Source organism: Cucumis melo, chromosome 4, assembly GCF_025177605.1.
Source record: "Cucumis melo cultivar AY chromosome 4, USDA_Cmelo_AY_1.0, whole genome shotgun sequence".
In the NCBI taxonomy this organism is placed as follows: Eukaryota; Viridiplantae; Streptophyta; class Magnoliopsida; order Cucurbitales; family Cucurbitaceae; genus Cucumis; species Cucumis melo.
The window spans coordinates 24299681-24421576 of NC_066860.1; the positions used below are offsets into that span (position 1 = coordinate 24299681).

The window sequence follows — 121896 nt, forward strand, 5'->3', positions numbered from 1 at the left end:
AAGCATTAGGGCCTAAGAGAGTTACTAAACATGCAAAGAATAGCTCTAAATGGATTAGGAGGTGTACCAAGTTGATTTTGAAATAAATAGTGAAAGTTTGGAACGTGCGAGATACATGCGAGATGTGTGCGAGATACGTGCGAGATAAAGCATTAGGGCCTAAGAGAGTTACTAAACATGCAAAGAATAGCTCTAAATGGATTAGGAGGTGTACCAAGTTGATTTTGAAATAAATAGTGAAAGTTTGGAACGTGCGAGATAGGTGCGAGATAAAAAAAAATACGTGCGAGATAAAAAAAACCTTCATTCCTTCTATTCCTATTGCTTACTCCTCCTCTATTTGATCCAACTAAATCCTCATCCTCTAGTTCAATTCATTTTTCACTACCCATTGAACTTTCTAAGAACCTAAAACCAAACTTTGACTAAACTAATTTACGGCAAATAAGTCCAATTCCAAAAACCAGACAATTGCGGATGAAAATAGCACCAAATACCCCAACCAAACATTTACTTACAGCAGATAAATTGAAAATCGGTTAGACATGAAACTCACCTAAATAAGAGAAAACGCTCGAAGTTGATTGAATGGTCCGAATAGGAGCGACGAATTGCACTGGACAACGACCGACGAAGGGCAAGCGACGAAGGGCAAACGACGATGGGCAAGCGACGATGGGCAAGAGACGATGGCCGGAGTAGGTTCAGGTGTTCTACGCGAAAGAAAAGAGAAGGGAAAGGGAACTATACGCGAAAGAGAATGAATCAATCGTGGAGAGAAGGGAAAGCAAACGTGGAAGAGGGAAAAGAAAGGAAGGGCATTTTTGTCCATTCACACCCAAATTGTCCTAAAAGTCTTTCTTTTGAAAACTTGTCCCAAAATTCATTTAAATCTCTTTTTTTAACCTATTTTTGGCAATTTCCCAAGTTTAAAGTAAAATTTACAAATAAATATAAAGCTTATTTTCTATAATTTAGCCAAAAGTTTGTTAAATACTTTTTAAACATAACTTTTAATTGGTGGAGCCAATGATGGAAGGACGAGAAATTTGACTTAGACTTTCAATTTGATGTATAGGAAGAAAGAAAGAAAGAAAAGGAAAAAGGAAGGGAGAAAAAAAAAAGGCAATAAAGTCACCTTTGATAAAGGATAGAAATAAAACAAATAGAACAAATTGAGAAATTTAGAGAACAAAATAGGCATTAGGCAGCGCAATCTTCGCCGGCTCCGGAGCTCAGATCACGAAGTGCCTGAACGGCGATACACAGTCTTCTTCACAGTTTTTTCACACTCCAATTGAAGCTTTCAGCTCTTAAAGTTTGTCGGATTGCTCTGTTTTTCTGGTATTGATGGATCTCTTTACTGATATCAAGCTTTTGCTGGTGTTGATTACTGTTTTTGTACTCTTGGTGAATGGCTAGGTTTTGGAAAATTAAAGACGATGATGTTGATTTTGATGAATTCAAGTTTATTGACTTGTTTCTTGGCGTTTTTTTTTAAACAATTAATTTGTTGGTTTACTGGTTGCTAGTTGTTTGATCTGGAAATTAGACGGTTTAACTGGAAGAGTTGATGCGTTGCGGCTGTAGTGTCTGCTTCGATTCTTTGAGTTTGGAGCGATGAGATTTTTTTTTTTTTTTTTTTTTTTTTTTTTTTTGTGTTCGCGTTGATATTAAAGTGGGTTGGTAGATCCAAAGTATGCCTTTGATGCATTATAAGATTGATGGAGAAGATTGTTTTTCTTAGTGCGTGTTAGAGTTTTTGAAAACAGGTGTTTAGACTTTTGGTGTGTTTTTGGGCATTTGATTTAATTTGTTCTTCTTCTAAGAAGTTCTTGAATTTGGTTTTAACTAGCTAGTTACATGGTGATGCATGTTGTATTGATTGCCAGCCTTATAAGTAGTTGTCCAACTCTTTGTTGTGTAATTTTATTTGCTTGGAAGAGAATATTTCTCCAGTGAGAGATAATTGAATGCTCACTTTGGTCAGTTAGGGGATCGATTAGTGGGAAAAGATGAGCTGCTTTAGCTGCTGTGAAGAAGATGAAATTCAGAAGGCAGCTGACAATGGACACATGTATGCAGGAAAACAAAATACAGGTATTCTCTTTGGACCATCAAAAGAGTTATAAACATATCTAGTAAAAAAAGGAATTATTTTCAATGTCGGATCTGTAAATTGCAAACAAGGTATTTTGCCTCTTATGTCCACCGATTGACTTTAACTTGCCTCTTCCCAACAATGTCTGTTATGGAATTCTCGTAGGAAACAATGGGGGTTATCATAAACCCGAAGCTGCACCAGCAGTCACTCAAGCTGTCAAAATGCAACCAATATTAGTTCCTACCATACCCATTGAAGAACTATCAGAAGTAACGGATAACTTTGGAAATGAAGCTTTGATTGGAGAGGGTTCATATGGGAGAGTATACTATGGGATGCTTAAAAATGGGCAGCCTGCAGCGATCAAGAAGTTAGACGCCAGCAAACAGCCGGATGATGAATTTTTAGCACAGGTTTGTATTCAGATTCACCCCCCAATAACATTAGAAATAGAAAAAAAGTATAAGGAAACATCTGTTATCATTTATATTTATCAAGGCTAAAAGATGACAAACGTATAGGTCTCCATGGTCTCGAGGCTGAAGCATGGAAATTTTGTTCAACTGCTTGGTTATTGCGTTGATGGGAGTTCCCGCATACTAGTATACGAGTATGCTTCTAATGGATCACTTCATGATATTCTTCATGGTACATAAAATCATGCCAAATCTTTACTGGTCAAAAGCTTTAGAAGTTTATTGTTTTCTAAGCTAGTTTCTGTTTCTGTATATGTGTACTGAGCCACCTACTGCCAATTTTCCTTTTACTGTTAGTTATTGATCTTATGCATTGTCGTGCACTTTTTACTCAGGAAGAAAAGGAGTGAAAGGAGCACAACCAGGTCCCGTTCTATCATGGGCACAACGTGTGAAAATTGCTGTAGGGGCCGCCAGAGGACTCGAGTATTTGCATGAAAAGGCTGAGTCCCACATTATCCATCGTGATATTAAGTCCAGCAATGTACTGATCTTTGATGATGATGTTGCTAAAATTGCTGACTTCGATTTGTCCAATCAAGCTCCTGATATGGCAGCACGTCTTCACTCTACCCGTGTTCTTGGAACTTTTGGTTATCATGCTCCTGAGTAAGCTGTCTAACTCTAACCAATTGAGAAACTAAAATTTAAAAGGCTTTTGATACTATAACATTTTCTTTTATGAATTCTATTTCTTTTGGCTACATTGGATTTCGACTTAAAATTCATTTGGGTCCACTTCATTATTCACCATCAAGAATAACATTTCATCTCCAACCCTTTCTTGGAGTTGGGACGTAATCATGTGTTAAGTGAACCAAGAAACTTGAAAGTGCCTGAAAGTCACTGTTGAGACTGACCAATTCTCCCAACGGCTAACCTTCGTGTTTCCAGCTGGTAAACAATCACATTGGAAGAGAATTTGTGCACTAAAAAACAATTAATATTTTTTATAATTAATCATATGAGTATGCGATTTTCCAATAACCACTATTCACTAATAATTGATTATTACATAGTCCTACTTTTCACCCCGGAGAAAACTGCATGCCTCTTTCCTTATTGTTTCTTTTATTTTTCTCAACGAAAAACATTGGTTTCTCAATTAAAAAAGAATTACATGCCTCTTGAACCATAATAGTTGGTTACTTTGTTTCTCATAAAAATTATTTGGCAGATATGCTATGACTGGCCAATTGAATGCCAAGAGTGATGTTTATAGCTTTGGTGTAGTCTTGCTTGAACTTCTGACAGGGAGAAAACCTGTAGATCCTACGCTACCACGAGGACAACAAAGTCTAGTTACTTGGGTGATTATCTTTTGTCCTTCCCCTAGTTGACTTTCACATTTCCCCTTCTCTCTCTCTCTCTCTCTCGCTTGCCTCTTCATTTTTTTATCTGTTGGCATGCAAGTCAATTTACGGGATTATCTTAATGAATTAGGCTACACCAAAGCTGAGTGAAGATAAAGTTAGGCAGTGTGTCGATGCAAGGCTTGGTGGAGACTTCCCCCCAAAGGCTGTAGCAAAGGTAATTTGAATAATGCTTATCAATTCTGCATTTCTTTTGAACTTGAGAGAGGTTGAGCATTGGGATATCTGATCCTGGCGGAGTTAACATCTGATGCATTTATATTTCATTCAAAAACTTCTTTTAAGTACCTAAATTATGTTTTTGTTATGAAGTGGATTAACTATTTTGCTTGAGAAAGTGAAAACCAGGAAAACAAAAGAAAGGAATATTGAGGATCTTGCCATTATTATATCAGCTGTAACAAGAACCTAATACCTTATGCAACTTTATTGCAGTTAGCAGCTGTTGCTGCCTTGTGTGTGCAGTATGAGGCAGATTTCCGGCCAAACATGAGCATTGTTGTCAAAGCTCTCCAGCATCTATTAAATGCCCGACCTGGGCCGTCTGGTGATGCATCAAACTCGTAAGTTCTATTCATCTCATTCACTGTATCAATTTGCATACAAGCGTATAAGAAAGAAATTGTATCTGAAGAAATTAAGTTAGTGAATTGTTTGGATATTTTTTAAAATATGTTTCTCTTAATTTACGTTTTATAAGTCATCTGTATCAAATCACGGCTCCCATGTCGAAATGTTTCAGTGTATTCTATTTTCTTTTTAATATCTGGTTAGTTTGTGGAATGTAATATTGTTTAGTTGTAAGCATTGCTAGAGGGAGTTAATGTATATAAAGACTATTCTGTCTCAGTTAAATAATATTGAATTTTCATTTCTTCTCTCTTTCTAAATTCTCTTTATTTTGCTCAGTTTTCATGGTGTTTGACTGTTTGGGAAGATCTCTTCTTTGAGTCACCGTGTACTGCACCTTCAACTTTAGAATGTGTTTCAACTGATTTATATTTGTTTCTTGCCAAAAGTTATATTTAAGTTGAATCCATCTTGATTGGAAGATAATTGGGTTTTTTTTTTTTTCTTATTTACATTTTTTATATTAACTTCATCCATTGGAGTTTGGTTTTAAATTAAAGCAGTTTCCTGTGTTGACCTAGTGGTAGTAGAAAAGAGCCATGAGTTTCAAAGGACTTGCAAGGGATGAGTTCAATACAATGGTCACTAGTCATTACCTAAGACTTAATAGTTTTCTAGTTTTTTTGGCACCTAATGTTGTAGAATTAGATGAGTTGTCTCATAAGATTAGTTGAGGTGTGTGTAAACCGACCAGAATTCTTAGAAATAATTCTTTCGCTCACCCTCTCTCCCTCTTTGTTTTCTTAAATTCTATTTAGTTTTTAAGCATTAATAAATCGTATCAATGGCAACCTTCTTCATTTGTATCGAAATTGACTTCTGGGTTGAAGAATGAAGACATCAAAGAATCCCTCTTTCAGCTTTCGTCATTTCCCATATTTAGATGTTACGGTTGAATGGATGTGCCCATTATTCTGTTCTATAGTCTGCCATACTCTAATTGATTGATACCTTCATATTGGTGCTAGTATTTGGGTGGGTAAGGTTGATTGGAACTATTATTATTCTTTTAACTTTAAATTTTGTGTATAGTAGGTTGGAACTATTATTATTCTTTTAACTTTAGTAGGTTGGAGTTCAATCGATACAAAATTGCAAATCTTTTTTAGAAATTCTTTAAAATTTATGAATTTAGTGGCAACAAAGTTGAAAGTTCAGGTACATGTAATTATTTATCAAGCAAAAGAACCACGAATGAACTGATACTTTATTGAAATGTGAATGATGATAAAGACTATAGGAAATGTTGATAGTTACTTCATATGCATCCAAGACATATCTTTCTTTTCAATGGATTATTTAATTGAAGTTTCTTGTTTTAACATTTTTATTCTAGAGCACCGCTACTTTGAGTGACTTGAAACATGTGAGTCCTTTCGATGTAAACATATGGTGAAACATGCTTGATCTAGATCACTCTCCTATGTTGAGTGACTTCAAGCATGTAAGTGAGATGGGGCATGTTGAAAAAAACTTGTCTTGAGTAAAAAAAAAAGTGGATCAACTCTCGAAAGCAACCCAAGTCAAGCAGATGATATGTTTATGTCATCGGAAACTAGTTCAGTTCTCAAATTTTCTTGAAGCATGTCGTTGTAAAGGAGGTATTTACTTTCAAAAGGCAGCTCATATTAAGCAATTGACAACTATTTAGATCACAGGAGATGCTAGGAAGTGTTAGTGTCATAATCTACTAACTTCGAATTTCAAATCTTGGTGTTAGGACCTCGAGACTTGAAAATTTAGCATGACGTGGAAGTGATATTGCACAAGTTTTACATTTTGGTTTTCATTTTTTGTTTTCTTGCTTGTGTGTGTATTTGTGTGTGCATCTGTTGAATGTGATCACAAAATTGACATAATGCCCAACAAAGAATTTTGTATGCATCTTGGAGACAACAATATGACACTAAATCTATGGATAGATGACCTTTGAAAAAAATGGTAAAAAGTCGAATCTCTATTCATTTGATTTATCAATTATGTAAAAATCAAATAAATAAAGAAAAGTCGGCTATTGGAATCAAACCGATGACCATCACATTGCTCTAACCTCTTAGCTAAGCATGTCACACATGTATAGTAATTCGCTAAATTAGTGGGATCTTAGCTATTCCTAATTAATATGAATATAAAATCTAATTTCATATGAAATGAATATTCAATATTGGAATTGTTCTACTGAAGAACATAATTAGAAATATATAGAGGAAATGTCTAATTTTACAACAAAATTTCACAATTATCATAAATTCTCTCTTTTACATAAATAGAAAATTTTTTTTTAGAACTATTTTGTCCTTAACGTTATCATTTAATATATATCACTTTTGGATTTAATTATTGTTTATTTTCTTAATTACATTATTGTTATCATAGTTGTATGCATTATATTTTCCTTATTTGTATTTAGATAAATATGAATTAATTATATTAGTCAAAGCGTTTCCCATTTATTATGGAAATATTATTCAAAAAGATATATTTTCTTTTAATTTTGCTTTTTTTTACTGCTCACAAGATTTTTTCCACTAGTCAAAAATTGTTCATCTATATCAATTCTTCCACAATTTTTCTTTCACCGCCGAATGACCTCAACCATCATTATATTTTTTTTCTATCCTAATTTTATTACACAGCCGAATCTTTCGGCCACCATCGGAAATCGTCGTTGACCAAAAAAGAAATTCCACCGAATTTGTCTAAGAGCTTTTCCGGCGTTTTTTTATTTTACGATTTCATTCCATTTCACATATATCCTGTTAGTTTATTTAATAATATCATTATATATCAATATATACTCAATATACTGTATGTTAGATTTTCAATTTCCATTACAGTAGCTACATGTGCTCTATGTTTATATAAATATATACCCCGTCATATTAACAATGTACGCATAGATGTATAGTTTTGCAGGATATTTCTTCCCTATTTAATTTCTTCACCACCAAAAGTCCTCAACCATCTTATATTTTTTTCTGCCGGAAATTTATTACATAACCAGATCTTTCTTCTACCGCCGGAAATCCTCAACCGCCAGAAACTTTACTTTACATTATAGAGCTTCGTTTTTTTAGATTTAGAATTTCCGTTACATTAATTATTTATCTTCTCTGTTTATGTAAATATATACCAAATCTACTGTATTTTAGATTTTGAGGTTCCGCTATAGTAATTATTTATTTTCTCTGTGTATGTAAATATATATCCCTTCGTATTATGTAAATATATACCCAACCTACTGTATTTTAGATTTTTATATTGTAATGTTGTTAAAATTTTAATTTTAATTATAAACGTTTCCTAAATTTTTAGATTTGTATATTGTAATGTTGTTAAAATTTTAATTTTAATTATAAACGTTTCCTAAATTTTTCTTACTTTTATGTTTTTATATACTTCATAATATTGAAAATATATTTTATATTATTTTCCTATTTTTCAACCACATGATATTTTTTCAACCATAATGTATACATTATTTGCCTCAGTTTTTTAAGTCAAACTTTGCAGTTCAGAACATTACAGTATTGTACTTAATATTATAAATTTCAGTTAACTTCAAATTATAATGTATAATATCCTGATATACACTATTTTATTTAATATATACCATCTCAGTCGAAAAGTGTATTATCAGATTGCTTTCAATTTCAATAACTGGAAAAATGCTTTATTGTAGTAATATACACTATTTTATTTAATATATATCATTTCAATTGAAAATTGTATTATCAGGTTGCTTTCAATTTCAATAACTGAAAAAATGCACTATTGTAATATACCTATTTTATTTAATATATACCTCTACTTTTCTCTCACCAACCGTATCTTTAATTTCTTCCACAATCTTCCTCTAAACTTCCTTATTCGCTATCAATTCCACCATCCCCCACTCTATCACTGTCTCCGTCGTGTCCGTCCCGCTGTTCAAAAACTCCGAACAAAGTGTCACCAATTCCTTGTCCGTCGTCAATGAATTCCCTCCGCCACCACGCCCGTCGATTTTAAAATTGAAAGCGTGTCAAGGTACGAAAACGGCATCGCATCGCCGTTGGATTTCAAAATCTCATCCATTTTCACAATCGTTTGGTCTTCTATCTTCATTCTGCCACCGTCTCGTCTTCAATTTTCAAAACCCTAAAGATCAATTGAAAGAAAAATTTCAGCGTACAAAGGAGAGTATAATGGATTCCGCAATTGTCCGTTGCTCTTTCCCTACGTGGTTCAAAAATCTCTCATTTTCACGCCATTAACGTATCACTTACCCTTTTTTTTTTAATTCGTAAATCATTTAATATGGGTAGTGTAGTAATTTGGACTAGACTTTTCGGTAAAATATTAACCCAATTAGGACCTTAGTATAATATATAGACAAATTAGACCAATCGTGTAAAATCGTAGGCTAAATTAGGCTATCTGAGTTAAACCCCTGATAATTAATATAACTGTTAATAGAATAGAACAATAGACATGAACCTAAGTTGTCGTCAAAATATCTAAATTTGGTACATTCCATTTCATGTTTGGAATGAGAGATTTTTAAGCTTTCAATCAAGTTCTTTTGTAAAATCGTAAATCTTAGTTTTTAATTGATTTATTTTTGTTGGATGTCTTTTGATAATTTACACGCCATTTTCATAAATTACATTTAATTGTTTATGGGTTTTGTTTTCTTTGTTGAAAATTTTAAAATATGGCGATAGAATTCTTATACATTGTGTAATAATTTCTTGTTATCTTTTAATAAGTTGGTCAAGAATTTACGAGAGGTGGAATGTTTTTACGCACTTACTCTACAAATACCTCACTGTAACAAATAAAATAAATATAGTTGTTTTTTTCAAAGTTTTTTTAGTGATTTTGAAAATAACTAAAGTCATTTGATCGAATTTACTTTCAAACCTGTCTTAAGAGTTAATTTTGTTAAAATATAGAATTAAGATTCATCGAAATTATAGGAAGTAGATTGAATTTTAGAATATAGTTAAAATATAGTCACGTCATTACTACATTTTAGTTTAAAATTAGTCTAGTCGTCGTTTTAGTCACCTTTTCGTTAAGTTGTTAATCGTTTTGTTATTTCAAGGACTAAAATCGAGAATCATTGAAGTTTAATGAATAAAAATGTTAGATTTTAAAATGTAGACACCAAATAAAAACTAAAGAGACTAAGAAAACGTTTTACCTTTCTATTAATTAGCCGATGCTTTAAAAGATTTTCCACACGTATAAGACTGCAAAGATTTTAAATTACAAAGATGTTGGTGGAAAAATGCAAAATTTGGTAGAGGAAAAAATAGGATTAGGTTGGTTCGTTGAAAGAGGAAAAAACCGGGTCACTTAAACCAACGGTCGATTCGGCTTCAACCAACCACCGATCTCCCCTCCGAATGCCTAAACAAACTTCAAATCTTCCCTCTCTCTCTCTCTCTCTCTCCGCCGCTTCTTCTTCTTCTTCTTCTTCTTCTTCTTCCCGTCGGCTCCTCGTCAGTTCAGCTACGCCACTGTATTCTCTTTTCGTTAGGTGCTGCCACTGCCGTCTGACTTCCACGTGTTCCGCCATCTTCTATTCATATGTTTCTTGACCTTTTTTCTACTTTGCCACCCCAAACCGACCTATTTTCGGATTGTTCCTGGACCATATTTGTTGTCGTTCGTTCCCTCTCTATTTTCTCTCTCAAAATGCCCACCGCCTTCTTGCTATTTCTCTTCGGCACTATTTCATTATTTCTTTATATTTCAGCTTCTTCGTCGATGATTGATTTGTGGATGATAGTTTGTTTCGATTCGCTTAATCGAAGAAAATCGTGGTGTAATTATTTTGTGTGTCAATAAGTTTTGGATTTAGTTGGCAGTTGATTCCTATGTTTTAAAATCTCACATTTTTGTCTTCGATAATGCTCAATTTAAACGATTGAGATAACAAAATCATTAGTAACTTAATGAAAAGTTGATTATGATTACGAGTACATTAGTTTAAAACTAAAAGATATTGGTTGTGTGACTATTTTATTTGAGGAGAAACGATCCTTAAAAAAGTAAAAAAAAAAACTTAAGAGACTTTTTCCAATCCAAAATTGAATAAATATATTTTTATAAATATTTTTATGTAAATTCAACAATAAAACTTTTGCATGGCTCGAACAACCAATTACAAGAAGCAAGATAAAAAGAAAAAAATATAGTGATTTTCACACTACAACTCCAAAAACTAGCAAATTGTTAGCCGAAAATTATATATAAATTTTAATTCAATGAGTTAAGATGAGAATGAATTAAAAATGACATAGGAAAAGTTCAATAGTTTGGAATATAGTATGGAGGACAAAAAAAAGTATATAGATTTTGTGAAAAATATACGGTCAATTGTACACTGTATTGAAAAACGTGATGCCAAACCTTATCAAATGTGTACATTAATGTTGTCGCCTTCTAGTTTGGTTATTTAAGCGTATTTTAAAGACTTTCTACATTTTTAGTTTTTTAATTTGACATATGCAATATTATTTTAAGCTTTTAGGGTGTGTTTTGGGGAGGGAAACTATAACCCTTCCTCTATCCCTCAATTCTTCCATAATCCTTCTCCCATCCTTTCTTGACTCTTTCTTATTTATAATTAATACATTTAAGTTAAAATACTATTTAATCTTCTTTTTTTCTTATTTATAATTTCTATACTCATGAGTTTTGTTAATTAAGAAAACATAACTTGTTTTTAAGTGATGAATTTGATATGATTATATGAATTTAAAATTTTCATTTTTTCTTTTACTCTTGGATTAAGTAATTTATTGTGATTATATTGGTTGAGCCGTTTTTTTTTTCATGCATTACAAAAACTAAGACGATTTGGTAAATTAAATATATGAAATTTGTATGTTAAAGTTAGAAAAAATTAACATTTTAATCGCACGTAACGATTACGTAAAAAATATTGAAAATGGACATCGTATTTAAAAAAATTATTGCAAATTGTTTTATGAAAACTAAAACGATTCGGTAAATTAAATATATGAAATTTGTGTATTTTAGTTAAAATGTGAATTAAAAAATAATAATAATAACTATTGCTCTGCATTGTGTTCCATGTAATTGGTTTCGTTTTGCTCCTTAATTGGTCTTGAGATGTCATACCATATCAAATGTGCACATTAATGTTTTTAAGTCATGAATTTGATACACTCTCTTCCTATAAACTATTTAGTTCTTCGTATATCGTTTCGTTTGAATGAAATCATGTTATCGGTCATTGGTTTAAATCAATGGTTAAATATACGCAATTTGTGTATTGCATTTAGAATATCAATTAAAATAAAAAAGTATAATTTATTCGCACGTAACGACCCAACGTTAAATAAGGCTAAAAATGGATGTTGTTTTTGAAGAAATTACTTAAAATTATTTTACAAAAACTATGATGATTTGGTAAATTAAATATATATAATTTGTGTATGAGAGTTAGAATACCAATTTAAAAAATAATAATTTATTGATACAAAAAGCTTGTATAAAAAAAGTTGAAATGGATATTGTATTTAAGAAAACTAATGGAACTTGTTTTATGAAAATATGACAATTTGGTAAATTAAATATACGAATATTTGTGTATTGGATTTAAAAAATGAATTTTAAAAAAATAATAATAAATAATTTTCATAATCCTTCTCGACAAATATTATAATAATATTATCTATTATAATCCTTTCCCAAAAACATACTATCATAAAACTAAAATTCATAATTTTTTCCCAAACATATAATTATCATAACGCTACTAATAATAAACCTTCCTCCAAGCACATATTATCATAAAATTGTAAACTTTAATTTCATGAATATACAATAAACCATAACATTGTATATAACCTTAAATGCCAAGATCTTTGAATTAGATAACTTTACAAGTTAAAAATTAGTTAAAGAACAACATACCTTGATCCATGAATAATCTTCTTGAGGAATTGTATTTCTCTCACTTGCCTTCCTTTTAGACTTAATTTAAGTTTCTTGATGGGAAGAATAAACTAGTTAATGAGGCAGTGAGAGGACCAATTCCTAAGGTTCTATTTATAGACACCACTCATCATGGTGTTAAATTAGGGCATTATCTTTTAACCTAATGGGCCTAATAAAATAATAAGCCCAAAAAGAATAAATAATAAATAATGCAATTGGGCCACATTAATGATAATATTATATTTAAGGATAAATTTAACATTCTCCACTTGGCCCATTGACATTATTTACCATATACATTTATAGACATAATGTGCAAAATTAAACTTCATAACATATCGTGTCAAGTCAAAGAAACTACTAAAGGATCATGGCAATTATACATCATTGCATTAACATACTCCCTTCCATGTATCACTGAAATAGTTCTTCTATTAACATGATCTATAATAAAGATAATCAATAATGGTCCAACAATAAGTGTCTTTATCAAAGACGATGTCCTGTTTGGTTTACATAATTCTTTTATGTATATACTAATCATAAGAACAGAACCATAAGATAAAATCAGAAACAATAAATAAATGAGCTGAAAGTGTCAAGTAACATAATCTTGATCTCAATGATGATATCTACTGATGCCTATATGTTCAACATGATCATCGAACGTCTTTGGTGGCAATCATTTAGTCAGTGGATCTGCAATCATAAGTTTAGTGCTAATGTGTTCAATTGACACCCTCTGTTTCTGAACTTCTTCTTTAACGGCAAAGTATTTTAATTTCATATGTTTAGCACCTTTAGAATACTTGTCATTTTTTGAGAAGAAAACTGCTGCAGAATTATCACAATAAATTCCCAGCAGCTTGGCAATACTGTCGACAATTCTAAGTCCTGAGATAAAGTTCCACAGCCATAAACCATGAACTGGTAGCCTCAAAGCATGTTACAAATTCAGCTTCCATAGTGGATGCAGCGATAATAGACTGCTTTGCACTTTTCCATGAAATTGCTCCTTCAGCTAAAAGGAACAAATAGCCAAAAGTGGATTTTCTTGTATCCACACATCTGGCAAAATCTGAATCTGAATATTCAATCACCTCAAGATGATCAGATCTCTTGTAAGTAAGCATATAATCTTTTGCTCCTTGCAGATACCTTAAAACTTTCTTTGCAGCTTTCCAATGATCCATTCCTGGATTACTTTGATACCTGCCTAGCATACCCACAGCAAAACTGATGTCTAGTCTAGTGCAAGTTTGTGCATACAATAAGCTTCCAACAATAGATGCATAAGAAATAGTTTCCATCTGATTTCGTTCCAATTCATTTTTTGGACATTGCATGAGACTAAATTTATCTCCCTTCTGAATTGGAACTACACTTGAAGAGCATTTGTTCATCTTAAGTTTCTCTAAAACTTTATTAATATAGGCCTTTTGAGACAATCCTAACAATCCATGTGTTCGATCACGGAATATTTCAATTCCAATCACATAAGATGCCTCACTCATATCTTTCATTTCAAAGTTTTTAGAAAGAAATTCTTTGGTTTGACATAATAAACCAAAGTCATTTGTAGCAAGCAAGATGTCATCAACATATAGAACAAGAATTATAAACTTACTCCCACTGATCTTTAGGTATATACATCGATCAACGATGTTTTCTTTAAAACCAAAAGATGTGATGGTATCATTAAACTTAAGATACCACTGTTTGGAAGCTTGTTTAAGTCCATATATTGACCTCTTTAATTTACACACCATATGTGAAGGGATGAAAACCCTTTACAGCGGAAAATATACAGAAACTCAATTTTAATTAGAACCTTAAAAATACCAATACATTGGCATAAAATATTGATTAAACATGCTTTAAAAAATTACAGAGAATAAAACTTACGCTCGTTGACGACTCTGAATCTGCCAATCACCAAATTTTTGGGGCACCACCACTTGAAAACCTTCCTATTCTCTGATTGAGATGGTTTGTGGGAACCAAAATTGGAATAAGGGAATGGAGAGATTTTTTTTTTTTTTAGAATGGATAGACTTCTTCGCAGAACTCTCTCCCGTTTAAGAGAAAAAAAATTTGTTACGCAAAAAATTCCCTCTTCTTCAGTCGGAAGAAGAGGGAAGTTAGAGAGAATAATTGGGAACGTGGGAAAACCACCCACGTTCCTTATTAATTTAATAAATTAATATTAAATTAATATTAATTAATTAATTAATTATATTAATTAAATAAATAATTAAATAATTAATATTTCATTTAAATCTTATTTAAATGAATATCTCTCACATAACCTATAGTTTTAATTTAATTAATTTAATTAAATCAAATTTAATTAAATCAAATTAAACAAAACTATTAATTAATTCTCCAATTAATTAATTTCTAAATTAAATATCTTATATTTAATTTAATCCATAATTTGAATCATATTCAAATATAAATTTCTCTCATAACTTATAGTTTTAATATGTATCATATACACATTAAATTTTAACTTATAGTTTTAATATGAATCTAATTCACATTAAACTGATATTTGAACTTATTCAAATATTTTATTCTCTCATAATTTAATTTTGAATCATATCCAAAATTAAATTTATATAATAAAGTCTAATTAAAATATAAACTTTATATTATAATGTATCAATATACATTATATTAATTCCCAAAGTAAATTTGAACATTTCAAATTACAACCAATATAAATAAATCTCATTACTCTTTATGAGCTAGGAAGGGGACCTAATGGACCTACAGATCAGAAGCTACAACGATATGAGATTAATTGGCTAAACTCATTAACCACATTAATCAATATTCGTTAACTGTGTGTACACTCCACTAAAGACTCACAGCTGAACTCTTCTCACTGTAGATATATTTCTGTGTCCACGGATATAGACCAATACCAGTAAGTTAGTCCTTCACAAGTGTTCGTAACTCCAGCTGGGTCAAATTACCGTTTTACCCCTGGGTTACCTCTAGTCCTTAAATACCAGTGCTCCTCTAATGAACAACCTGTTTATGGTCCAACCACTAAACAGAAACCCCTCTCGTGCCATTGAGAGGGTAGGGCCCTTTGTTCAAGTCTCGGAGACACCATTTAAGGGAACACTTATCTACTTACCCTAAAGGTGGGAAGGAGTGAATTCCATCTTGTGTGATTATGTTCCCAGCTCTCCACTCGGTATTGTCCCCAAAATGATAAGAATATTGAGTCGGCAATCTGGCCACTCTCACTCGTATAAATCAAAGGACAATCCCTCGCAAACAGGAGTTCATAATACACTCAGGATTAAGACTAAGTTACCTAGGTCATCCTAATGAAATAGCAATCCAACTAGTTAACGGAGTTACATCTAGTGATTACTATTTCGTGGTCCAGTCTTATGCAAACTCATTGCATAGGATACCCTCACTCGCATGTCACATACATGAACGCATTTGATCAATGTGTCTGTATCAAATACAAAGTGAGCCGTATCCATAGTGTTAACAGGATAAGGTACCCAACCTTAACCCTATACTATAGACTCTTTAAGCTGATCTTGAACATTAATCCCTGTATGTCTCTACATACTGTTCAAGACTCATCAAACAGCTTAGGATGTTAGTTTATTGGATTTGGGTTATTAAGACAAAACTAATAAAATAATCAATAACACTTATTGAAATTAAATAATAAAATACTTTATTAATGACGGTCAATTGATTATATTTACTATCTACGAGTTTTAGGACATAAAACCCAACAAACTCCCACTTGGACTAAAACTCTAGTCCTTATGGGATGTACATAGTAGAGTAATCCTCAAACATTGGAAATGGTAAAATGTACAAGTATATTACATAAAACGTATATATACAAATACAATAAACTAGGGCATCATCATACCCATTACACATCTCCCACTTGCCCTAGGTTACCTAATGTACATATCTCGTAGACCTAGACTTTCTAGATGACCCTCGAACACTTTAGCCGTGAGAGTCTTCGTAAATGGATCAGCAATGTTGTGCTCCGAAGCGATCTTGGTGACGATCACATCCCCTCGTTGCACAATCTCCCGTATCAGATGATACTTCCTCTCTATGTGTTTCCCTCGTTTATGGCTGCGAGGTTCTTTAGAATTGGCTACTGCCCCACTGTTATCACAATATAGAGTGATGGGCAAGTTCATATTTGGAACAACTTCCAAATCATGTAGGAACTTCCTAAGCCAAACTGCTTCTTTTGCTGCTTCACAAGCAGCGACGTATTCAGCCTCCATTGTAGAGTCAGCAATGCATCCTTGCTTGATGCTACGCCATACTACAGCTCCCCCATTTAGGGTGAACACTGATCCCGATGTGGATTTCCTAGAATCCTTATCGGTTTGGAAATCAGAATCAGTGTATCCTGTAAGGATCAAATCCTTAGCTCCATACACAAGCATGTAGTCTCTCGTTCTCCTAAGATACTTGAGAACAATTTTAACCGCCGTCCAATGGTCTAACCCTGGGTTGGACTGATACCTACTGACTATTCCCACTGCATAACAAATGTCTGGCCTAGTGCAGAGCATAGCATACATTAAGCTGCCCACAGCTGAGGCATAGGGAATACGTCTCATATCCTCAACTTCTTGAGGTGTCTTAGGACTCTGTTCCTTAGACAAGTGAACTCCATGCCTGAAAGGTAATAAACCCTTCTTAGAGTTCTGCATCGAATATCGAACCAACAATTTGTCGATATAGGTTGCTTGAGACAGTGCTAGCGTTTTGTTCTTACGATCCCTTATGATTTGGATCCCAAGAACATATTGTGCCTCTCCTAAATCTTTCATTTGGAATTGGGCTGCTAGCCAAGCTTTAACGTCAGTAAGGTAACCCACATCATTCCCAATGAGGAGGATATCGTCCACATAAAGTACTAAGAAAGCTACTTTTCCTTTGTTGATTTTCTTATATACACAAGGTTCATCAACATTCTGGTCAAAACCATAGGATTTGATTGCAGTATCAAACCTAATGTTCCAAGATCTTGATGCTTGTTTCAACCCATAAATGGATCGATTCAGCTTGCAAACTTTTTGCTCTTGACCTTGGGTTATGAACCCCTCGGGCTGAGACATAAAGATACTCTCTTCAAGATTGCCATTCAGAAAAGCAGTCTTGACATCCATTTGCCATATTTCATAATCATAAAATGTGGCGATGGACAAGAGAATCCTTATAGACTTTAACATAGCAACAGGAGAGAAAGTTTCCTCATAGTCAACCCCTTCCCTTTGGGTATACCCTTTTGCCACAAGTCTAGCTTTAAAGGTCTGTACCTTCCCAGCTGAATCTCTCTTTCTCTTATAGATCCATTTGCACCCTATAGGTTTTACCCCTTCAGGTAGATCTACAAGCTCCCACACTGAATTGAAGTACATAGACTCCATTTCAAGGTCCATGGCTTTGACCCATTGGTCCTTATCTACATCATTCATTGCCTGTTTATAGGACAATGGATCCTCAACACCATCATCTGGTATGACAACTTGAGTTTCAGTTAAACCCAAATAGCGGTTAGGTTGTGATACAACCCTCCCACTGCGTCGAGGCATTCTCAACGATTGAGAAGGATGAGATTGACCTGATGTGGTGGTTTCATCAACCCTTGATGAGGGACCAACTTCATCAACAACCCTTGTTGATTCATCAGTAGCTTCACTTAATACTAATTTGCTTCGTGGTTTATGATTTCTCATGTGGTCTTCTTCCAAGAAAGTAGCATTTGTCGATACAAACACTCTATTTTCTTGTGGATCAAAGAATAGACCACCTCTCGTCTCTTTAGGGTAACCAACAAATTGGCATAACCTTGAACGAGGTTCCAACTTCTTGGGATTTGTCACTAATACGTGTGCTGGACAACCCCAAATTCTGAAATGACTTAAACTAGGTTTACGTCCTCTCCATAGCTCGAAAGGTGTTTCAGAAACACTCTTCGAGGGAACATTGTTCAAGATATGAACTGCAGTCTCTACTGCATACCCCCAAAACGAGCTAGGCAATTGAGCGTAACTCATCATTGAACGAACCATGTCTAACAAGGTTCTATTTCTCCTCTCTGATACACCATTTTGTTGAGGTGTACCAGGTGCTGAGAGTTGGGATTGGATTCCATGTTCTATCATATAGTCCTGAAATCTCAAATCCATGTACTCTCCACCTCGATCAGATCGAAGTATTTTAATCTTTTTACTTAATAGATTTTCAACTTCAGTCTTATACTCCTTGAACTTTTCAAGAGCTTCAGACTTATGCTCCATTAAGTATAAATAACCATACCTAGAATAATCATCTATAAAAGAGATGAAGTATTCAAAACCCCCTCTAGCTTTTACATTCATCGGACCACAGAGGTCTGAATGTATAAGTTCTAAAGGCTCTTTGGCTCTATAACCTTTTCCAGTAAAAGGTCTCTTTGTCATTTTACCTTCAAGACAAGATTCACATGGAGGTAATGAAACATCTTTTAACTTGTTTAGAAGTCCATTCTTTACCAATCTCCCGATCCGATCGAGATTTATGTGACCTAATCTTAAATGCCAAAGATAGGTATTGTTATTTGGAGAAATTCTTTGCCTTTTATTTTGAGTATTAGCAGTTCTAAACATCTCATGATTTAAAACTGCTTTTGCTTCATTAGGTCTTAATACATACAAGTTGTTTTCAAGCTTAGCTGAACAAATATGTACACCATTCTTATAAATGAACGCTTCATTCATAGAAAAATTAATTGAGTACATATGTTCAATAAGACAAGAAACAGAAACTAAGTTCCTTTTAATTTTAGGAACTATGTACAAGTTTTCCAAAAACATGAATTTATTTCCGAAAAACAACTTAGCATCTCCCACTGCACGAGCTGAAATAACATCTCCCGTTCCAACCTTGAGTGTCATCTCACTGTCCTCAAGCTGCTTGAAGGAACTAGTTTCTTGTAAAGAAGAACAAACATGGTTAGTGGCCCCTGAATCAAGTATCCAGGCATTTTGGTCATTTTCCACTAAACATGTTTCCAAGACAAGTAAATCATATTTACCTTCCTTTTCTTTCTTCTTAACAAGGTACTTAGGGCAATTTGTTTTCCAATGCTCATCAACATTGCAGTGAAAACATTTCCTCTTGATGGCTACCTTAGCCTTCCCTTTGTCCTCAACAGCAATAGTAGGACCTTTCCCTTTCCCTTCTTTCCTCTTTTGAATTTTCTCAGATCCAGAAGGTGAAGGTACAAACCTCCTCTTAGAATGGGCAACATTTACCTCTTGTTTGATCTGAATGGACGGTTGTCCAAACATCTCTCTAAGAGAGTCCATGATCTGACGTGCAGTGACCATGATCTCATGTTTCTTGCTTAGTATGTCAGACATACTAGCCAAGATGTGGAGGCGAGCCTTGTCATTGGCCTTTGTCCAACGGTCATATGCATCCCTAACACTTTGGGATGCATGTTTAGTGGGGAAAGGAGGACATTCCTCCATTAAGACGAAGCTTAGATCAACGATAACTAAAATCATATTCAGTTTCGATTTCCACGTCGCATAATTTTCACCGGTTAATTGATCTTTTTTAAGCAATGCAATAATTGAGGAAGACATGCTGAAATAGCAAACAATTGACCATATTAGTTATCTTTGTCTTAACCCATTACATAAAACAATCCAATCAATTCAGCAAAAACAAACAATCAAAGAACCCTAATAAAACTAATGATTTAGTTTTTGCAACGATACTTCAGAAGTTTAGAACAAAAATCACCGAAGGGTGATCAATTACTCTTCTTCTGAATTGAGACAATCTCAACTAATTACTAATACCAGAATAACTCTTATTCCTATAGTTCTTAGCTATCGTTGTTCGGTCAAGGATTCATTAACTAACTTAATTCATCCCGTAAGTGTGACCCTACCATTTTCAGATCCCAGAGGTACGCTTCAACAGGCTACCGTTTAGGAAAGACAACTGTTGAAGATTAACCTAAGAAATCCTATCCATTTCTGGAGTTTGCGATGTTCCGACTTATATGATCAAGCCCTCCGAAGGGATGGTCGCTCCAGGACGACACGCAGGCGGATCATAGAAATCTCACGGTGCAACCTAATGGAGGAGACCGTAGGATACGTTGACACGCGTCCTTCTCCCACTTACTATGAACATTTCCCCTATTCACCTTGTTATTGACCCATACAAACACTTTCCGAAAGGAGGCCGCGCCCAGGGCGACACGAAGCCGAGTATGGATCTCACGTGTGAACTCTTAGGGACGTGAAAGCAAAAATAAAAATTGATATATCATATATACCATTTTTCTCCCACTAAAATGTTCTATTAATTTAGGTTTAGTTGCACTTAGCTAAATTCCGGCTAAATGAATCTAACTAAGTCTATTCTTATTATAACACTTATAATAAAACTTTACACTAAAGTTTCTAGGTGTATTAAACCATTTAATTTACCTAGTGACATCTTATGCTAATAGGAATAAGGTTAATTCAACGCCGGTTCCGGGTCAGTTCCCAGGTAGGAGGTGTTCCGTAAACCGTCAACTTAAGTACCCCCAGCCTTAGACAGAATTTTACCGGTGGAGTTCCCTTATAACCTTAAATCCTATTTGTCCTATTTAGTTTCATTAAACTAAAAATAAGACTTAATTCTAATCCTATTAGAATTAATGTGATCTTAGGTCTATTTAATTTTAAACAATTTAAAATTAAACCAAATTAATCCTAAGATCCTACGTTTGCATGCAACTCTTTATTATAGGTTGACGGTTTCTAATAATCAAATTTTATAACTATTATAAAATTAGTTAATTAGCCCTATAATCATACATACTATGGTTTAAATAATTAAAATCAAATTATAATTAAATAAAACCATATTACATGCATACATTATATTAATATAACAATTATATTAAACTATGGATGTAATATGCACAATGCAAATTAATTTTCATCTTTTATTAATATAACAATTATATTAAAAAAAATATGAAAAACAATCAAGCATACACAATACATTAATTTAAATATAACAAATTATATTTAACTAAGTAATGTCATGCATCATGCTTATTCAATTTCATATATTTAAAATATCAACATATTTTAAATTACTCATGAAATTCATAATCATGCATTAAAACCATACATTATAACATTTATAATATATAAAAATGCATGAACATGCTTAACCTAAGGTGGGATTCATCTAAATGACATCCATAAAGCATTAAATAACAATTGAACCTGTAAAATTGGCCTCTAGGATAAAATAAAGCAATAATTACAATAATAAAGCCTTAAAAAATCCTAAAAGTGCTTTCAAAGCTCCAAAACCGGCCTCAAAACCTTCAAAAAACTTCAAACCGGCTAAAAAATGCTTGAACCGGCCTAAAATAGGAAGAACCGGCCCAAAACCCCTTGAACCGGCACCATATGAAAAAATCGGAGCCGAACCGAGCCGACCGCGCCGAGCCGTCCGTACAGCCGAGTGAACCGAGCCGTCCGTACATCCGAGCCGAGCCGTCCGTACACCACGAGCCGAGCCGTCCGTACACCCGAAGCCGAGTCGTCCGTACACCCCGCCGAGCCGTCCGTACACCCGAGCCGTCCGTACAAGTGCCGCCGAGCCGAGCCGCGGGCTCCGTCCGTACATCCAGTGACGTCACGATGACGTCATCCCTTCTTCAACCTCCAGCCGCGGATTTTTTTTTTTTTTTTTTTTTTTTTTTTTTTTTTTTCTCGGTTTCCGTACAGAATCGAAAAACTCTCGTTGATGGCCTTCCGGGTGTCCGTTTTGGGCAAATTTGGTGTCAAAAAACTCAGAAAAACACCCCGAATCCAAAAATTGGACTCTAAATTACAGATTTACAAATTAAAATGCCCAAAAACGCAGGGGCCTTTACATTTTGATCTTATCAAAACAGTAAATCTATGGCCAAAATTACAGAAACATTCAATTGCAAAAACCACATTCATAATGCAGAGATCCCACCTAACCAATGCAAATTTTTAAAATTCTCAATTAAAACTGAGATGGCTCTGATACCAATTGAAGGGATGAAAACCCTTTACAGCGGAAAATATACAGAAACTCAATTTTAATTAGAACCTTAAAAATACCAATACATTGGCATAAAATATTGATTAAACATGCTTTAAAAAATTACAGAGAATAAAACTTACGCTCGTTGACGACTCTGAATCTGCCAATCACCAAATTTTTGGGGCACCACCACTTGAAAACCTTCCTATTCTCTGATTGAGATGGTTTGTGGGAACCAAAATTGGAATAAGGGAATGGAGAGATTTTTTTTTTTTTTAGAATGGATAGACTTCTTCGCAGAACTCTCTCCCGTTTAAGAGAAAAAAAATTTGTTACGCAAAAAATTCCCTCTTCTTCAGTCGGAAGAAGAGGGAAGTTAGAGAGAATAATTGGGAACGTGGGAAAACCACCCACGTTCCTTATTAATTTAATAAATTAATATTAAATTAATATTAATTAATTAATTAATTATATTAATTAAATAAATAATTAAATAATTAATATTTCATTTAAATCTTATTTAAATGAATATCTCTCACATAACCTATAGTTTTAATTTAATTAATTTAATTAAATCAAATTTAATTAAATCAAATTAAACAAAACTATTAATTAATTCTCCAATTAATTAATTTCTAAATTAAATATCTTATATTTAATTTAATCCATAATTTGAATCATATTCAAATATAAATTTCTCTCATAACTTATAGTTTTAATATGTATCATATACACATTAAATTTTAACTTATAGTTTTAATATGAATCTAATTCACATTAAACTGATATTTGAACTTATTCAAATATTTTATTCTCTCATAATTTAATTTTGAATCATATCCAAAATTAAATTTATATAATAAAGTCTAATTAAAATATAAACTTTATATTATAATGTATCAATATACATTATATTAATTCCCAAAGTAAATTTGAACATTTCAAATTACAACCAATATAAATAAATCTCATTACTCTTTATGAGCTAGGAAGGGGACCTAATGGACCTACAGATCAGAAGCTACAACGATATGAGATTAATTGGCTAAACTCATTAACCACATTAATCAATATTCGTTAACTGTGTGTACACTCCACTAAAGACTCACAGCTGAACTCTTCTCACTGTAGATATATTTCTGTGTCCACGGATATAGACCAATACCAGTAAGTTAGTCCTTCACAAGTGTTCGTAACTCCAGCTGGGTCAAATTACCGTTTTACCCCTGGGTTACCTCTAGTCCTTAAATACCAGTGCTCCTCTAATGAACAACCTGTTTATGGTCCAACCACTAAACAGAAACCCCTCTCGTGCCATTGAGAGGGTAGGGCCCTTTGTTCAAGTCTCGGAGACACCATTTAAGGGAACACTTATCTACTTACCCTAAAGGTGGGAAGGAGTGAATTCCATCTTGTGTGATTATGTTCCCAGCTCTCCACTCGGTATTGTCCCCAAAATGATAAGAATATTGAGTCGGCAATCTGGCCACTCTCACTCGTATAAATCAAAGGACAATCCCTCGCAAACAGGAGTTCATAATACACTCAGGATTAAGACTAAGTTACCTAGGTCATCCTAATGAAATAGCAATCCAACTAGTTAACGGAGTTACATCTAGTGATTACTATTTCGTGGTCCAGTCTTATGCAAACTCATTGCATAGGATACCCTCACTCGCATGTCACATACATGAACGCATTTGATCAATGTGTCTGTATCAAATACAAAGTGAGCCGTATCCATAGTGTTAACAGGATAAGGTACCCAACCTTAACCCTATACTATAGACTCTTTAAGCTGATCTTGAACATTAATCCCTGTATGTCTCTACATACTGTTCAAGACTCATCAAACAGCTTAGGATGTTAGTTTATTGGATTTGGGTTATTAAGACAAAACTAATAAAATAATCAATAACACTTATTGAAATTAAATAATAAAATACTTTATTAATGACGGTCAATTGATTATATTTACTATCTACGAGTTTTAGGACATAAAACCCAACAATATGTTCCTTTCCTTCAACCATAAAACCTTCTGGTTGATCCATGAACACTTCTTCATCTAAATTTCCATTTAGAAAGGCGGTTTTCACATCCATTTGATGAAGCTCTAAATCATAATGAGCTACCAAAACCATAATAATTCTTAATGAGTCCTTTTTCGAGACAGGAGAAAAAGTCTCTTTGTAGTCAATGCCATCTTTCTGAGTATAACCTTTGGCAACAAGTCTAGCCTTACATCGTTCAATATTGCCATTTGAGTCACGTTTGGTCTTAAAAACCCATTTACACCCAACTCTTTTACTTTCTTTAGGCAATTCTACAAGATCCCAGACTTCATTATCATTCATAGATTTTAACTCTTCTTTCATGGCATCTAACCATTTGGTAGAATTATCTCCTTTAATGGCTTGTGAAAACGAAACTGGATCATTATCAATGCTTAAGTCAAATTCTGACTCATGCAAATAAACCAAATAGTCATCAGAAATAGCTGATCTTCTTGATCTTACAGATCTTCTTAATTCTATTTCTTGTGGTCCCTCAGTTACAGGTTCATTTGTTACAATATCATTATGTGGTGTTTGACCATTAATTTGTTGTTCTTGTGGATTGTTAACAGAGTCAACAACTACAGGAACAACAATTTGAGAAGTTATAGATGAAGGAATTTCCACCCTAACTTCTTGAATTTCTACTTTTCGCGGTTCCAAACTCCCACTAATTATGTCATTCTCAATGAACCTTACATTTCCAGTTTCAACTATTCTCGTACTGTGGTTAGGACAATAAAATCTATACCCTTTTGATTTTTCTGAATAACCAATGAAGAAACCACTGGTTGTTCTTGAATCCTGTTTCTTTTCATGTGGATTATAAATTCTTACTTCCGCTTGACAACCCCAAACATATAGGTGTCTTAAACTAGGTTTCCTTCATTGCACAGTTCAAAAGGTGTCTTTGGAACTGACTTACTAGGAACCCTGTTTAATAAATATTGAGCGGTTCTTAATGCATACATCCACAAGGACGCAGGTAAAGATGAATTAATTAACATGCTTCTAACCATATTCATTAATGTACGATTTCACCTTTCTGCAACATCATTTTGTTGTGGTGTTCCTGGCATTGTGTATCCTGGCATTGTGTATTGAGCACATATGCCATGGCTTTCTAGGAATTTAGCGAATGGACCAGTGCATTGTCCATTCTCGTCATATTTTCCATAATACTCACCACCTCTATCAGATCTTAAGATTTTCACATTTCTATCTAATTGCCTTTCAACTTCATTTATAAATACTTTTAAGGCATCTATTGCTTGAGATTTCTCATGCAATAAATAGATATAACCATAACGTGAGAAATCATCAATAAATGTGATAAAATACTTTTCTCCACCAAAAGATGGAACATCAAAAGGCCCATAAATATCAGTGTGTATAATTTCAAGAAGCTGTGAGCTTCTTGTGGCTTCTTTACTAATTGTGTGTTTTGTTTGTTTTCCTTTAATACAATCCACACAAATTCCAAGGTCAGTAAAATCCAAATCTGGAAGAATTTCATTCTTTATCAATCTTTTAATTCTTTATTTGGATATGTGATCTAAACGTTTATGTCAAAAGTAAGCTGACGATTCATTAGTTTGACCACGTTTAGTACCAACATTATGATACAAGGTTAATAAACTCTCAGCAAAAACATTATCAAGCTTTAATTTATATAAGTCATCACAAAGAATACCAGAACCAATAAAAATATTCTTTTTGAATAAACTAAAACACTCATTCACAAATTTAAAGTAATAACTTGAAGTATCAAGTTTTGACAAGGAAATCAAATCACGAGAAATAGAAGGAACATAAAAGGTATCAAAAAGGTCTAAATGATGTCCAATATCTAAAGTTAAACGATAGGTTCCCACAGCTTCAATTGGAACTTTGACTCTGTTTCCCATAAAAATGAATCTTTCATTTGGGTTTGTGGTTCGGGTCGTAAGGAATCCCTGCATCGTATTGGAAACATGAATGGTACAACCAGAATCAATCCACCATATATTATAAGGAACTTCAGTTAAGTTTGATTCAAAACATACTAAAGTATTATGCTTACCTTTATTCTCGAACCATGCCTTACGTTTTAGACAATCTTTTTGATAGTGTCCTGGTTTGTTGCAAAAACGACACTTATCCTTAATTTGTCCCTTTTTGTGGATTGGGGCAGATGACTGTTTTACCTTTAATTGTCCATGATTGCCCTTGCCATTCTTTTTTCCAGGTTTCTTTCCAGCTCCTTTGTGACCCATGAGATTGACAGAGTGAATTATTGGTTTCTTAAGCCTCGCTTCCTCTTGAATGAGCATACTTTGTAATTCATGCACATTCCATTTATCTTTCAGAGTGTTATAGTTCATGTGAAATGGACCATACTCTGAAGGTAAGGAATTAAGGATAAACATTACCAAAAAAATTCTCATTAACTTCCATTCCCATGGTCTTTAACCTTGCTGCCAAGTTCGTCATTTCAAGGATATGCTCATGTATAGTACGAGAACCATCAAACTTGATGTTGGTTAAAGTACTCATAAGTGTTCCAGCAAGTGACTTGTCAGCCGACTCTGACTGAAAACATTTTTTCACAGATTTCATAAATTCCTTAGCATCTTCAGTGTTCTTAATTGTGGACTTAATATTGTTTGCTACAATCATTCGTATAAACATTAAGCTCAATCTATTTGATCTTTCCCAAGCTTTATAGAAAGATCTATCCTCATCACTGTTAGCAGAAGTAATTGCACCAAGTTTCTCACTTAAAAGTGCTAAATCAAGATCCAAAACTCCAAGATGGAATCGGATTTGTTCGCACCAATCAGAGAAATTGAGTCCATTAAACTTTATTATAGATGTAGCATGTGAATAAAGAGAAACAGGAGCAGATGCTACAATTACAAAATAAATATGCTTATACAACATTGCTTTGAGAAATAAACTTAAAGATATTAACATATGTTCGGATAATATTAAATAACCATTAATTTATATATTGAAGTTTTTCTTTGGAAGGCACAACAATGTACAACATTTACACTTAACTGATGCTAGATTTAGTTTCATATAATTGGTAATTTAAATGCTCAAATTAGATACATTAGTATCTTTGGATATACTAACAATATCTAACCAAACACCTCAATTAACCACAATAAGATTCATTATTATAAAACTGCTAATTACCTTTGGGCAAATTAAATGTTCTATAATAATGAAAATCAATATACTCATGAAAAATCATTAATGTTTCATAATATTATCTCATTCATTAGCATCAAATAGACATGAGTAATTGAATCAATCTTAATTTGATGTCTAAAGATCTACCAATTTGGCCACTTTGGTGACTAACAAATTGTTCATAACATAGGCATCATGATAAAACAATTCCAATTAACCATAATAAGATTCAAAATTATAAAACTATTAATTACCTTTGGGCAATTTAAAAGTTTTATAATAATGAAAATCAATATACTCATAATAATAATTCATCATCATTACATAAATAGGAGTAATTGAGTTTAACCTTAATTTGATATCTATTGAACTTACTAATTTGATCACTTTGGTGACTAACAAATTATTCATAATATAGATATCATATTAAAATAATCACAAATAATTATTTTCTTAATTTGCAAAACACCATCAATAGAATATCTATAAAACTTACTAATTTGGTCACTTTGGTGACTAACAAATTATTCATAATATATAGATATCAAACAACATAATTGTAAGTGATTTGCCTCTTAATTTACAGTTAGATACAAGGATTTCATCAAAATTTCATACATTCATATATTATCCTCCAAAAATTTAATTGTACAATTTAAATTTTAGAGATAAATGGATACTTTAAACATAACACATAAAATATAATTAACACGTGATCATCAATTTCATCATAAACTAAATATATGCAATATTTCGAAAATCATTAAAATCTAAAATTTAATTAGATTTATGATGAATTAGATTTTCGACAATATCGTAATCTTTATTAGATTTTAATTCCTTTTATCAAGGATTAGAAAATTAATTTAATTCGTGACCTTTCAAATAGATAATTGAAATTTATATCAAAACACTATCTTAATTCTTTTAAAAAAAGATCAAATCTTCGTAACACTTTAATCATTAATAAGTGGCTCAATAAATTTTATCAAAGGAAAAGAAGATTGCCGACGGTGGATGAATTAATCCCTTGAAGAAAAAATGGTGAATTTAAAAAACTTTTATAATTTTCTTTTCTTCTTCCGGCTTTCCATAGAAACAAATTTTTCAAATTCATAATCTTTAATCAAATAATCTTTAATTCAAATGATAATCAATAATCGAAGAATCTTGATTTAAATTTAAAAGAAAAACATGTCGCGGAAACATTAAAACAAATCATTAATCATCCATGTAAAATTACAAGTTCTCAATCAAGGCTCTGATACCACATGTAAACTTTAATTTCATGAATATACAATAAACCATAACATTGTATATAACCTTAAATGCCAAGATCTCTGAACTAGATAACTTTACAAATTAAAAATTAGTTAAAGAACAGCATAATTGTGTTTCTCTCACTTGCCTTCCTTTTAAACTTAATTTAAGTTTCTTGATGGGAAGAATAAACTAGTTAATGAGGCAGTGAGAGGACCAATCCCTAAGGTTCTATTTATAAACACCACCCATCGTGGTGTTAAATTATGACATTATCTTTTAACCTAATGGGCCTAATAAAATAATAAGCGCAAAAAGAATAAATAATAAATAATGCAATTGGACCACATTAATGATAATATTATATTTAAGAATAAATCTAACAAAAATTAGAATTATAATAATATTAGGATTATCATAATTCTTTTCCCCTTATAACTTTCCATCCCCCGAACGGTGCTTAGGTCTTATTTTCTTCAATAACATTTAAGTCTACTTCGATGGCTATTGGGCTTCACCCATGCCTGTGTTTTTCTCATTTGATATTTAGGTGTATTTGGATGACTAATGAATTTTCATTTCATGCATGACCATTTAACCTATAAAATGAAGTAAAATAAAGACTTGTTAAACTCGCGGCCTTTTCTTTGTGAGTTTTTGCAAGAACCATTCAAGAATCTTACAAAAGCCTCTAGCTTTGCATTTAAAAAACATAGTAGGCTTTGCATCTAAAAAACATCCTACCTCGCTCTTCTCCTTCTTCCTCTTCATCCCCTCTCTTCTCTCTAACAATTTCTAAAAATGTTGCTCGTTTTCTCTTCAATATAGGGTTGTGTGGATGTACGAATGACACATGAGTCCCAAACTAAACAAGTCCGAGTCAACGTGAAGTTTCATTATAAAAAAAAAAAAAAAAAAAAACTTCCTTTGCCATTGTCATCTTCGCTCTCTACTAGTTTTGTTATCACAAGTTAAATTTGGGTATTATTGAATGACAAAATAGAATGTGAACTCAAAACCTACCGAATCAATATTTTACCCATTGTTTTTGTATATCAATGTAAAATAGTTTTAGAAAATAAAACACACCCCTCTTATCGTTTAATGCTCAACCCCTTTCGTCAAAATCAAAACCTAAGCACCCTTTATTCTCCTCTAGTCCTTTCCAATCTTCAACGATCGGCCGCTTCTCTCCAATTGGACAATGCCGACAACTGGAACTCTGATTAGAGCAGCCTCGCTTGTGCTCCGTCTTGGTTACTTGTCTCGGTTTAAAGGTTTTTCACTTTTTTTCTTTTTTATGTATCATTATTTGAGGAATGTTTCAACTGGTTTGATAGAGAACACACATATATATGTTTTTTTTATTCATTACTTCATATTAACATGCAGTCCTAATGTAGATGTTGAAACTTATATGAAACATGATTTAGGCCTTGGGCTTTTATGGTGAATTTTTTAAATATTATCTGGAATTTTTGGTATGATTTAATTAGATTTGAGAGATATGATTTGTTCTTTGGAAAGGTGTATCTTAGTGTTTTTGTTTCGAGAACATTTTTTAAGGAGTTTGTTCTATTTTTTTATACTAGATGGCATCAGTCTCCTTGTCTACCCCTATCAATAGTATTCAATCATCCACGTTTCTACATTTTGTTTTGGATGAAAGTGTGATCTCTATTTAGGATTTTGTATTTGTGTTGTAGTTTAGAACTTTTTAATGAACTAGAACAACTATAGTATTTCCTACAAGAATTTTGGGCTTTGTCAACATTTTTTTCTGGCGACAGTTCAAAAGATGTGGGCAAATATATGATCTGCCGATGTAATTTCATTGTGTAGACACATCTTCGTTTTTGCCTATACAAATATATATGTGAGTAAAAAACTATATACTACGTGGGTACATCATCGTTTTTGTCAATGAAAATATACACTTGGACAAAAATGTATGTAGTTTAAATAAAAAATTTTAAATTAAATTTCTACCTACGTTTATTTTAATTTATGGCCACATATTTGTGCGGGCGAGTAATATAAATATTTGCCAAACCTAATTTACGTGGCCTAAACACATTTTTTTTATAACTATTAATGGGCGACGAAAAATATATACTTCGGGCGACACAAATAACGTGCGCAAGTTAGAAAGAAAAACCTTATTTTAATTTTTCATTTTCCCACCCCTTATCCCACGTTTCCCTTCCCTTTTCCCACATTTTCTCATCCTTTTCCAACATTTTCTCTTTCCCTCTCACTACCCTTTCTCTTTTGCAAAAAACCCTCCACCATCGAACAACGCCGTTCTCCATCTCTTCACGCCGCCATCACAGTGAGCTTTCGTGCGCACGTTCTCCATCGTTCTCCGGCCGTTCTCGAAACCCAGTCCTCCCCCACCATCGAAGCGTTGCCGTTCTCCGTCGTTCTCCATCATTTTCGGCTAGCTCTTCGCCGGTAAGTTCTCCCTCCATTATGGCGTCCGAAACCCCCCTCCCTCCCCCGGTTTTGCTTTTCCGACCCCCCTAACCGATTCTAATTTCGAAACCTCCCTCCCCGATTTTGATTTGGAACCCCCAAGTTTGATTTCGACCCCCCCCCCCCCCCCCCCACACACACACACACACACGCCCACACTTTGATTTCGGACCCCCTCCCCGATATTGCATTTCCATTCTCTTTTTATGCAATAATAATAGGCATTATGCAATAAGTATGAGTGATTGTAGTAAATAGGTTTGCTTTAGTTTACAATCTGTAGATATCAAATCAAGAATAATATATATAGAGAGATATTTGTTAGTTGTAATATAAAGCATATAATTAAGTATAAGGATAGAAAAGATAAAGAGTATAAGAAATTGTAATTAGTTTAGGAATTAAGTAGGAATTTAGAGCAGAAATGTTAATTGTTTTGATATAAGATATGATGTGATGACGAGAGATTAGGAATATGAATTATTTTAGGAGAAAGAGAGAGAGGGGTTTTAGTAATGGTGGTGTGTACTGTGGATAATTAATAAGAAAGGAGGGTGTTGGGTTTTGAATGGAATATAAAATAATTGAAGAAAGAAAAGTGAGAGAGAGACATGGAATGGAACCAGTAGCAGCATTTGGAGGAGGGAGGGTAATTAGTAATGAATTAGTGGGCAACCAACTTTATATTTGACAAAATCAACTCATATCACTTTTTGTCAATTTCGTTATAATGATGTTAACCTTAGAACATATAAAACTTACATAACTTTCCTTTCTTTTTTTCTTTTCAAATGGTGTGTGTGTGTGTCTGTGTGTGGTGATGCTTTCTTTTTTCTTCCTTTGCCTGTCAGCGTTGATATGAAGCCAAACCCTCCATACATCCATTCAGCTATGTTCTATCAGTATTATCACATATATTATTTAAAAATATAAAAAAACTATAATGTATTGTGTCCTACTTTTTTAGAAATTAGATGTATTGCTGTACCGTGTCGTGTGTCAGTGTTCGTGCTTCCTAAGAGTAATCTCTTCCAAGGGAGATCTCCAAAGCTAGGAAATCCTGTCGATGTATAGAGACTGAGAAATAAAACTGTAAAAACTTTGACAATCTCACATAGAAGGAGAACGCTAAAAGAAAATAACCTGTATCTATGAGTTTACATTTTCTTTCAACAAAAGAAATTGTGGTAATCCACTTCCCAATTTTTTTGTTTGTGTTGCTTTTCCAAATTTCTCAAGGTGGGTCTGAGACTATCCCTTTCCAGAATCCCTCCATACTTCTATACAGACTCCACATGTTTCTAGAAAGTGAATAGAATTAAGGATTAACGGGAAAGAAAGTCAAACACTTGGCTACATTGGGATAAAATAAATTAGGAGCAAAATGAGTAATGTTCCCTGGAAAGACACACTCCAGTTGAAGGCTTGAAGAATGTGTTTCCAAAAGTTCTTGGAGAAAGTTCAGAACATGAAAGGATGATTTTGGTTTTCTGTGTGACTGTGTCATTCTTACAGAGGGAGCACTAGGGAGAAAGCGATCTTTGATGGGACACGATTCTGTAGCTTGTCAAAGGCGAGGACAGCCTTATGAGCAAGCTCCCAAAGGAAAATTTTAATCTTTTTGGGATGTTAGTCAAACCAAATGGTACCAGTGAGACCCTCGAACAACATGGTTCCCATCCCTTGTTTTAGACCATCCTTCAAGGGAAGAAAGGGTCTTTTCTGGAAGCAGCTTGTTAGAGCTCTTTTGTGGTCGATTTGGCTCAAGCGAAACAACTATCTCTTCAACATCAAAGCCCAACACTTTGATGTCTTTCTTGACCACGTGTTCAATATTGCTATCTCTTGGTGTAAACTGTCTAAGCATCAGTTTCTATAGTTTTGATTCAATATTGACCAATTGGACATGTATTTTGTAATCCTTTGGTCCAGGGCCTCTTTCCCCTCCTTTTTGTAATTTCACGCATCAACAAAATTCTCTTATAAAAAGAATTAAGAGCAAAATCATATCTTTTTAGAACACAAACTGCATAGCATTTTATTATTGAACCGATGACCAAAATTCAGACAAACAAATTGTTTACCTTATTTTTCCCCCTCAAAAAACATCGTGAAATTACAAAAAGGAGGGGAAAGTGGCCCTGGACCAAAGGATTACAAATTCAGACAAACAAATTGTTTACCTCATTTTCCCTCTCAAAAAACATCGTGGATAAGATAAAACAAACACATATTCAACTACATGAAGCAAACCATAGTTTGAGAATGATTGAGCATTATCTTGGCCTTGCAACATAGAGAGAGCACAAATAGGTCTTTTTTCATTGACAAATTACAAGTTCTTAGAGTTTTTCAATTTAATATATTCACTGAAATTATTTTTTTATTGTTGCTGCTTTTTCTGGCAGTATAATTTATTGATGCTTCAGATAAAGCTCGTTTGCTAATTGTTTTCTGTTCCTTGTTTCTGCTGCAAATTAATGGGATTGACTATTCATTCATGTGTTAATTTGACCCACATATTCCTTTATGTGAATTGAAGTGCATAACATTGTAGGATACCACTATGAAGAGTGTGCTGGCAATTACAGATGACACTGTTCTGGCTACTAGCATTGTTGTTAATGTTTTACAAGAGCTTGGGAATGAATATGTTGGGAATTGTGATTCACAAATAATCACTCAAGCCTTTTCTCTCAGTAAGTTTTTTATGCCTTCTCAGGGCCTGTTCTATTCAACACTTCAATCAACTCTTTGATATTTAGTTCAATGGACTCGTGCATTTTGTCTTTCATTTTGAAAGCTGAAGGGGTAAATTCGTGTGACAGAGTAAGCCTCGAGGTGGCATGAGGCGTAAGCCTCAAATAGTGACTTCAAAACATTTTACAAATCCTAGATTGGTTTTACAAGCTTAACACGATAGTCATATCTAATATGAGAGTTTAGAAAAAGAAAAAAAAATTCACCCCCACAATTTTCACATAACCAAAAATTCTAAATGGGTATCTTTGTCATCACTATTATTATCATTAATAGGACAGATTTGTACTATAAATTTTTTCCTTCGATGTTTCTGAAGTCATGGCATAATTCATCACAACTCAAAATTTAATATTGAGAATTAAGCAAATGACTATTATTTTTCTAATTATTAGATGAGGCATAGAGATTTTAAGTCTCGGGGAATTTTCGCAATGGGAAAGCCACAAGTCTCGAGACTAAAAGTTAGAGTCTTGCATCAAGGCGTAAGCCTCACTAGCTTTTCAAAACATCAAGAGTAACTGAATATAAATGTCAGTTGTCAGTGTCCTCAGAGCCAAGAAATTATTAGAGCTTGCATTCAGACCAGTGGCTTTTCAATGTTATCTGTAGCTTCTATTCCCCTTTCATCCCAGTTTTTCATTTTATTTTGTTAGTTTTGCCGACATGAGATGATGGTTAACTCTTAATTTCCCTCCTAATCTCCTCCTTATGTGTTTTTTGGCCTCGTGCACATGTGGAGTTGATACGTTCTTATTGTGATATAGTTTTTGTTATTGATAGTTGTTGTTTTATGATTTAGATAGGCTGCCACTTGGAGCATCATCCATGGATGCTATCATTTCTATTTGTAGATCTGATTTTCCAAGTGATCAGTTGTGCGAGGAGATCTTAAGAGTTTTGAAGCCTGATGGGATAATCCTTATTCATAAGACTTCACAGTCTGTTGCAGTTGAGAAAGATGAGGTAATTACTGAATAGCTTGTAGTTTTTCATATTTAGAGTATTGATACAGATATAGATATTGTAATAACTTTTGATATTGTTTTATTTTTTGCAGCCCATTTTCATGGTTAGAAGATTACTTTTGGCAGGCTTTCTTGAAGCTCAAGTAATAGGAAAGAAATTAGTTTCTCCATCTGATGTAGAGAACTTCGTGGTAAGATTCAGATATCGTCTAGTTTAGATTCTTTTTACAGCCTCCCCTCGATCCTAGCAACTGAAGAAAGCTCTACCCTACATTTTAGTAGAGTTGAAATTTGAAAATATCTGGTAATTTATGACCAAAGACTGTGTTTCATGTTACTTTCATCTTCTTTACGTAAAGATGATTGAAAGACATCTTATCTCCATGACCTACCATTTGGTTTTACCAAATTCATTTCGTCGTGTTCCTTTTTTGTCCATAGATAAGAGCCAAAAGGCCTTCTTGGAAAATTGGCTCCTCTTTTGCTATTAAGAAGCCTGCAAAAAGTCTACCAAAGATTCAGCTTGATGATGATTCTGATTTGATTGATGAAGATACTTTATTGACTGAGGAGGATTTGAAAAAACCTCAGCTACCAGGTAAACAATGAAACGCTTGACATATATTATATATTAAATTTGGGTAAGTTACAAGGTTATTTGCTTAACTTTCAGGTCTATGTCTATTCGATTATTGAACTTTTAAAAATGTCTTGTAGGTCCGTGCTTTCATCTTGCGCCAAATAGGTCCTTGAACTTCAAAAATCACCTAACAGATTTTTAAACTTTCCATTTTGTCCATTAAGTTCCTAAATTTTACAAAGTATCTCATAGATCTTAAACTTTAACTTTATGTCCAATAAGATCTCTAAATTTCAGTTTTGTATCAAATAGGTCCTAGACAATTTTCTTAAAAAAATCACATATCTTCTAAACATAAAATTGTAACTTTAGAGTTCTACTAAACATAAAATTCATTTTTTAGCCTAAAAGATCAATCATCTATTAGTTTTTAATTTTTCTTTTTAATATATTAGAGATTTGTTACATATAAAATTGGAAGTTTAGTACCGTTTAGACACAAAATTGAAAAGATTTATTAGGGCGCAAAGTTGAAAATTTAGAAACTTTATTAGACACAAGATTGAAATTTCAGACTTTAGGATCTAATAGACACTTTGAAAGTTTAGAGATTAAACTAGTAATTTAACTGTAATTTTATTTAGCGGAAGGTAGTAATGATTACGGTTTATTATTTAATTTGTTGCACAGTTGGTGATTGTGAAGTTAGCATAACAAGGAAAGCTTGCAAGAACTGCACTTGTGGTAGGGCCGAAGCAGAGGAGAAAGTAGAGAAACTGGGTTTGACTTCAGATTTGTTGGAAAATCCTCAATCTGCATGTGGCAATGTAAGAAAAAAATAAATGGCTATCGTAGTTGTCGAGTGCAGTTTTTTGTTTATGGATAGTCTTTTGCTTTATGATTTATGAAATGGCATCAAGTGTCGATTATTCTTTTGTTTTTATGGACATTCTTCCATGAATGCTTTACCTCTGTTCAGTCTCTTTGCTTTGGCCCTTCACTTGCAATTCATCCACCTTATTATTTATCTGTTCTGCATCTTAACGTTAATACAACTTGCAGTGTGGCCTGGGAGATGCTTTTCGGTGCAGTACGTGCCCATACAAGGGTCTACCAGCATTTAAACTTGGGGAGAAGGTAGGCAAAATCTTTATGATTATCTTCCCATTTTGATGTAGTTTTGAGAATTATGTATCACAGGGTGGGAGAATTTAAACTTCCAGCCTCTGGAGTAGAGATGCCTTGACAATTGCATGACTTCTAAGTTTCCTTCTTTTTTTCTTTTCTTTTCTGTGTGCAGGTGTCACTACCTGGAAACTTCCTTGCTGCCGATATATGATTTTTTTTTAGGGGGTGGGGGATTGATATACTACGGGATGTATTTTGAACTTCTGATGAATGGTTTGGTCAAATGGAAAATTGCTTATTAGTCTTCTACTACTTGAAGGAGAAATACAAGTGACAAAGCAAAACCAGTTTTAGTTGCAGATGAAAACCACTTTTCCATTTTGATATTGACTTAGAAACTGATAAACAATTTAAATTTTACCAATGGCCAGTCATGTTTTCGAATGCCTATATGAGCAACCATCAATATATATACATATTGCTTGTTATCTATGCTTTAGATTTTCTAAGCTCCAAAAGCCTGAACCACCTCTTGTCTATAGATGCAGCGTTCTGTGCCCCAATATCTGCAATGAACATTTCTCAATTAGTCCCAACGTTAATTTCAAGTGGAAGCTTGAGTCAGTGACACTTGACCACTTACATTGCACTGTGGGTTGAGATTTCTCACACGACTCTGAGCAAGTGTCCTGGAAGAGGTAGTCTTTTTTGTTAACTTCTTCCAATTGAACCTTGGTAGTATTTTTAGATTAATGGTTATTGATAAGTAGGCTAATTCTATTTGCATTCAACTTCTCACCTTGGTTGAGGTGGTAAGCCTAATTGTGTCACGTACCAATGAATCTAGATCGGCTTCAAGCCCGGGTTTAACGTAGATTACCTGTTAAGTTTAAGATGGCTGTCAAACTTCTAAGTGGTTGAAGTGAAGAAATGCAAAAACTTACCGAAGGATCATCGCCTCCAATATCTGGAAGGTGAATCTCCCTGTTGGCTCTGTTTGATGACAGAACCAATACATTAAAATTTGCTTTGATCTGTTTGATTAAGATAATTGTAAGTGTTTAGAACATTGGTTGGAATGATATCAAATGAAACTTCATGGATAGATGTGATACAGATAACTAGGAACAAGCTATTTAATTTTATCGTTTTTTGATTATTTAAAAAGTGCTACCTCTCTACAGTATGGCAAAGAACAGGTACAACACTTTCGAGTGAATGATGTGTTGATCCTTCCATCCACGGTGAACCCGAAACTTGCATGCTGGTAAAAACATAGGGAAATTATTAGTGGTATAGTTATCGGATAGAGCATTTTGTGTAGAATTGCTCTCATTTTATGCTGTTTGAATTCTCTAAATTGCTTAAAAAGTTATTGTTCAATGTCTATTCTCTTTGAGCTGAGAAATGGATTCTTCAGCAGGCTCCTTCACAAAAAATGAAAAAGAAAAAGAAAGAAGTCTCATTCTCTCGGAAAGTATTCTTTACCCGTATCGGCCTCTCCAACAATAGTTCACTATGAGATTCTACTGGAGATGGATCGAATCCATCATTAGATGTTGTTGGAGTTAGATTCAAGCTGTTGTGTTCATTAATGTTATACATAAAATAGAGCTTTGGAGAGAGAAAAGTATTGAAATTACCTTCTCAATACAGAGGTTGATGAAGACGTGTGCATTTTTGTGTTCATCTTCTACCAAGTCTTCTAAGTTGAGGTCTCGCAGCGAAAGCAGGTAATCACAGGTCCATTTCCCTTGCCATCTGCTTCCTGATGTTGATATTGTGATTAGACGCCTTGTTGTTTTGTTGCTTCTTCTCTTCATAGGACAAAAAAAGGAAAATCTTGAGATGGAAGAGAATTGTATGAATAGAAGAGGGAATGTCTGCAGAAATCTAAAAGATGACAAGGAAGAGTTTGAAAGTTTTACCAAGGAGATGTCATTTCTCTTTGAAGAAGCTTTGATTTTGAATGTTTGAGTTAAAGATTTAGGTGCAGGTTTGTTGAATGAACTTGAAATGGAGTTTATATTTCTTGTTGTTGTCACAAGGCGCCCAGCTTCCGCCATTTCTTTGTCTCTTCACTCTTTGTGAGAGACGTCAATACGTGGAATAAAGCAAGTAATTGGAATTGGAGCCTTATCTATACAAAATGTGAGGCCCCAATTTCTCTTCGGAAATATATCTTTATTTGGATCTAAGTTAGCTTCTTTCCTCTTTACTTGTGCTAGAACTCTCGTAGTTTTGCATTCATACAGATGTCTCTCCCATTTTTTTTAGACTTGCTTCATAGAAATTTCTTGTTTATTTTACTTTTGAAAGGTACAATGTTTCCCCCTTGGTACATGGGGCTGAAGGTCGAGAAAGATTTGTAGATTTTCGTGTGTTTTTCTTTTTTTTTCATGTGTTTTTCTTTTTGTTCATGTGTTTTTCTTTATTTCAGTGTGTGTATCTTACGAGTCACGGAGGTTTGCCAACATGAGTATTAAGATGTTTTGAACTGTAAAACTAGAGGTTTGAATTTCTTACCTTCATACTCATTAAAACTAAATAAAATGTCATGGTATCGTTTTGTTAGCTTTCGGCTTCTCTCAACTTGTAAAAGACTGTAGTAACAAATGACTAAGGTAAAAATGTGGTTTAAAAAGATAGGTAGGTTTTCAACTTTACAAACTTCATATCCAAGATTTTCAAAATCTTAATTATTGGAGAATTATTTAAAGGGATAAAATTTTATCAAGATGGATAGATATAATCCATCGCAGATAGGTATTGATATTTTGTTATATTGTGTAAATATACACACACACATATATATATATATATATATATATATAAATAAATAAAGCATCTCTTAATTATTTGGCCTTTTGTTCTTTATTTTTAAAATTAAGCTAATGAAAATATAAAAAGATGGAAATCTAGAAAGCAGGGAGTGTACATCAAGAAGAGGCATCGGAAGAAATCTAAGCAAAGTTTCTTATAGCTGAAAAATGTTCAATTTTTAAAAAGGGTTACATGTCTTAAAAATATTGGAAAATTACCAAAAAAATAGGTTAAAAAATAGGGTTAAATGACTTTTGGGATAACTTTTCAAAATGAAGAGTTTTAGGACAATTTAGGTGTGAATGAACAAAAATGTCCTTCATTAAATTTCTCTTTTTTCCTTTCCCTTCTCTTCCATGTTCGCTTTCCTTTCTCTTTCGTGTAGAACACTTAAAATAAAAATAAAAAATCTCCTTTTGTTGGCTTTTGAAATTTCTCGCTCTACTCTTCGAAGATACTCTGACTGTTCGTCACTTGCCGTTCGTCGGTCCTTCAGTACATTTCGTCGCTTCTCCTTTGCGAACCATTCAATCAACTTTGAGCGTTTTCTCTTATTTCAGTGAGTTTTATCTCTAACTCATTTTCAATTTATTTGCCGTAAATGTTTGGTTTAGGTATTTGTTGTGAGTTTCATCCGTCTGGTTTAGGCTTTTTTGGAATCGACTTATTTGCTGAAAATTAGTTTAGTCAAAATTTGGTTTAGGTTCTTAGAAAGTTAAATGGGTAGTGAAATGAATTGAAATTAAATATAGTTGGTGTTTTGCTCCTTTTTCTTTGAATCCCTTCTTTAACTCTGAGTTTGTTCCTTTTTGTTCAGGCTTCAATTATGACATCGACATCGACCAATGGACCTGTGTACAAGATTAATCCTTCCCATCATTTTTATGCCCTAGTAAGTTGTTTGTCTCATTTAGAAAAGACAACACATAATATTAACGCCAAATTCAAACCCGATCAATTAGCCTTATTTAGGAAAACAAAGTTTGGGCACTTTTTGGACCTAAATATTGTCTTTAATGGGCCACTCATCCACTACTTATTGTTAAGGGAGGTGGAAGATGAAGGAAAGGATTATATGAGTTTCTTACTAGGGGGCGTTGTTTGTACTTTTGGTAGGAGAGAGTTTAACATCATAACGGGTCTATAAGGTCCTAAAGAAGAGTCTATTCAGTTAGTTGGGAATAGTAGATTATTGGAGAAGTTTTTCAAAGACAAGAAGTGTATTTATGTAATCGACTTAGATGATATATTTTTGAAATACGAGGGTGATGACGATGATATTGTGAAATTAGTTTTAGTCTACTTTATAGAGCTATCTTTGTTAGGAAAAGATAGGCGAACTAAAGTCGACATTGGTCTTTTCAAGATTGTTGATGATTGGAATACATTATAAAATTATGATTGCGGCGGGATTGTTTTTGGACGCACACTAAGTGCCTTGAAAAGAGCCTTGGACATGCAATATGCCAACAGAAAGAAGAAATCAACTAAGACAAAAAAAATACTATCAATGGATTTCAGCATGCATTACAGTTATGCTATTTTTTACTTCTTACTTCAAAACTTATGCATATATTTATATATCTATATATATCTTAGGGCACTTCCTAAACTTGTTTGTCAAATGTGGAATAGGTTTGGGCATATGAGTCTATACCAACCATCATTGGATGTGGTGTAGATAAAGTAAACGATAATGTCATACCACGAATGCTGAGGTGGGTGTGCCAACAATCACCAAAGTCCTAAACTATAAGCCATGTGTTTGACTTGCCAATGGTAAGTAGCAAGCAATAGTAACTAACTTAAGGATCGCATGATTTTCTGCTTATTTCTTTGTCCTAAATACATTTGCCTTTTCTCTTTGTGGTTGATAATTAAGGCGGTCATTGAGATGACACCTGAAGAGGAGTAGTTAAAAATTGCTTCAGGTGAACTTTTTTAAAACCTCCGCTCATCTACCATTGTTCAGTCGAAGAATGGTGGTTCAAAAAGAGGAAGAGAAGTTGGTAATGATGAAGGTGACTTCAAAAAGAGTAAGAAACAGAAGTTGAAGTCTAAGATGAAAAAGGTTATTTGGAATCTCCAAGATCGAGTAGCGGTTGTTGAAGGGCAACTTACTAGTATAAAATCAGATATTGACGAATTGAAGGGCATGATGTCAACCATATTGAAGCACATTGGACTTCAAAGAAAGGTTAGGAATCAAATTGTTAATTGTATTGACTTTAGTTGTTTCATATTTGGTAATTACTCATACGTTAAGTTGCATGTTCTCGCTAATTTTGATGTTTACTTTCTATTGTTATCCACACTAATTCATTTTGAGGTTCCATAAGGTGACGAAGGAGATTCAAGGAGTTTGAAAGCTTAGTAGATCATACACTAGAAAGTGAAGAAATGGATAATGCTAAGACCGAAGATGTTGACACAGGCGGTACCCCTCATTGGTTGAGGATGCCAAAGGAGGATGACACAAGTAATGGGGCGAAACACATTGAACTTAAAAAGAAGGTTTGGTTCCATGTTCTTGCTAATATTGATGTTTAATTTCTATCATTATCCACATTAATGCATTATGAGCTTCCATAGGGCGACGAAGATGTTCACACCGTCGGTCCCCCTCCTTGGTTGAGGTTTAATATTTAAGTTAGAGAAGCCAATCGACGTGTTGGAGAAGAAGGTTGAGATTGATTTAGAGGAGCCAATAGATGTTGTTAACAATGAGGTTGAAATTGAGGACACTGAGAAAAAACTTTGTACTCATTTTGATTCAGACGTCACAAAGATAGAACCATTTCCCACTCGACGACCACACGTTCGGCCCGCCCATAGGAAGTGTGCAAGTGTTTACCTATAAACCTCATTCACAACTCTACCTAAACGGTCTACGACATCAACCACCACTAGCTCTCAGTGCGACCGGCTCCCTTGAATTTGGACTTTATTAATTCTCTAACAACCCAAGATTTTGCTTGCCTATGGTCACGATTCAAAAACTCAAGAGAACACGAATGAAAATTGGCATACTTTTAATCTTGAATATATTTGAATCCTTCAATCTCACCGCTTGCAATCTCCAACCACACTTGTTGATGCATCTAACAAAAAGAACCTCTTTTGTAGACTTTTTTACTACAAACTGAATTTTTTTTTCATTGCCAACACACTTAATCTCATTGACAAATCTTTCTTGCAAAAAAATATTTGTCCTACATCCAACTCCTCACTGTAGAGCTTTCTTCGGACCAACCACTTCTTTTTGTCTTCAACTTTCGACTAGAGGAGCTGTAGTGAACTTTACCTTTTCCTTTGCAATCTTTTGTAGGAGCATCTCTTTGTTGTGGGATGTCAAACAATTCATTGTTCATCTCAACTGACTCCCATGTAAAAGTATCATCTTTTGAATCATATGACTCATATGATTCCCATATAGCCAGATTGGTCCCTATCATGTTATCACACAAGCCAACCTGAACTTCACTAATATCAACTTCATTCTCATCTAATGTATCCATTGCAATTGGAGGATGATGGTTTAAATTTTGAACTTGGTTGCTCCCAGATACTGAATTGTAAGCTTTGTTTAACACTTTCTTACTTTGATTGCTTATAAGCTCAAATGATATGTATAGGGGGACCTCCAATGAACTTTCACTAAGAATATAAAACTTCAAATCACGGTCATTGCTTAACTCAAATAGAGGAGCTTCCTTTTCCCCTTTTATCTCATATATACATCTTATCTTCATGTCGAACTTTGTAGAGTCAACTTCTGCAAGGTCATATAATTCATCCTATAAATCTTTGTGTGTTATTTCTTTACTGACAACAATGTCTTTTAACACGCCTCCTTCACATTTTCTTCGTCCCTCATCCCATGCACCACCATAACGCACTAAAATCCAAACATGTGACATCGTTAAGTTTTTTAGTTCATGCAAAAATTGATTTGAACTTAAGAACCTATGAGATGCCTGCAAGATATTTGCAAGATGCAAAGAAACAACAAAAATAACTGCGAGATGCAAAATTTGGAAGGTGCAAGATGTGTGCGAGATATGTGCGAGATAAAGCATGAGGGCCTAAGAGAATTACTAAACATGCAAAGAATCGCTCTAAATGGATTAGGAGGTGTACCAATTTGATTTTAAAATAAATAGTGAAAGTTTGGAGGTGCGAGATGCGTGCGAGATAAAGCATGAGGGCCTAAGAAACTTACTAAACATGCAAATGATCGCTCTAAATGGATTTGGAGGTGTACCAATTTGATTTTGAAATAAATAGTGAAAGTTTAGAACGTGCGAGATACGTGCGAGATAAAGCATGAAGGCCTAAAAAACTTTTAAACATGCACTCTAAATGGATTAGGAGGTGTACCAATTTGATTTTAAAATAAATAGTGAAAGTTTGGAAGGTGCAAGATGGGTGCGAGATACGTGCGAGATAAACCTTGAGGGTCTAAGAGACTTACTAAACATGCATAAAAACAATTCAAACTAATGCATAAAGTGCAGGTGGGAGAAAGTGATCAAAGAAGAAGCTAGAGTGGTTTGAGAAGCATCCATAGCAGCAACATGAAAAATTACTTACAATATAAGATAATACAGAATAGATATAAAGCAATGTAGATTAAAAAAAAAAACCTTATTCCTTCTATTCCTATTGCTTACTCCTCCTCTATTTGACCCAACTAAATCATTTACTTCAATTCATTTTTCACTACCCATTAAACTTTCTAAGAACATAAACCAAACTTTGACTAAACTAATTTACAGCAAATAAGTCAATTCAAAATAGCCTAAACCAGACATTTACAGATGAAACTCGCAACAAATACCTAAACCAAACATTTACAACAAATAAATTGAAAATGGGTTAGAGATGAAACTCACCGAAATAAGAGAAAACGTTCGAAGTTGATTGAATGGTTCGAAAAGGAGGAGCGACGAAATGCACTGGAGGATCGACAAACAGCAAGTGACGAATAGCAAGCGACGAATGGTCGGAGTATCTTCGAACGACACTGGAGCAGAGTAGAGTATCGGACCATAACAAAAAAAAATTTTTTACTTCAAGTGTTCTACGCGAAAGAGAAGGGAAAGCGAACGTGGAAAGAAGGGAAAGCGAACGTGGAAGAGAAGGGAAAGAAAAAGAATAAGGGAAATTTAATGAAGGGCATTTTTGTCCATTCACACCTAAATTGTCCTAAAATTCTTCATTCTGAAAAGTTATCCCAAAAGTCATTTAACCCTCCTTTTTTTAACCTATTTTTGGCAGTTTCCCAAAAATATTTTTAAAAAATTAGTTTGATAGCTCAAAAGTTTAAGTTTTTGTGAAAAAGCAAAATTTGTCATCCAACTCAATTTTAAAAAGAATTAAAAATGAAAACTTGAAATTTCTATATAATGTTTGTACTTTGTTTTTTCCAATTTAATTAGTGATTGTTATTTGATTACCTTCTAATTGTTATCTGATCATTTTTTTAGTAGTAAATTGCTATTTGATATTAACTGTTATCTAATTGCTATCGTATTATTTATTTGTTATATGATAGAACTTGATTGCTATTTGATATTAGTTGTTATACAACTATTATCGCATATTTACTTGTTACATGATAGAATTCGATTGCTATTTGGTATTGATTGTTCTCATACTTATTATTATTTTATTACTATTTAATACTGATTTTTAACGATAATGAATGTTTTTTTATATATATTAATTCTTTTTTAAAAAAAAGAAAATTTGCAGATCTTGATGTTAGATTAATATGTGTTTTCATATACTTTATGTTAGATTTATCTAATAAAAATTACGTGATCATCAAATATAACTAAGATAAATTAGTTATCATTCGTATGGTAATCACATAACAATCAAATAAAAGCCAAACATAAGTTATATATCAATTTTGACCACATTCATTCTTTATGCTTAAACAATTCATTTGTGCTCCTCATTTCCATTTTAATTTCTATCTTGTATAACATATTGGATATATTAAGGGATGGTGACAAGATTGACAAAATAATTTGCTAAACTTAGGTACATGACCAAACTTATAACTTTTTGCAAAATTAGCAAAATTTGTGTTTGAGACCCAGTCCAATTAAGAAAATGATTTGAAATTGAAAATTTTAAAATGAACTTGCTGATTCACGAAATTTGATTATCACGTGATTACTATTTGATTATCATATTTGAGTATCTTCATCATCATCTTCTTCTTCTTTTTTTCAATTGGTTTACATTTTAATAGTCGTTTGATTATCTTTCAATTGTTCATTTGATTATTTTTTTTGTCACAATAATTTTAGATATTGCTTGATTGTTTTCTGATTATCATTTGATTACCTTCCATTTTTTAACATATTTAGTTGCTATTTGACGTTGAATGTTGTCTAATTGCTATCATATATTTAACTGTTATCTGATGATTGTTTGATTGCTATTTGATATTGATTGCTCTTTTTGATTGTTCTTTAATTGTCAATTATACTAATTATTACATGTTGTTGTCTTATTGCTATCTAATATTAGTTCTTAATGATAGTGAATGCTATTTAACATTGATCGTCATCTTTTTACTATCTTATACCGATTGCTAATAATGTACTATTATTGTTTGATTATTATTTACTATGTAATAATATTATTGTTTGTTTGATTATTATACCAATTGCTAATAATGTACTATGTAATTTGCAGCAATAGCATTTCATTTTTTCTTACAATTTACCATTACTTTCTATTGGTTTTCATTTGATTACCTTATAATTTTCATATGGTTACCTCTATTTTATGTCACACCGGTAGTGTGGAGTACTAGTTTTATATGAGTAAACATCAATAAGATAGTAATTAGATATCATTGAAAATCACAGAGCATTTAACATCTAATAAAAATAATATGGCAACATGAGTCAAACAGAAATAATAAGATAAGATAGACTAATAACAATTACAAGACATGAAATCAAATAAAAATTAGACAAAAATGTCAACTGAATTTGATTATCTATGCTTAAGAAGGATTATGTATCGATTGAATATATATTGTTGATAAATTTAATAATGAGTCGAATTTAATATGATGTCAACCATATAGTTGAATTTGAATATATATGCACTTGAATGAGTTGATATACTTTATAACAATATACTTATTCTGAGATTAAAAAAAATCAAACAGAAATCACAAAATACTCGATAACAATCAAAATGAAATCACATATCAATCAAATACACTTGTACCTGTATCATACTGCTATACACACTTGGAATATCGTACTTATAAAATGAAACACACATGTTTTACTAAATTGATATTAGAAAAATTAGTTACATCATAGAGGTGATACACAATCCAAAATTCAACACATATAATAGATCTATCATTACCGAATTAAGAGGGAAAAACCACACAAAATTGAACAAAAATTAAACGTTTGGGTGCTGATTTTTGGCCTTGTTGACACTCTGAGTTAAGGTATGCGCCAGAACTTAAGTTTGTAAAAGAGGAAAAGAATGGGACACAGTGCGAAATTTATACAAAATTACGTACCCTTACTTGGGGTTTTTCCTATAGTAGAGAAAGAAACAATCGTAATTGAAGAAAAGGGAAGAGTGATCGTAAGCAATCCATGTACAAATAATATTCTAACTGGTGAATAATTGAGTACTCACATTTGGTGTAGCTTCATGATCTATTATCTCCATGATTTTCTCCAAGAAAAAGAAGAAGATGAAGAAGAAACAGTTGAATTTTGAAGATAATCCTTCAACGGAAAAAATCGTTCTTGTGGAGAAGAAAAGATAATTGAAGAAAGCCTTTGCTAATGTGAATAAGAAAATAACCGAATGGTAAAATCAAAATACGTAAAAAAAAATTTAAAATATGTTGTTAATCAATAAAAAAGCATAAATAAATTGTTTTTTTATTATTATTTTTGAAAAAACACCAAAACTGTTTACGATTTTATAACAAATCCCATAAAATTAGTCATTTTTTAAATATTTCAGATTTGTCCTTCTCTTCTTTTCGATTTCTTTCATCGTCTTTCTTCTTTTCCTCTTATGTTTTTCTGCGATTTCTTTCCGTAATCTTTCTTATTTTTCAATTGTCTTTTACGTCGTTCAATTTTTCCATTGTACTTCTCCTTTTTTTCACTGCGATTTCTTTCCATCGTATTTCTTCTGATTTTGTGATTTCTTTCAATCTTCTTTCTTCTTTTCTCTTCTTTTCTTTTTTTTTTTACGCGTTTACATTTGAGTAACCAAATATAAGACAGAATCTTAAAAAAAAATCATTTAGATTGGAGTAGTCAAATGTAAACAATCATGTAAAAATAAATATTGTGTATAAATAATCTTGAAAAAAAAATCATTTGGATTGGAGTAACCAAATGTAAACGTATAAAGAAATCTAAATGATGATGTAAAAAAATCTAAACGATCATGTACAAAAGAATTAAAATTTTAAAAATAAAAATCATTTAGATTTGAAACGATCATGTAACAAAATTAAACGATGAAATTAAAAAGATAAATTGTAGTCATATCTAAACGATCGCGTATAAATTGTAGTCATATCTAAACAATCGCGTTGTAGCCATATCTAAACGATCGCGTATAAATTATAACCATACATAAATGATCGCCTTATAGTCATATCTAAACGATCACGTATATATTGAACCATTGTAAACGATCACGTATAAATTGTAGTCATATCTAAACGATCGCAAATACGTTATTGACGGCGTGGTTGACGAGACATTTTCGATATTTTACACGATGGACCTATGGGCTTTTTCCATTTTTGGAATTGTTCTATACACGATAAATATTTTACTGCCTTTTTATATTTTTTAAAAGACCCCATTATTTAAGTATATTTTCTTTTAAAAGAACATATTCTTGTCTCTTTCAAGACGAAAGGCATTAAAAAAGATAATAATTATTATTATTATAAAATAGAGTGTTTTGTTATATTTAGTAAAAGCACGATTTTCTAGCAAATATATTTTCATAGACATCGTTCGATATTTGTGATTTTATGTAGTACTTTAGCCTCTAGACTTATTGATTCAATGTAGATTTTCAATTAATATTTCCTTTGAAAATTATCCATACATCAGTTCAATTTGTAAGTTCATTTTGTTCATTCAACATTTGAAAAAATCTGCACATGGATCCTTTTAATCGTAGGCTTCAAGAGTTGGAAAAACAATGGGGTACCTTGGTGGGATAGCTACTATCTTCAATTTGACATTGACCCAAAACATTAAGAACCTACCATTGCTATGGTTTAAAGGTTATATAACTTCATAGCTTGTATCACTACATTGAGGAATTCTCACTTCTATAATACTTTCCATAATTTCCTTCCACAAGCATTCCTCTATAAACACAATTCAAATGCCTTTTTCTACCACAAGTTTTCGGCAATGACGCCAAAAAGGAAAAAATAACAAGGTATGCCCAAAAAAAGCAACACGTGATCATTATAATGATCAAGCATGGGATCCAGTGATTACCATTACACAAATTATGTTCACTTCTCGTGTCTTTTTTTTGAGCTCCGAAAAATTGGCAAATGCCAACAGAAAGAAACCGATGGGAAGCCAAAGAAGCGGAGAAGGTTTCGGCAATCCTTCTCTCCATCATCACCCTGTGAACTCAAGTGGCTCAAATAAGTTTTCCCCTCGTAAATATACCATAGTTGTTGGCATAGAAGTACGATCAATCCAATCTGAACTGAGAAACTTGAGATAAAGAGATAAATAAGAATGAACCCTCTGATAGACAGTAGCGTTGTGGAGCTTAGAACAGCATGAATGATTTCCATTAAAAGATTCCAACCGAACTTGCTTCCAGAACCATTTAGGCGATTGAGCTCGTGGACTGATAACGGTGGCCACATATGCAAAACCGAGTATACAGCCATGATTGAAACATATATTGTACTCCCAATAGCTGAAATGAGGAACAAAATGAAGTGTTTGTGATTTCCTGCACCAACACAATTCCCTATCTGCACCACCAAAAGAATTATGATTAGAATGCTAGGAAAGCCTTGGTTATTAAGAAAAACTCATCCCACTATAGACAGGGACTTCTCCAGTGTTTAAATTAACAACATAAGAATAAAATAAAGAAAGAACAAAGTACATGTCAATCATGATAAATAGCTACTGGTCCAAAGGGTGACAGGCATTCTATTAAAAATATTGAATTTGTTGGTAGGCATCATTAAAAAAATATATAAGGCATAGAGAGTTATTGAGACCCAACTGTCTATAGTTAACATCTAGTTTCCCCCTCACTTGGTGATAATTTTTTTCTTTTTCTAGTATCTGTTAGGCCTGATGTGGACACTTTGATTATTCCATTGGGATAACCGTTTGACTCTACTATATTTGGTCTATAATTTACAAGAAATTAAATCCTAGGTCTATAATTTATAAGTAATTAAATCCTAGGTCTATAATTTATAAGTAATTAAATCCTAGGTCTATAATTTATAAGTAATTAAATCCTAGATAGGTGACCACCATAGCTTAGACACATTCCCTCTCTTTTATTAATTACATAGCCCTTATTGACCTCTAGACCAATCGATTGTGGTTCACTTAATGACAATCTTTTACAGTAAATCAAATGATGACTGTAAAAATTCAAATGTAAGACCAAACAGCAAAGAGAATAACAAAGCTCCTAGCTGCAGTGATAACAATAATCAATGAAGGATCACCTGCCACATTAACGACCCTCTGAGTCTATCCTGTTACTTGGAATTAACCACTGTACTACAGGCAGTTCTCTCATTTAGTTCTCTTTCATAAGATGGGATATCTATAAATTTTCATTTTAGTCACATATGAGAAGGAGAATCCTTTCTTATTCAACCTTCTCCTTCAACCTTGCCTTTGCAAGGTAGACAGCCACTGAACTTGGTGATATTGCAACTTCTGGGATGAGGTTGTTCAAAGAATCAAAGGTCTATTGACTTTTAGTACTGCTAAACTAAATGCCTCTTTTGGTTTTCCAAAAAAAAAAAAGCGGTATTCTTTTTTTTTTTTTTTTTCTGTTTTGTTGTTTATGTCTCTGGGCAAGTAGATACCTTCCCCCTGGGCTTCGGAGTTATTATTAAGCCTAGTCCATGTAACTGCAAGCTTCTTCCAATTATTTCTTTCTAAATCCCAAATTAAGAGAAATGCTCTTTACACCTATGTTACAGTTCAGATTACTGCATAAGAAGCTTTGACATTTCATATATCAGCAAGTTTCAAGCGGTGATCTATCTTGCGCATCACAGAATTAGAGTAAAAGAAATTGTTCCTTATTTGAGAAGATCTCTGGAAGAAGAACTTACAAATGGGCAATGGTGGTCCATGTCCAAAACACACATACCACAGGAGCGGCAATGATGTGTTCTAGGTGACTTTGGCTTCGCGCAGTAGTGACAGAAGGTATAGTTTTCAAGGTCACCCTTCTCTACAGCTGGATAGCTGCCCCATAGAACATTTGGAGGTGCTCCAGGAGATCTAAATGCAGTGAGAGTGAATGAAGAAAGGGTGGATACAGCAAAAGCCACGGTCACGGTGGAGTGGAAAATTCCACAAAATTGACTAATTGAGAAAACAACAGGATATACGGCCCATACACCACCACCTGTACTTCAAAGAAAATGCATGGTAGATCAGATGACATGACATCTATGGATTATCAAATCAATTGCAAGCAAATGAATTATAAAGTAGCGGTACAAAGAAATATAAAAACTGTACAAAACTAACTATAACTAAAATTGTCCTGTTCCAAAATGTTACCATGCAGAGAATGGATCTATTTCGACAGATATTAATTGGTATATATAACAAAAGGAAGAGAAGCCTCTTACATATCACAAAAAGTATGAATACAAGTAGGACACAAACAAAACCCCGGTCACGTAACCACCTCCACTTTAAGGACTTGTCTTCCTGCTTCTGTGCACTTTGATTTGTTATGGCTCCACACCAACCACATTTGTAAACAGGTCCACCTGATGGAAGCAAGAGACGCAGGCCACAACCCCAACAAGTTGCTTCTTGATCCTCTGCCACTGAAGCTACGATATGGTCCTGAATATGCCAATATTATGGGAAAAAGGATAGGAAACTTTTAAATGTTGCCAACAAGCAAAACAGTCAAGAATTCCAAAAAAAAACTTAATTGCTGGTCATCCAAAGAAAAACAAAGCAGAGCTCTTCATACCACTAGCAAGGTACCACTTCTTTAAATGAAACAAAAACTTATTAATGTGAGAACACTCAAAAGAAAAATGAGGGGAAAAATAACAACTAACAGACCATGGATGAGCATCAAACTGCCAAGAGTAGCCATTAAGGATATTATTGTAGATAGAAGTTCTCCTTGCTTATCTTCATCATTTTGACATGATTGATTTGCAAATTTAGTAAGAAACATAGATAATCATTACTACCAAAATTTTATATAAAGCAGATAAGAATCCATCCGGATAAACCAAAAGGATTACTATGGCATTATCAAACACCACACAACGACTAACACATCATTCTGGGATACCAATGATCTATCATGGTTCTGTGGAAATTGCTAGGTTATCGTGTTTATTTACTCAATGTTTACAGAAACATCCATATTTGTTTAATCCCCGCAATTTTCACACAACTAACATCTTGTTTAAGGTTTCCATTTATCTACTTATCAAAACAATTGGTGATCACGTTTGTGTAATTTTTCACTGCTGGGTTAGTTCATCGTTCTGTCAACTCTTCCAACTACATAACAGGAATCCACCGGTCACAACTCATATGAACAAATTTTCCATTTTCTCAGTAATGTTTACAAAAGAACTCCGACTCTAAACTCGAACATTAATCCCAAAATATTGAATATTTACGAAGCAAGCTGATCCCAAATACAACTATATGCAATGGGGTAACGATCAAATGAAATCCAGGTAGGAGAAAAGAAAAGGCATCAAAATAAAACCTAATTAAACCCACAAAAAAGCAAGCAAGCAAAAGTCCATAAATGAAATCAAGTATGAAAGAGAATTGACCTTAGGAAGGTCGACCTCAATCATCCGCTCGTGCTTTATTGTTGGAGCTGCCGTAATCATACCGAATAATCCAAAAATTTTAGAACCAAAATTCATCACACAGTATCATGTCCTTCAACTGCAGGCAATCGAACAACCAAAATCTAAACTAGACCCACCAAGAACTTGATGGTCAGCGACGTTTGACCTACTCAACGTTTTGGTTCTTGCTTGGTTTGAACTCAATCGAATTGAATGGACGTCGAATTGGGAGCGCTGTATTGAGAAAGTTTTGTGTAATTCTTACGTATAAAAATGAAAACTTGACAATAAGTTCGAACACTATTTTCCATTCGTCCTTTCATCTTTAAAAACCAGTCTTTATCGCCGGGAAAGCCAAAGAGATAATAAACCGTCTTGGACTCTTTTAGGTTCGAATTTCCTAACATCTGCGAGGAAAAACCCTAATAAATTTTGGGTCTTCTTCATCTAAATCTAAAAATAGATGTAAAAAGCTATCCAAAATTAGAAGTACATATCATTGATGATAAATTGATGGGGGTGTTGTTTTTTGTTTTGTAAGCTTTAACAAAGTTTCTAGTTGGCCGCAAACAATACCTAACTAAGTGGTAATTGACTTGTTGGCCCTCGTAGTTTTATATTTCTTGTTTGATTTGTTTTACTTGTTTTAGAAAATGAAGCGTGGGTTGAAAAAGATTTTAGCATCTAATCTCTTTGGTCGACGGTGTGTTGAAATGTTGAGCTTTGTTTTAGGTTGATACACGATGTATTAATTAAACTATAGTTAAAGTTATCGAATGAGTTTGCAATGAATTGTCAATTCGGACGTTTGTGAATTTTACCATATTGATATTATCTTTTAGAAAATAGTTCTCATTATAGTTGGTTTAGATAACGATCCCATGCACTTCATACACGTGATCACGCACAAGAAATGTTGGATAGATATCAACTTTTTGAATGTGCTTGCTTAAATCAAGATATCAACCTGTTTATTATTCCTTCTCTCTTTTTTTCATGGCAATGGAATTAATGCTTCTTTATTTCCTTTACAAAAGGATGTATTCTTTTTTGTACCATTTTCGTTATTCATATTCTTCAACTTTGTAGTTAAGATTGAATTAGCCATAAAAATGTTTATTAAAAAGAGTTGTTTTAAAATTTTGCAAAATCAACCAAATTATTTATAATATAATAAAATATCATTGGTAAATGTTGAAAGACACTAATATACTATTATCTTTTATTACTAATAGATGTTGATTAATACTAATAGATTTCTAGTTTTTTCATTTAAAATATTTATTAATTTCAAGTATATAAAATTATTTTTGTAAAAAGAAGTATAATACAATAGTACTGGTTAAATTTGCGAATAAACGAATTAAATCATATTACAAATTTTAACATGTTGTAAAACTCACAACAAAAAGTAAGACTATCTTCTCCCTCCTTCTAAAACTTAAGTGCCCTAAGAGTTCAAATCTATTTGTCAATCAATGGGTATATGAAGGAGCCTCCACATTCCAAAATAATCAATGTGGGAATGCTTTGGAGAATAAAATAATATATTTTTTCTTTTTACGATTTTTTCATCCAATAATGGAAAATAAAAAGACAACTAATAAAACATTGGCACGTTTTAGCATAAATAAGCAAATGAAATACACATAATATCTTAATGCCAAGTTGATCATCACCTTTCACATTTGTCAAACATAAAATCTAGCACGGTTCTTGACAAATTAGTTAACTAGCTACTCCATGTTAGAGTTATGTTCAACCATTACCATCTGGCCAAATTATTGATGAACTTAAGGCTTATTAAAGTTATCGACACATGCTAAAGTTGAGTTCGACTTATCTATCAAACCTAAATGGCTATGGTCATGTATTGCCACTCAAACTACTTGAGATATGTCGAAGTTAATTTTGTTTACTATTCCTAAATTATGGAACTCAAAACATACTAAAATTATCCATTCCTACTCTTATTAGAGTCGACATAAACAAATAACCTAGATAAGTGGTTTCCAGGGAAGTACGAGAAATGGAGTGAAAAAGTTGGAAGGTGAGCACATTTAGTGCATCTCTAAGTCACTTGTTTGTGTGTTTTGGATATAATACCAAACCACATAAATCACTTGTCTGTGTTTTAAAAGTGAATCAAACCAAACAAAAAAAAAATCATCAAAATTATTTTTTTTTCATTCAACTTTGTCGATCGGGTTGTGAGCTTGGCCTTGTTATTTTGAAATAAGGTCCATCATCAAACTTCTTTCTATGTTAGTTTTTTTTCTTTTTTTTAATATCTTTGATATTGTTTCATGAGCAATTGTTGGGTGCACATACATCTATCACTCCGTGTCTCACGAAAAAGTATTATAATATTTAACTAAAGACGTAAGAAGATTGATTGCAGGATAAACTATGATAGGAATAGAATAGTAAGATATCGATACATAGGTAGGCACAAAAGCACCTAATTACTTTTCTTGCTCCATTCTTTTACCAATAAAAATAAATTAATATACGTTAAAATCATATTTTGGTCCATAAATTTTGAAAATTATATTTTGGTCCATAAATTTTGTACTTTGTTTTGTTTTGGTCCCTAAACCTTTAAAAATGTTTGTTTTGATCCTTAAACCTTTGAAAAAAGCTCACTCTAGTTTCTATCGTTAGAATTCCATTAACTATTTGGATTGTTAGACTCTATATTATTTAAATAGAAAAATAATAAAAAAATCTTGTTAATTTATTTCATTAATCTTTCATGCTAACATATAAATGTATTTTAGTCAAATAAATTAAAATTAAAAACTAATTATTCTCTTTTATCAAAAACTTAAATCTTTGGCATCCTCTCCTTGACTCCTCACCCTACTTTTTTTTCAAATTGGAATATTGAAGCAAATTAGAATAACTACGTTGAGTAGATTAGAAAAATAAAATAGAAGTAACATATGGACGATGTTAATATCTTTGATGAGTTAAAACTAAAAAATAAAAAACGCTTTTATTTAAAAAAAAAATAGAATAAGATAGAAAAGTTTAGGGGCAAAATATAAACCTAAATATATACATAAACTTGGGAACCAAGCATGACAAAATGTTGGGAGAGATGTTTTAAAAAGAAAAAAAGAAAAAAGGAAAAAATATTTTAGGGTAAGAGATATATACAATGGGAATTAAAGCCATGATATTTAAAATCCCAATTTAATGAGGAGAGGATTTTCCAGGGTCAAGGGGGAGCAGTTGATCGCTACATTTCTTACCTCTACTCTTACTTCCCCGCCGCCGCTATCCATTCCCTCTCTCACCGCTCATCGCTCAATTGGGCTTCAGCTTTTCTTTAATTCCTCACTTTCTCGTTGCTATTCTTTATCATCTGCATCGTCTGACCCATCAACTTCTCCATTTCCGTCGTCTTCTGTGTCACCAATGCCAGGGGCCGGTTCTCAAGGAGTGGAATGGCCGGCCGAACGTGTAAGGGACACCTTTTTTCGGTTTTTTGAGGAGAAGAATCATGTTTACTGGAAGTCTAGCCCGGTTGTGCCCGTTAACGATCCCACCCTTCTCTTTGCTAATGCGGGTTTGTCTTTATTCTTCGGTTACATTATATTTCTTGCGTATTGTGTGGTTCTGGATTGAGAGAGTGGAAGAATTCAGTGTATGGGGTTGTGGAATTTAATGGGGTTTAATGGGTTTTACGAAGATTCTTTATTGAATGTATACATGAATTGATTGTTGTGCTTGAGACAGATGGGTTTCTGTTGTAGGTATGAATCAGTTCAAGCCCATTTTTTTGGGTACTGTTGATCCTAACACGTCTTTGAGCAAGCTCACCCGAGCTTGTAATACTCAGAAATGTATTCGTGCTGGTGGGAAACACAATGATCTTGATGACGTTGGAAAAGACACGTATCACCATACTTTCTTTGAGATGCTTGGAAATTGGTCATTTGGGGATTACTTTAAAAAGGAAGCCATCACATGGGCCTGGGAACTTCTTACTCAGGTTAGTCGACTTTTACACTCAGAAATAATTTTTTTTCTGAAATTGTGTAATGTTGAGAGTGATTATTTTAGCTTTATAGTTTACGAGTCATAATTTACAATTCTACTTCTTGTATCGCCTTCTCACAAACAGTGTGGTTTGATGCAGTCCATTAGTCCTTTTGTTTTCCTACTTTTCAGCTTGCGAACAGCCCTTCTACTTATTACACGTGCTAGCTACTGTAATGTAGAAATCATTTTATCTGTCTTGTACAATACAATCCATCAGTCTTTTTGTTTGTAACAAATGTTTCTGGGGTAGGGAATGCGTGTAATGAAGCTTAAGGGCATAGATAAGAGAGAAAGGATCACCAGCTTTGCAATTGAACTTGTGTAATGTCAAATTATAAAAAGCTCCTAGATCATCCTCAATACAATGATTGTGGAAATTGCATTGCTCTGTAATTGTGGTATGACTGAATTTATATCAGTTGATTGTGTTTTCTCATAATCGTTGCGCTTGTGAACCGACAGGTTTATAAGCTTCCCACAGATCGAATTTATGCTACCTACTTCGGTGGAGATGAGAAAGCTGGTCTTGCACCTGATAATGAGGCTAGGGACATATGGCTGAAGTTTTTGCCTGCTGAACGTGTCTTACCTTTTGGCTGCAAAGTAAGATTACCTAACAACTTCTCTTTGTTTTTTGGTCTTGCAAGCTACAACTACAAATGTCTTGTTATCTATCTGAAATCTGATGCTGGTATAAAAAATATGTTAAACTTCTCATTTCTTTATGCTGCAGAAGCTTCAATTATCAAAGAAAACAAAAATCAGTGAACAATTGTGTCCATCTGTGTGTGTGTGTGTGTGTGTTCAATTCATGTCAGCTCTTGGAACTTTTGTCTAATTTTATTCTTTGATTTTGAGCAGGACAATTTCTGGGAGATGGGTGATACTGGCCCTTGTGGACCTTGCACTGAGATACATTATGACAGGCTTGGTGGTCGTGATGCTGCACAATTGGTTAATAATGATGACCCTACATGCATCGAGATATGGAATCTCGTTTTTATTCAGGTAGCCTTCTTGTCCCCCTGCTCTCTTCCTCTTCTCTATTCCATTTTTTCTGACTTGTCAACGAAAATTTTATTATATATTATTTTTATCCTTATAATATCGGGAGAATATCTTTACTATTTCTCTCGTAGCTTCCGAGACGTAGGTTATAATATGGTTGAACTGTATATGTTTATAATAAACGTTCAAGTAGTACCATATCTGACTTTTAGCATGTGGTCTGTCTGAGGTGAAAGCCGGAAGGCTGAAGAGGTTCTTGGTTGATATTGCAGTATTAGTTAGGTTTTCATTGAATAGAAAGGGGGAAACTAAATGAAAGGTAAGCATCGTAGTGTTACTTCTGAAGGAAGTTGAAACTAAAAAATAATTGGAAGAGAATTAATGATGCAATGGAACTATTACCTCACTTGAACAGCATATATTCTATAGGTTGTACTACTCTGCCTTTGAGTTCTAAGAATTAAAGATGCAACTACTAGTATTCTTGTTACATTGCATCCTTCTTCTTCTTTACTGTAAGCTACATCTTTCACCTTTCAAAGTAATAAATGTGGTTACGAGATCATGTTTGCTTTAATTTAATCTTTTGGCCCTACATTCTTGTCAAGTAATTAATGTATGCACATCAAAGCAGTAGATTTTCTGGTTCTTCTATCTCTTTTGATGGGTTTAGGTTGTTTTCCTTGGTTATAGTTGATATTATTCGGCTATAAGAACAACTTCTTTGGTTATAAACGATTCAATTTATCATTGCTGCAGTTTAACAGGGAAAATGATGGCTCCCTGAAACCTCTCCCTGCCAAGCATGTTGATACTGGTATGGGATTTGAAAGGCTGACTTCGGTGCTTCAGAACAAGATGAGTAATTATGATACTGATGTGTTCATGCCTATCTTTGATGCAATCCAAAAGGCAAGATCAGGATTTTTCTCATCAAATATGCTTATTCTGTAATTTGCACAGGCGACGGGATATAATTTAGTTTAGGGTTTCGGCCCCATGTAGTTTAGTGTTTAAAAGTTCCTATGATAAATAATAATTAATATAAAATTGTGAAAGAGGGCTGAGGGAGAGAAAAGCCAAGTTCCAAGCCAAGGAGATTACAAAAGGGTCTTCACGGTGGCAATAAGAGAAGATTATAAGACTCAAAGGGTGTGTGGAATTGGCAATTACACCAACAGAGAGCTACAAACAAAAAATTATTCCCCAAATATAATAAATAAAATGACCCACTCACATTGTTGAGCTGTTCCTTTCTGATGAAATGAAATAGTTAAGTCTGCCAAATCACAGTTACCAATTTTTTTTTTCCCTATAAAAAGTTTCTGATTACTTTCCAACTTCTCAAGGACTATAGTAACATTTAGCCACAAAAGATGTGTCTCAAATGCCGCATCTTTGATTCAATTGCATGAAGAAAAGTAACCATCTTGATGATCACTATATTCAGTCAAAATATAAAACTCTCCTATGGTATTTTCAGTTTTTAAATAAAATATTCGTTTGTAATGTAGGCAACTGGAGCTCGGCCCTATAGTGGAAAAGTTGGGCCAGACGATGTGGACAACATGGACATGGCTTACAGGGTTGTTGCTGATCATATTAGAACTCTTTCATTTGCCATTGCTGATGGGTCTTGTCCAGGTAAGTACCGTTGAAAACATGAGATGCCCGAGTCGAAACCATTTTGAGTCCTGCCACTTGTTAATGGATATGTCCTGTCTTTTCTCTCTCTGTCTCTTCTTTGGAACTCCCACAAGAATATATATCTGCAATCATTGTAGCGAGAGTGAATTTTGATCTTTCTTCGTCAATATCATGGAAAGGATGTGGATAGACTATTAGAAAGTAAATTATTCTTATTAGTTGCACAATTAATTATTAACAATATGGGTGATAGTTGCTTCTCTTATCATTGTTAAATATTGATATTTGGACTTATTATGTCTTTCATATTTTGTCATGTTTGCTTTTGTCATCCAACTTCACTCTTTGAACATTTGAAGCTTCAAAAAATAATTTTTCGTGCCTTAAAAAAATCCTTGATAGGTAATGAGGGGCGTGAGTATGTTTTGAGACGTATTCTTCGTCGAGCAGTTCGATATGGAAGTGAAGTTTTAAAAGCTCAAGAAGGATTTTTCAATGGGTAAGGGTTTTTAACATGAAGAGTTAGGCTGATTTTCACACTACTCTTCCCTTGTTACTTCTTTTCAAATCATAATATAACTATAAATTGTGTGTTTTAATATTTTTTAATATGGTTTCTTTCGATCGATGATGACGGTGATCCAGACTTGTGAGTATTGTGGTGAAAGTGATGGGTGATGTCTTCCCGGAGCTAAAACAACATGAACTGCGAATTAGGGAGATAATTGCAGAGGAGGAAGCATCTTTTGGGAAAACTTTACTAAAGGTACTTCTTTCCTGAGGGTTTGAGAATTTTGTGGATAAATGTTAACGTCTAAGGTTTGATCTTTGGTAAGTTAAAATGTTAAGAACTAAAATACCTTTGGTATCTCTCTTAAGACTTGACATGGGAATGCATGGTCAGGAATGGGCCAAATCTCTCCAAGGTTATGAAGAATAAACTTGAAATTTTCTTCAGAAAATGGGTCGACAAAATTAAAAAATTACAAGAATGCTTCTGCCTTTGTTAAAGTTGCATACACCAGGGATATTGGCTTGGACGCATCTTACTTATTTTGACTTTTTACTTCTTTTTGGAGGCCAATTTAATATTATATGTCTTGTTATAGAGCCTCACCAGGTTGCTTATTATATGCCAGGGAATTGAGAAATTTAAGAAGGCTGCTCAGGATGTACAAGGAAAGATATTGAGTGGGCAGGTCAGTTTTTCTTAAAACATTGGTCTTAATGATTATATCACTTTGTCCGTTCCTCATTTTGTAATTTATGTGTAGGAGGTTTCATTTAGTCAAGAATCTACTAATTCTATCAAAAAAATTAGTCAAGGATCTAGTTAAGATTTTTATATCAGAGGTGTATGATCATTGTCTTAATGTGTCTTTGTTAAGGTTCAAGAATCACAATTTGGGAATCTGGATCACAATTTTATAGCTCTAACATACCCATTTGAAAAGTTTGAAACTAACTTGCATAAACTATTGAAAGGAAGGGGTTTTTGTTTGGTCAAATGATAATTAATAAGTTTATGTTGGTGTTGAGGGGTTGGGGGTGTGCAGGGGACGTTGTGAGATGTGTTTTAAAGCTAGAATAAAATTGGAGTCATAGCACTGACATTTAATTTCAGCATGCTTTCTTTTGTCTCTAAGGTTCATCTCTCCCCTTGTATTTGCATATGTTTTCTTTCCATGAAAGTAAATGCTTGAGGTTTTCTGAAATACATCACATTGCCTCTTCCTCTCAATGAAAAGAAATGAACTTGTTTCTTGAAAAGGTAAAATAGAGGTCTGCTCAAGGGCTGTTTATTTCTGTGTGCTGGAGAGACCTTAATGCTTGAATAAGGTTTTAATTAAGATGCTTACAATCAGAAGATAAAGAAACTATATGTTCAAGAAATGTGAATATGTGGTTATTTCATCCTATTTCGATCTTTACCATGTAGGATGCTTTTATCTTATGGGATACCTATGGATTTCCATTAGATTTGACTCAGGTACCTGCTCTCTCTCTCTCTCTCTCTCTCACACACACACACACGCAACACCCACCCCACAGCCACAGCCACAGTCACTTGCTGCTTGAATGATGGTGTTACTAATAACATTTTCATGATAGTTGATGGCGGAAGAGAGGGGCCTGCTAGTTGATACTCAGGGTTTTAACAATGCTATGGATGAGGCGAGGGAAAGATCAAGAAGTGCTCAAAATAAGGTGAGTTCTTTTTGCTAGAGTACACTCACATTCTATTGTTGTGTTTTACAGTCTGTTGTCCTACCTTATGTGGACCTACATGATGAAACATTGTACATGCTTTCATAGACAAAACAATCCAAAAGTCTATGAATGACAGATGAATAATTTAGTTGAATTGGAGAAAACATTTCATTAGTTTCTTTTGTTTATTCCTCTTCCAGCAAGCAGGTGGTACAATTGCCATGGATGCTGATGCTACAGCAGCATTGCGCAAACAGGGAGTTGCTTCAACAGATGACAAATTCAAATTTATTTGGTTCAAGGTTTGTGAATCTATTTTTGTCAGCAAGTATGCCTATGTACCAATCAGTGGGATTGTAGTTCAATTTAGGTGGTTAATGGCCCTCAATGGATTTCTTGCAATATCATATTCAATGCCAATCCTCATCTTCTGTGCAACTTAAAAAGTTCTTTGGTGGCCTTCCATTTTTTTTTTTGTTCTAGGTGTCTCCCTCTTTTAGTTTAAATTCTAGAATGAACCTAAGTGGCATGGTATTTCTTCTCTTTTATTTTCTGTTTGCATCTCATCCTTCCTTTATAATGATCATTTTTGCTTTCATGGTTGTCTAAGGGGAGGAAAAAAACTATTACCACTGTCTGGAATCAGATGCCTGTTTCTCTTCGATTTCACTCTCAGTGGTTGTGTGTCTGTCGTTTTTCTGAAACAGAAACAGATTTATTTATTAATAGATAAAAAAAGACATGAGTTCAAAGTATGAGAGGGTTATGCAAGAGCTATCAAAAAAACTAGGAATCAGCATTATGCTTGGTAGCATTATTCCTTACCATGTTTTGTTTGATGCTTTTTCCCCTCGACTTTTTGATTAGTTTTGCACCTAATTTGTGTATTTGTTTGGTTGAGGTAATTTCTTAGATAGAGAGAGTAGTTTTTGGTCATTTTTGTGGAACATTTAGCACTTTGGAATCAAGATAATTTTTTCTGATAGATGTGCTCAGAGGTGGATTTTGGAATATGGACATTTTAATGCCTTCCGGACAGACATTTATGTCTATGTTGCGCCAGATATATTCCATTGAGCTCAATTACTCAATTGGGTCGCCTACTTGTAACTTTTGAAACTGGCGAACTGGGACATTGTTTTTTCGGTGTTTCTACTACTTTCTTGCCCATGTGGGTATTTTGGGGTCATTTTAGTATGCTTCTCTTGGTTGTCTTTATTTAACTTTTGTTAATGAAAGTTTAGTTTCCTATTGACATGTAATACACTTATGCTTAACACAGCCGTGTGCATTATCGGAACATGCACATTTCTGATTGTTTGACTGCTCTATGTATTGTTCAATCCTCCTATCTTTGTATTCCAGGACCATGAAAGTGTGGTGAAAGCTATTTACACCGGTTATGAATTTCTGGAAAGTGTAGCCGCTGGTAATGAAGTTGGTTTAGTTCTGGAGTCTACAAGTTTTTATGCCGAGCAAGGTGGTCAGGTATTTTCAGATCCCAGACACCCTATTTTATGATTGCTTGATAAGAAAGGGATTCATTACCCCCGCGGGGACATCTGATAAGAAAGGGCTTCATCCACCTTTTGGCAGATATTTTGTTGTGCATGTTGAAAATAGTGGTAGCCTTTGATTTACTACTGAAGGGTAATGCACGTTAGATTGTTTGAGCAACATACCACTGTTAATTTACTGGTCTGTTTTTCCTTTTGTCTGGTAGTTCAATTGTTTTACATTTTTATTTGAACTACAACAAATTTTCTTGCAAAAGAGTTTGGACTTCAACAAATGAGCTTTGGGGAAAGCTCGCTCATGGGATCTTCCCATTTGTTAGAAATCACATTTTTCCTAGTTTGAGTGATCTTATGAATTTTAATTGGAAGAAACAATGCAGTGAGAGGATTTAATCAAACTAGGATTTGAAAATTATTCTATTGATAATATTGCTTGCTGCGTCTATGCTTTTATGCAACTCTTTCCCTTGTTGTCTTTTGTCATTAATGTTCATATCATTTATGATGTTGTTTTTGGCATTAGATTTTTGATACTGGAATACTTGAAGGTTCCTTTGGTTCATTTCAAGTATGCAATGTTCAAATATTTGGAGGTTTCATCGTACATATTGGCTCATTTAATGGTGGAAGCGGCAGAATTTCTCTGGGTGACAAAGTTATTTGTAAGGTAAACTGAAAAATATGCTGTCATGTATATTTAATTGAAAATCCTTTCGCTATTCTGTGGTTTTGGGAAGCATTCTTTGTCTTGTTCATGAAAGAATTATTTTATTTAAATTTCTTTTGCTATTCTTCATGGGTCCATTGATGCATGCAGGTCGACTATGAGCGACGTACGCTTATTGCTCCAAATCATACTTGTACGCATATGTTGAATTTTGCTCTTAGGGTATGTTTGAATTTTGACCTTATTGTAACCAGTTATTATTATAACTGATATTTCTTTTGGTTTAAAAAAGCTTATTTGAGTAATAATTGTACAGGAAATTCTTGGAAACCACGTTGACCAGAAGGGTTCAATCGTTCTTCCTGAAAAACTGCGATTTGATTTTTCTCATGGTTCGATTTATTGTTAACTGTTAATTACTTTGTCTGCCATTTCAGAGCGAAATGTCTTCGTCTTTGCCTTTTATAAAGAACATGGTAATGAACACAAATCACAGAGAGGGACAGGCAACCTCCTCCCAAAGAGGTTTCCTTTTTTAGGAAACCTCTTACCTTGCCAAGGAATTTTTCAAGTGTGACAATAAACTTTTTTAGGAAGTGTAGACCATCAAGGGACAAATGGTTTGTTCTCTCCATAATTGTGTATTGAATCCAATTTTCAATTGTACTTGTGCTAGTAGACATATATCCATAGTCCTCTTGTAGGTTGCCATTTCCCATTTAGGAGAACGAGAGGAAAAATGGTAGGGTCAATACAATTTCTTTTCCATTTCCTCCACCTTGGACTATAACCCTTGTTCTACAAAACCACATTGAATTTTCATCTAAATCAAAAGCTGCTTTATAGTTTTTCATGTTGGTTAAGTTATATTTTTCTTGTGAGAGGATGCTTTGGTCACTTTCAATTGTGTACTTGAAATTTTGATTGCTCAACTTTTTTGAAGTATAGGCAAGCCAGTGGACCCTGATGATTTGAGAAAAATAGAATCAATTGTCAACAAACAAATAGAAGATGAACTGGACGTAAATGCTAAGGAGGTAACTCTTGCTGAAGCAAAGCGTATTAATGGGCTACGAGCTGTCTTTGGAGAAGTAAGATGCACCGTCTTTCTTTATGTCTGAAAAATTTTATGTTATTCATGAGAAGCATGATCTCCGATATCTCCCTGTTTATGATGCAGGTCTATCCGGACCCAGTTAGAGTTGTTGCTATCGGGAAAAATGTCGATGAACTCCTGGCTGATCCAGATAATGAGAACTGGTTATCCATTTCTTCCGAGCTATGTGGAGGTTAGTGTGTTCTTGTCTCATGGCCTTCACTTTTTTGCAGCGTGGTCCAAGGTGTCCTCAAATAAAGCCAATGGATTATTGCAGGGACCCATATATCAAATACACGGGAAGCAAAGGCATTTGCCCTTCTATCTGAAGAAGGAATTGCTAAAGGCATTCGAAGAATTACTGCTGTTACCACTGATTCTGCCTTTAAGGCAATCGAGCAGGCTCAATCACTTGAGCAGGAAGTTGATGCTGCGTTTAACATAGATGGTAACTTGCTGGAAAAGGTCTTTTTCTCTATCTCTCACATAAATACTGACAGTGGCTGATAGGTCTCTCTCTTGCTCTAATAAGCTGAATATTAACAGTTTTGCCTTTGCTGTTACGTTGGTCGTTGTATTCCATCTACTTATCCAATCCTCTGTAGGAAAAGAAACTCAAATAAGAAAAAGATGCATGAGATCACAGTTGAAAGAATGCTGAGTTATCCTCAAAAAGAAGAGAGAATACACTGAATAATTAAAAAGAGAGCCTCATCTAGAATGAGCCGTAGGAAAGGAAGAAAGGCTAGGAAAGTAGTACTTTTTCACCAAGTCTGAATAACGTGACTGTTTAAAAGGTCATCAATCTGGAAAAAATCTTGTTTCAATCATACTGAGAAACTTCAAAATAGTTGAATCACTGAATTTCTGATGGTTTATCGATGTCTTTCTCTCTGGGGGGGTGTATCACTAAATTGGAAGTACCAAGTCTGATAAATATCAATTGGGATAAGAGAATAAAAATTCTCTTGCTGAACGATGATTGCATTGAATGTGGCTCTAAAATAAAATGATTTATGCCACATTGAAACGGCTCAATTAAGTCAATTCCTGCTCACTTTTATGTTCTATCCTGCAGGTGGTTGCTTCATTCAAAAACCGTGTGGACTCGGCACCAATTCCTGCTGCCAGAAAAGCACAAATTAGGGCAAAGATTGTCTTGCTTCAGGTACTTCTTGCAGATAACTGTGCATTCATTACCCACTTAACTGGTGTATTTATCACCTGAAAATTGCGGTTTCATACAGAACGAAGTGAGGAAGGCTCAAAAGAAGCTAGCTGAAGAAAATATGCAGAAGGCTGTCAAAATTGCCGTTGAAACAGCTGAAATGGCTTCTTCAGAAGGTAAGGCTTTCTGTATATCCCACGTCGATGTTGGTTTGGATGCAGCTGCCGTTCGTGAAGCAGTTGTTAGAGTTATGGAGCAAAAGGTAATCTCTTGTGCTTAGAGCTAGTAAAAACCATTTTGATGATTGGACCTACTTTTCTGGTTCTGACGTGCTTTGTCAGGTACAGTGTAATTCATTTGTAATAGAATGGTACAGGTGTGAAATTAATTGTGGCACCATTTCTCTCCCAATTTTCTTGCTTTCCCTTGGCGTGATGGTATTCATCACTCTGCCATTGGTTCTCGAAGAAAAATAGTCAATTGTAGAAACATTGGCGATTGGATTCAATAGTAAATATCTTCTCATTGGAATGTGAGGATTTAATTTTATATTTGTGATCAACAGGGCATATCCGCGATGGTTTTCAGCACCGATGAAACCACAAAGAAGGCTGTGGTTTGTGCTGGGGTTCCTCCAAAAGGGAATCAAGGGAAGCAATTAGAGGTATCAGAATGGTTGACAACAGCTTTGCAGCCTTTAAAAGGAAGATGTGGGAAGGGGAAAGGTGGTCTCGCTACAGGCCAGGTAACTTCAGTTTAGCTGCTTGTGATTTTTTTTTTTTGACCCTCCCAATCTCATAGAAAATAGTGACTTGTGCTCTATTCTGATGGGTGAGATTAATTTATTTGCATCATGACTTTTGACATCCTTAACAATTTGCATCATGAATGAGGTCAGATTCAGAATCCTGAACTTTTTTCGTGGAACTTGGACTTTCTTGGAATGGGAAAGACTAAAGTTTCGTTTCAATCTTTTTAATTTTTATAACATATTTATCTTCCAAATTGCTTTGTACTTTTCAGGGAACTGATGCATCTCAAATAAAGGAGGCAATGGATCTTGCTACATCTTTCGCATCATTGAAATTGGACCAATGAAAGTTATTAGATTAATGAAGTCTCACTTGGAGGAGTGCTGCTATTCCACTCTGCAATTTGTTGGGCTGAAAACCACATATCCCAAGTTGAAGAATAAACTTTCAGAATATTTGCACGAGCTATGCCTTCCACAATTGATCATAGGTTAATTTTTCCTTGCTAGTCCTTTTTTTTTTTTTGGGGGGGGGGGGGGGGGGGAGTCTATTCCCTTACCCCCTTATTTATCTCTTTACTCACACATATACTGGTTGGATGTCCAAAGGAATCAATGTGATTCATACTATAATTTTAAGTACTGGAAGTTGTAAAGCATTGTCATTAGACTCATTACTGAATGCCATAATGGCCATGTAAAACTTCTCTTCTTTTAAAAAAAAAATTAATGTTGCCGTTTTCTGTTCGTGTGCTATAGAAAATTGTTTGTACAGGGGAAAAGGGGGATATCAAAGCTGGCCACCTTAATAGAATTGTTAAAACATCGTTTAAGCGTAGTACGATGGCCTTATCAAATGATCCACAAAATCAATTATTGACTAATATGTACACATATTTTCTTGCCACAAGGCTTTAACTACTTACATATTTTGTAGAAATGTTTCCCTGTTTTGTTGGTTACTTACTCGAAGATTTGGAATGATTTCTTGTTAAATTACAAGCTAAAACTTATCTAGTAATTCTACCATATATATATATGTCTCAAATCCTTGCATAATATAGCAACTAGCGAGAAGAGTGAAGTTCAACACATCTTCACATGCCGATGATCCGTATGCAACTTTGTTTCTTTGAAGCTTATGAATGATTAATTTATTTCATTCGTGACCAAGAGTAATGATACTCTCATTCTCTTAGGTTTGTTTCACATATCTAACTCTTTTAGCATTGGATATATACTATTGGATATATACTATTACTCCGTTTGGACTTGTTAGATGGAAAAATGTTTTGAACAATAAGTACTACTCACTTCTCAATTTGTAACATGTTCATAGTAGCAAAATTTGAGCAACGCCACTAAACATGAGCAGCTTTAGTGTACTTTCACCTTTGTTGACCTAACAAGTTTAATACAAATGTTCAAGATAGATAAACAATACTACATTTACTCTCTATATTAACTTCAAGTGACAGCTAAGATGAGACACTCTGATTATACTTCTCTGTGCATTCTTTTTCTTTGCAAAAATCACAATATGAGAGTTAAGGATAACAAAATTAATTTACGGTGTGATTAACGAAGGTTCTTCAGTCATAGACCTCTTGGCCACGTACAATATACTGCACTTTGGACAACAATAACTTGTTTTTCAATAAGTTAATAGCATTGACACTTTTTTTTCCCGTAACAAATCCTCATCTTTGTAAATGTTTACTAAATTTTTTAACTTTTAATTTGTATTTAATAAGTCTTTGGCGTATTTCAAAAATTTGAAAATGATTTATCTATTCGATTGATATTTACGTGTCATGTTACTCTAAACTTTATTTCATCTTTATAGTTTGGTAAAAAGTAACATGTGATTTGAAGGACATAGTTTACTTGGATTGTTACACTAGATCCACTATTTTATATGATAAATTTTACGAATTTATCAAGTCACATTAAACATTAAATTGAAAACTTAGAGACTTCTTAAACATGAAATTAGAAATTTAAAAACCTATTAAATACTTGCTAATAAAGACCAAGCAGATCTTTTTAAAAGCACATTGAGCAAATCAATATAAAACAAAAAATAGGTAAACTAAATTTATAATTTAACCTATAAAAAAATGTTGTGCTAACATAAATGTCAACATCAATCAAGCTTTAACTAGTCAAAGTGTGTATCTTTTAAGATTTTTTTAAACTATAGATATTATTATGACATGAAAAAGAAAAACCCACCAAATGGAAAATTCTACCTGTGTATAAGAATTTAGGCTTATTTAGCCTTGGAGACAAATTAATTCTTCAAAAAATTAAAATGCATGATAGGTAGATAGTCTATATATATAAATAAATAAATACCATGCCAGCCTGGCAACCTTGGAGACAACATTAATTTTCTTTTGACTATATCAAAAGTTTAATGAAGATGACCAAAGACTTGGAGATTTTGGTTCAAGAAGGACCATATGAATATGAATATTTTTTCATAACAAGACTTTGATAAAATTCATCTTCAAATTGGCTCATTGAATAACACAATAAAAAGAATAGTGGGCAAAATATTTTTCACATTGAAAATCCAGTAATAAAATTTAGTGATAATTTAAAATATCAAAAATAATAATAAAAAACAAATTATTTATACTTCATAGAAAAATTTGACACCTAATTTTTTTTCGTAAACGTAAAATGTAAATATTTTGTCTATTTTAATATGTTTGACAATTTTTGTAATTTAAATAGTAAATTATTTCATATATATTACTCTTTCAATAATATCCCTTTGATAATGTTCATAATTGAATAGATTATTGAATGAAAAATAAGAGGGAAATAATGGATTTTTTAAAGCTGGAAAATTTATCATTAAAATATGGTACTTTTAGTTTTTACTCGATCGAATTATCCAATGAGTGATGCAAATTCTTTTAAGAATTTAGTTTTTTTATTTGGATTTCAGTTTTACTGTGTTTATGTTTTTTTTTTCAATTGGTTGAATAAATAGTATAATATTTTTGAAGAATAAAATATTTGAAAAAATATTTATAAAAATAAATTTTGTCTTTTTAGTAATTTTATTTTTGTTAAATAGTTTGTTAATTTTTTTTTAAATTAAAAAAAAACTCTTAAAAAAATTAAAAAAGAAACGGTTACTGGGCATCAAAAAGTGTGTATACGAAGTTGGCAATAATTTTAGGAATAATTTCTTTTTCAATAAAATAATATAAACTGAATTTGGCAAGTTAATTGCTTTTTACCAAAGTAAAATGTCTCAATTAAAAGAAATGCAAAAGAAAATGATTTGATTTGATTGCTACAAGTCAATCACATTAATTTATGACTTTTAAAAGCAAAAACACCCCATCTTAGCATTTACTTACGATGGTTTTTGATTAGTCTAATTTAGCTAACAATATAATCTTCTATTATATCATATGGAGTGTTTAAACCTTACCTCATTCAAATCTCTTTTTTATATTGTTGTTAATGCAAGTAAATTATCCGCCCTTGTTAACTCGAAAAAAAAAAAAAAAAAAGATATTTACTTTATCAAACTATGCCTAGTTCGTCAAAAGCAAATCAAATTTGGATGATATGCGTCCTTGGAATGATAGTTGATGACAACCACTTGACTCAAGTTATACAAAAAGACGAGGATATATAACTTTACTCAATTCTCCATCATTTGGATTTGCACGTTTAACTTGTCACAAATATTATTTGATAAAAATAATAATAAATCACAACTAACAAGATGCTTCTAGTACACACTTCCGTTAATAACTAAATAAACAACTGGAAGATCAATAAACAGAAACAACACTTGGAACACCAGACATTGTTAACCTAGTTCGATAATACAACATCTGCATATTGGTTGTCCTTAACCCATGATAAGAGATTATATATTGACTTGTGATATAATTCATGATCAACGATTTCATGACCATCAATACAAACATCTAGACATATTTTCAACATTTTGTACTTAGTGACACATTCTTATTGACAAATGAATCAAAAAAACATTTACTAACATTTGTCGTAGGCATAACAACGGAAACTCTCCCCCTTAATCAGATACCACTATGCAATCAATCAAGCATCACTCAATCCTTGATAATCTCGAATCTCACTTCTAATTATTGATACAAAAATCTTCATCTTCGAGTTTTACTCACCACAACAGTACGCGAACTTCATGACTTTTCTCTAACTCTTTTCTACTCAAAACGAACATCTTTTTTCGCCACACGAAACTCACACACATGAACAAAGAAGAAAACCATGCCAAAAACTCAACAAAACCGCAAAACCAATAACGAATCAAAAATTAATTCCAACAACATAATCTAGATAATAATATTTTAAACCAGAATAAAATAAAATGAAACAATAAAGGAAATGGACCATAAACACATCAAGTTTCTCGATTAGCTTTTGACTTTACCTCCACAAATTTTAACTCATCTTATTGTGTAAGACTACGTTATGTACATATTGTGCTTCTTTTATCAAAGAACTTATAGTCTAATAAAATTTGTCTTCATCAGAAAGGTTAATAGCACCGGCTTACAACCAAGTAACGTGTATGTACTATAACTACACAATGCATGTTGAACGTGGAGCTATTAAACAACTAATGATAGATATATAACCACAATACTATCCTTTAATCTACTCTCCCAAAATATATCCTTCTTACTAACGACTAAACAAATCTATGATGATTAGACGATACAAATAATCGTTATTGTTATCATTCTCTTCGAACTTAAATAATCTTATCATTCTCTTCGAACTTAAATAATCTTACTTACTAACTTATATCAATTTAACTAAAATTTATTTAATGAACAAATATAATCATATTATCATATTTAAGACATGATAAACAAAAAGAGAACAAATTACGAAAAGTAGTATCGAGGTTTGATATTCGTTTAAAAAAATACACCTATTATTTTCAGAGATGGAGTATTTCACATGACCTTGACATGTTGAAGTTCATTAGAATTTTGAATGAATTTTGTGATCTAGAATGAATGAGATACATTGAATAGTGTGGCAATATATAAGTTCCAATTTTTTTTTTTTTAAATCATCACTTGAGAGAAAACTTGTTCGATTGATCGTGTTAATACTATTTAACTGAATCTAATGGTTTTAGTATTGAGTTTAAGCAGTTTTTTTTTTTTTTTTTTTTTTATCTTTATGTATTAATTAGTTAATACCAAATATAGTATTGATGTTCAATTTTTTCATCATGATTTTAGTCACAAACACTCCATAGTTGAATTTGTTTGTGACTAAAATACAGTCAGAGAAATTGGCACACCTAACTTCAAAGTCAATCTCATTTTAAAAAAATAAACATGTAAAGAAGCTGTTCATATTTAAGTTTGAATTTCAATCCAATAAGATAAAACTATATAAATATGAGTGTGTTTTCACCCTTAATCATATTTTAGATGTCACGTCTAATGATTCCCCCTCCCCCAAAAGATTAAAAAAAAAAAAAAAAAAAAACAAAGAAAGACCTTTTCAAATATGGTGATGATGATAATAATACAAAACAGTAATAGAAATAGGGTTGCCCATTAGGCTATGAGTTGTAATGCTCTTGGTCACTATTTTAATTTATCAAAAATATAAATCTATTTATAATTCTAAATGTGAGAGTTGTTGAAAGGTCGTCATGATTACCAGATATTAGCCTAAACCATAAATAAGAAAAAAAATTATCAAAGTTGATTGTCGACGGTTGTCGGAGTTGATTTTTGAAAGTTTATCGACAGAGTCATTGGAGGTGGTGGTCGAAGATTGGCCAACGACGATCACCAAAGATTAGCCTAAACTCTGAGAATGTATTTATTAAAATTTCAAGGTTGATCAATAATGGTCATTGGAGTTAGTTGTCAAAAATTCGTGGCTCGAGTGACAAGAGATGGTAGTTGGCTAATGAGGATCATCAGAAAGTGATGTATGAAAATAAAAAATAGTAAGGATAAGTAGGTTATTTTAAATGCTACTCTTAATCCTCAACTAAATTATCGTAAATAAGCAGCGGATTATTACAGCCCACCCCACCACCCCATTTGATTTGTACCCAAACATGCCGTTCTTGTTTTTATGTTTAGAGTGTAAATGGATATTTTCTAAATAATTTATTTATTTTGTCACTTCACCATCATCGTTGCGATTTTTCCGCCAGTCGGGGAAACTTTTTCCGTCCAATTCTCTTTCGTTTCTCTCTCCTTTTGCCCTTTCTCTTTCTTCGTCTCTCCGCCCAACCCCCGTTTCCCGATCCTTCACTTTCTCCGTCCAATTTCTTCAACTCCCAATGGACCATTTCTAGCCTGTTTCTTCTCCGTCGGAGGCTGATTCGGCAGCCATGTCTCGCCAAGTTCCGACCACTGCGTTCCACAAGTCCAAGACGCTTGATAACAAATATGTATGTTGGGAGTGAATGAATGCTTTCTGAATTCATAGGGTTTTGCTTGCAATGGGGCTCTCCTTGCTTCTGCAATTTTGAATTTTGTTTGGTTGTTTGGAATTTGTGCACGCGGAATGTTTTCTGGAAGTTGGATGGATGAAGAGTTCGTAATGTAGGTTGGGATAGCCTAGAATTGAATTTTTTGTTGGTTTGTTTATTTGTATGCTGCCGTCTGGTGGCTACTGGAGATGATCGTCTTGAAAAAGGAAGCACTTGGAAGCAAGAAAGATTCCGAAATTTATTATCTGTTTCAGGGTTGAATCGGCGAGAATGTTTCTATGATATACTTTGTTCACTTTGTTCTTTTTTTTTTTTGTCTTAACACCTTGGAGAGTCATGCTTCTTTGGGTTCATATTGAATATTCGACCATGGTTTTCCTTTTTCTTTTATTTATCAGAATATTTAATCAAGAGTTGAAGTTATTTTGTTCACGCGGAGAATATCTGAAATTCATTACATCGTCAGTGGCTTAGAAGTTAATGTGAATTATTGGTGCAGATGCTGGGAGATGAGATCGGAAAAGGAGCATATGGGCGAGTCTACAAGGGTCTGGATTTGGAGAATGGAGACTTTGTTGCTATTAAACAAGTTTCCTTGGAGAATATTGCTCAAGAGGACCTCAACATTATCATGGTTCGATCATGTTTCTTTGATCAAGGCTTATTATCCGACTGAATAAAAAGAATCTTTTGTTGTTAAACGTAGGAACTTGAGTGATCATGTGAAATTTCAGTGTTTTCACTGTTTTAGTGTCATTTAGGATTCATCTGTTTCATTGAAGATAATGATCCGTTGAGTTGGTTTCAGACTTTCTTTAACCTTGAAATATCTTCTTTCTTTTGAATTAAGGAATTGGAGAACTATTTTTTGTAAACTTTTACTTCATGTGATAAATGGTTCTACAACTTCCACTTGAAGCAGTGGATGCACATACATGAATGGACTTAGAAACATTTCATTTTTCGTAACACTTAGGATCTGCTCCTCTTGTCTGGGCTTTTCCTTTTCTGGTTTCACTCGTGTTTTCTTTCACTTATTCTGAAACTCATTTTCTTCAACTAAAAAATATATCCCTTTGTATATGGATATGATAGTGACACATTTATTAAAATGTATTTTTAACATATTTGTAAATTTTTTTATATTCGATGACTTTCATGTGAGGTATTTTTAAGTATATAATGTTTATATATAAAAGAACGAGAAGTTCTGGAGGTTGTTAATTCCTTAAGAAGTAATGAAGCCTTTAGACTAGATGATGGTTGAATGGACAAATTATTGAAAAAAAAAAGGTCATGGAATAAGATCGAGATAAACATTATGGAAATATTTCTCAACTTTATGAATGGTATCATTAATGCTAGCCTTGATGATCGGTCCCCGTTCAAAAAATAAAAAATGCTAGCCTTGTTGAAACTTTCATATGCCTTATTTTCAAGAAATCTAATGAAAATCCATTTCATTACTATAGATCCAGCAATATCATAACATTGGTTATAAAATTATTGCTCAACTTCTCTCCAACAGGCTTAAGCATGTCTTGCCACTCACTAAGGTGAAAAAAAAGAGGCTTGGATAATTGTGTGGCTACCTCTCCCTTCAAAATCCTTAATTGGTCCTTGGATTTTTGACCCATTGGTTTAATTACTAGTGTGTAGAAAATTATAGCCAAGATTTTGGCAGAGAGGGTAAAGAAAATACTTTCTAAGACTACTGTAGGCTAAAGGGAGCCTCTGTTGCTAGAAGACAAGTTCTGGATCAGGCTTTTGTTGCCAGCGAAGCTATTGAGGACTACAGAAACCATAAGCATGGGGGATTGGAGTTATTTTTAGATTGACTTTGAAAAAGTTCATGATCTTGTGGACTGGACTTTGTTGATAGAGTCATGGACAGTGTTCTAAAAAGCCCTCTTGGGCGCGTGCCTAGGCTTAAGGCGCATGTCTAACGCCTTGACTTTGAAGGCGAGGCTCACAAAAGAAGGTGCGCCTGAGGCGCGTGCCTTGGTGCTTTTGTGAAGCACCAAGGCTTAAAGCCTTGGGCCTTGGGCCTTTTCCATATTTTTAAAAAATAGTAATAACTAAGGTTTCTATTCTTTATTATCTAAAAGGATCAAGTTTACTAAGCCTAAATGCAAAGTTTCTTGTGTTTGGGGTCTTTTTTTCCATATTTCCACTCAACTATGCTTTCTCTTTTTAATGTAGTATTTTTATATGTAGTGTGCCTAAAAAATAAAAAAGAAATAAAAAGTCCCCCTTTTTTGTGGGTTTTGCGTCTAGGCTCTAGAGAGCCATTGCGCTTGGGAATTTAAAAACACTGGTCTTGGAGAAGAAGGAATTTGGTTACTGATGAAGGTTGTGTATCTTGAATTACTTTACGATTGTCAGGTATCCTATCTTCGTTACTGATAAGTTCCAAGGTAGGATTTAGGCCATTAGAGACCTTACACAAGGTGATCTTCTCTCTCCCTTTTGTTCCTTTTCGTAGTGGTCATTTTGAGTAGGCTGGTTTCGAGAGGGGTGAAGAAGAGACTTGTAGAGTGTTTCAAGTTGGGAAAAGGGTTGCTTGTTGTGGTTAAAGTATCTTTGTGCTAGTTTCATGTTTTCTTTGGGCCACTACAATTTGGAGGGAAACTTACGATAGTATTTGCCTCCTCTGTTAACTACTCTTTCTGAGGGATGCCTCGTCTTCATGAGATTTTTTAGTATGATCTCTTCCTTTGCCTATATATTAGTGCTTTTGATCTTTTCTGATATTGTCATTTTGAAAAAGTATAGTCATCTCATAATTGGTGTTGAATCCTTTGATTTATGGATTTTTTTTATTCCATGCATTCAATGCACCAGGTCTGTCGTTCTGGTAACAAATATTTTTTTTTTTCATTTCTAGAAGAATTAAATCTGTCGAGTCTATACCTTTTAGAAGTTATTGTGGAACTCTTTATTTTGTAGTATTTTAATCTGTTTCATAGTTTTTAGCTTGAGTATCATATCAGTTAAAATTCTATGTAAGTTTGGTACTTGGCGTCACTTTATTTTTTGTATTTTTAGCCCTATCATATTCAAGTGCTCTTACTGGATACTTTTCCTTCTCCGCTTTTCAATTGTGGCTGGGATGTAATGATGATTTTCAGCAAGAGATTGACTTACTGAAGGTATCCTTCTCTCCATCAGATTTTCATTTACATTTCTTGCATTCCTTTTGCTTGAATGAATTAATTCTTTCCACATTCATTTGCTTTTTCCTTTTCCCCCTGCCCCTTTTGTTGATTTAAGGCAATCACATTTGTTCTGAAGTTGGACTGTTCGATGGGTGTACTTGATTTCATGGCACCGAAGTTATTGTTTCCATTTGGATTGTGTCCTTTTCTATCTAAGGTTTTTCACTTTTGTAGAACTTGAACCACAAAAACATTGTGAAGTATCTTGGATCTTTGAAAACAAAGACTCACCTTCACATAATACTTGAGTGAGTAAGCTTGAATTTTTCTTTTTCAAAAAAACTAGGTCAGGGCAATTGCATTTTTCGATTTTCACACTTCTCTTTTTTCCTTTTTCGTCCTCTTTTGATGGGTTTTACAGGTATGTGGAGAATGGATCACTTGCCAACATCATCAAGCCAAATAAATTTGGACCTTTTCCAGAATCGTTGGTTGCTGTTTATATTTCTCAGGTTTGGAAATTTCCCATCACCATTCCTTTTTTTCTTTCCATTTCAGGGGCATGGATTATATAATTGTTATACTGTCATAAAACAGGTTTTGGAAGGTTTGGTTTATCTACATGAGCAGGGTGTAATTCATCGGGACATAAAGGGTGCGAACATACTGACAACCAAAGAGGCAAGTTTAAATTTTACACTTCAGTCATTTATTTTAAAGGTCATATTGTCTAGCTTCTATGCTTTTTTTTTGGTTTAAAAAAAGCCTTCTAATTGCCTTGGTGTCTACACGAGCTTTAGATTACTTGGAAAATTGTTTCTTAAATGGGTGGCTTTTGCAGAGACTTTGATCCATGAAAGATCTATGAAGATAAACCACAGTTTTTGCTATCAATAGAGCTAAGTAGGATATATACCTTTGGACACGTTGGATCTGCTAGTAAGGTTGGTAGTGTACTCAATGTTCCACTTGGTTGAAATGGTTGAGTGTCAAAAAGGATTTTTTGAGGAGTTGGGATGTATTTTTGGGCTTTGGTGTTTGGCTAGAGACTTCAATGCTGTAAGATTTCTGGTAGAAAAGTCAGTTCGAGGGAGTGTCACCAAAATGATGAAGAGCTTTCTGGTTTTTGTAGAAGATTGCGATCTAGTTCCCCCTTGGTGAACGGTAAGTTTATTTGGTCTAGCAATAGAGAAATGGCAGCACGTACTCGATTGGATAGATTCCTTTTCTCTAAGGATTGGTCTGAGGCCTTCCCAACTCCTAAAACAAGCTATTGGGCATAGTTTTACTTCTAATCACTAGCCAGTTAGTCTTAGCTATAGTATGATTTCATGGGGGTGATTCTCGTTTAGATTTGAGAATATGTGGTTCGGTCATCCTTCTTTGAGGACTTCTCAACCGTTGTTATGAAGTGCACGGACTAATGGGAAATGGGAGAGTGTTTGTTTTTTTACGTGGCAGGATTTGTTCTATAGCTTATACATCTGTGTCTTTTGAGTTCTACGGACCTTGCAAGGCGTTTTGAAGTCACCACTTCCCCATTGATCATTTAGAATTCACAATGTTTATGTTGTGTGGTGTGCCTTTTGTTTGAGTGAAGCTCAAGTCTGACCAAAGGCCATGGGGAAAAGGTTAGATAATCCCAGCAACAGTTGAGCTAAGATTGAACCATTTCTGTTTCCAAACCAAGCCATTTTTGCTGTTTAGGTAATGTTTCACTCCCAAGTAGTTGGACAGAAATTGACACCATTTGTCTCTAATGTTTTCATGTTTTAAGTGATGCAGTTGCACTTTTATTAAGCGGTTTTCCCACATACAAGGCCTTTATGTGGTTTCATTTTGAGTAATTATGAAGTTAGATTTCAGTTCTTATTGGAAAAAATGTTTTGTTCCTTGTCCCATGTTTGGATCCATGATTCTTTCCTCTCTTATGGTGTATTAAATTTTAAAGGAGATTGGTTATATGCAGGGCCTTGTGAAACTTGCTGATTTTGGTGTTGCAACAAAATTAACAGAGGCCGATGTTAATACTCATTCTGTTGTTGGAACACCTTACTGGATGGCACCTGAGGTATGAATTAATTTCTAGATGGTTAGATTTCACCTTCATTTTTGTGTATAAAATTTCTAGGTTTCTTACACTGCCTGCAAATTTTGAAGTTTCATTTGAATGACCACCAGGGTAGTGACAAGTTCCTAAATGTCTTGCACCTTTACCTTGGTTGACTAAGCTTTAGTTATTTTGTTCTAAAAGTCCTTTGGTTCTTCTAAAAGTTTTACTTTTTACTTTTTTTCACACATATTTTAGTACATCTAAAAAATTTGACTTGACAACTTTTTTATGTTACTTTTTTTTACTTTTTATAACAAACAAATTTCATTGATGTATGACCTTTTGATGTTACATTCGTTTCAGGTAATTGAAATGTCAGGAGTTTGTGCTGCTTCTGACATATGGAGTGTTGGATGTACAGTGATTGAACTGCTTACATGCGTACCTCCATATTATGATCTACAACCTATGCCTGCTCTCTTTCGCATTGTACAAGTATGGTGACTTCTATTCATGCTCTGTACTGCCAGCACCGGAATTTTAAGTTTTTTCACTTGATTCCATCTTAGTTGTTCCTTTTAACAGCAGGCCCTATCTTAATTTTTTTCTTTTATCTCAATCACATCTATTTGCATGCTTAATGGGGCTCAAGTTCTCTTGCCATCCTAATTGGGCTTGGGATTGTCTCTACATCTATCCATGATTTCCCACCTAGGGTGTAAGATGGAAATTATACCTTTTTCGAACCTCAGTTTTGGGATAACCAATGGAAGAGCCATTGGTGGATAAACTGCAAACTAGATAGATAGTGTTTGCAAATCTTGATAGGTAGAGGATTGGCATTGGGTCAATTGGTTTTAAACGGTGTGACACAAATTAGGGAGGGTTCTCTTAAGAATCATTGGGGGTATAGCTTTCTTGTCTGATTTCTAGTTTTTCATTATTGTGTTCATTTTTTTTGCAGTTGACTTATTTGTAACCTTTCAGTTATCAATGAAAATTTTGTTTCATGGTTTAAAAGTAAACCAGATCAGACTCTAGGTGGGAAGTTGTTTGTAAGTGAGAAACCCATGTCTTTATATCTATACATACATATACTTACATTCATACATACATATATATAATTAAAATTCATTATTTTATTTTTTTCTTCATTATGTAAACATTTATTGATTTTTTATTTGTGCATTGACCTTGCTGATAAATTTTTTCCCTATGTTGTCATCTCATTGTTCTATTCACCAATCTCCAGGATAAGCATCCTCCAATTCCGGATAGCCTATCACCAGACATCACTGATTTTTTACGCCAGTGCTTTAAGAAGGTTTGCTAGGATTTCTATAATTGAATGAATTAAATTACATGTTTGACACCTGCAATCTTGAGCTTCTGTATTATTTTCTGTTTCCGAACAAAAAAATAAGGGCTGATCTTTTCTTGTAATCAACTTTCAAAATTTTATTTGTGGGCTTTTGAAAATTCTATAAGGTGTGTGAGAAGGCTAAGAAATGACATTGCAGGTCTTCTAACTTCCTAGTGGCTGTTACGTGCTTTTAGATGTTTATCTTTTCTTGTAAACAATTAAAATATGGGAAACATCAACTGTTATTAACTATATCTTTTTAATTGACCAAAGATACATGTTTTTGGATGTTTATCTTTAACTTTCATCTTTCTTGATGAAAGATTATTCTTTATGTGAGAGGGAATAAATAAATAATTGAGTAGAAGTTACATTCAACTGGATATGCCACAAGCTGGTCATATTCCGCCTGCAAAATAATTTCTCATCCAACGAGGTCAAGGGATGTTGTGAAGTATTTATCCCCAAGGGAAAGATCACTTCCCATGGAATACACTTAACTCCAACATCGCCAACTGAATGATAATTCTAGTCCTGCTGGCATAAATACATATGAAACTCGGAAATGAATTCATATTTTTCTGTTTAGTGAAAACTCCTCAAAGCCTGATGGATGCATAATCTCTATGAACTATAGCCTCATCTTGATTGTAAAACAAATTTTGGCATCTCTTTATCCAGATTGGTGAGATAATTCTGAGAGGATTGGGATAACTCAGATGTGTGTGCTACTACTAGTAAATTTGGAGATTGGAAATTGCGCTATGCCCCTTGTTTCATTCTATCAATGAAATATTTCCTTTAAAACAAAACTAGTAAGTTTATAGATTGGATCATCAGTGGATGTAGACTCTTGAGAAAAACATGGATAAGCGTACTTTTTGATAAATTAATCTATAGTTCAGATTGTGTTCGTTTATTCATGTATTCAGGAATAAGAGACGTTAACGCCAACATTACTCTCAGAACGTCTAAAACTAGGGTGCCTACAAGGGTAAGATACACCCCTGCTCGTCACCCATACAAAGTTAAGAAAGAAAGAAAAGCAAGCTTCTGCTGATATAACATTTAAATCTTAAGCTGAAGGAACGCTAACTCCGTCCTTGATGGATAAGCATATTTTTTAGGACAATAAAACTGGAATTTAGTAAAAGAAAAATACAAAAAACACTCGTGTTAAAAAGTTTACCAATTATATCAAGCTCTGCAATCATGGATCTTATAAAGTAGTTTCTGAAGTCTATTTTGTTCATTGGTGATTTGATGTACCTTTAACTTTAATTTTAAAATGCCTTGGTATTCTTCTTGCTGGTTGCGTTTGATTTGAAATGGGAAAGAAATACATCTCCTTGTTAGTGCATTTTGTAGCGGATGAATATTTTGATGTCCTCTTTGTGCAGGATGCTAGGCAAAGGCCTGATGCAAAAACTTTGCTTTCTCATCCTTGGATACAGAACTGTCGGCGAGCTTTACATTCTTCTCTTCGTCATAGTGGCACATTGAGGTAGTCATTGGCCTTTTTAATATATAATTTAAATCCAAGTTAAATGAAAGACGACGTTGAAAACCAAGCCCAATTTTGAATATTAAGAAAAAAAATAGTTTTTTAAATTTGACTTTGAATTCAAGTGTGTTTTTTAAGAAGGTGAGAAGCTTGCCAAAAAAGTAAGAATACAAGTATAAATTTTTAAATAGAAAACCAATAACAGTATGGTCATCCAGTGGGGTCTTAGACGCTCATTTTTCATCTCCACTTTTGAGCCCTGTCAATGCTATTCTCTGGATCTTGACTGTTACCCTGTGACATCGTCCCTAATCTAGATTTGCGTAGTAGAGCCAGATCTAGGTGTAACAGTTTGACACTAGAATTAATCTTCAGTAGAGAATTTGCATGAAACTTAGGCAGGAAAGGATATGTCCCATTTTCTATCCGAGTGATTGATTAATAATAGAATCTGAAATGAAGCACTTCATGTATGAGCATTGTAGAAAAAATTATATATGACCCTAATCATTTGAAACCTTTTTCTTATGGCAGAAACGTCCAACAAGATGGATCAATTGAAGCAGAAATTTCTACTGGAGACAATCAAAACTCTTGCGAAAGCCCTTCGGCAGAGAAAAATGAAGTCGCTGATTCTGATTTTAAAGCTGTGAGAATTTTTATATTACAGAGTGACTTTTTTTCTGAATTTAACAATTGTCTCTTCTTTAAAGTTGCTATCGAATTTTTGCATCTCTGTGGTAAGTTGGGTAGTCAATATTCCAGGATTCAAGGAAGGAGTTGTCGTCAGATGTCGCCACTGATGCGAGCAAGTCCCAAAAGCATTTTGCTTCAGGCCCTAATTTTGTTGAGGAAGGAGAAAGTCTAGAAGAAGATACCCTATTGGATCAAGTTCCTACCTTATCCATTCATGAAAATTCATCTCTTCTAACTGGTTCCGGCAGACTTGCTACCTCTGGGCCGACTGAGTTTCATGAATCTCATGGCAGAGCCCATGACGAAGTGATAATGAACGGCGAAGTTCCATTGACAGAATTAAGGAAAGATGCTTCTAGAAAACAGGGAGAGCAAGAAACTTCTACAACATCTGGAAGGAGATCATTTGGTTTTGAACCTGAAAGTCAGGATAATAGTTTTCAAAAGGTATAGTGTCGATTCCTTAGATTTGCTAGTTATAAAAAGATGAGTTGACATATATGTACTTTCCTTTCCTTTTTTTTTTTTTTTTTTTTTTTTCTTTCTTTCTGAAAGGGAACTTTGAAGGGGAACAGAACTTTTCTTTGATAAAGTGAAAAGAGACTCTCAAGTTACAAGCAGACCTACTTAAACTTTTCTTTATGACCGTTGCATATGTTACTTTGCTAGCTTTATTATGGGAAACCTACTTCTCTCTGAAAGTTATTTCTATGATTCCACCACCTCCTTTCTCCGTTTTCAACATCTTACTACTAGTGATTTTTTTCTAAACCCCTCGCAAACTCTAGCGATCTCATTGTTTGCTCTACTATATTATTGGTTATAGGAAGTGCATTTGTTCTGTACTTGCTATAGTCCTATTTCTGCATCAAATTTAGGTTTTGAGTTATAATGTAGTAAAGTTCTTGAAACTATAATACTAACTAGAAAATATATCGTCTTTTCCATTCCTTTGGCTTTCAGTGGCTTTCTAACGCCCAAGGTTCATTCGAATTGCTCAGTTTGAGCTCTTCTTGGTGTCATATGGATAGATGGTAATCAAAGGATTTATGTTTGAATTGGTGCAATTGTTATGTTTGAAGGTGTCAAAGATGTCGATTGCTTTGGGAGGAGATGAGCTGAGTAAATTTAGTGATACTCCTGGAGATGCTTCCTTAGATGATTTATTCCAACCTCTAGATAAGCACTCTGGGGATCAAGCTACTGGAGCATCAACATCTCTATCTATTCTACAATCAAACATGGGTAATGTGCCAGTAAATGATGTTGGGAAAAATGACCTGGCTACGAAGTTGAGGGCTACAATTGCTCAAAAACAAATGGAGAATGAAATGGGACAGGCAAGTGGTGGGGGTGACCTGCTTCGACTGGTGATGGGCGTTTTGAAGGATGATGATATTGATATTGATGGTTTGGTATGTATGTTACAGTATAAGACTAGTATGGGTAGTATTCTACTACTCTTTAATTGCCTCCACAACTGATAGCCTTGTGATTCATTTGATCAGGTTTTTGATGAGAAGTTGCCTGGAGAAACCCTTTTTCCTTTGCAGGTACTTTGTTCTTTTCACTTCAGGAAGTCCATACATTTTGATGCTTAAGAATGTAGCATTAGAATTTACTTTTCAGTTATCTTTTTCTGTTTGATTATGTTTATTTCCTAATGGAAAGTAAGTGTATAATGTGACCATGTGTTATCGTTTTCCATTTTTTATCTTCCTTTTTTCTGTTGGTAGGCTGTTGAATTCGGCAGATTAGTTGGGTCATTGAGACCTGATGAACCCGAAGATGTAATTGTATCTACCTGTCAAAAACTGATAGCTATCTTTCATCAAAGACCTGAGCAGAAAATTGTCTATGTTACACAGCATGGCCTACTCCCATTAACTGAATTGCTTGAAGTTCCTAAAACTCGTGTATGGTTTTTATATTTATCTCATTTTTTCCAATGATTTCTTGTTGGCTTAATCCCTTTATTGAACTTGCCTTCCATTATTGCAGATTATATGTTCGGTGCTCCAGCTTATAAATCAGATAGTTAAGGATAATGTTGACTTCCAAGAAAATGCCTGTCTTGTCGGTATGGTAAGTAACCATCAAAATGTTGAATGATATAATATTAAATTCGTCTTCATCTATAGACTTAAGCTTTTGGGTAAATTGGTGGTTTAAGATGGTATTAGAGTAAGTTGATTTAGGAAGTCATATTCAAACCTCTGCAGTAGTTCTCTCCACTTATTGAGTCTTCATATATCAAGCCCGCAAGTGAGGGGAAGCCTACAAATGAGGGGAGCGTTGAATGATATAATATTAAATTCGCTTCACCCATAAGCTTAAGTTTATTGGTAAATTAGTGATTCAAGAGAAATAATGTTTCATTTTAGCACATTTCATCAACTTATGTTTGAACTTTGCCTTTCGTACATCATCACTAAACTAATTTATTCAATTGGTTTGAGTTTCTTTTGGTTTTTATGTTCATTTATGCATGCAACTTTACACAGTACCATTTTGAACTTGAATTCTTAAAATAGCTTGAGTAGTGGAGTAAGGCATTTTAATCTGTATGTGCTTAAAGAACGAAGCTTTTATTTTTGGGTCAGGATTTGTGGATGGTTATCAGATGGAGGTTGTTTTATTTATTGTTCTCACCGTGATATCATACGTAAACTTACGTAGCTGTTGAGAGGTTCTCGTTTTTGAACAAGAAACGAAAGTTTTTATTGAATTAGTTGTTGATAGGGTTTTCTTGTAATTAGCCGAGTGCAACGCCCATTTTTTTGTTAGAAACAATAGTAAATAATAAATAAAACAAAATAATTTTTAAAAAAAATTAAATTTTTTGTCCTAAAATAGATCACATTATGATCTCTATTATAATCAAGTGTATCTTTTTGCCTTCCAAGTTGTTAATGATTCTACTCTTCTCCTTTTGGCAAACTTGTGAATGAACCTCAATATTGGTCATTTTCTTATGCAACTATCAGATTCCTCTGGTAATGGGCTTTGCAGTCCCGGATCGTCCCCGAGAAGTTCGTATGGAAGCAGCTTATTTCTTTCAACAGCTTTGTCAATCAAGGTTTGAAGTTTTAATTTTGTTCTATATTATGACCACACATGGATTTTTTTTTAAGGGAAAAAAAAAACTCCTCTTACCAAGGATTTGTTTGAAAAAAATTTCAGCTCTTTGACATTGCAAATGTTCGTCGCATGCCGTGGAATACCTGTATTAGTAAGCTTTTTAGAGGCCGATTATGCAAAGTACAGGTATGTAAATATCAATTTGCGGCAGTCGAGCATTTATAGTATAAAAGGCATAAGGTTTAACGAGTCGGTAGTCCTTTGTTGCAGTATTGGGGGTTTGTATTTGAGAACTTCTACATACATGCATAATAAAGTGGTTTTCCTATTTGGTTTTCATTAAGTTTCATTGTTATTCTTTTCTTACACATATTCGTAAATATTGTCTAGGGACATGGTTCACCTAGCCATTGATGGAATGTGGCAGATCTTTAAGCTCCAGCGTTCCACTCTTAGAAATGGTTTCTGTCGTATAGCAGCAAAAAGTGGAATTCTGCTTAGGCTTATTAACACCCTCTACAGCTTGAACGAGGCAACTCGCTTAGCTTCCATAACAGTTGGGGCGGGATATCCAGTTGATGGTTTAACTCAACGGCCACGATCTGGTCAACTAGATCCTAGCCACCCTATATTCAGTCAGTACGAGGCTTCATTCCCTATGCCTGATCAACCTGATCTTTTGAAGGTCAGGCATGGTATAGTTGATCATCATTCGTCTACTGGACCACCAGAACCTTCTAGGGCTTCAACTTCACATTCTCAAAGATCAGATACCAATCAATCTGATTACCGACACTTTCCCACAGAGACTGATAGGCCTGATAGGCCTCAATCTAGCAATGCCACAAATGAAGCCCTGGGATCTAAACCGTCAGAGCTTGCATCTTTGGATAAAGTTTTACATTTAGCAAGTAAGGAACCTTCTGGCTCGGCTTCCAAAGACCATGAAAATGCAGATAGATGGAGAACTGATAGAATGGCCAACTCTAATAGGACTTCCACAGATAGGCCTCCGAAATTTGTGGAACCTGCATCTAATGGATTTTCTACAACATTGGCGGCTACTCAGCAAGAGCAAGTTCGACCCCTTCTAAGTCTGTTGGACAAAGAGCCCCCGTCTCGACATTTTTCTGGTCAGCTCGAGTACATGCGCCAACTTTCTGGATTGGAGAGACATGAAACTATAATGCCTCTATTGCATGCATCAAATGAAAAGAAGATAAATGGGGAACCTGATTTCTTAATGGCAGAATTCGCAGGTGAGTATCTCTGCTTTTGTTAATCTGTTTCTTTCTTCCTTCTTACAAGATAGATTGATTGTGTATTGGAGTGATATTATCAAATTGCCTGATCAGTGGATTTTCTACTTCTCGTAGAAATAGAGATTAGACTTCGATGCATTAGAAATATTATGGGGCAAGCCCTATTCGGGCACCTTAACAGTGTTTCAAGAGCTTTTTCTTGTATGTCCTTTTGTAAGGTAAACATTCATAAGGATCCAAACATTTATAGTGCTAGTGTTTAACTAATATTTTGAAAGCTTCGTAGAATTAACTCTCAGGGCTTGGAATTTTACTTCATCAATCTTGGTTTTGCATGTATTCCATTCTCGTGAGACAATATTTTTAAGTTGCTTTAGAGTATCTTTCAAAGCACCTTATTTTGATTCTTTTTATCCCAGAGGTCTCCCAACGCGGAAAAGACAATGGAAACCTTGACCCCGCTTCTAAGGTTTCTCTTAAAACGGCAGCAAAGAAGGTAGGGCCCCTGATTTCCAATGAAGGAGCTGCATCCACGTCTGGAATTGCTTCACAGACAGCTTCTGGGGTACTTTCAGGTTCGGGTGTATTAAATGCTAGACCAGGGAGTGCAACATCCTCTGGACTTCTTTCACACATGGTGTCAACTCTGAATGCTGATGTTGCGAGGGAATACCTGGCGAAGGTGGCTGATCTATTGCTTGAGTTTGCTCAGGCAGATACAACTGTGAAGTCATATATGTGCAGCCAAAGCTTACTTAATCGGCTTTTTCAAATGTTCAATAGGGTAGAGCCTTCAATTCTCTTGAAGGTATGTGAGCGTGAATCTTTTCATCCATTCCTTGGGTTGGTTACTTTGAACTAGTTTGTATCTACTTTCTGCTAATTGTGCTTCCATTTGTTTTCCATTTTGTAGATATTGAAGTGTATAAATCATCTATCAACAGATCCAAATTGCTTAGAAAATCTTCAGCGAGCAGATGCAATAAAATATTTGATTCCGAACCTTGAACTCAAAGAAGGGTCACTGGTGTCACAAATACATACTGAGGTGTGCTTCATTTTAAAAAGTAAAAAATCCAAAGAATAAGAAGTGCGACTTTGGAGATATATAAACCTCATTTCACAGTGTCTCTCCTTGTCATAGTGCTTATATTTTGTTGCTATTGTTGTATTATTGTAAATATCTTAGTCATGTTGTCATTTATGGTCTTTTACTTACTTAAGTTACCTTGCACACTTAAATCAGGAAATCCTCCCACGCTTACACTCCTCATGAGAGTTGGAGGCGGTAAAAAGTTGGTGACGGAGGGTGTTAGCAGAGAAGTTTTTAGGATTAGACTGCAGTGAGGGGCAGTTGTGTGGGTTATCAATTATGTGGAGCTCGCTGCTTAGTGGTGGGGAGTAGGGACTATGTTTAGGAAAAGATGACTTCCATAGGCTTTCTTTTGGTTTCAAGCCATCTCAAATTCTAGGAGGACCTGTTGTGTCCTTGCACTAGAATCAACTAAGGGCAAAATATCTTCTCACAAGTCAGGAAATCCTCCCACGCTTCACAGTTCACACTACAAACCTCTTTTGCAAAATTGGTTAAGGACCAATGAAGAGGTGATGTTCAGGGGGAGAAATGGAGGGAGTTTTAGACTTCGTCTTTTACCTTTATGCGAAGAGTTGGAATGATGGAGTAAGGTAGATCATTGGGGAAAGTTGAAACAATAGATGAGGAGGTTTTAGGGAAGAGATACTGTTGAGAGCTTTCCTTTATTTTTTGGAAACATGGCTGTTATTCTATATGGGGATGAAAGGGAAAAAGGGTGAAGTCTCTTTTAGACTTGGGAAGAGGCTCCATTCTTTCCTGTGTGGTGAAGTTTGAAACCTTGGAATTTTATGATGGTCCGAGGATAGAAGCCAAGTCTTCAAGAATAGGTGGGTTAATGTGTTAGATGTTCCCCCCACTTGGAGATGATTCATAAATTAGCACTTGTATGTAGAGAGGGTGGACGAAGGGAACTCCAGCGTTGTTATGTGGGAAGAATAGGAGGTATTTACTTCAAGCTGATTGGGAAGAAGATGGGTGTCAAGAAAGGAGGAAAGATTATTTTATGAGATTGATTTGGAGAAAGCCTACTATCATGATTGAGACCTGTTGTATAAAGTCCTTGAGAAAATGGGTTTTTGTGAGAATGGAGATCTTGGATTTGGAATTTTAGGTTGGTAAATTCTTCCATTTTCCTCAACAGGAGACCAATAAGTAAAGTTTTTTGCTTATAGATGTAGTCGAGACTTCCTCTCGCCATTTCTCTTTCTCCTCATGGTGGAGGCCTTGAGTAAGCTAGTGACTTGACGTTTGGGGAAGAAATAAGGGTCAATTTGAGGCTTTCGAGTAGGGTTGTTAATTTAGTTTAACCCCCCTTTCCCTGTTTTTCTCTTTGTGGGGCCGGGAAACAGTGGGTTGTAAGTGAATCAACTTCCTTTCCTCTTATTGATTTGAGGGCTCCCTTGGGTGGTAACTTGAGGTGTCATACTTTCTTGGTTTGTGTGGTGGAGAAGGTTCAAAAGGTTGTGTTCTTGGAAAAGGGTTTTAGTCCCCAAGGGGGTAGATTAACACTTATCCAGTTAGTCTTAAGTGGCTTCCCTAGTTATTTTTATTGTAATTTAGGATGTAGATTTCAATGAGGAAGGTTAATGAGGCGTGGCTAGGGATTTTTGTGGAGGGGTTGAGGTGGGGGACACCTCCTCGTAAGGTGAGATGTGATTCAATTTTTTTTTTACCCTAATACGGTTAGATGTAGGAAACCTAAGACTTCTTATAGCCAAATCGTTTGTGGCAATTCTTTTTGGAGCCTAATGATATGTTGCACAGGATTACTTTTAGGTATGGCCTCCATTCTTTTGCATGAGGTGCAGAGTGTGGTTTAAATGGTCAAATAGAAATCTCTCAATTTTCGTTGGGATACAGATTTTCCTTCTTTCTTTTGATTTTTGGAATGTTCGGTACCCCATAGTATTTTGCCTATAAATGCCTGTAGTACAGCCAGCTTAAATGCCCGTTCCTCTCATTTTCTAAATATTTGAGGTGAAGTTTCCTTGGATCGTTGGTCTGAACCGCTAGATGTAAAAGTTCAATAAATGAAGTCTTTTTATTTCAATTGATCTTTCATGAAAAAAAGAGGGGAATATCTCTTAGAGCTGGCATTCGGGGACCTGGCTTCTCTCCGTGGATTACTGCAGTTTGACCCTAATTTTATAAAAGTTAACCTAAAACTTATTTATATTGTTTTCTCTACAAGTCTGTGATTACATTTTCTACAAGAACATATATATTTTAATATTCTTTGCTTATTAAAGTTTCGTGCTGTGTTTTACTCTTAACGATAGTATTCTTTATTAATGGTTTTATTACCTTGCAGGTCCTCAGTGCACTATTCAATTTGTGCAAGATAAATAAGAGGAGACAAGAATATGCAGCTGAAAATGGAATTATTCCACACTTAATGCATTTTATTATATCAGACTCTCCTCTGAAACAATATGCATTGCCTCTGCTGTGTGATATGGCCCATGCATCTCGTAATTCCAGGGAGCAGTTAAGAGCCCACGGCGGATTAGATGTGTACTTGAGCCTACTTGAAGATGACCTTTGGTCAGTCACGGCATTGGATTCTATTGCTGTTTGCTTGGCTCACGATAATGACAACCGAAAAGTTGAGCAAGCTTTGCTCAAAAAGGATGCAGTTCAGAAATTGGTTAAGTTTTTCCAGTGCTGTCCAGAACAACATTTTGTCCATATTTTGGAGCCGTTCTTGAAAATCATCACGTACATACCTTTTACCTCTCTTATCTTTTTTATAAATAAACATTTCATTGAAAGAATGATTCTATCTGGTTAATTATTGCGCAACATTCAAATGTCCAAGTAGTAGACGATATTTTCTAATTAGTCCGTAACCTTGTGACCCTCACCCCTCCCCATCCCTCAGATAATCATTCAATGTGATCGCTGTAGCCTATAAATTACTACCGATTAGCAAATTTGTGATGGAACTCAAATATATTGAGATATAATCGTTTACCGAAATACAAGATAAACTAAGTTATCAAGGTAACTTGGACCCTCCCAATCTCTAAATTGCACCCAAGTCCTAATCCTCTCGCCAAAATGTTGCCCATCTTTCTCATTCACCTCCCACACTTCATTTGTAACCTGCTAGTATAAAGAATTGATATGAATAATATAAAAATAATACTAACTGGACATATACTTCCCATTGCAGGAAATCTTCTCGAATCAATACGACACTGGCTGTCAACGGATTGACCCCGTTGCTTATAGCAAGACTCGACCACCAAGATGCAATTGCTCGGCTTAATCTACTTAAACTGATAAAGGTAAGATATCTTTTACGTGTGCAGTCTTTTGTTTGGGATTCCATAGCTACTTAATGTCGAACAAATGTCGACGATATCCTTGTTTGATTTGAATTTTAAACTTGTAATCCCGGTCATGTGGCAGGCGGTGTACGAGCATCATCCACGACCCAAGCAGTTGATTGTCGAGAATGATTTACCTCATAAACTTCAAAATTTGATTGAGGAACGTAGGGATGGACAACGATCTGGAGGGCAAGTGTTGGTAAAACAAATGGCAACATCTCTCCTTAAAGCTCTTCATATAAATACCGTTTTGTAAGTGCTTAGTTTATAGGATCCCTTCCCCTTTGTATGTATGTATGTTGTCAAAATGTCACTTCTGTTTTCTATTTTTCATTTAAATTTTGGCCTCTTTTCAAAATGCCCTTTCTTCCTTCGGGGGCAATTGCGTCCATTGGGCTTGTCCAGAATCCTGATTTTAGAGCGATGGGCAATTTATGAGTGCTTGGTTTGTCTTCCATACTAAATATTATTTTTAATGATTATGATTATAGTTATACAGATATGTATATGAATTTTGTTGTTTGAATATGTGTTTCATAAATGTTTTTATAAATATGAAACGTATTGTTTGTACGTGTTTCCTAAATGTTTTCTTTTTCCTTTAGTTTCAATGGGACTTGGGAGGTTAAGTTCTAAATGGTATCTGAATGTTTAGATTTATCAACTTTTATCCCACTCTAAAAAAAAAGGATTGAGGAATCATTTTCATTATTGTTATTATTATCATTATCAAGGGATTGTTATAAATGGAAAAATGGACAAACTATCTTACACTTTATAACAAAATCAAGTGTAATAAGTTTGTCTTTTAGTAGTTTTTTGCCATATAAATAGTTTGTATTTTTTATTATTCTTTAGAAAAAAAAACCCTACTTTTATTATTATTGTTTTCGTTTTTAACATACTAACATTTTAAAAAGCTTAGAAGGAATCTTTAGGTGACACTATTCTCGTGAATGGGAGAACTAGAAGGAAACTTTCAGCCAAAATGAGTTAATAGGCATGGAGGATCTCTCCCCTTCTAATTTTTACATTGACATCCAATTTAATTCAAAGGTTTTTTTTTCAAGAATCTATACAAAAATCATCATCTTGAGCATCTACCATGTCATATTTATTGTCTTGCTTCAATTACAATCACTTGTGGAATCGAAATACTTATTCATGTTAATATAGGAATTAACATTTTAGTTCGTGTTCAACCCACAAGAAATGTAATAAATTGATAGTTTGAAAAGTGAGTCTCATTTAATTTCATTTGACGTTTGTTTTGTTATGCTTTTGTGTATACATATGGGCTACTTCCAAATCTTTTAATAAGAAAATACAAGCTCATTGACAAAGTAGAGTACGTTCAATCCAATTGCACCTAAAAATTGTGATGTGTCATTGGTACTATTATGGATACTATTACAGTTGTCACTATTGTTATTGTTCTAGAAAAAAAATTATAAATTTTGACATCTTTACTGTTGATCCTTGATGTCGATGGTAATAGAAACGATAAAGATAAAAACGGTGAATATTGTGATTCATCAATGAAATTTCATTATAACTACATCAAAATACAATTAGGTAAATGTGATCCTACAGTATTCTAAGGATTATCTCAAGACAGAGTAGTTGATCTTGATCTTCTACATTTTCCCCCCAATATCCGGTCTCTCCCTCGAACAAAACTTATTTCATCTACTTAAATGTTAGCTTGGTTAAAATTGAAAAATGAAAATATTGCAAGTAGCTCAGAGTGTGGAGTTGAGAGTGCAACATTGTTGAATAAGTAAAGGTTTTCCTCCACGTTTAATTTTAGAATCAACTATACTACCATTGTTTTCCATTTGTCAAACTTCTATACTAAAACATATAATCAGTTCGAAAAACCATAATCTGCACTCAACAAAACTATGAATCACCAAATACAAAAATAATCGACAAAGATGAGACCATATTAAAACACAACAAATAGAAAAGTTAAAAAAAGAATTGATATGAATAATATAAAAATATAACTATATTTAAATAGACCACAAAAAATCTATATATAGTTTCGATATTTTGTTAATTTTTAAAATACCCTCAAGTCTTCATTACTACAAATTTGACATCCTAACTAATACTTACCTTCTAAAGATCCAAGAGTATATCAAATCTACTACGAATGTACTGATGGTTTCTGTCCACGTATTAACCTATCATTTATTGGTATTACTAAAACTTTTGAAAATTATCATCCAAAACTAATGGTAAGGGTTTTGGTAACTAATGGTAAGGGTTTTTAAATAGGGCGGTATAGGGAAGTTTAAAAGGTATCATCAAGCTGTTAAAAGTTCAAATGTATTTTCTATACTTCAACCTGAGAAGAAAAACTTCATTAGAGATCACAGCAGAAAGGTGTACCCAAATCTAGAAAAAAAAATGCATATAGGAGGGGCACAACACTATTAATCTCAGAATAATATATTTCGAGTCGATCAGAAATATAATATCGAGTTCCTTCCCCACTGAAAAAATGAAAAAACAATCGCAGGCATTATACAATTTATGGACACATCCAAGCCACTCATCAGAAAAAAGGTCGTTAAAACTTTCCTAAGCTACATCATTTTCATATCACCAATGAAAAAGACACAAAACCTCAAGTGCAAAAGCATATATTAACACAATTCTTCCACAGCATACAACAGCAGGCAGGCAGCTTCAAGCAAGCGTTAAATCAAATCAGCAACATTCATGGGCATCTCGTCAATCTGGGTACTGTAGTATTGCTCAATATCTCTCAGGATCTTGATGTCATCGCTTTTCACAAAGTTAATAGCAACACCCTGCGTTATCCCACATTTTTTTGCATTAAAATACTTCCTATCATATCACTTTTTCAAAAAGGTTGGATATTTTGTTTTGAGTTAACTTAGCTTTCCACCCAAGGAATCATAAACATGGCTTTCATCAAAGGAAACATTAAAATACAGTTTTAGTGAGAGGAATACTAGAAGATCAACTGAAATACAAAATAAAGTCGCATACCTTGCGCCCAAACCGACCCGACCTTCCTATCCTGTGAATGTAAAGTTCTCGATTGTTTGGAAGGTCATAATTTATCACAAGTGATACCTGATAAAGGTCAGTGCAAATAAGCATAAGACGTAGATTTTTGGATAATTGCCACAATAAGTAATGAATGGAAAATAAACACAGATTTTAACAATGAGTGGGAGTTCAAATAGTAGGAGGTTTACAGAGATGGTTTGGGGGGCAGACCAATTGATAATGTAAACTAGGAAGTAATCTATATTTAGCCTTACAAAATTCAATACCCAGTCTTCTCTAGATATCACCATGTAGAGATATTTTTCTTATATCTTCCAGAGAATAGAAAATGATTGTCGAGTGACTCCCCAGAACATGGAAATAATCACCATGGTCATTTTACACAACTTCAAATCTGCCAACAATAAATTTACTGACAGCATTGAGAGGAATCAACCCAACTCTAAGGAGTTCGGACAAAAACATAGAGAAAATGGACTACTAGATCAGAACATCCTATCCTTTTATTCATCTTACTTTCATCTAATATCAAGTTGGAATTTACTAAGACAACTACAACAAGAGTTGCTTGGATTTGTAAGGAAGCACATCAACAAAGATCAATAAAATCAAAGAACCAGAAACTTGCCTGCTGAACATCAAGCCCTCGTGCCCAAACATCAGTAGTAATTAGAACGCGGGTAGTTCCTGATCGGAACTCCCCCATGATTGCATCTCTTTCCTTTTGAGGCATGTCCCCATGCATATGTGATACAGTGAAGTTATTACTTCGCATCTTCTCAGTCAACCATTCAACCTGGGAGCAGATCACATAAGATATTCAAAATGCATGAAGTTATTCCACCACAAAATTATTATTTTTGGTAAACATGGATAAGGAAGTTTTTTGTAAAAACAAATTCATTGATAGTATGAAAATACAAAAAGAAAGAAAGACATAGTACAAAAAGGGCCATGGGCTAGCCATCCAAGAATGATATACGGCTCAGATAGCCCTCCAGTTGTTAGAAACACATAGTAAGAGAAGGGCAAGAGATAGGTCTGATAAGTAGTTGCAATAGTGTGTAGAACCCATTGTAACCAACAGCTTGCTTCAGTGTGATCCTCAGCAAGTATTTATTAGAAGGGGGTGTGGTAGAATGTGGATACTTCGTTCTGTATGGATTATAATGACCAGGAGTAACGAGGATAAAGAATATGTGGATTACCCTTAAGCAATGAAACGCTCTTCCTCTTAACGAAAAGATAATTCTATCCCATCCTTTCCTCAAATAAACTTTTCTAAGCATGGGCATACTGTTAATAGGCAAATTTGTACTAAGCAGTGAAAAAGAGTGAGGACAAAGGTTAAGTAATAATAGAACAATATTTCAAACATTCTGGGACATACCAAAATCACATAAGGCAAACATGAATAAAAGGGCCAACGTTATAATATTTGCTGTTTTAGAATGAATCTGACAAGATTTTGAGAAACTTTTTTTGAAGGAGATCTATAAAAAGAATTCATCAACCCCATTATTACCTTCCGCTTAGTGTTACAGAAAATGACAGCTTGAGTGATAGTCAAGGTATCATAAAGATCACATAAGGTATCAAACTTCCATTCTTCCCTTTCAACCGCGACAAAGAATTGCTTAATACCCTGATAAAAGCATGCATCAGGGCACTGATATATTTGCAGAGGGAATTAGTCAAATACAACAAAAAAGGTTACAAACCTCCAAAGTTAACTCATCACGCTTGACAAGAATCCTCACAGGATCTGTCATAAACTTGTTTGTCATCTCCAGGATTTCATGAGGAAGGGTAGCAGAAATCAAGACAACCTAAAATTAAAATTGAGGGAAAAACTCATTAGATTCGATAAAAACATGTAAAAATAGAAACTTCATAGAAAGAGGGAAAATCACTAATTTCCCATAACCAAACAGGTAAATGGTGCACAAATTAAATATGCCCTACAGATTTTAGAAAACCCATATAAACAGGAATATATTATTAATATGACATCTGTTAGAAAATGGATGTGAAGGAAATAAACGAAAATAAAAATGTAAGTTACAATGAAGTTATACGGATTATATGTCTGCCACTTTGAGCATTTCCCAGAAACAGAAACCACAAAACCACCATTCAGGAAAACAGTCCTAATTAATAAATCAATCATGTATGGTATTATTGCAGGAAAAAAATATTGAACATAAACGTTTGTCATTATATGAACGAAAAGCATGTATACTCAACATTATTTTTTTATCAATTTCTGCCTCATGGGCACAATTATTTACACATTGAAGGGAAGAGATAGGGAGAGAACGAGAGAACCTGAAGTTCTGGTGGAAGATAACGATATACATCATAAATTTGGTCTTTAAACCCCCTGCTCAGCATTTCATCAGACTCGTCCTGAAGAAGTAAATGTTAGAAAATGAAATGCTACCGTATGGAAAGTTGCATAAAAAATTAAGTACGATAATTGTACTGCTAACATGACATGTGATTGAACGGCACCCAAACTGACCAGAACTAATAACTTAATGGCTCTGGTACGCAATGTCCTTCTCTTGATCATGTCACAGACTCTTCCAGGAGTTCCCGACACAACCTGAACTCCAAACTCAAGCTTTCTGATATCTTCACCCACACTTTTGCCACCAATACATGCGTGCGCTTGTATATTAATGTAGTCGCCAATTGCCAATATAACCTTCTCTGTCTGAGTAGCCAATTCTCTCGTAGGGGACAAGATCAAGGCCTGCACCCTGATTAGATTTAAGATGCATAATGATCATAAGACTTCGAAATTAAAAAGGTGGCATTCCAAAAAGGTCAGATGTAAATTAGAAAAAACTCCTGAGTCATGAGCTGAATGCATATTCAAAACTTTAACTTCCTTGCGAAATTTCCAAAACGACGAGAAGAGGTTATAACAACTTCTTGTAGAAAAAACCAACTAACATCCAACCAATCTTTGCCTTTCCAATTGAATTTCTGAGCTAGGTTACGACACAACTTCCATATAATTTGCACAAAACATTGCAAAAAGAAATAGAAGCGACAAAGAGCACAAAAGGCACAGAATAGAATGATGTAAAAGGGGAAGAAGATAAGAAACATTGAATATTCAATAGGGTAAACAACACCCACTCTCTACTTGTGGTATCAACCATCTGGCAAACGGTGAGGGCAATCATGGAAGTCTTCCCAGTCCCAGATTGAGCCTGCGCAATAACATCTCGACCCTCAATAATCGGCCTCACAGCTCTCTGCTGAATGGCAGATGGCTTTTCAAAACCGTATGCATATATTCCACGAAGAAGGTCATCTTTAATGCCCATCTGATCGAAAGTCAAGATCGGCTCAACCCCCTCCGTCGTCTCGAATTCCAGTTTGTCTTCCGGCGCGCTAATCCGACGCCGATTCGGTGGCACAACGCTCGTTGTAGCTGCAGCCGCCATGTCCGGTTGAGGTAGTTGCCGAGATCGCGACTGAGGATTTGACTAACCGGAAAATTCCCGGCGAGAGGAAGAGATAAATGGAAACGAAACCGCAGATTAGGGCAGATGAAGGATAATTGATCGACAGCGAAACGAGAAAGAGAAAGAAAAAGAAAAAGGTAATAGAATTATGTACGAGGCTAAATCCTATCCAATTTTTTTCCACAGTGAGAATCGAATCCTAACCGTCCATATAAACCCTAGAATCTACGGCTCCAACATGTCTTTGATTTTAATCGTTTAAGGAAAGTGGGATCGCACGTTCGAAACTTGCGGGTAGGAAACATTCTTTTTCTTTCTTTGGAAAAAAAATATTTAAACTTTTACCCCAAAACTCTTTTTTACTCTCTCAAATAATTTTACACAACAAGTTGGAGATGCGAAAATTTGAATCATACATCTCTTCATTTCTTAGCATATACGTGTTGACGATGACGATATAATTCATTCAGCATCATTAAGCATCAGTATCATACAACAATTAGATAACAATCCATATCATTGACAATATATTACAATTAATATTAAAAACGACAATCAGTATCATTTACGGTTAACAATTAGATAGTAATCAGACAATAATCATATAGAAATTAGTATCATTAGTAATTAGCAATTGTATGCTATATCTGAAGCTAGTTGTTTGTTTGAAGGAAAAAAAATGTTAAATACTAATTTAGTTTATGAACTGTAAATGAGTAACCAATTAACTTTCATGGTGGGAAATTTAATCAATCTTTTTAGTAAAAAATGGGCATGTGAAATTTGAATCCCAAGTACAAAGGTCCCTTAAGTTAAGCTATTATTAACAAACTCTAATCAAAATTAATCTTTTATGTAACATAGTAATATATTTTTAAAATATTCGTGTTGAAAAATGGATCACAAGAAAACAAGAAACAAATCAAATTGAACTTGGCTGAGTAGTATTGGTATGCTCTCCGTCCTTAACTCTATGTTAGAATTCAAGAAAGTTGAAGAAACACTTTTAAATCTTGGGATTTGAAATACGAAGAATAATTTTAAAATAATTATTTTTGTCTGAAACAAACAAAAAAGTTGATATTTAAAATTTGATGTGTTGGTTGGCAGATGAAAAGGAAAATAAAACAAAAATTTTAGATATAGACTTTTATCTATAATGTGTTAAAAGTGAAAAATTAGATAAAATAATGAGGTCAATTAAGTAATTTACATTTAAATCCTGAAAATTCCAACCATCATTTGAAATTATTTTAGATTTTATAATATTTCTCTTTCTTCTGTTACCAAGCAAATTCATTTGAAATCACATAAAATCTTGGGGTCGTTTGGCCCAAGGGTTATCACTATTGGGTAGGGTTACATAACTCAACCACTACAAGAAATCTGGCCTTTAATGTCGGGTGGAAAAAATGAAAAATGGGCTTTAATGTCGGTTTTCAAAAGGCGGACGTTTAATGTCGGTTTTAAACTGACATTAAAGAAGTGCCCCTTTGTATTTTTTTTTTTTTTAATTTGGTAAAAAATCAAGTTTTCCTCTCTCTTACTTTACTATTCTTTCCCACGCATCTTTTCCTTTCTCTCTAGTTTTTCAATTTCCTTTCCTTCTCTTCTCAATTACGCATCTCATGCCCTCTCTTTTCCGAATTAAACAAATGCGGCCACACCAATCGTGTCCAGATCTCGTGACCACAGTCCTCACCACCACCATGCTCAGTCTTCACCACCATCCACGAATCTCCAACTCTGAAGACTACGACTACCAAGATCTGTCTAACCAAGTCGCGCGACCACCATTGCACCATCCCATATCGTCCCAGATTTGGCGTTTCTTTGGTGCTCTGTTGTGTTTCTTTCGCAAATCTAGCTCCATCTTTTCTCTATCGACCTCTCAAAGTTCATAGATCGATAAATCTAGTGTAGATCTACACATTGATTGTGATAGTACAAGAGAAAGGGATGTATATATACATTTAGATTGCCCATAGAGAATGCTTGTCAATGTTTTTCCCCCCATTTAGCTGATTCAGATTTTTCCCCTAGAACTTTTCAATTTTTGTACCGTGTTTCACTTTGAATTTCTTTGTTTGTTTATTCACCAATAACTCAAAAATTCCTTTCATAAGCATGAAAACGATGATAAAGAGGATGAACAGTAGAAGCAATTACTTGAAGAATTTATTTTTGATGCTGAAAGAGGTTTGGTAGATGAGAAACTTCTTTTCTTTGCACAGCAAGCACAAAAACGCAGAGGCAAGGATGGGCGGGCAAAAAATGTAATCTTTTTGTTGGACGAGGGACGATATATTAAACTAATGCTTCCAAAGATTAGCCAACTTCCTAACCCTTTCATTCGAGATATGTGAATTTAATTTTGGTGTTGAAGCACACTTTTCTATTGAGTGTCATATTTTGCAGAGGTCTGTTAAGAGGTTAACAGTTGATGAAACCCTTAGAGCAGTTGCTCCATATCAAAAGTTTTGAAAGGCAAATGATGTTCAAAATAATAGGAAAGTTTTTATTGAGAAGAGTAACATGAGAGCAAACCGAATGGCTAAGAAAGTAGGAGCATTGGTAATCAAACTTCAGTTTTTTATCAATTTGATCAATATATTTTAGAATAAGTATCATATAAGAAATTTAAGACATAGAATGAGCAGAAATTAAATGATAGTTGTAGTTTTTATGGAGAAACATGAAAATTTAAAGCTTGCATTTGCTAAGGCAATTCTTCGACTATCTACGCAATGGGATGATAAGATATCGTTAGTACCTTTCACTTAACCATAAAAACACCATAGGAAAGTCCACAGAAAGTTTGTATTTCTAACTGCCATATTTTATCTTTTTAATTTCTTGATGTGATCTAATTTCATATAAGGTAGTATGAAAACTTATTCTTATCATCATCATGCTAAAGAAGAGGTTTATTTGTGAATCTAGGTTTAAATTGATGCTTTTTGCATGTTCTGGTGTATTGTACATCACTTTTCCTCAAGCTAATAAAGTATTCTTAAGCAAAATTCATCAATACATAAAAGACAGAATGTTGGATGCAAAATATGGATGAAAAATATGTTGTGGTTTTTTATTCTGTATTTGATTCTTAAACATATACTTCACAATTTTCAGCTTTTTAACCTTCTCACTAGTGTTGTTCTTGGAAATTTATTGTAGGTTGGCATCCCAGTGTTTGTGACTGTGGGCATTGGAGGCGTTTATAAACATGGTGAACAAAGTAAAATACTTTTGTATGAATGAATGGCAAGAAATCCCTTTCAACAAACCCATGAATAACTTTTTCCTTGTGCTCTATTTGTTTTCAACTGCCTTTTTCAACAATGGATATATCTTCTGATCTCACCGAGCTAGGAAGAACCCTGTAGCTGTCATCTCAGCTGGTGTAAAATCGATATTAGACATCTCCAGGACCTTTGAATATTTGGTACAGTCTTCTATTTTCCTGCAATAAACCTTTTTACACATCATGCAGCTTTCTTTTTTATTTATTCACTGGCCTAAAACTGTTATTAACACAGGAAACTCAAGGAGTATGTGTTGCAGCTTATAGAACGACAAACGAATTTTCTGCTTTTTTCATAGAAACCAGTGGCTGCAAGGTACTGAATGCATAATTGCTTTTTGCCTTCTAGATCTCCACAAATATCTAATGGCTTGGTAATCTATTATATATCAAAGACAAAATGTTACTCCACTTTCTCTATTTAGTCTAGATGGTACCAGGTATAGTTTCACTCATGTAATCTGCTTCTTTTTTTTTTTTTTTTTTTGAAAGAAAAGTAGGAAGATAATGATTTTAATTGATTCCTGTTTTTGCAGCTCCTTCTTCTTCGGTTAAGGTGGTCGTTGGGCATATGGGAAATTATGGATTAGGTCTGCCACTTTTGAGAACAGTTTTAGAGTATGTTCTAATTTTACCAAACTAAATTTTTACGTGTTCTGAAGTCAAGAAATGGAAATTGATTAAGGTGTTCTTTATTATCATTATTTTTTAGTTAGTTGTTTTTTCCATTTTTCCTTGGCCAAAGCTAGGTATTTGCAAATGAATTTAACTTAATAGTAGCTAGTCAATCTGGTTTTGGAGGCTATAATTTACGAGTGTCGATCATCTTTTGTAATCAGGTCTCTTGTACGGCTTGCTAAGAAGTTTGTTTTACAAATGTCATACATCGATGCTCCAGTTTCAGCCAAGTCTATGGAGGAGTGTTTCAAGCAATATTGCTTAAGGAAAGAAATATTGCTTGAAATACACATCATTACAGATTTTTAGATTAAAAAGTCTGAGGTAACATTAACTTTGATTATTAGATTCAACTTTGCAAAACCAAACCATGTGAACTGTAATAAATTATTTATTGGGTACTTGAAATTTGTAACAAATTTAAATTTTATTTTAGAATTCCAGTTCATGTGTTCTTATTATACATTTATATAAACATTATATGTATGCATAATAGGTACCATGCATAGTAGAGGTTAATTTATCATGATTTAGCATTGGTGTTTCAACCCATGTTCATGCTTTGAATCACTGTTGGTATTTCCCTTAGCGTTGTTTTCTCCTATTGGTTTATCACTGTCTCGTCATTATTCTCTTTATTGATTTGCCATTTTTTTCTTTTCCAACTCTTCAAATTTATGCATAACTATATGTGGTTTCTTCTTTTTTTGGTTGTTTAATTTGATTCACAGGGACTTTCTCCAGGCCTTTCTTTTTCGAGGGAATTGAGATGTGGAAAGAAGAAACTATTCTCAAGATTTTCTAATTGATTTTTTAGAAAAGTTATATCGCCTTGTTTGATAATTCTTTTGGTTCGATTCGGATAATTTGAATTCTTAGCTAAATAATCAAAATGAATAGGATAAAAGGAAAAGGGAAGATGGAGCTAGCTAAGAAATTGTTAATGTTTTGTGTGTGTGTGTGTGTGTGTGTGTTTTTTTTTTTTTTTTTTTTTTGTGGTTTTGCAGCATTGGTTGATGTTGAGGATGACCGACTGATTCTCAAAAAACAGAAAACAGAATTTCAAGTTGTGAAGGTCTCTTTCTGTATTTCTCTATGTTCTTTTAAGTTGTGAAGTTATTCATGAAATTTGTTTATCAACTAAGACAAAAATTATCATGTCTTTCACAGGGAGCTATCACTAAACAAATGACTGCAATAGAAGAAATCCACAAGTGAGTACAATTAGTCAGGACCTCATAATTGTGACACAAGATCTTGAAGTTAGTCATTTGTGGAGCATTCTGACCTGTTATTGGTTGCAACTTTTGTTAATTTTTTTTTGCAAAGGATGATCAATGTAATAAAACTTTTCACTTTCTTTGTGTTTGGAGCAAAGTTGTATATATTTATACACAATATTAAGATTTGATTTTGTATATATACAAATAAAAGAGAAATATTATAGTTTCTAAAAAAAACATTGTTAGACATAACTTGAGATAAATAATATCAATTTTAAACAATTTGGCTATACAAAAAATGGATAATAATGCAAAAAATTTAATAAATATAAATTTGTAAAAATGGTCCCAAAAGACAACTTTAATGTCGGTTTTAAACTGACATAAAAGGTGTCTTTAATGTCGGTTTAAAAAACCACATTGAAGGCCTTTTTAATGTCGGTTTTAAACTGACATTAAAGGTCTTCAATAACACTATCAAAGATGTCGGTTTAAAACCGACATTGAAGGCCTTTAATGTCGGTTTTAAACCGACATTAAAGCCCAACTGACATTAAAGGTCTTTAATAACGCTCGCAAAGATGTCGGTTGCCAAGTGATATTAAAGCCCTTTAATGTCGGTTTTAAACCGACATTAAAGGCTAGATTTCTTCTAGTGAACCCTTGTTTAGGAAAAATGTTATCATAATCTTTGTTTTAGGGTTATCATAGCCCATCTTCCCTCTCTCTCCTTTTTAAACATTTTTCAACTCCCCATAACTCAATCTCTTCAACTTCCCATAAAACTACCATTTTTAATCATTTTCCCAAACACAATCGTATAACTACATTTTTAAACCCTTCCTCTAAACACATATTATGATAATAAACCTAGCTTTATCATAACACTAACCCTTCATAACCCAATCTTTCTCCCAAACAGTCAATTGAAGTTCCAAGCAACGCATAAAGGTTGGACGTTCAATTTTCACTTTGTAGTTGCACTATTTAACTTTCAAAACATTCAAATATTTACTTATTTGAAAAATTGCAAACAAGACAAAAAAAAAATACCTACCAAAAAGAAATTTATTGTGTAAAAATATATTACAATTACATACAATTCTCCCACCTAAATCCAATCACAAAACTATCTCAAAGCTTTATATCATTTACACAATTGAGCCAATACATCAGACTTAAATTCTTTTATAATGTTTGGAGCATATCACTTCCTTAACTTTTTCAATATTAAACGACTTCATTTTAATTCTAATAGTAGCTGTAACTCAACAAATTTCACATTGATAAAATATTTGAATAATTCACAACTATTACAACATCAAATGTTTTTGTTCATATTATGATAGTTCTCAACTCCAAGAATTATAACTCACTCCATCATAATGATTATACTTTCTTCCAATATTTGTTTTTTCGCCACATCATTTACTTGCATTTGTTACGAGTGGAAGTTGATATTTCTATCAATTTTTTCAATATCAAATTTGACTGAACTCTTGAGCTTCAAATACCTTCTTCATTTCCTATCCAACACAGCATACAACGAACAACTCATTAGGTGATATTATATACAAAATATCACAACCTTTTTAAGAATTGTTTTATAATTAATGTGAAATTTCAAATAATAATTGCAGTCATACGACACATTTAGAAATTTAAGAAACTACAAATATTAAATTTATGAAAATATAAATATATGTTGCGAAATAGTAAATCATTATTATTATTATTATTATTATTATTTTTTTGCGTTTACAAATATATTAAAAAATGTAAAGACACAATCTCGTGCATTCGAAGATATATAAATTGTAGTTTTGATGCACTTCTCAAATATACATTTGTTTATTTCTAAAAAATGTATATATATATATATAGTCAATGTATAAATATATATTGTTTCTTTATTTAAAAAATGGTTGACTATTTTTGTTTGTTTTTATTAGGAAAGGCAATTTTTCGAATTTCTATAGACTTTTCTAAATTGGGAAGATTTTAAAATAGCGTTTTGAAAAGATCCAAACGCTGTTAAAATAAATTTAAAAATTATTTTGCATGCTTCTTTTAATAATAGTATATTGGTCCATTATGAATTTAAGATTAAAATCAATATAACTATAAAGTTTATGGGTTAAATTTATATTTTTTTCAATATAGTTTGTCTGTGAGACTCTTTCATTGTTCAGAATCTTAAATATCTAAAATTTAAATTATAAATCATTTACCATTTAATACTTCTAGCAATCCACATTTTTTTTTAAATTTTAAAATAAATAAAAATAATAAAATTGAGTTAAATTATTTTCTAGTACAACTAAGAGATTGCTTTGGTTGTTGTCCCATGTCTTTTTTTTTTTTTTTTTTTGTTTGTAAATATATGGTATATATTAACTTTAAATGGCATCACATTGTATTCAAGTCCATGTCAAATTTTGAAGTTTGGAAATGGACTGCCAAGTTTTATAAAATCTTGACGGATTATGATGAATGCAAAGGTAAGAACATATGGTTAATTTAAAGTAGTACTCACCTATAAGCTAAAAGCAATCAGTAAAATACATTGTCTAATCTCAAATTTATTAATATAATACAAAAGCATATACACCTGTTGATGAAACAACAAGCTGCCTAAAATATGAAGATTTATCATTTAATCACAATTAGAAAGCCCGAGATCGATTTTGAGTTTGTACAAAGTATATGACAAAATAAAAACAACCTAAACTAAATCACTCAAACGTAATTGCATTGACTAAACAAACTAATTATTAAAAGTTGATTAGCCTTCTAAGAAGGCATCGACCTTAGCATTGGTCGATGAACTCAAGAACTTCATGCAAAGAGGAGCTTTGACACCAGCTAGGGCCAATATGGCTGCTGGAACACTCCACAAAGATTCGCCACAGATAAGTCCCGAAGCAACAGCAGGAGCAAACTCCCCAGCCTTGACCTTATTCTTACTCTGCCAGATGAAAAGAATCAAGCTCCCAACACACATGTCGATGGCGAAATAAGCACCTAGGTAGAATGGAATCGCCATACACATTGGACTTGGTATGAAGCGATAGATGCGGTATTTAGTTTCACACCTATGGAGAATATCCCTAATGATGTTAATGACTATAGCACCAACAAAGAAGCAAATGGCAAGAGTGAGGCAGTTTTTGGGGAGGGTAGAGACACCCTCCACACCGAGAAGAGCAATGCCACGGTACATTAGACCATATGGTGCAGGGTATGAGCCTTCGGGGTCTCCAACATTATAAGCTTTGAAGAAGAACCAAAAGACAAGGGGAGACAAAACACATCCCATGGCAGTGCCAGCAACTTGGCTGAAAAACATCGAGCGAGGCGAAGCTAGAGTCAAGTAACCAGTCTTGAAGTCTTGCATAAGGTCAGAAGCAGTAGAAACAATGCTCATCATGACACCACAAGAAGCAAGACCAGCAATAACACCTCCATTGCCAAGGCCAACCCAAGAACTGAAGATGATGATGGCAAATTTACCATAATTTGATGCAAGAGACCAATCGGTGAGCCCACAACCATAGGCATTGCAAAAGGCCAAGACAGGAGCAATTGCATAAGCAACCAAAACGTGGTACCATTTCAACTGATGGAAGATTAAGGGAACTGTGATTATAGATATGGCTGCAAGTATTACATAGCCGAGCAATGCTACCCAGTTAGGGATTTGGTCTTTCAAGAAGTACTCGATTCTTCGTCGAGCGTCGTAATCATTAATTTCCGACAATGAATCAGCATTTCCACAGCCAGACTTCTGTTTGGATAAGCTGTAGAATGTTTGGGAGAGCATGAAGCATACATGGTAAAGACCATCGCCAAGCATCATAGCAATGGCAATAAAAACCTGAGAATCATTAACAAGGACATTAAATTTACATCATTAACATCAATAAATGCTATGAAAAGAATGCAAGGAGAAGATCCCCAGACAGAAAAAGAGAGTGAGAGATACCCTATAGCCCTGAATGCCATGAAGACTGCTTGCAGATAAAGAAGCACTGTACCAATCACCTTTCCTTAGCTCGATTAAGGGCCACATGATACCCCATGAGATGATGGCTCCAAGAAGGAGAGATAGATTGACCATGAAAGGACAGATCATTCCCACACCGACGTATGTAGATGAGAAGTCAAAATAAAACCTGTTACATTTGGCCAACATTACTATAAACGTCGGAGATTATGTTTTACTACAACTTAAAAATGAAAAAGTTCTTGATACCAAATTCCCTACAGCAAGACATAAAAAGTATAAACACATCATTGATAACTCAAGAGTAAAAGAAGTATTGCTTTAGAATAATTCCTCTACCTTTTTGCATAGGCTTGAAGACCAAATGTGGGAAAGCTAGAAAATCCACAGCCATCTGCAGCAGCAAAGAACCATTGGAACATAGCAAATAAAAAGCTGAAACAGAAGCTCTTGAAAAGGACTGCAACTTGTTTCCTGAAAAACCATAACCATGGATTATCAAGGAAGATAAAAGAACAACATCCAATTCAATGTAAAAACAAAGACAGAGCCAATACTAACTTTGCCAGCTTAGCTCCTTTGGGTGTGTGAAAGGAATTGATGAGATATGCAGTTGCAGTTCCACTTGGATAGGTCAACTTGTATTTTAGAATCATCATCTTGGAAAAAAATCAATTCAGATATTAGATTGAATAATGATAAACAATAAGATATAGATTTTATTTGGGTCCCATCATTTCCTACTCGTTTCCTTTTGTTCTAATGATATGTTTTGTCTTCAGATTAAAGGAATATCTATTCCCTACCACTACCATTGATAATTTAAACAAGAACTCGAACTCATTTGATAGCCCAAAATTTTATCTACTACATTATCTGCGGCTTTAAATAAACAAAAATACATATCTAAGTCAAATTAACAACTAAGTTCTTAAAACTAGTCTGAAACATGCTTTTTAATCATTGGAAATGTATGAAAATTGAATTTAAAAGTGAAAAAATAAGGATTTAAATGAATTTGTATGATTAAATGCATATTTGAAATTGATTTTAACATATAAAAGTGATTTTTTTAAATCACTTCAAACATCCATTAAAATAAAATAAAGTTTGAAAATCATTCACAAACATACATGGGTTGAAATAAAATAAACATTTCAAAATCATTCCCTTAAAATAGAATAAACAATTCAAAATCACTACAAAAACATGCATTAAAATATAATAAAAAGAGCAACTAAAACCAAACAATACATTTAAAAAGGGCGTTTTAATTGTTTGCATTACCAACCTTTCTAAGAGGCACAATAGAGAACAACCCAACAAAGCTAACAACAAAGAGAAAGCCTATCATCCAACCAACAGAGAGTTTCTTGATATTAATCGGCATGTTCCCTTCTTCTGCTTGAGCAGCAATTTTAGCACTCATACCCAAAAGATAACTAGCAGTACCACCTAATCATCAACATATTCCAAAAATCTTGATAAATAACACGAATAAATGTAAAGAAACAAAAACACAACCAAATAATCCTGTAAAATAGCTCTCAATCGATGAACTCGAATCAAGATCCTAGACATGTATAATCCAAATCGAGAATATATAGAAGAAGAAACAGAACACTTACTGCTAAACGCAATCCCAGAGGAGGCGACAACACAGGTTTGAATCACGGTATTTTCTTGTCGAGTGAATGGCTGTTTCATAAGACCAAGCTGTTCAAGAATCGAAGTATAACCCTTCAAAATCGCGAATCCCAAAAGCCCAGCAGCGACATTGAGAGAAGGAATAACCCCAGTGGTTAGATTGAGTTTACAGACGATGAAGTTGAAGACAATACTAAGAACAAAGCTGGTGAAAAGAGCCCTAAATGTGATCTGATTCCGCCATGAAGGAACCTCCAAATTCTTAAAAGCATCTTCCACCATAATCCTGTCTCCACCACCATCGGTTCCAGTCCCCGATTCGCCCTCATTTGCCTTCTTGCTTGAATTTCTTTCCATTTTTTTTCTCACTGTTTCCGGCGATGTTTTCTTTGACAATCTTGGTGTACTTTGTCAGAGAATCGAATAGGGAAATTTATAGGGGAAAGGGGAGTGAATTTGTAAAAAAGAAGAGGAATTTTGGAGTAGCCAATGAGAAAGGGAAGATTAGTTTTGTGACAGATTAGATCATGCTGTGATTTTGATTTGATTGATTGAATGAATGAATGAATGAATGATTGATTGAGATTAATTAGGAGATTCAAGAAACTAATAAGGATTTGGAATATTCTTATTATTATTATTATTATTAATATTTTTAATTCCGTTTTAAAAAGGAAAAGGAAAAGGAAAAGGAAAATAAAAAAAGGAATAATTTGAATATGTGTTTGCATGAATTTGCATGGAGAGGAGAGGGGGGCCGTTGTTGCTGATGTGGGGATCCGTAAGCGGTGGGAATTCTTCGGCAAAACCAAATCTCGCGGAAAATGACACGTTCGAACTACTGAAACGTTTCCTTTTAAAAAACAATAACCAAACAAAACAAAACAACAAAAACCCTTTTCCTATTCTTTTAATTCATTAAATAAATTTTTATTCACCAACCTCAATTTCATTTCCTTTAATGGAATAAATTTTAGGCACATTTTCTCAAATACTCAACTAAATTAAAATATTTAACCGCTGTCTTTTTTCTTTTAATATAAAAAATCAGCAAAGTATTTATAATAATTCTGAAAATAAAAAAAAAAGTATAGAGGCGCATCGGGTAAAATACCAGAAATTCTCTCTCAACAAAGTCAGGCCCACGTAATATATTTTTCAATTCTATGGTTTAATTTCATTTAGATATCTATAGATTTAATTGTTTACGTTTGGATTTGGCTACTATTTAGTAAGTTTAGATATCTCTACAATTTAAATTTATCCTTTAGATTTAATCGACCCAAATCAAACTTTTTTTTTTTCAAATCTTTATATACATCGTTTTGATTTGGCTAAACTTTTTTTTTAATTTCTTTTACTATTATTTTTTTTATACCATATTTAAATTTGTTTAGTCCATAGTTTATAGTTGGTTAAACTATTTTTTTAAATTGTCTTGCTCACCATCGTTTATTTTTTTTATACATTTGTTTACATCGTTAGATTTGGGTAAATGATTTATTTTTTATACAGATTTGCTATTTTTTTTTACATAGTTGTTGAAAAATAAGAAAGATAATGGAAAAAATCACAACGAAAAAAAGAAGATGGAAAGATGGAAAGATTGGTAAAAAAGAATCAGAAAAGAAAAAGACGAAGAAAATATTAAACGATGTAAAAAAGAATAAAAAAGAATAATAGACATCGAAAGAAATTGCAAAAACTGAAAAGAAGAAATACTATGAAAGAAATCGCAAAAAAAAAAGACTATGGAAAAGATATAACAACGTAAAAAAAATTGAAAAATAAGAAAAATTATGAAAAGAAATTGAGAAAGACCATAAAAGAAATCGCAACATGAATAATATAAAACAAATCGAAAGTGAAAAAATGAAATGTTTAAAAATGACTAAGTTTATGAGCTTTGTTACAAGCAGTTTAAATAGTTTGGTATTTTGTTGGTATCCCTATTTAATACCTAGAGCAAAATTTTGGATTCTCCCTTTTTATTATTGTCCACTAATAGAAGTATATTAGTAGCTATCAATTTTTATTATTGATATATTCCTAAATTTTTGCTATATGTTATAAATATTTTGTTAAAATTGTTATTTTTGACCATTTCTGTAAATGTTATGTGATTTTCACACCCAACTTAATAAATAGAGATTGTGGTGTTAATGTATATTAGTGATATCATATAAAATTTTGCTATATTTTAGATATTTATGATAATTTTTACAATCTTAATGTCAATGTTCTTTTAGATTTACGGATGTAGAATTTTTGTTTAGACATATTTTTAGTAAAATTAGTAAAAGATTAAATAATAGTTTAGCTTTGGTATGAAGTCTCAATTTAGTCCATAAAAACGTTGAACTTAAGAAAATAAAAAACAAAAAGTCTAATTAACCGTTAATTTTTGTTCAAATAAAACATTAATTCATATAATCTAAAGAAATTGTGTATAGAGAATATTCCGAACCTAAGTTTGTTGAATGGTCTGAAGTGTTATTAGAGTGTGTTGTAGTCTTTTTAATGACTAAAATGACTCTGTTTTATACTAATATAAAACTTAATTGAGGAATAAATGAAATCTCTTACTTCAGTCATCTTCATTAAGTGGTAATTAGCATTTCTTTGAAATTCTAAATCATTTTATTTGTCGAAGTTTCACATTAATTTCAACAAATCAATCTTGTTTGTTGGTAGCAATAAACTAAATCTTTTGGTTGAAGTCTCATGTGAACATTCAGTTTAATGTTTTAAATTTTATTTCAATTTCTAAGACTTCCATTGTAATCAACTTGGATTTTTAAATTGAAAAAACATAGCAATTAATTCAAAACACTGTTTAGCTTTTAAAAAACACATATTTTTTGGTCTTGTAACATGTAAAGTGCTTTTTCTGAAAAAAAAAAAAAAAGTTGTTTAGAAAAATTGATATCATGGGATGGGGAGAAAATAAAAAAGAAAACGAATGTAAAGCACTTTTTTTATCACTTAAAAAAGTGTTTTTCAAGTTATTGATAGTAGAAAAAGAAGGTAGTTTGATAAATTGTAGAGATAAACAAAATAAATCATGAGAAGTATTGTTAGAGGAAGCATTTGAGTAGTTTATTTAATTTTCTAAATGTATTTATACATATAATAATCATTTCATTTTAAAAACACACCTTTTCATTTTTCATGCAGCATGCACCAAAGTGTTTTTAATTATTTTACATATGAAATAAAAAGCTTTTTTAAAAACAGTGTATTGTTAAGTAATAAAAAGTAATGTTAATCCCTTAGGATCATTTTGTAAAATTTTAGATAACATAAAGTAGCTAAAAAAATTAGAAAATAATAAGGCAAACCATTTTATTCATGTTCTTCTATGCATTTTACAATACAAATAACTTCAAAACATCTTATAATTTAATCATTTGAATTTGAAAAAAAATATTATGGTTTAGGAATCAACTTTATTCCAAAGAAAATAACATTTTAGATTCTAATAATGATCCATGTTGATAGATATCAATAGACTGATAAGATTTTATCGGTGTCTATCTATGTCACTGCTAATTGCTAAACACTAATAAAACTTAAAATTTAACTATATATTCTTAATATTATGGTTCATTTTGTTATATTTTTTAAAATGTCAGTTGCTTTTTTAACAAATTGTTATCCACCCTTGTGTTTCAAAATTTGTGTCAAGTAACATTTTGATAGTGAAGTTTAGGTTACCATACAAAAACATCTGAATTGAAAGTACTTATTCAAAACATACAAATTATAATTAAGTCCTATAATAGGAATATTCATATACTTTCAAGATATTCAAATTAGTCCTTTGTCTTTTATTTTAATTTCATTATGTTCGATTAAATTTTTAGCATGACACTTTGTTCACTCATAAATCTACAAAAGTTCTACCATGCATACAAAATTGCTAAAACTAGACAAATATAGACAAATTTTGAAATTTTATAAATGTTTAACAACCAAAACAAAAATAAAAAGTCAAACAAACAAACAAAAAAAAAAAGTCAAAAAATATAAACATAATATTTAAATTTAAATATTTATAAGGTGGCTATGATATAACAAATAGCAAGTAGAGAGAGTATTGTACTAACATAATACTTATGGACCAAGCAAATTTGTGAAGCAGTCAACATTTGTTTGTTTGTTTTTATTTAATAATAATAATAATTATTATTATTATTATGTATGAGTAACAAAATGTCCAGAAATTGGGGATGTAAATTAAGTATGACTAACTTTTAGTTTAATGTGAATTAAAACCTCAATAATGTTTGAAGAGAAAGAAAGGTAAGAGCTGAATAAATAATAAATATATTGACAAAAATTGAAAATGACAGCTTTAATTCTCAAATTGGCCTAAAGAATGAGTGGAAGTTGATGGTGGAGGGATACAGGTAACTGACACTAACTTTCTTTCCATCTATATTTAAACCTAATTGGAGAATCTTTTCTGTTCAAATTCATAAATTATTAATCTTTTTATTGAATAATAAAGAAATACTCGTTAATTTTGATGACCAAACTTTGGAAAGTTTTGGTTTAATCCTCAATGTTTGAATTAAAGTTTGAACTTTGGCAGATGGACATGTTTTGTCAGTGAACAAATTTAAACACAAGCCAAGCCGAAAGTAAATTTAAATTTCGAGATTGTGTTTAGACCACACCTATAATTTATAAGTATGAGAGGAGGGGCAAAAGAGTCAAATCGCAAGCAGTAGAATCAAGGACGATAGGAATCAGAGTGATAAAGGGAAGCACCACGGAATGTTGGAAGAACCCTCTACAAAGGGGATATAAATAGGAGTTTTGCAGATGAAGTCAATTGGAACTTGAGGAAGCATAGGAGATGGAGATACGTCTCGAACTTGCCCTTCTAATAATTTCATTCCAATGTCTACTTCATTTTTTCTGTATTCTAGTAATATTCAGTTGTTGACTGATCTCGTAGGAAGACTTTAATGTTGGACTTGTTATGATTGCCACGAATATATTAAGACATAGAGGCGTTTGTTGGAATCATGTTCTTGTTGGGTATTTATGTTTGTGAAGTATGATACCAAACATATTATTATAACTTTCAATTTCATCTATAATGATATATAAATTTTAAAGATGGATCAGGTTCTAAAGGACAACGGAAGCCAAATAAAGCAAATTTAACCCCAAAAGAAAAACATGTTTCTAGTAAAGAAAAAAAAAAAGTGAAATAAGCTTAGTCATTTTTCTAAAGAGATCTAGTGCATCTACATTTTTATGGTTTTGTGTTGGAACTGAAACTTTTTTCCCTATTGCGCCCACAACCTCAAGTCAGTTATTACTTCAAACCTGCTCTAATAGTAGTCACGGTTACTTCAAACCTCTGCCTTCATCTTCACATGGAAACAACATCAACAGAGCTTCGCTCACTCTCCAATTTCTGGGTTTGAAGATAAAATCCAATCACGATTTGTAGTACCAATGTCATTTGAAGATAGTGCAAGATCGAATCCTTTTATATTTTATGAACACATCGGACTTCTTCAAAAGGTCTAACAATAGCAAACCATCCATTCTGGCTTTCGCATATTTTTCGGAAAAGGCTAAGAAGAAAGTCTACCAAGCAAGATCCCACTGAATACTAAAGCACCATACCACTTGTTGGAGATGAACCTACCAGAAGTGAAAACGAGAAGCAAAAGTGAGGATAGTACAAAGGAGAAAAGGGAAGAAAACTAATACATATAACAATCTCCTCAACTTTAAATATGCATAAATCTTTAGGCAGAAAGGATGTAAGCTTTCAGAACAAACTACACTATCATCACAGCAATGAATTGAAGCTGATAAAAAAATTTTAACGAGATGGTCACAACTCACAAGCATCATTCTACAGAAACTTTAGTTTTAAAAAAACCAGGATTTTCATCTGGTATAATAATCTTATGAGATTCGACAATTGGGGTATTTGGAACAAGAAGTAGAGTTGTAAACTCCTAGGACTCACAATGCAAGGAATTAATAAGGAATAAAATTAATGTTTATTAGTTGTGACACCCACAAACTCCTTGGTCAAACCAGGAGTGAAGTTCAACTCTACTCCTTTACCTCCTACTCCACAACTTATTTTAAACGTCTAAGTTTAAAATACATGCATTCAACCATAAAATCAGCAAAATCTTAATTTTCTTTACTGGTGCTTGATATAGTATCCTAAATTAGATCAGACACATACTTTCGATTGCAATCAGCACGACTTGATAAGTCAACAGTAAAAATCTGCCAAGCCAACTGTCCAGATGCAGCTGCCAAAAGTGCATAAAATGGCCATCCTGCTCCACAATGGTTCGGGATAAGACATCCAAACAAATTGCAGTTTATCCAAAACTGGAAATTAAAAACATGGAAAGGCACAGAGCAGATTACCAATATCAGCATTGTAACCACTAAGAGCAAGACAGCCAATGTTTGCAATTCCAAACATAGTAATCCACTCCTTAGTTGAATCTCCAAATCTCAAAGCAGTAGATTTAACGCCGACTTTTAAGTCATCTCCCTTGTCCTAAAGCCAGCAAGCATAAGCATTGCAACCAGAAAGTCAGAGTGATTTTGGAAATGTCTTTAGAGAGAAACATTTTTCCTAGGGGCGCTTTGGACCTTTTCTTTTAAAGCATCTAAAAGTATTTTGTCAAATTCCAAAAACTTCATATCCAATCAAAAAACATCATTAGAAATTTGTCGAGTCTTTTTATTCAGATGTAAAAATGCCATTAAGACGTCGAGCAACACCTCTAAGTATCAAATGATGTTGTCGTTTCTGTGCCTGTTTACTAGCATATGCAACTACGATTTCAAGTACCGTGGGGGTACCATTAGATCTAGAGTTAAACCACTGACAAAAAACAATCACCAAATAACCAAAAAGAGTAGTGAGATACAAATACAAACCATCTAAAGACTCAATGACAGAAAGCCAAGAATAGTATGCACAAACACGTGAGCGGAGGTTAAATCCCTAGTGGGTGTGGGCGATGAGGCAAGCATTATAGTACAGAGAGTGTAGAGACCTCTAAGAAAGAGGCACATGCCTTTGATAATGTATAAAAGAAAAAAAAAAAAATACTGCAGCCATGAGTAATACATCCATGCACAATACTCAATGGTCACATTTAAGTTACTTCCATAATATTTCACATCAAGTTACACAGGAGAGATCACTAAGGATCAGCTTTTCTTTTGGTGTTTATGAAACATTACTTGGCTGGAGGTTTGGTGAATTGTTCTTTTGAGAATGTAGAAAACCAGAGTCTTTAAATGCCCGAAATTACAGATGTTTTGCATCTTTTGATACCTGTGTTTCTTTTGCAGAAATATTTTATAGATATTTAGGAATATTTGGATGACTGTGTTCGTTTCTTAAGACTTTTACTCGAAAATGTAGTGAATATACATAATGTTTCATTAATTTACAATTAGTTTAGTATAATTTGAACTTATATAACAATTCTTTTTTATTAATCTGGATTTATTTCTAAATCGATATTCTTATATTATTTTGTATGTTTTTTTTTGTGAAGAAATAATATACCAATTTACATTTCTTTATAAAATAAATATTAATTTAAACTTAAAATTGAATATGTTTGTAAAAGAACAAAAACGATATAACTGAAAAGAGTAATATATATGGTTGAAAATATTTATCTTAGAAAATATAAACAAAGAAAAGTGCTATATATACATAAGAAAAATTGAAGGATTAAAAAGTAAAAATGGGATGCGCTCCACATGGTAACTTGAAAAATCCATGTTTTAGGAGTATATCCAAAACTCTAAAGATGCCTAGGAATATCTAGATGTCAAGACGTCTTTATCACGAGACAAACACAAAATTCAGATGTCTACTCCATAAAATATTGGATGCCCATGAAACAAACAAGGACCATGTATTTTCCCTAACTTCTTGGAGGAATTCCAATTCCATAGCCAAAGATTTCAGCTACTGCTTTGCATTTTACAAGTACAATTTTCTGCTATAAGTTACTTCTATTTCACCCATGTTCACCACCGCCAGAGTAAGATTTCAAATGAACCACGAGCTCCCTACTTCTATAAATACCCTTTTGTTTCTTGTAAAAATTGAAAAATATGGCCCTTACAGCTGGCGACACAAAATCCTAATAATAAACAAAGAAAAAAGCAGGAATCAGAATTTACCTGATGTGCATATATCGTATCATATACAAGAGTCCAGAATACTCCAGAAAAGTATAGTGGCAAAACAATAGCTGGATCCAAAGTTCCTCTGATGGCTGCCCATCCTAACAAAGCTCCCCAGTTGAACGTCAGACCCAGATATGCTTGAGGCTGCCACAAATATCTTGCTAAGCCACATCAACTACCAAGGTTTCTCAAAATTAATAACATAAAGAAAATATTTAGGCCCCATTTTATAACCATTTCATTTGCGATCTTAAATCTTTTAAATTTCTGCTTATTTTCTTAACATTTCTTTCCTATTGTTTTCATTAGTCCCAACTAAACACTTAATTCTTAGGAATCTCAAAAATAAAAATAAGTTTTCAAAACAATTTTGTTTTAATTTTCAAAACTTGACCTGGTTTTTTAAGAAATACTGCTAAAACCTAGATAGCAATGCAAAGAAATCAATAGGTGGAACTAGTGTTTATTAATTTTCAATAACCAAAAACTAAATGGTTATCATTTATCAAATGAGGCCTTTAACAAATACAAAACCAATAAAAGCATCATACCCAATACGTGAACCTCTTCATGAGAGGATAGGAGAAGACTAGAAGCAAAGAGGAAGCCCCCAAAATGCGACTGTTCAAAACATGAAGTCACGTTGGAAACATCAAACTACTATACAAGAAAACACTTATTATGTGACCCAGTTCATTCTAAAGAGAAACTCAAAACCATTCCAACCTGTAATTATTCAATTGAAGGAGAATTCCAAGTCCCAAAAATAGCTGCAACCCTAAAAAACTGATTCCCTGGGGTTGGGTTAATTGACCACTAGCAACTGGTCTAAGTTTTGTACGTTCAACCTGCAGAGGAGATGAAACGCTGAGGCTGAGCCAAGCATGGAAGAGTTAGAAGTAACTAATCCCCTGCAGGGGAGGCGTATCCGAAAGGAAAGTACTTGGCATTAAGACTATTTGTTAGTGAATGTGTTGTTCATCGGTACTTTATGCTCTATTTTATCTGTGTCATGACAAGTAATGCATCAACCATCTGATATTGAGACTAATTGATCACGGGAATGCAGCCAATAATTGATACCAAGTGGAAAGTCATTTTCTTTTGCATTGCAAACTTACAGTCGTCCCAGACCAAGAAAAGGGGCTAGAAATGTCGCACAGATATAATTAACAATGGATGAACTAATGCTTGAATAAAGTACAGAGCCCTAAAAGTGCAGGGGTCGATACATCTATCTATCACAAATAAAACACGTAGATTTGCACACTACCTAAATGGACTAACCAATTTAAACTATTCAAAAAGTTAAGAGGTATTGTCAAAAAGCCACATGATAGAGAATAATGTGAATACGATATACATGGAAGAAAGAAGTGTAATGACCTTTGTATCAATATCTCGATCAAGGAGGTCATTTATGGTACACCCAGCACCCCTCAAAAGCAAAGCCCCGCATCCAAATAGAGTCAACATTTTAAAGTCAGGAAGTTGGCCTGGAGGTGCCGCCAAGGTAATTGACCTAAAGAATACAATTTATTCTAGTTATGGATTTTGGAAATCATGCTCCCCTCAACATTTATGATCCAGTCGAGAGTGTGAACATCGTCTTATAACCTATATGATACAAAAGAAAATTATAGTTCAATATGTAGAGGGTAATAAAGTGAACCAATGACAGACTTTCCTATTTACTAGTTGTAATTGGACACACGTCCCAACTAAAATACGCAATTACATAACAATTGTTAGATCCTTTATGAATAATCAAGTAAAGTTCAAAGACAGTGCATGTGAAATGAAATACATGAAGATCTTTTTACATAGAACTATGCAAGTTATAACAAAATTAGCATGCCTCCACTAATTTCTCACAAATGCAATATTAACAATCAAATATGGAAAACGTTGATACACACATTGACAATCATCACCTATTTAATGCATAATTTGGAGAGCATCTAATTATCCATTTAAAATCAGACAACCAATAGTGATTAGTATGATCCAAAGATTTATTATTTCAGAAACGGGCTGAATACTGAAAACAATAACCAATTTTAGATGCAAATTAACGACTATTGTAGAGTCTGACATCGAAAAGTTTCCTTTATTCCAAATCATTTTATGCACATTGACAGCAGAACCAACACGGACCAAAAACAAAAGTATCTCTTACTTACCACATACAAGGCCAAGCAAGCAACCACGTCCCAATAGGTTTATCGAGCCGTGCAAGGTGGGCATAAGGCTGAAACTTTTTTGGCAAATACAAAGAAATCCAGGACATCTCAGCTTTCGCCTCTGATTTTCCATCATTTTTAACACTACCATACGGACTCTCATCACTCTTTGAACTCTCTTTTACGTCCGAAGATGTAGAAAAATCATGGATAAGTCCAAATCTAAAATCTCGAATGAAACTTTCAACAACAAAATCTGACCGACCACACCTTAAATTGGAAACTGAACTAGCTCTGGTGTATGAAATTGGCGACTCGAGGCTGGAGAAGAGATTGAGATATTTACGATGAAGAGAGAGGCAGGATACGGACCTGCGTGAAGTACGGAACAGCAAAGACGCCATTTCCGAGCCAAAACAAGCTAATATAAATAACTCACACTACGATCTCAACCAATTCGTCTTGAATGGCTCGAAGTTGTTCGAGACCTTAAATCCCAATAGAACAACTACCCTAAGTCTTCGTCCAGTTCCAAATTGAATCATTTCTCCATATAGCATTTCCAGTCTACATTTACACGGTAAACAATTTCAATTAAAAGCTTGATTCTTAAACAACATACAAAATTTTTGTTAACGTCTCATTCAAGGACATAGCACGGTGCTCATCGTACATAATCATACATTCGGTTGATGCATAACAAACAACAAATTCCATAAGCATTAAAGTTTTGTTAAAATTCACATACCTCACAATTGGAAGCCTAACGTAAAAATCAGCAAACTCAGTTGCCAGTCGCCTGCTCCATTAGTGTCACGTGGGTCACAGCCTCTGCCAATTGAGATCCAACGTGGATCGGGGAGACGGCGGCGGCGGCTAATCAGGAGCGGCAGAAGGACTGAGTGACGATCTGCAGCTGTGTCCTCGGAGAAGCGAAGAGGAATAAATAACTCGAGGGACAGAAAAAGAAATGACGCTAAATTTCTCACGATAAAACTTCGATTTGGATTGATATTTTTAGAGAAATTAACAGAAAATGGTTTACTATAGTATGAGAATTGTTATGCGCTGTTTTCAAAATTATAAAAAAAACCTTCAAATATTTACATCTAATATAACAATTCTAAAAATGCAAAAAGCCCAGGGGCAATGGCCGTCAACTAGGCCGATCATTTAGGTTTGATTATTGTTTAGTACGTTTAGATATGGGCTACAATCAATTTATAAGCGATCGTTTAGATATGATTCAATATATTGGCGATCGTTTACACGATTTAAATATGGCTATAAATGCGATCGTTTAGTATGACTACAGTTTTTTTTTAATTTGGTGTTTAGATTTATTTACACCATCATTTACAAGATTTTTTTTTCAAGACCCAATCTCTTATTTCTTTTAGTTTACATTTGGCTACTCTAATTTAAATGATTTTTTTTTCAAGATTCTTTATACACGATCGAAGCAAAAAAAACGAAGAGGAAAAGAAGAAAAACGATTGAGAGATTAAACGGCATAGATAGATAATTGAAAAATAAGAAACATGTGTAAAGAAATCGCATAAAAGAAAAAGAAAAAAGAATAAATATGAAATCGCACGACAAGAAAGACGAATCGAAAAGAAGGATGGAAGGGGCTGAAATATTAAAAAAAATGGCTAACTACAACGACCATAAATAGTTTTCAGTTTTATTAGATTTACGTAAGTTTTCCATAGTTCGCATGAGTGTACACTATTATAGTCGATGTTTTATTAATTTTTTTCATTATTATTTTTTTGACATAAATATTGCACAATGAAATAACATTTTTTAAAAAAATATAACTTATACAAGCTAATCTTTTATTGGTTGGAAGGTTTGTTTTCTACAATTTTATACTATAACATATTTTATAAAAACGTTTTTCGTGATTTAATTAAATCTTATTAATTAGGTTGATTATTTAATAAATTTAACAACGATCTTCATATATGACTATTAATAAGTTTAACAATAAAATAATTTTGCATGAAAAAAACATAAAAAAGTGTATTTTAAAAAATATTATTATAATTAAACTAAAAGTGTATTTGAAATGATTTGTGAAAAAAATTCAAAAAACACATTTGATAGAAACTTCTTTAAAAATACGATGTGTTTTAAAACTTCTTTTAAAAGTATTTGTATATACAAGTTTTTTTTTTTTGTTTATTGTATATATTAAAAATGTTTTTATTATTAAAAAATTTTAAGATTGATCGGTAGCGACGGTTTACTAAAGTTGGCTATCGAAAGTTTGCTAGTAGAGTCACCAGATGTTGTGGTTGAAGATTGGTCAACAACGATCATCGGAGATTAACTTAAGCCCTAAAAATGTTTTTATTACAAAATTTCAAGGTTGATAGTTGGCAACCATTGTCGGAGTTGGTTGTCTAAAATTCCCCGATGGAGTCATCGAAGGTGGAGGTCAAAGATTGTCCGATGACGATCATTGAATATTAGTTTGAACCATAAAGTTTTTAATAAATATTTTTATTAAAAAATTTAAAGGTTGATCGATGGCAACCAAAGGTTGGTTGGTGACGCCAGAGTTGGTTGTCAAAAGTTTGCTGATGTCACCAAAGGTGGTGGTCAAAGATTGGTCAACGATGATCATCGAAGGTGATATCCGAAGGTTGGTCAACAAACTTCCCAACTCTGGAAACAAATACTCATGTGGTTAAAAAATAATAATAACATGTGTGTTATTTTAAATCTTAATCATAATCCTCAGAGAGTGGACTATTATACCACACTCCACTCCTAGCCACAAGCATGCCCAAAAGGATTTTTAAAACAAGGTAACATATATATTATTTATACAGTATTCACACTAATGATATTATTGTTAGGTTTTATGTCCTAAAACTCGTAGATAGTAAATATAATCAATTGACCGTCATTAATAAAGTGTTTTATTATTATAATTTCAAT

The 121896-nt window shown here is 33.5% G+C and overlaps 9 protein-coding genes across 17 annotated transcripts; 4 read left to right on the forward strand and 5 right to left on the reverse strand.

Annotated features, from left to right (window-relative positions):
• The first annotated feature begins 1047 nt into the window (after positions 1-1047).
• Positions 1048-4829, forward strand: LOC103500367 (pto-interacting protein 1-like). Of its 2 annotated transcripts, none has more exons than XM_008463653.3 (8): positions 1048-1344; positions 1991-2100; positions 2267-2517; positions 2626-2752; positions 2916-3189; positions 3758-3890; positions 4024-4110; positions 4389-4829. In XM_008463653.3, exons 2-8 carry the CDS (start codon positions 2016-2018, stop codon positions 4518-4520), a joined length of 1089 nt encoding a protein of 362 aa, XP_008461875.1. In that variant the 5' UTR covers positions 1048-1344; positions 1991-2015; the 3' UTR covers positions 4521-4829. The 2 variants fall into 2 exon arrangements, with proteins under 2 accessions (XP_008461875.1, XP_008461876.1); XM_008463654.3 differs by having other exon boundaries at positions 1111-1344; positions 1995-2100.
• Positions 4830-31260: 26431 nt separating this feature from the next.
• Positions 31261-37542, forward strand: LOC103500365 (anamorsin homolog). Of its 2 annotated transcripts, none has more exons than XM_051083719.1 (8): positions 31261-31597; positions 34176-34317; positions 35181-35344; positions 35439-35537; positions 35788-35944; positions 36617-36753; positions 36989-37063; positions 37227-37542. In XM_051083719.1, the coding sequence occupies exons 2-8, from the start codon at positions 34185-34187 to the stop codon at positions 37263-37265; spliced, it is 804 nt and encodes a 267-aa protein (XP_050939676.1). In that variant the 5' UTR covers positions 31261-31597; positions 34176-34184; the 3' UTR covers positions 37266-37542. The 2 variants fall into 2 exon arrangements, with proteins under 2 accessions (XP_050939676.1, XP_050939677.1); XM_051083720.1 differs by having other exon boundaries at positions 31289-31597; positions 34161-34317.
• On the reverse strand, positions 37403-39202 carry LOC103500366 (large ribosomal RNA subunit accumulation protein YCED homolog 2, chloroplastic). 2 transcript variants are annotated; one of them, XM_008463651.3, is made up of 7 exons: positions 38983-39202; positions 38698-38871; positions 38229-38318; positions 37999-38088; positions 37854-37934; positions 37698-37743; positions 37403-37620 (listed from the first exon to the last, which is right to left on the reverse strand). In XM_008463651.3, exons 1-7 carry the CDS (start codon positions 39118-39120, stop codon positions 37544-37546), a joined length of 696 nt encoding a protein of 231 aa, XP_008461873.1. In that variant the 5' UTR covers positions 39121-39202; the 3' UTR covers positions 37403-37543. The 2 variants fall into 2 exon arrangements, with proteins under 2 accessions (XP_008461873.1, XP_050939678.1); XM_051083721.1 differs by lacking the exon at positions 38983-39202 and having other exon boundaries at positions 37999-38047; positions 38698-38756.
• A 9967-nt stretch (positions 39203-49169) lies between these two features.
• LOC103500364 (protein S-acyltransferase 11) lies at positions 49170-53570 on the reverse strand. Its single transcript, XM_008463647.3, has 4 exons — positions 52977-53570; positions 51789-52011; positions 51261-51559; positions 49170-49919 (listed from the first exon to the last, which is right to left on the reverse strand). Exons 1-4 carry the CDS (start codon positions 53070-53072, stop codon positions 49440-49442), a joined length of 1098 nt encoding a protein of 365 aa, XP_008461869.2. The 5' UTR covers positions 53073-53570; the 3' UTR covers positions 49170-49439.
• A 2613-nt stretch (positions 53571-56183) lies between these two features.
• On the forward strand, positions 56184-67855 carry LOC103503233 (alanine--tRNA ligase). Of its 2 annotated transcripts, XM_051083717.1 has the most exons (23): positions 56184-56571; positions 56759-56997; positions 57510-57650; positions 57909-58055; positions 58815-58967; positions 59570-59699; positions 60105-60201; positions 60348-60468; positions 60842-60901; positions 61642-61692; positions 61815-61910; positions 62114-62215; positions 63279-63401; positions 63954-64097; positions 64248-64319; positions 64414-64489; positions 65046-65188; positions 65278-65386; positions 65471-65658; positions 66272-66361; positions 66441-66623; positions 66927-67106; positions 67385-67855. In XM_051083717.1, exons 1-23 carry the CDS (start codon positions 56199-56201, stop codon positions 67457-67459), a joined length of 3093 nt encoding a protein of 1030 aa, XP_050939674.1. In that variant the 5' UTR covers positions 56184-56198; the 3' UTR covers positions 67460-67855. The 2 variants fall into 2 exon arrangements, with proteins under 2 accessions (XP_050939674.1, XP_050939675.1); XM_051083718.1 differs by lacking the exons at positions 66927-67106; positions 67385-67855 and having other exon boundaries at positions 65471-65641; positions 66441-66502.
• Positions 67856-73249: 5394 nt separating this feature from the next.
• On the forward strand, positions 73250-91682 carry LOC103500361 (MAP3K epsilon protein kinase 1-like). 2 transcript variants are annotated; one of them, XM_008463644.3, is made up of 24 exons: positions 73250-73566; positions 74108-74242; positions 76740-76760; positions 77001-77074; positions 77188-77278; positions 77364-77447; positions 78736-78837; positions 79183-79314; positions 80072-80143; positions 81583-81686; positions 82221-82335; positions 82452-82829; positions 83465-83797; positions 83891-83935; positions 84119-84298; positions 84384-84467; positions 85370-85461; positions 85566-85649; positions 85854-86722; positions 87145-87533; positions 87639-87773; positions 90133-90539; positions 90997-91111; positions 91236-91682. In XM_008463644.3, the coding sequence occupies exons 1-24, from the start codon at positions 73507-73509 to the stop codon at positions 91410-91412; spliced, it is 4278 nt and encodes a 1425-aa protein (XP_008461866.2). In that variant the 5' UTR covers positions 73250-73506; the 3' UTR covers positions 91413-91682. The 2 variants fall into 2 exon arrangements, with proteins under 2 accessions (XP_008461866.2, XP_050939087.1); XM_051083130.1 differs by lacking the exons at positions 73250-73566; positions 74108-74242; positions 76740-76760; ... (1 more) ...; positions 77188-77278; positions 77364-77447 and adding an exon at positions 77528-78473.
• Positions 91683-93597: 1915 nt separating this feature from the next.
• Positions 93598-97851, reverse strand: LOC103500360 (eukaryotic initiation factor 4A-3). The gene is made up of 8 exons (XM_008463643.3): positions 97355-97851; positions 96729-96969; positions 96533-96613; positions 95926-96033; positions 95730-95849; positions 94833-95000; positions 94181-94267; positions 93598-93978 (listed from the first exon to the last, which is right to left on the reverse strand). The coding sequence occupies exons 1-8, from the start codon at positions 97663-97665 to the stop codon at positions 93865-93867; spliced, it is 1230 nt and encodes a 409-aa protein (XP_008461865.1). The 5' UTR covers positions 97666-97851; the 3' UTR covers positions 93598-93864.
• Positions 97852-105450: 7599 nt separating this feature from the next.
• Positions 105451-108989, reverse strand: LOC103500359 (probable metal-nicotianamine transporter YSL7). Its single transcript, XM_008463642.2, has 6 exons — positions 108526-108989; positions 108189-108352; positions 107459-107556; positions 107237-107371; positions 106877-107066; positions 105451-106768 (listed from the first exon to the last, which is right to left on the reverse strand). Exons 1-6 carry the CDS (start codon positions 108899-108901, stop codon positions 105677-105679), a joined length of 2055 nt encoding a protein of 684 aa, XP_008461864.2. The 5' UTR covers positions 108902-108989; the 3' UTR covers positions 105451-105676.
• A 4710-nt stretch (positions 108990-113699) lies between these two features.
• LOC103500358 (4-hydroxybenzoate polyprenyltransferase, mitochondrial) lies at positions 113700-119946 on the reverse strand. 4 transcript variants are annotated; one of them, XM_008463639.3, is made up of 9 exons: positions 119693-119946; positions 118945-119511; positions 118148-118283; positions 117488-117609; positions 117313-117382; positions 116756-116905; positions 114965-115100; positions 114774-114870; positions 113700-114211 (listed from the first exon to the last, which is right to left on the reverse strand). In XM_008463639.3, exons 2-9 carry the CDS (start codon positions 119346-119348, stop codon positions 114142-114144), a joined length of 1185 nt encoding a protein of 394 aa, XP_008461861.1. In that variant the 5' UTR covers positions 119349-119511; positions 119693-119946; the 3' UTR covers positions 113700-114141. The 4 variants fall into 4 exon arrangements, with proteins under 4 accessions (XP_008461861.1, XP_008461863.1, XP_050939088.1 ...); XM_008463641.3 differs by lacking the exon at positions 118945-119511 and having other exon boundaries at positions 119693-119937; XM_051083131.1 differs by lacking the exon at positions 118945-119511 and having other exon boundaries at positions 118148-118378; positions 119693-119937.
• Positions 119947-121896: the final 1950 nt, after the last annotated feature.

Coding starts and splice junctions, on each gene's coding strand:
- LOC103500367 (XM_008463653.3), top strand. CDS start 2,016: ATGAGCTGCTTTAGCTGCTGTGAAGAAGATGAAATTCAGAAGGCAGCT. Junction 2,518..2,625: donor ATGATGAATTTTTAGCACAG/GTTTGTATTCAG, acceptor ACAAACGTATAG/GTCTCCATGGTCTCGAGGCT. Junction 4,111..4,388: donor CCCCAAAGGCTGTAGCAAAG/GTAATTTGAATA, acceptor ACTTTATTGCAG/TTAGCAGCTGTTGCTGCCTT.
- LOC103500365 (XM_051083719.1), top strand. CDS start 34,185: ATGAAGAGTGTGCTGGCAATTACAGATGACACTGTTCTGGCTACTAGC. Junction 34,318..35,180: donor CACTCAAGCCTTTTCTCTCA/GTAAGTTTTTTA, acceptor TTTATGATTTAG/ATAGGCTGCCACTTGGAGCA. Junction 35,345..35,438: donor TTGCAGTTGAGAAAGATGAG/GTAATTACTGAA, acceptor TATTTTTTGCAG/CCCATTTTCATGGTTAGAAG.
- LOC103500366 (XM_008463651.3), bottom strand. CDS start 39,120: ATGGCGGAAGCTGGGCGCCTTGTGACAACAACAAGAAATATAAACTCC. Junction 37,935..37,998: donor TTGGAGGCGATGATCCTTCG/GTAAGTTTTTGC, acceptor TAAACTTAACAG/GTAATCTACGTTAAACCCGG. Junction 37,621..37,697: donor ATCTCAACCCACAGTGCAAT/GTAAGTGGTCAA, acceptor TGTTCATTGCAG/ATATTGGGGCACAGAACGCT.
- LOC103500364 (XM_008463647.3), bottom strand. CDS start 53,072: ATGAATTTTGGTTCTAAAATTTTTGGATTATTCGGTATGATTACGGCA. Junction 51,560..51,788: donor ATTCATACTTTTTGTGATAT/GTAAGAGGCTTC, acceptor TTTGAAGTACAG/GTGGTGGTGTATGGGCCGTA. Junction 49,920..51,260: donor TGGACCACCATTGCCCATTT/GTAAGTTCTTCT, acceptor TTGGTGGTGCAG/ATAGGGAATTGTGTTGGTGC.
- LOC103503233 (XM_051083717.1), top strand. CDS start 56,199: ATGAGGAGAGGATTTTCCAGGGTCAAGGGGGAGCAGTTGATCGCTACA. Junction 56,998..57,509: donor CCTGGGAACTTCTTACTCAG/GTTAGTCGACTT, acceptor GTGAACCGACAG/GTTTATAAGCTTCCCACAGA. Junction 63,402..63,953: donor ATGCCGAGCAAGGTGGTCAG/GTATTTTCAGAT, acceptor TTTTGGCATTAG/ATTTTTGATACTGGAATACT.
- LOC103500361 (XM_008463644.3), top strand. CDS start 73,507: ATGTCTCGCCAAGTTCCGACCACTGCGTTCCACAAGTCCAAGACGCTT. Junction 84,299..84,383: donor TTGAAGTTCCTAAAACTCGT/GTATGGTTTTTA, acceptor CCATTATTGCAG/ATTATATGTTCGGTGCTCCA. Junction 87,774..90,132: donor TGTCACAAATACATACTGAG/GTGTGCTTCATT, acceptor ATTACCTTGCAG/GTCCTCAGTGCACTATTCAA.
- LOC103500360 (XM_008463643.3), bottom strand. CDS start 97,665: ATGGCGGCTGCAGCTACAACGAGCGTTGTGCCACCGAATCGGCGTCGG. Junction 96,034..96,532: donor ATCTTCCACCAGAACTTCAG/GTTCTCTCGTTC, acceptor TTTTAATTTTAG/GTTGTCTTGATTTCTGCTAC. Junction 94,268..94,832: donor GAGGGCTTGATGTTCAGCAG/GCAAGTTTCTGG, acceptor GACCTTTATCAG/GTATCACTTGTGATAAATTA.
- LOC103500359 (XM_008463642.2), bottom strand. CDS start 108,901: ATGGAAAGAAATTCAAGCAAGAAGGCAAATGAGGGCGAATCGGGGACT. Junction 108,353..108,525: donor CTCTGGGATTGCGTTTAGCA/GTAAGTGTTCTG, acceptor GTTGATGATTAG/GTGGTACTGCTAGTTATCTT. Junction 107,557..108,188: donor CTATTGTGCCTCTTAGAAAG/GTTGGTAATGCA, acceptor TTTTTTTCCAAG/ATGATGATTCTAAAATACAA.
- LOC103500358 (XM_008463639.3), bottom strand. CDS start 119,348: ATGGCGTCTTTGCTGTTCCGTACTTCACGCAGGTCCGTATCCTGCCTC. Junction 117,610..118,147: donor ATCGAGATATTGATACAAAG/GTCATTACACTT, acceptor TCTCCTCTGCAG/GTTGAACGTACAAAACTTAG. Junction 114,871..114,964: donor TGGTTACAATGCTGATATTG/GTAATCTGCTCT, acceptor ATTGTGGAGCAG/GATGGCCATTTTATGCACTT.